This window comes from Mus caroli, unplaced genomic scaffold (assembly GCF_978045245.1).
Source record: "Mus caroli unplaced genomic scaffold, Mus_caroli_1 scaffold_12, whole genome shotgun sequence".
Lineage (NCBI taxonomy): Eukaryota > Metazoa > Chordata > Mammalia > Rodentia > Muridae > Mus > Mus caroli.
Window position 1 is genome coordinate 55,340,330 of NW_028227267.1, and position 121,896 is coordinate 55,462,225.

At 41.5% G+C, this 121,896-nt stretch overlaps 3 protein-coding genes across 6 annotated transcripts; 1 reads left to right on the forward strand and 2 right to left on the reverse strand.

Moving 5' to 3' along the window:
• Positions 1 to 23,735: 23,735 nt before the first annotated feature.
• Positions 23,736 to 33,177, reverse strand: LOC110309812 (uncharacterized). The gene is made up of 2 exons (XM_021182549.2): positions 32,715 to 33,177; positions 23,736 to 23,914 (listed from the first exon to the last, which is right to left on the reverse strand). The coding sequence occupies exons 1-2, from the start codon at positions 33,088 to 33,090 to the stop codon at positions 23,889 to 23,891; spliced, it is 402 nt and encodes a 133-aa protein (XP_021038208.1). The 5' UTR covers positions 33,091 to 33,177; the 3' UTR covers positions 23,736 to 23,888.
• A 26,840-nt stretch (positions 33,178 to 60,017) lies between these two features.
• Positions 60,018 to 97,986, forward strand: Rcbtb1 (RCC1 and BTB domain containing protein 1). Of its 3 annotated transcripts, none has more exons than XM_085828696.1 (13): positions 60,019 to 60,491; positions 71,075 to 71,138; positions 71,260 to 71,426; positions 71,781 to 71,931; positions 78,812 to 78,978; positions 82,524 to 82,682; positions 84,315 to 84,422; positions 84,970 to 85,112; positions 86,709 to 86,899; positions 88,674 to 88,800; positions 90,278 to 90,429; positions 90,816 to 90,946; positions 96,013 to 97,986. In XM_085828696.1, exons 3-13 carry the CDS (start codon positions 71,301 to 71,303, stop codon positions 96,151 to 96,153), a joined length of 1,596 nt encoding a protein of 531 aa, XP_085684822.1. In that variant the 5' UTR covers positions 60,019 to 60,491; positions 71,075 to 71,138; positions 71,260 to 71,300; the 3' UTR covers positions 96,154 to 97,986. The 3 variants fall into 3 exon arrangements, with proteins under 3 accessions (XP_029324754.1, XP_085684822.1, XP_021037738.1); XM_021182079.3 differs by having other exon boundaries at positions 60,022 to 60,491; positions 71,257 to 71,426; XM_029468894.2 differs by lacking the exon at positions 82,524 to 82,682 and having other exon boundaries at positions 60,018 to 60,491; positions 71,257 to 71,426.
• Positions 97,987 to 99,494: 1,508 nt separating this feature from the next.
• Phf11 (PHD finger protein 11) lies at positions 99,495 to 120,930 on the reverse strand. Of its 2 annotated transcripts, XM_085828697.1 has the most exons (9): positions 120,820 to 120,930; positions 117,179 to 117,300; positions 114,889 to 114,996; positions 111,725 to 111,858; positions 109,709 to 109,758; positions 108,636 to 108,767; positions 101,853 to 101,924; positions 99,979 to 100,145; positions 99,495 to 99,808 (listed from the first exon to the last, which is right to left on the reverse strand). In XM_085828697.1, the coding sequence occupies exons 1-9, from the start codon at positions 120,860 to 120,862 to the stop codon at positions 99,806 to 99,808; spliced, it is 831 nt and encodes a 276-aa protein (XP_085684823.1). In that variant the 5' UTR covers positions 120,863 to 120,930; the 3' UTR covers positions 99,495 to 99,805. The 2 variants fall into 2 exon arrangements, with proteins under 2 accessions (XP_085684823.1, XP_021037032.2); XM_021181373.3 differs by having other exon boundaries at positions 99,495 to 100,145.
• Between the last annotated feature and the right edge of the window lie 966 nt (positions 120,931 to 121,896).

The following is a 121,896-nucleotide window of genomic DNA, read 5'->3' on the forward strand; positions in this document are numbered from 1 at the left end:
GATGTTTTGTTCCTTAGTTTCTGTTTCTCCTTTGGTCTTCTGGTCTCTGTGGTCTGTATCTCTGGCAGCCAGTGTGACCCCTGATCCAGCAGGGAGTCTCCATCAGTGTTGGGGGCCGGGGGCTGGATTTCTGATAGCTAACATGAGCTTTGGACCAGCAGGGGAATCTCTGTTCTTCTGAATGGTGTGGCCTACACCTGAGCAGAAGATGTCCACCTGTTGGAAACATGGCAGCAGGAGTGGGAAGGAAGTAGGTAGGGGTATAGTCTTTCAGCTCTGAATCATTGGTGTGACAGTATTCCACAGGCAGGGCTCTTACCTATTCTGGCTGGGGTGCCCTGTGCCTAGCAGAGAGACAAAGAAAGGGATGTCTGTGGGGTGGGAAGGTTATGAGTGAGTGTTAGGCTCTTACTGATTCTAGCTGGAATATCCTCCACCTGAACCAGGAAATTGAGTGTTAAGAGTTAAGGCCTTTGCTAAAAGAGAGGAAGAGAAATGAAATAGTGTTGTGTTCAGGGTTTCCCTCAGGGTTGGTTTCCATTCAGTTAATCCTGCAACTTGTGAAGTGAAAAGGCCTAAGGAATTACCTGTTCCTAGGAAGCAAGAACAAATCAAAGCTTTTGCAATGTGATTGAAGGGATCCAGTACTGTCCCAAGCAGGGAGCAGAAATTAACAGCATTGGCAACCTAGTTCTAGCTTTGGATTCATGAAGAATATTCAATAAAGGAGTTGTGGAATCTTCCTCCATTTTTAAGGACAGCCACTGAGCCCTGCCATGTAGCAGGGGAGTCTCTGCACTGAGGCCCCGAGGGACCATTTTGTGAAACCATGACTATAGAGCTTGGATTGGGTTGGAGAACCCCAAGATGTTGGAGATGCCAGAGCTGAGGGTATCTGCCAAAGACTGCTGCACACAGGATGTGGAGTCTGCACAAGGGGAGTTGTGTGTTGCAGTCATCAAAGCTGGGAGCACAGAGCCATCCAAGCCCTTTCACCTCAGGCATGGAGTTACAGAATTTGAACTTTTCCCTGCTGGTTTTCAGCCTTGCTTTGGTCCTGTACTTCATCACTATATGCTTTTTCCTCCCATTTAAATAGTAATGTATATTCCGTGCTGGAAGTATATAATCTGCTCTTTGATTTTGTATGGGGTTATAGTTAGAATATTGCCTTGAGTCTCAGAACAGACTTTGGACTTCACCATTGAGACCAAATGAATATGGGGACTTTAGTTGATGTAAATACATTTTGCATTAAGATGTGGTCACATGCCTATGGGAAGAGGCAAGAAATGAAATGTGCTGGTTTGAATGAGAATGGCCTTCATCCCCTCATGTTTGAATATTATTTCCCAAGTGATGTAATTGTTTGGGAAGGACTAGGAGGTCTGTCCTTTTTTGGAGATAATGTGTGACTGGGAAGCAGGCTCTGAAGTTTTAAAAGTCCTATGCCAACCCATAGCTCACTCACTCTGCCTGGTGTTTATGGATCAGATGTATTCCAGTGCCATGCCTGCCTGCCTGCCTGCCTGCTGCCATGCTCCCTGCCATGAAGGTCATGGTCTCTAACCCTCTGGAACTTTAAACCCCATTAAACTATTTTCTATTAAATAAATAGATAGATCAAAAGATAGATAGATAGGTAGGTAGATAGATAGATAGATAGATAGATACCATTCTTTATTTTACATGTAAGAATGTAATTCAGATATCAACCCTGTAATAAAATGATTTGATAGAGTTTTAACAAATAAAGGAGGATTATCTGGTAAGAAAGCACCTCCTCATAGAACATGTTTCTAAATTTGTTAATGCAGCACATTGATTCATGACTAGCATGTCTACTTCCTATTGTACTGATGGCCAATGGAATAAGAAAGAAAGGTTCATGCAGAGGTGGCTCACGCCTTTTAATTCCTGTACTTGATAGGCAGAGGCAGGTGGATCTCTGAGTTCAAGGCCAGGCTAGTCTACCACGTGAGTTCCAGGACAGCAAGGGCCACACAGAGAAACCCTGTCTCAGAAAGAAAAAAGGAAAGGAAAAGAAAGGTCTCCTCCCACAATCACTGTCTCATAAGGGAGGACATAACCGAGTCATCAAAGAAGGTATTGTGTCCATTTTAACAAGCAAGAACACTGCCCTCCCAGAACAGAACTGCCACAGGGAGGCAGACCCATCCTTTAATTTTCATTACATGTATGTGTTTATGTTTAGACTGGAAATCTCCTAGACTACATGTAGGTGGGAGCTATTGTTCAACTTTGGCTATCTGTCTTTTTCTTGGTGATTTTAAGGATTGCCATATTAGAGAGTCACCTGAGCCTCTGGAAACTCCCAAGCAGAGTTCAAATGGGTTGTCATGCTTGTTAGCCAATAGATTTAAAGGTCAATATGCTTAGCCAATAAGTTTGAACTGTAACCTTCCTGATGCAACCTGGGCCTCTAAAAAGTATAAGAACTGCTTGTAATAGCCATTGGGGTCACCTTCTCATCACTCACTTTTAGTTTTTATACAGTTTCCAGGGGCAGAATAGAGCATCAGCAACTAGGCACAATATGATTGGAAGAACAAGTGTGCCCTTTAAACTGATTGGTCTCTGCAGGTGGCCAATGGTCGCCGGTCGCCCCCCCCCTTCTGGAGGGGAGGGGCGACTACCTGCTCTATGACCTCTCTCTTCCAGGGGGAAGATTGCCTGGTGGAACTTTACAAAGGCCCTGAGCTGATCTCTTCACTGGAACCTTAAGTTTTGTATGCTGTGTTGCTGACAGCTTTTGGTGCTGCTTCTAGGAATTTGGCATTTGTTACTGGACTCAGAGGAGGAAGTAGGTTCAGATAAGAATATTAGATCAAAGCACACATTGCACCTCATACAATAATAGTGGGAGACTTCAACACACCACTTTCACCAATGGACAGATCATGGAAACAGAAACTAAACAGGGACACAGTGAAACTAACAGAAATTATGAATCAAATGGATCTGGCAGATATCTACAGAACATTCTATCCTAAAACGAAAGGATATACCTTCTTCTCAGCACCTCATGGTACCTTCTCCAAAATTGACCACATAATTGGTCACAAAGCAGGCCTCAACAGATATAAAAATATTGAAATTGTCCCATGCATCCTATCAGATCACCATGGACTAAGGCTGATCTTCAATAACAAAATAAATAATAGAAAGCCAACCTTCACGTGGAAACTGAACAACACTCTTCTCAATGATACCTTGGTCAAGGAAGGAATAAAGAAAGAAATTAAGGACTTTTTAGAGTTCAATGAAAATGAAGCCACAACATACCCAAACTTATGGGACGCAATGAAAGCATTTCTAAGAGGAAAACTCATAGCTATGAGTGCCTCCAAAAGGAAACTAGAGAGAGCACACATTAGCAGCTTGACAACACACCTAAAAGCACTAGAACAAAAGGAAGCAAATTCACCCAAGAGGAGTAGACGGCAGGAAATAATCAAACTCAGGGGTGAAATCAACCAAGTGGAAACAAGAAAAACTATTCAAAGAATCAACCAATCAAGGAGCTGGTTCTTTGAGAAAATCAACAAGATAGATAAACCCTTAGCCAGACTCACTAGAGGGCACAGGGAAAGCATCCTAATTAACAAAATCAGAAATGAAAAAGGAGACATAACAACAGATCCTGAAGACATCCAAAACACCATCAGATCCTTCTACCAAAGGCTATACTCAACAAAACTGGAGAACCTGGATGAAATGGAGAAGTTCCTAGACAGATACCAGGTACCAAAGTTGAATCAAGATCAGGTTAATGATCTAAACAGCCCTATATCCCCCAAAGAAATAGAAGCAGTCATTAATAGTCTCCCAACTAAAAAAAGCCCAGGACCAGATGGGTTTAGTGCAGAGTTCTATCAGACCTTCAAAGAAGATCTAATCCCAGTTCTTCACAAACTATTCCACAAAATAGAAACAGAAGGTACTCTACCCAACTCATTCTATGAAGCCACAATTACTCTGATACCTAAACCACAAAAAGACCCAACAAAGATAGAAAACTTCAGACCAATATCCCTTATGAATATTGATGCAAAAATCCTCAATAAAGTTCTTGCTAACCGAATCCAAGAACACATCAAAACAATCATCCATCCTGACCAAGTAGGTTTCATCCCAGGGATGCAGGGATGGTTCAATATACGGAAATCCATCAACGTAATCCAGTATATAAACAAACTCAAAGACAAAAACCACATGGTCATCTCGTTAGATGCGGAAAAAGCATTTGACAAGATCCAACACCCATTCATGATAAAAGTCTTGGAAAGATCAGGAATTCAAGGCCCATACCTAAACATGATAAAAGCAATCTACAGCAAACCAGTAGCCAACATCAAAGTAAATGGTGAGAAGCTTGAAGCAATCCCTCTAAAATCAGGGACTAGACAAGGCTGTCCACTTTCTCCATACCTATTCAACATTGTACTTGAAGTCCTAGCCAGAGCAATTCGACAACAAAAGGAGATCAAAGGGATACAAATTGGAAAAGATGAAGTCAAAATATCACTTTTTGCAGATGATATGATAGTATATATAAGTGACCCTAAAAATTCCACCAGAGAACTCCTAAGCCTGATAAACAGCTTCGGTGAAGTAGCTGGATATAAAATTAACTCAAACAAATCAAGGGCCTTTCTCTACACAAAGAATAAACAGGCTGAGAAAGAAATTAGGGAAACAACACCCTTCTCAATAGTCACAAATAATATAAAATATCTTGGCGTGACTCTAACTAAGGAAGTGAAAGATCTGTATAATAAAAACTTCAAGTCTCTGAAGAAAGAAATTCTAGAAGATCTCAGAAGATGGAAAGATCTCCCATGCTCATGGATTGGCAGGATCAACATTGTAAAAATGGCTATCTTGCCAAAAGCAATCTACAGATTCAATGCAATCCCCATCAAAATTCCAAATCAATTCTTCAACGAATTAGAAAGTGCAATCTGCAAATTCATCTGGAATAACAAAAAACCTAGGATAGCAAAAACTCTTCTCAAGGATAAAAGAACCTCTGGTGGAATCACCATGCCGGACCTAAAGCTCTACTACAGAGCAATTGTGATAAAAACTGCATGGTACTGGTATAGTGACAGACAAATAGACCAATGGAATAGAATTGAAGACCCAGAAATGAACCCACACACCTATGGTCACTTGATCTTCGACAAGGGAGCTAAAAACATCCAGTGGAAGAAAGACAGCATTTTCAACAAATGGTGCTGGCACAACTGGTTGTTAACATGTAGAAGAATGCGAATCGATCCATTCCTATCTCCTTGTACTAAGGTCAAGTCTAAGTGGATCAAGGAACTTCACATAAAACCAGAGACACTGAAACTTATAGAGGAGAAAGTTGGGAAAAGCCTTGAAGATATGGGCACAGGGGAAAAATTCTTGAATAGAACAGTAAGGGCTTGTGCTGTAAGATCGAGAATTGACAAGTGGGACCTCATGAAACTACAAAGCTTCTGCAAGGCTAAAGACACCATCAATAAGACAAAAAAACCACCAACAGATTGGGAAAGGATCTTCACCTATCCTAAATCAGATAAGGGACTAATATCCAATATATATAAAGAACTCAAGAAGGTGGACTCCAGAAAGTCAAATAACCCCATTAAAAAATGGGGCTCAGAACTGAACAAAGAATTCTCACCTGAGGAATACCGAATGGCAGAGAAGCACCTGAAAAAATGTTCAACATCCTTAATCATCAGGGAAATGCAAATCAAAACAACCCTGAGATTCCACCTCACACCAGTCAGAATGGCTAAGATCAAAAATTCAGGTGACAGCAGATGCTGGCGAGGATGTGGAGAAAGAGGAACACTCCTCCATTGTTGGTGGGATTGCAAGCTTGTACAACCACTCTGGAAATCAGTCTGGCGGTTCCTCAGAAAATTGGACATAGTACTACCGGAGGATCCAGCAATACCCCTCCTGGGCATATATCCAGAAGATGTCCCAACCGGTAAAAAGGACACATGCTCCACTATGTTCATAGCAGCCCTATTTATAATAGCCAGAAGCTGGAAAGAACCCAGATGTCCCTCAACAGAGGAATGGATACAGAAATTATGGTACATTTACACAATGGAGTACTACTCAGCTATTAAAAAGAATGAATTTATGAAATTCCTAGCCAAATGGATGGACCTGGAGGGCATCATCTTGAGTGAAGTAACACAATCACAAAAGAACTCACACAATATGTATTCATTGATAAGTGGATATTAGCCCAAAACTTAGGATACCCAAGATATAAGATACAAGTTGATAAACGCATGAAACTCAAGAAGAATGAAGACCAAAGTGTGGACACTGTGCACCTTCTTAGAATTGGGAACAAAACACCCAGGGAAGGAGTTACAGAGACAAAGTTAGTAGCAGTGATGAAAGGATGGACCATTTAGAGACTGCTGTATCCAGGGATCCGTCCCATAATCAGCTTCTAAACGCTGACACCATTGCATACACTAGCAAGATTTTGCTGAAAGGACCCAAATATAGCTGTCTCTTGTGAGACGATGCCGGGGCCTAGCAAACACAGGAGTGGATGTTCACAGTCAGCTATTGGATGTATCACAGGGCTCCCAATGGAGAAGCTAGAGAAAGTACCCAAGGAGCTAAAGGGATCTGCAACCCTATTGTTGGAACAACATGATGTACTAACCAGAACCCTGGAGCTCTTGTCTCTAGCTGCATATGTATTGAAAGATGGTCTAGTCGGCCATCAATGGAAAGAGAGGCCCATTGGACTTGCAAACTTTATATGCCCCAATATAGGGGAATGCCAGGGCCAAAAGAATGGGAATGGGTGGGTAGGGAAGTGGGGGGCGCTATGGGGGAATTTTGGGATAGTATTGGAAATGTAATTGAGGAAAATATGTAATAAAAATATATATATATATAAAAAAAAAAAAAGAATATTAGAAACAGTGACCATGGGGCTTTGTTTACTACTTTAATTACTACATTTGTGATCCTTTTGCTTACTGCAGTGCTTGGCTACTACCTTTTTTTCTTAAATTTTTATTATTTAAATGCATCTTATACATCAAACATATTAATAATATTGAGTATATTGAGAATCAAATAATACATAAAAAACTTGTTCAACTTTTATATTCGTGTCCTTTCATACCCTAAAAATATCATTAATGAATATTTAATACTATCCATAACTAAAGATCCTATATCTAATGTTAAATACTAAATTGTTTCAAAACATACAAAATATTCTTTGGGAATTAAGTATAGTAAAAGAACATAAAATATTAAAAATGAATTAATAATAAATATATTCAAAAGCCCTTATTGATACCACCTGACATAGTGAAAGAGTATTTAAAAGACATTATATATCTGTGTACATTCTTTATCAATCAGTTTTCTTTAAAAAAGGTTATCAGTGTTTCTAGGAGAGAAATTATTTTATCAGGAAGTATATTTTAAAATTTTCATAATAGAAAAACTCTTTGAAGTTAAACATTAAGAAAATGCTAATTTCAAGCACAGTGAGAAAAATTATCAGTAATATTTCCACGAAGTTTGTAGGACATGATTTTAATATTTTCAACTGTTAATACTCAACAGGCAGAACAATTATTTTAAGATATACTTCATTGTTGTCTTCCTTAACATTTCTGATTTTATTAATTTGGATACTGTCTCTGTGCCCTTAGTTAGTCTGGCTAAGGATTAATCTATCTTGTTGATTTTCTCAAGGAACCAGCTCCTGGTTTTGTTGATTCTTTGTATAATTCTTTTTGTTAGTAATTGGTTGGTTTCAGCCCTGAGTTTGATTGCTTCCTGACGTCTACTCCTCTTGGGTGTATTTGCTTCTTTTTTGTTCTAGAGCTTTCAGGTATGCTGTTAAGCTGGTAGTGTATGCTTTCTCCAGTTTCTTTTTGGAGGCACTCAGAGCTACGAGCTTTCCTCTTACCAGTGCTTTCATTATGTCTCATAAGTTTGGGTATGATGTGCCTTCATTTTCATTAAATTCTAAAATTTCATTCTTTAGTTTTTCCTTAACCAAGTTATCATTGATTAGACTGTTGTTCAGCTCCCATGTGTATGTGTCTTTCTATTGTTTATGTTGGTATTTAAGACCAGCCTTAGTCCATGGTGATCTTATAGGATGCATGGGATTATTTCAAACTTCTTGTATCTGTTGAGGCTTGTTTTGCAACCAATTATACGGTCAATTTTGGAGAAGGTGCCATGAGGTGCTGAGAAGAAGGTATATTCTTTTGTTCTGTTCTGTTGAAATGTTCTGTTAATATCAGTTAAATCCATTTGGTTCATAATTTCTGTTAGTTTCACTGTGTCTCTTGTTTAGTTTCTGATTCCATAACTTGTCCATTTTTTAGAGTAGGGTGTTGAAGTCTCCCACTCTTATTGTGTGGGGTGCAATGTGTGCTTTGAGTTTTAGTAAAGTTTCTTTAATGAATGTGGCTGCCCTTGCATTTGGAGCATAGATATTCAGAATTGAGAGTTCCTCTTGGAGGATTTTTCCTTTGATAAGTATGAAGTGTATTTCCTTTTTTTTTTTAAATAACTTTTGGTTGAAAATTAATTTGTGTGTGTGTGTGTGTATGTGTGTGTGTGTGTGTTCATTCTGCAGGGTTTACCTTAGATTATGACCTGCCCTTAGCATTTGCCTTGTATTTTCTGAACACAACTGAGTGAAATTAGAAAACTGTACATCTCCTACTAACAGGAATTAGCACATGAAAGTTGATTTTATTCAATATTAGAATGGCTACTCCAGCTTGTTTCTTGGGACCATTGCTTGGAAAATTGTTTTCCAGCCCTTTACTCTGAGGTTCTGTTTGTCTTTGACACTGAGATGAATTTCCAGAATGCAGCAAAATGCTGGGTCCTATTTACATATACAGTATGTTAGTCTATGTCTTTTTATTGGGGAATTTAGTCCATCGATATTAACAGGTACTCAGGAAAAGTGATTGTTATATCCTGTTATTTTTGTTGTTAGAGATGGAATTATGTTTATGTGGCTATCTTCTTTTGGGTTTGTTGAAAGATTACTTTCTTGATTTTTCCAGGGTGTAGTTTCCTTCCTGTGTTGGTGTTTTCCATCTATTATCCTTTGTAAAGTGGGATTTATGGGAAAATATTGTGTAAATTTGGTTTTGTCATGGAATATCTTGTTTTCTCTGTCTATAATAACTGATAGTTTTGCTTGGTATAGTAGCCTGGGCTGGCATTTGTGTTCTCTTAAGGTCTGTATGACATCTGCCCAGGATCTTCTCGCTTTCATAGTCTCTGGTGAGGAGTCTGGTATAATTCTGATAGATCTGCCTTTATATGTTATTTGACCTTTTTTCCTTATTGCTTTTAATATTCTTTCTTTGGTGATTTTGGTGTTTTGGTTATTATGTGATGGGAGGAATTTCTTTTCTGGTCCAGTCTACTTGGAGTTCTGTATGCTTCTGGTGTGTTTATGGGCATCCCTTACTTTGGGCTAGGGAAGTTTTCTTCTCATTGTGTCCTGGATTCCTAGATGCTTTGGGTTAGGAGTTTTTGCTTTTGCATTTTCTTTGACTGTTGAGTCAATGTTTTCTATGGAATTTTCTGCACCTGAGAGTCTTCTATTTCTTTTATTCTGTTGGTGATGCTTGCATCTATGACTCCTGACCTCTTCCCTAGGTTTTCTAACTCCAGGGTTCTCTCCCTTTGTGATTTCTTTATTGTTTCTATTTCCATTTTTAGATCTTGGAAGGTTTGGGGTTTTTTGTTTTGTTTTGTTTGTTTTTTGTGTTTTGTTTTGTTGTTTTGCCTGTTTGCTTGTGTTTTCCTGTAATTCTTTAAGGGATTTTTGTGTTTCTTCTTTAAGGACTTCTACCTGTTAACCTGTGTTCTCCTGTATTTCTTTAAGGGAATTATTTATGCCCTTCTTAATATCTTCCATCATCATCATTAGAAGTGATTTTAGATCCAAATCTTGCTTTTCCAGTGTGATGGTGTGGCCAGGACTTGCTATGGTGGGAGAATTGGTTTCTGATGATGTCAAGTAACCTTGGTTTCTGTTACTTATGTTCTTATGCTTGCCTCCCGACATCTGATTACCTCTAGTGCTACCTGCCCTCGCTATATCTGACTGGAACTTGTCCTTCCTGTGATCCTGGTTGTATCAGAACCCTTCAGAGTCTGTCTGTCTCTGTTATCCTGTGATTCCAGGATCCTGGGATCCTAAGATACTGGGTGTGTCAGAGGTCCTGGAAGTCAGGTTGCTTCTGGGACCCTGAGATCCTGGTGTGACCAAACTTCTGGGATCCTAGGCATGTTAGAGTGCATAGGAATGGAGCTTCATCTGGGTGTTGTAGGACTGGCTGCAGAGTTTGCCCCCAAGGTCTACTCAGGGTACCAGCCCAGACTGGAAGGAACTTGTGCACCTGAGCAGACAGAGTTCTTGGATGTCTGGGCCCTGCTGGTCCCAGTTACTTCCGGTGTTGGGGCAGATGTTGTGTCCTCACCTCTGATCCTATTGCTTGACTACTATCTTGTGTGATCTTGTTTACAACTTCACTTGATTACTTTGTCTTTGATCTAAGAACTGAACATGGATTTTGGATGTACCTAGAATGATATAAAAGCAGGCTAGAGAAAAATAAACCTGATTCAGCCTCAATACTGGCTGGAGTCATGTTATAATTTTGTCTAATTATTTTTCTTCATTTTCAATCCTCCCTCCCTCCCATGAGACCCTGTTGACTGACTGAACTGGCTTGATCATTGTGTAAAGTTTACCCTTGTATTATTTCAAATGCTGATTTCTTTATCCAACTCTCTGGTTTCTATCTAGACATGGCTTTGTTATGTTTATTTTTAGAATCTCCTTTCTCAAGTTTGTATAGATTAAAAAAAAAAAAGGGTGGGGTGGCACTAGATGTGAAGGCTCTACTACAGGGGAGGGACCCAGTGAGGGGCACTGCTGGGAGTGGAGTGGTCAGGAAAAGTGAAAGTGTTGGCAGAGGTGAGTAACTTTCAGGAGTAAAAGACATAGGAAAATGTATATAAGGGAGCTTAGGGAAAAGTAAGGCAGCTGGGAAAGCGTTCGGCAACTCAGGAAATGCAAAAGGAAAAAGACAAATGAAGAAAGAAAGAAAGAAAGAAAGAAAGAAAGAAAGAAAGAAAGAAAGAGAGAGAGAGAGAGAGAGAGAGAGAGAGAGAGAGAGAGAGAGAGAGAGAGAGAGAGAGAGAAAGGAAGGAAGGAAGGAAGGAAGGAAGGAAGGAAGGAAGGAAGGAAGGAAGGAAGGAAGGAAGGAAAATGGCTGAGTGATTTGTGTACTAATGCTTAAGAATATACTTCCACTAAAGAAGGGCAACAGCAGTTACATAGTTTTTTGGATTTTGTAGAAAAGGTTTTTCCTTGGTTTCCTGGGGAAGCTACAATAAATTTAGCAACATGGAAAAAGGCTGGGGGAAAGACTTCAAAACTCTTGTGATGTGAATGGACTAGGTAAAGTGCCTGTAAGAAGTAGGTTTCAGGGAGGCAACCCCCAACACTTCAACTAAGAAGAGAAAAAAATGAAACTAAGCCATAGTGGAAGTGCACCTGGCCAATTGGGGGGCTAATGGAATGCTCTGCGGGGAGTCCCATTCCTGGAGGTGGCAGCTGCAGGGATGCAGGGAGGAGACTGACTTGCAGCTGGGAGAGCCAGCACAGAGCAGGTTGCCACTTTCTGAGCATCTGGTGGCCAGAGCTCACTCCTGCCCCTCTTCTCAGGCAGCTGCAGTGGCAGCAATACAGAGCACCACTGCAGACATAGCTTAGTCACAATCCAACCCAGCAGGTTAAGGTCTAAGAAAAAATGTTTATGAAAAATGTTTGAGATGTATGATAAGTGCAAGTGAGAAAGGTTAGAGGACGTAAACGAACTTGATGATGATGATTTAGGGATAAGAAATGCTTCAGATGAAGGATGTTTGAAGTTGGTGAGTGCAAGTAAAGATGTTTAAAGTTGGTAAGTGCAATTTATAAATGTGAGGTGGGAATCTAAGAAAATGGTATAAAGTATATAAATGCAAGTTACAGAGATGTAAAAAATTATTTAAACTGGGCGTGGTGGTGCACACCTTTAATCCCAGCACTCAGGAGGCAGAGGCAGGCAGATTTCTGAGTTCGAGGACAGCCTGGTCAACAAAGTAAGTTCCAAGACAGCCAGGGCTATACAGAGAAACCCTGTCTCGAAAACAAACAAACAAACAAAATTTAAAACTGGGAAATGTTTCGTATTCCCCTCACATGCTATTGTTATTTTAAAGTTCAGATTTTTAACATTGATCAATGGAGTTCTGATAAGCTAATGGAACACTGACAGTTTACAACTCAGTCACAAGCTTAAGATTTTAATTTTTCTTTGGTTGTCTTCTGAATATAGACTTAAATGTGCTTCTTATTATACTAAAACCATCTCTGTTCAATCTGTGTATCTAGCCTTCTGATTGAGGAAAATATGTTCTGTGCCTTTTAACCCAAACCTGTCGCCTCCACTAGGTCTTAAAGGCATGAGTCTCCTCTTGTTGTCTAACAAACACCTATTAGCTACTTTTTCTAAAATATGGATTTCAATACAATAGAAAATACTAGTGTACATTCTTTTATAAACTAAAGTTCACATAAGTTACAGGGAATTGAGAGTCCTAAGATGTGGACCTCTCTGTCACAGATCAAATGGACTCCAGACAAGTACACTTAACTGTTCTGATCCAATCCAGCAGATGTACCCAAATATAAAGTATATACATTGAATGTGATTTATATATGGGTTTTTTTGTTGTTGTTGTTGGTTTTGTTTTTGTTTTTTGAGACAGGGTTTCTCTGTATAGCCCTGGCTGTCCTGGAGCTCACTTTGTAGACCAGGATGGCCTTGAACTCAGAAATCTGCCTGCCTCTGCCTCCTGAGTACTGGGATTAAAGGCGTGCACCACCACTGCCTGGCTTGTGTTTTATATATGTTAATATATACATATTATATACACAATACAAATCATATGCATTAAATATTAATTATATATTTTAAATGAAGATTATATACATGAAATATAAATCATATATGTTAAAATATAAATTGAATATGAGTTAAATCGGTAAAATGCAACTTATAATCTATATAAAATATGTGATTTTGCATGTCCACAAAGACAGGGAATTATGGAATGGGCCCATGCATATCTAAGAAATCAGTTCCATAAAAAATAATAGTATGAGGGGTTTATGTACTCCTTCACCACCAAATTTTATTTTGAATTTTTTGAACAAAAGACTCTCTGCTGCTGAGTGTCTATGGCACCCTATACCTAGTCACACTTATAAACAGGTGAAATGGAAGGATCTGCTTACTGGCATATGGAATGGCTCCAATCAGATATGAATACGAGGAAGGGGGAATGTTTGTGTTTTTCCATGGGATGCTAAAGGAGCACAGTGCCTGCCAGAGCAATTGGTGAGACATGCAGATGCTGGTACAAAGGATGATGCTGACTATGATCTTGCTGACTACCCCAACAATGGCGACAGAGAAGCTGTACTAGGCATATGTTCCTGACCCATCTTTGCTATACATATTCTTCTGTATGGTCAAAGCCAGAAGTATCTGTGACCCCTAATAATACTCAGATGTTAGAATTTCCTTGGTCTGAGAGTAAAAAGTATTCCAGGTTGGTGAATTACACTGCTGTGGATCAGGGCCTGCCCGTTTGTTTCACTAGAAATAATCTGCGGATGCTCCAACTCGGGAGAAGAATGCCTCTAAGACTGTAGGGCAAAGCATAAGATGGTAATGCCTGTATCTCAGACTAGACAAGCTCCTTGCCTCAGGTTTTTAGACCTTGCGAGACAGAGAACGGAGAGAACCTGCCTTAGAAAAATCAATCAAATGGAGAAGTTATTATAATGCCTCCTCTTTCCTTTAATGTTACTGGTTATCCCAACTCTATCATGGACTGGTCTGAAAATCAATCCAATACAAAACAAAAGGAAATGACAGTGGGCATTTGGAGGGCTGGTTCTGGACATTTTCAGAAACATATTTGGAAATTTGCAGCCGCCTTGTAGGATGTTATGTTTGCTGTGGATAAAAATGGAACAGGTTCTGGGGTTAAGGTAAATGTAATGTCTTGCTTTGCCCCACCTAATCTTTTACTAATTGGAAATGTTACCTTTGTTGTAGGCTCTGATAATGAGTTCAGTGTTTCTTGTTTTAATTGTCTTTTGTCCAGCTGTCATTCTGCACTGGATGAATGAAAGAGGAAAATTACTGGACACCTGAACTCTTCCTGAACTCTCCAACTCATGGTCCTCTTACCCCTCCCATCTAGGGACTGTTCCCGGAACACTCCTGAACTTCTCACCCCAGAGTACATTCCTGACCGACCCCCTCCCAATTGAAAACTGTTCCAGGAACATTTTTTAGATAAGGGTCTCCTGGAACAAACCTAGTCCTACCCCTCCTAACTGAGGACTGTTCCAAGAACATTTTTGAGATAGGGGCCTCCTGGTACTACCCCAGAATGTTCCAATAGATCGAGTACATTGCCAAGATATAGGACACGACCCCTTTGGTTACGTAAAGCCCCTTGGAAAGTCCCTTGGAATAACCCTTGGCAGAACCCCTTAGTGACGCAAATTTGTACTTTCCCTGCCCTGCTCCCCCCTTGCCTTTCTCCTATAAAAGCCTGTGAAAAATTTGGGCCGGTTGTCGATTCTCCTCTACACCATGCTGGGTGTATGAGTTTCGACCCCAGAGCCTCTGGTATATGTGCTTTTTATGTGCTTTCTTGTCGTTGCTGTATTAAATCTTACTCTCTACATCTTAAGTTCGGTCTCAGTGTCTTCTTGGGTGCGCGGCTGTCCCGAGGCTTGAGTGAGTGTCTCCCCTTTGGGAGTCTTAGAGTCTTTCAGATGGTCAGTCTGTAATGGTAGTACACAACCAGCTTTTATGATGATTTCTGTAAATTTATCTGAACCCCAGTATTCTGAAAAGGGTTTACAAATATTGGAAGAATTAGATCATGCTCTGGTGAGGATAAAACATATGGTTGGGCTGATCGTTGCCAGTGTTCTTGCTCTCATAACTCTTATATCCAGAACAATATACTCTGTATTAACTTTAGCACAAGAGGAACAAACAGCTAGTTTTGGCAATCATCCTGCACAGAATGTAATGTCCTGAGTGTATAAGAGAATTTAGATAGACATCTAGAACAAAGAATCAATACATTGAATGATAAAGTACAGATCATAGGAGATGAGGTACAAGTAATGAAAGTCAAACGCCATTTGGAATAATTATTATATTATAAATGTATGGAGTAGCTTAATCCAGCAACTGTATTTCTTCACCTTTGCTAGTCCTCTGTAGTCCTTTGATTTTTCAAAACCTACTTCAATTATGGCTCTTTAACACTTCAACCTTTAGCCCACCACCCACTAGAGGTAAGGTAAATGAAAGGTTAATAGGAAACAGGGGTTATGGACCCGTTTAGAAATATTTTTTGTGGTGACCCCAATCTTCACTGTCAGCAGTCCAGTCTACTAGCAAAACACCAAACATGAATCAGTAGCAGCTTCTTGATCCAGAAGAAACCACAAGGCTCCACCAATTGGCACAAGTCTGTAGAAGCAGCACAAAGCACCTGGAGTGCCATCAGAAATTCTTTGGTATGTTTCTCTCTACAATGTCATGACAAGCAAAGATCATGGAAGAGTTGGGGGACTGAAATGATGACTCAATAGTTAAAAGCACTGCCTGGGCTTCCAGAAGTCCTGAGTTCAATTCCTAACAATCACATGGTGGCTCACAACCTTTTGTAATGGAACCTGATTCCCTCTTCTGGTGTATCTGAAGAGAGAAACAGTCTACTCACATACACAAAATAAATAAATCTTTTTAAAAAGTTGCAAAGTGAACCAATGCAAGAGCATCATACACTGTCTGTTCGGTTATATTTATACTCATTCCAAACATCACATGTCCTCTCAAGTGCCTGCTCCAGCAAAACATTGCATGCCCTTTCACCAGACAGCGTCCAGTAAAATGTCTATTCTCAGCAAAATATCCTATTATAATACAGCTTCCAGAAAAAGATCACAGGACACAACTGAGTCTCCAACAAAACTGAATGTCTTCAGTTTTCAGTACAACAAACCCCTTGTTCTTCACCCTAATGGCTATGTAAATGCTCTTTTCAGTTTGTGGGCATGGGGTTGTAAAACAACAGTCTATGCCATCTTAATGATTATGATTGTCATCAGTCAACAATTTTAAGACCTATGCCAATGCATTGAAAAACTTTCGTACTGCCAATTGCTGATATATTAGGGAACCTAACCGATTTTTTTTGTGTGTGTGTGCACTGGAGCATAAATGATAAACTTTTGTGTGATAAAAGGGTTTCATTCTTTCAGGGAAATTGGTAGTGCTGCCTTTGCCTCAATTAGAACACTTGGTGGTGCTATTTGAAAACAGTTTGGAAACCTTAACTGGTAAATCCTGCATGGAAAAGGGAAGTCTGGAGGTTGCTCTTGAAACTTTACAGTTCTGTCTCTCTAGTTGTTTACTCTGTGCTGTCTGAGTGAGCATGCTAGACAGGCTGCAGAGCCTCAGTTCATGCGGTCCCTCCTTTCCTGCCAGATGTGTCTTAACCTGCTGCCAGGTCTTACATACAATGCTTGAATGATGCCCTGAAAGGGACAGAGAATATACGCTTCCTTCCTTAAAGTGCTTAAGGTGTCTAGGGAAGGAAGGGAAAATCAGAGATGCAGGGGTGGGTAGGGTACTCAGATTATAGTGGGTAGAGCCTTTGGTCAGTTCATCCTAGGTTAGGGAAGATGATGGTTTCCAGGAATGAGGTGAATTCAGATGTTAGTTACCAGGGGGAGGATTGTTACCTGGGGAAATATTGTTAAGGATTGAGTAGGACAAGGTGTTAGATGCCAGCAGCTCCCTGTGGGTAAATATTGGTAGCCATATACACTAGACAGGTTGAAGTTAATAAAATTATCTTATTCATGTTGACCCAGTATGTGCTTCTCATTTATTTGAAATAAACTATTGCTTTCCTGGACCATGCATCTTTTGGGTATTCCATAAAAAGTTTCTGCCCCAATGCTTCTTATGACAGTAATTTTCCATCTCCATATTTCAGCTTCATAGTTGGGGTTTTATGGAGTTCCTTACCAAGAGATAGCAGCCAAGTAGAGTATGAGAGTCCTGCGGGGACTTTTGACTTTAAGAATTGCTTTTTTTTTTTTAATGAAGTTTTAATCTAAGTTTTCCTCTTCATTTTAAGTATATCTTTCCACCTTTTTTGTTACTAACAAGAGGTTTTTGTGAGTATCTTAGAGTTTTACTGCTGTGAACAGATACACCATGACCAAGGCAAGTCTTATAAAGGACAACATTTAATTGGGGCTGGCTTACAGGTTCAGAGGTTCAGTCCAGTATCATCAAGTCAGGAACATGGCAGCATCCAGGCAGGCATGGTACAGGAAAAGCTGAGAGTTCTACATCTTCATTTGAAGACTGCTAGCAGAATACTGGCTTCCAGACAGCCAGGTTGACTTAAGCCCACTCCCACAATGACACACCTATTCCAACAAGGCGGCCTAATAGTGCCACCTCTGGGCCAAGCACACACAAGCCATCACAGTGAGCTTTGTGTGTATATGTGTGTGTGTGTGGGGGGTATGTAGTAAATGTTTGTAGTTGGCTAGATATGAGGCTGTACTCACCTTTGTATGAAGGTGTGGAGGCCAGAGGTCCACATCAGATGTTTTTATCACACACACCCCATTTATTTATTTATTTATTTATTTATTTATTTATTTATTTATTTATTTATTTTTGGAGAGACAGTAGCTCACTTAATCTGGACTTCACCATTGCTGCCAAAGTGATGAGTCAGTGAGCGCCTGGGTTCCCTGCCTGCCCCAGTGCAAGGGATTACAGATTTACAGATGCATGCCAGGGTGCCTGCCTTTCCCATGGGAGCAGGAACACTACCCTCTTCTCACTCATGGACAGCAAGTACATCACCCACAGTGCTGACCCCACAGCCCCACAAGTCATATGTGACTCAAATGTTTCTCCCTTTGCTGGTCAGATGATCCCAACCCCACATCTTAAGTATGTCTCTAGTCAATAATCTGTGTAATTTATTATAATGACTAAGTATCATTATCTGGCATTTATCCTGCCCCATCCGTGCCCACTGATCTTCATGCTGCAATTGCATTGACTGAAATAAAATAGAAATCCAAGCTAATAACCCCCCCACCCCCCAGCGAATCTGCTTTTGTGCGGGTAGCATGTAATCTTGTGTAGCAGATATGGTTCCGGCTACAGACGTGTCAAGACTTCACTTCTGTGAACAAAGCACATCACCATGTTTTCTGTCCTCCACTGCTGGTCAACTGCAGCATGGCTGTGCTCTCCTTGTAAACTGAATTGCCAAGAGTTTTTCTTCTTTAGAAAATCATCAGGAAAGCCTATGGTTTGCTTTCCTTTACAAGACACTGAGATTTATGCTTCTCATAACAGGGAATGGAAGAGTTTGTATTTCAAGCTGGTCATGTTTTCAGTAGTAAAAATTTCAGCGAATTTCCTCGAGACTCTGGTGTCGCTGTGTTCCACCCATGTCTTCTGTATTCGGAAGGTCTGTCTCTCACCACTGTGAAATATGACTATATTGCAGCAACCATGTTCTTGCCCTAAAAATTTATTCAGTCTTCCACTTGACTAGCATTTGCACAGTGAATCGCGTGCTTCTGCTGGAAACCAAATCTGTGCCTTGGGTTTTTGTTTATTTGGTTTTTTTTATTATTATTATTCTTATTGAACTGTCACCAGCTCCATCAAGTCACATATCCTAACTCTTATCCCTCATTAATCCATTTGATATTGATGTAAGTGCTGAATTATTTACATTTAAATCTGGTCTCTTTCTTGATTTCACATGCAATGCATTTACAAAGTATAAGAATTCATTGTAGAATCTTCATACACATATGCAATGTGCTCTTGTCATAGTCTCCCCATTGCATTCTCAATTATTCAATTACACGGCTTGTTCTCCCCTTTTTATCTCTCCCCAAAATATCTAGTTTTGTTATATATTAATAACTGCTTACTTATTAATTTTTTAAATTCTTCCATTGGTAACCTTCAAGTTTACAATATAGTAAATTTATACACTGAAGAACATCACTTGCCAAAATTTACTTTAAATCACTGCTCTCATGTGTCTTAGACATGGACTGACTCCCCTTTCCATCCTTCTGTCCTCTGTGTAACTCTGTCTCTAACCATTGCCAACCACTCAAGCCTTGCCTAAACACTGATGGCTGTGCAGAATCCATATTCACTTGTCCACTCACATAGACTGCATCCTGGTGTCGTCACTTCTAAACTGCATACCCTTCTGTCTAAAATCAAATTCTGCTGCTTCTGCCCAGGAGCAGAAGCCAGACTCTGTGGCTTCTGTGCACTGTGCTCCCTATAACAAGTCTCTCTCTCTCTAAGTCTCTCTCTAAGTCTCTCTCTCTCTAAGTCTCTCTCTCTCTCTCTCTCTCCCTCCCTCCCTCCCTCCCTCCCTCCCCTCCCCCCTCTCTCCCTCTCCTCCCCCTCTCCTCCCCCTCTCTCCCCCCTTCCTCCCCCTCCCTCTTCCTCTCCCTCCCCCTCCTCCCCCTCCCTCCCTCTCCTTCTCCCTCTCCCCCTTCCCCTCCCCCTCTCCCTCTCTCTCTCTCTCTCTCCTGAAAAATGCCTTAGTTTCACTGGCTATCTTGGAGGATATTATCTTTAGATGCTGAGATGCTGAGCCATCTGCATATGCATTCATGTTTGGGCTACTGCCTTTGAAGCAGAGAATTTGCTTTCCTCTGATACAGTAGTTCTCAATCTGTGAGTTGTGAACCTTTTAAAACCATGGAAAAATCAGATATCTACATTACAGTCAACAGTTGCAAAATTACAGTAATGAAGTACCAATGAAAATAATTTCATGGGTGGTGGTCACAACATGAACTGTAGTAAAAGTGGCAGCTTTGGGAATGTTGATGACCCCCAGTGGTGGCCTTTACACTTCCTGTTTGCCTTGGCTTCTGTGTCTATGAATCATTTATTCTTCTGTAGATTTTCTCTTAGGTCAAGTTATAAGCATTTAATTTTCTGGCTACCATTCCCAGTTTGCACTATAACTTTGCATCTCTGCTAATATGAATTCTGGTCTCTCTCTCTCTTTCTCTCTCTCTCTCCCTCTCCCTCTCTCCCCCTCCCCCTCCCCCTCCCTCTCCTCTCTCTCTCTCTCTCTCTCTCTCTCTCTCTCTCTCTCTCTCTCTCTCTCCCCTTCTCCTCTTGTCCTCTGAAGACTCAAATTACTCTCATATTAGATCACCTAAACATTTCCTAAATATCTTACCTGGGTCTTCGCCACTTCCCAGTGTAATGCAAACCACTATGGATGCAATGTGTTCAGGCCTTGGAATGGAATGTCTCCTGTGTGTTCCCTTCAAGTGCCAGCATCAGAACCCTTGTCTAGAGCAGTTCCTTATCCTGGACCTGTAGAAAGCCGCACTGTCATACACGTTGAAATCCCCAGTTGCCTATAAATTAATCTTTCCCGGGAACACCTCTCAAAAATGAACTTTCAAGTTGGTGAAACAGTGGAACATGTGAAGGGACCGTCCTGCAGAATCAAAGCTTGCAGGATCTCCAGGACACAGGGCAACAATGGGATATCTTAGAGGAGTCTCAGTGAGGACCCAGTATTGATAGTGTAGCAGAAGCCAGAGAAATGAACATTTCCAAGTACAGCTGATTGGGCAAAAGGGTATACAATACGACACACCGAAATATCCATATAAAGATGTTCTTTGGTTCTTTGGTTTTGTTATTTTTTACTCTTTTTTTGTATTTATTTATTTTATTATTTATTTTGTATCTAGTGGTGAGGAGGTTGCAAGGGTGGAGGGCAGATATGGAGGAATGGGGAGATGAGTGGGATTGGGGTCTATGATGTGAAATTTCAAAGAATCAATAAAAAGTTATTTTAAAAAAAAAAAAAAGATGTACTTTGACCTTGGTTGTATGCCACAGGCAGATCTAGTCAGGGTCCTTACTCAGGTGGGCAAGGAGTTGGCAAGTGACAAACAGAGAAAAAGACAAGAGAGTGATGAATCTGAGTGTAGTCTTTCTTTTATTTTTTTCTTTTTTTTTTCTTTTTTTTTAATTTATTTTTTTTAATTCAGTATTTTCTTCATTTACATTTCAAATGCTATCCCAAAAGTCCCCCAGACCCTCCCCCCCCCACTCCCCTACCCACCCACTCCCACTTCTTGGCCCTGGTGTTCCTCCTTACTGAGGCATATAAAGTTTGCAAGTCCAAGGGGCCTCTCTTCCCAGTGATGGCCGACTAGGCCATCTTCTGCCACATATGCAGCTAGAGTCAAGATCTCCGGGGTACTGGTTAGTTCATATTGTTGTTCCACCTATAGGGTTGCAGATCCCTTTAGCTCCTTGGGTACTTTCTCTAGCTCCTCCATTGGGGGCCCTGTGTTCCATCCAATAGCTGACTGTGAGCATCCACTTCTGTGTTTGCCAGGCCCCCTGATATAGCTGTCTCTTGTAAGTGTAATCTTTCAAAGCAAGCATCAGACTTATATAGTCATTACAGAAGAAAACAAGGAAGTTAGGTAATACATCAGCCAAGATACATTAAGGTCATCTGATGCATAATGACTCTTTAAACAAAAAAGAAAAATGCATACATGAAAATTGGCAGGAGCTGTTTACAACTGAGATAAAAATCAACCCTATCTAAAGTCAGCTAATGCTTAGAAGCCCAAACGATAGTTCCTATTCTAGTCTATTGTATACCCCACCTTCTTCCTAAGCCATTGTAAATTCCTGTATATGGGAGTGACTCAGATTTTATTCTAACTATTTACTCTAGTTCCTTCTTAAACCACAACCCACCTTCTTTCTATTATTATGTAATGTAGTCTGCCATACATGACTCTAATGAGAATTCTAAGTTTACTTTGTTGAACTTGCCCGGGGATTTCTAACTCTTTTTTTTTTTTTTTTTTTTTTTTTTTTTTTGGTTTTTCGAGACAGGGTTTCTCTGTGTAGCCCTGGCTGTCCTGGCACTCACTTTGTAGACCAGGCTGGCCTCTAACTCAGAAATCCGACTGCCTCTGCCTCCCGAGTGCTGGGATTAAAGGCGTTCGCCACCACGCCCGGCTTGATTTCTAACTCTTACCCAGTATACTGCAATGCCTGATTTCTTTCACTATCTATCAACACTGGAGGCATTTCATCTGAACAAGTAGCATTCTTACGAAATTCAAAGCCCAAGGTTGGCTCAACAATTAACTAGGATGTTGGGACACCGGTGGATGCCAGGAAGCAATGTTCAATCTAACTTGGCAATTTGTCAAATCATTCCTTGGGGGTATCTATAATAAAACTATACTGAAAGAAGGCATGCAAAACCCTCCACAGACTATCACAAGGACAAATCTGGACCACATCCATATTACGGGATGCCAAGGACCTCCAGGAGACCCATTTCTGTGCAACTTTTTTGCCTCAGGACTGCAGCCAAGCTTTTGGACTTGTTTGCAGACTCCACTGGAGTGGGTGTGGCAGTTGTGGTCTATCTTGTAACCTCAGGATGAATGCAGGACCTGCTATTGATACAGGAAGTAAATGATCAAGGAGAGCTGTCTCCTTGCTGATTTCATTCTCTTCTTTGTACCTTTTCTGATGATGGGAAGCGGAAATTTCCAACAAAAATAGATTCACCTTCAGTGGAAACTGAAGTGGAAACTTCTGGTTTCTTTGGAAAATCAGTTATGTCAAATGATGTTTTGCTAAAGCAAATATGTGAAAGGATATGTGATGTTTAAAAAGAATATAAATATGACCACCAGACAGCAGGAGCTCGAGCATTGGTTCGCTTTACTCTGCCTTGCTATTCTTTGCTAACAGCACACATGTACTAGTTTGCCTTACATTGCATTGTTGAGCTCACTTGTGGTAACAACATAGAAACTCGCCAAAGAACTTCTCATGAGGTTCCCATGGCTTCTTGCTATTTCTGTGACCTTGTGCCAGTTGGTAGGCCTTCTGGTTTCTTCTGGATTGAACAGACCTTGCTGGTCCATGTGTGGTGTCTTCCAAGAGGACTGAATTACAGCTGCTGGTTCATATGTGGTGTCTGCTGAGAGGCCTGGACTGTAGCTGCTGATTCAAATTTGGTGTTTTCTACTGGACTGAACTGCTGATATCCTGACAACGAAGATTGGACTCACCCCCAGAGAACTATTTCTAAGCAGGTCTACTTCCCCTGTATCCTAATAACTTTTCCACTACTTCTGGTGGGATAGAGGGGAAGTGGAATGCTTATTAAAGTAGGCTGAGAAAAATGTATGCCTATACTCATCTGTTTCCATTTTCATTTTAATGATCATTTCCCCTCAAGCAGCCTGACACTGCAGGTCACACATGTGTACTCCTTTCCCTCGCTGAGTACTAACCCCTTTGCCAGTATAAAATACAGCATTCTTCTCCCTATTACTTTCCCTTGTTTGGGAATCAGTTCTGTCTGAAATTAGCAAATGTATAATCATTGATTTATTTACAAGTGAAACATTTATTTCTGTGAATGGTGCCCACTTTGTTTATATTCAATACACAGGATGGTTATATGTAAGTATGCTACCTCTCTAATAATCATCTTGTCCTAGATGTCATATTTTAGTTTTGTAGACAGTGTTGTAACTTTGGGTCTTGGAGTTACTTGAGAATCTTGTACTCTTAGCATTTCAGGTTCCTCTGGTTGGCTGGAAAACAAAACAAAACAAAAAAAAAACGTATAATCAGACAGATGCCTACCAGGAGCTGGAAGGGTCTGGATTTAAATTATTTGGACTAGGACTTAAATAATGCTCTGTCATGGCCTTTTCTTGCTAAATATTGTTTCTGAATTGGAGATATTGTCATGTGAGGTCAAAAGTGTAATAATAGAATGTACTGTAAAAATCCTAGGCTCCTACCTTCTCTTACTCCAATAGAAAGCTGGGTGCAGAGGGGAGCTTACATGCAGAACTCAAGGGAAAAGTCATTTTCTGAGGTTAGAGGTGGCTGCTGCCTTTGTTCTAATGTGGTCCTGGTGTTACTGTTGGTTCAGGTCTAGGCCAGGTATTTTAAGCAACTAGAATATAGGCTCACACAGTTTGCAAAAGTAGTGGTGGAACTTTATTCAAAGCAAATCTATAGAATAGGTCAGACTAGAGAGCCAAGAGCCACAGAGTGAATATACAGTCCTGGTTACTGTCCAAGGTGTTTATTTATGGGGTTCAAGGGAAAGAGGTGTTTGGTTACTCAGAGGCATAGTGAGTGTGGCTCTTATTTTGATTGATAGATTGATATAATCATTTTTCTACTACATATTTTCCCTCCCAGAATATGTTATTAGTCATATGTACACCCAATTATACATAGACATGAGATGGTAAAATTCACTTGAGGACACAGTTTTATCTTACTATACGTGTACATAAAACCAGTTCAGGCCAGATTGGTCCTTCTATCTTTGGATCAGGAAGTACTGAGAATCCATTTGAATAGAAGGCAGAAGAATCTCCACTGCATCAGAGTGCTGTCTGTCAGCAGAACATAGGCAGCTGCATAGGCAGAGCTGCATACATAGTGCAGCTCTCAGGCTGCCAAGTGCATATTAGAAAAGTATTGTATGTGGAGCCCAAACCAAGAGGAGTTCTAGGCTGCTAAATGATTCCTTTTGCTTGACTGGCTAGATTTTAGAAACCACACTGCTTTTTGTAGGAATTCCATTTTAAGACATATTTGATGGAATAATGTGTCTGTTGAAGTCTCATACAACTGAACAAAAAAGCAGTATTTTCACATAGCACTCAGAGAATCCACAAGTACAACGAATAGAGGATATTTCACTGGCTGGTTTTTGTCAACTTGACATAAGCTAGGATTAAACAAGAGGAGGGAGCCTTAGTTGAGAAAAAACCTCCATAATATTGGCCTGTAAGCAAGACTGTAGGGAATTTTCTTGATTAATGATTGGTATGGGAGGGCCCAGATAAATATGGGGGAATGCCACTCCTGGCCTGGCAGTCCAAGTTGATATTAAGAAAGCAAACCACAGGGAGCACAGCAGTAAGCAGCAGTCCTCCCCCATATCCACCCCCCTGAGTCTCTGCTAAAACCCTGGCCTTAAAACTAAAGGTTGTTGTAGTCATGCTGCTCATTACTACAGTAGAAAGTAAATAAAAGGACAGACACATATTCATCAAAAGTTACACGTTGACATGAGGCAACCTTCCCTATTGAGTGTGAACTCCTGTTTCCCTATATTGAAGAGTGTAAAATTCTCCTAGGCAGCAAAGCCCACATAGGGTCAATCAAGTCTCATCTGGCCACATGCACATATTTCTGAAATTGTAGCTTAATTAATGCCTGAATCCAGTTCTCCTGAATAGAAAGTTTATGGAAGTAAATACCAAAGTACTTGTCAGGGCTGTGCTTCTGTACTTGGTATTTGGTACAAGTACTTGGTATTTGCTACAAGTACCAAGTGTTATTGTCCCCAGTTTCATAATGATAGACAAGTACATGGAATTAGTTGATACTTGGCAACTTGAACAAGTGCAGACTCTGATCTCAAATTTCCAGAAGAATTCTGAGCCACCCAGTGCATGGCTTCCCATCCAAACCAAGGGAACCAAATAGGAAACTGAGTCCAGATTCACATCTCAGCAAAACTAGATCCATGCCCTGTCTTTTTAGGCAGCACCTCCATTGCATCTGTACTTGCCAATACTTACTTAAAGGCAGCAAGCTTAACCAGGGCTTGACTCCCTACCACTTCATGATTTCTAGTCTCTGTCCCTGGCTGCAGCTTCCCTGGTACCTGAGGAAACAGTGAATGAGGTTCATGACCAGTTCTAGGTCTCTCAATTTATCAGGGAAAAGCTAGGTTATTACCCTGATTGTTAGCTGTAAAATCTTTAGGGGCACTGGTTCCACTCATATATCTAGGGTATTTTCCAGGTATGTTCAGATAGTGAGAAGAGGCCAATGAGGAAAATGGATAGTGTTGCTCCAGGAGCATGCTGGCTGTGTCTTCCTTATTCCCATGGACACCAGGTCAGTCTGTTTGGGAAGCACAGCCCTGACACTGCTAAACTGCAGGTGTGGCAGGTGGCTCCTTCCATGGAGGAAGATTGGCTCATCAGGACTGACAGAGCACAGCTGGCTTTGCACTGGGGAATGAGAGTAGGGAACTATCGAATGGAAATGCTAGAAGTTGGGTCCAATAGTGAAGGGACACGGTGAGCAGGATGCTCAGAGAAAAATCTGGAAAAGAGGAAGAGCCCAGAATAGAGATAAGGTGGGATAATTGGGGGAAAGTGTGGATCAGAGGGGGAAGAAGGACAGAAAACAGAAAGGACAGATTGGGCTGGGGAGCAGGCTGAAGGCTAGAGCTGACAGGATGGGGGTAACACAGGAGGAACAAGCACAAGCAGAAAGAATGGGAGTGGGGAATTAGGTTTCATAAGGAAAATGCTGGGAAGCCATTTTGTCATCTTTTCAGAAGACACTCTGAACCTTTCTCTTCAGTAAAAACAGAGAGGGACTTTGCATGTGTGAGACCTGCTGTGGCAGTCATCTCCCAGGTACCTCATGTCCCATTGTGACTGAAAGAAACTGAAGCACCATTGCCTGCCTCTTGGTCCTATACATCAACCTCACCAAACCATGTCAAGTCTAAGAGTAATCAGGGGAGGTGTCAAATAAAAGAAGTGGAGCTTTAACATTTAACATTAGCCTGTGCTCATGTGATAGCATGGATATTTCCCTTCAGATAGCAGGACCAAGGCACAGAACAGAAGCAACTTGTTAGGACTGGGTGGGGTCAGGGGGGTTCCTGAAACAGGAACTAGGAAGAATCAGTGCTTCATGATCATATCTTCCAACACTCATTTACATCACTGTGACCATACCTATAAGGACCCCAGGAGAGTTTTCGGCCATGCAACAGACCCTACATTGTCCTAAGAACCAGAGAGGAAACAGAAAGCAAGTAATAAATCACCCAACAAGACCAGATATCAGCACCTAGAATTACAATCTTCCCAAAATCTGACACCAACATAAAAATGCAAAAACAGCTAGGACAATATGTGTCCACTAGAGCCAGGAGCCCTACTACGGCAGACCCTGAATATTGCAACATGTCTAAAGCATAAGACAAAGCCCTTTTAATAGGTTTTATGGATGTGATAAAAGGGAAATAGGTTGATTCCTTAAAGACATCTATGAAACCATAAATAATGAGGGAAAATGAGTGAACCCATCCAAGATGTGATCACTGAAACAGAATCAACAAAGAAAACCTAAACAGAGGGAAATCTGGAAGTAAAAAGTATTAAGGACTCAAAAAGGAGCCTTAGAGGCAAGACTTAGCAGCAGAATACAAAAGATGGAAGATAGAATCTTAGGCATTGAAGATGTGAGAGAAGAAATGCATACCTCATTAAAAGAAAAATTTTAAATCTAAAACAATCCTGACAGCAAACATTCTGGAAGTTTTAGACACTAGGAAAAGAGCAAATCTAATAGTGATAGAGGAGGTATAAGTAACAGGTTGAAACTATTTTCAACAAAACCAGAAAAGGAAAGCTCCCTAAAGTAGGAGGAGCCCGTCAAGGTCCAAGAGGCATACAGAATGCCAAACACTGGACCCCAAGACAAAGTTCCCTCACACATAATAATGAAAACACTGAGTGTACAGAACAAACAAATATTAAAGGCTGTATGAGAAAAAGACCAAATAACACATAAAGACAGACCTATTCAATATCACCTAACTTCTCAATTGAGAGGGCAAAAGCCAGAAGAGCCAGGAAAGATGTTCTAGAGACTCTGAGAAACCACAGATGTCAGACCAGACTACTATACCTAGTAAAATTTTCAATCACCAGAGATAGGAAAATTAAGGCATTCCATGATAAAACAAAGTTTAAGCAATATCTCTCAACAAAGCCAGCCTAACAGGAGGTGCTAGAAGGAAAATTACAACCTAAAGAGTTTAACCACATCCAAGAAGACACAAGTAATAAATAACCCAATATTGGCAAATCAAAACACTTGCTACACAACAACAGAATAATAGGAACTAACAACGCTGGTTGTTGATATCTCTCAGCATCAATAGTCTCAATTCCCCAATTAAAAGACACTGACTGAATGAATGCAAAAATCAAGATTCCTCCTTCTGCTGCATCCAAGAAATACATCTTAACATCAAGGATAGACATCACCTCAGGATAGTAGGATAGCAAAAGATTTTCCAAACAAATAGACCTAAGAAGAAACCTGGTGTACTGGCTAGTTTTGTGTCAACTTGACACAGCGGGAGTCATCACAGAGAAAGGAGCTTCAGTTGAGGAAATGCCTCCATGAGATACAACTGTAAGGCATTTTCTCAATTAGTGATCAAGGGGGGAAAGCCCCTTGTGGGTGGGAAAAATAAAAAATAAAAAATAAATAAAAGACATACTTCAACAAAGAAAAGGGGGCTGACAGCTGACCCATAGCCAACATCAACTCAAAGCAATTCCACTAAAATCAAGAACAAGACAAGGTTCTCTACTCTCCCTGTACCTATTCAATACAGTACTTAAAGTCTTACTACAGCAGTAAGAGAGCTGAAAGAGATCAAGAGGATACAAATTGGAATGGAAGAAGTCAAAATATCTTTATTTGAAGATGATATGATAGTATGCATAAATGACCTTAAAATATATGAAGACACTTTTACAGCTGATTAACACTTTAAGTGAAGTATCAGGATACAAAATTAACTCAAAAAATCAGTAGTCATCCTATATACAGATGATAAATGGACTGAAAAAGAACTATGGGAAACAATACCTTTCACATTAACCACAAAAAATACATAATATTTTGGGGTCTCTAACTAGGATAGGGAAAGACTTATACAAAAAAAACTTTAAGACATTGAAGAGGCCACAAAAAATACAAAAAATGTTGGGATGACTGTAACCAAGCTAGTGAAAGATTTATATGATTAAAAAAAAATTAAGACATTGAGGAAATAAATTGAAGACATTATTAGAAGACTAAAAGATGCCCTGTGTTCATGGATTTCTAGGTTTAACATAATAAAAATATCTGTCCTACCAAAAGCAATCTGCAGATCCAAGGAAATCTCTATCAAAATTCCAACACAATTATTCACATACCTTCAAAGAACAATTTTCAGCTTCATGTGGAAACAGAAAACCAAGACAGTTAAAACAATCCTGAATAATAAAAGAACTGCTAGAGGTATCACCATCCCCGATATAAAGTTGTACAATAGAGCAAATGTAATAAAAACAAAATGGTATTAGCACAAAAACAGACTCATTAGTAAATAAAATTGAATTGAAAACCCAAATCCACACGCCTATGGACATGTGATTTCTTTTAATGAAGAAGCTAGAAAAATACACTAGAATAAAAGGACAGCATCTTCAACAAATGATTCTGAGCAAACTGAATCTTTGCATGCATATAGAAGAATCAAAATAGATTCATACTTATCAGCCTGCACAAAACTGAAGGCCAAATAGGTCAAAACCCTCAGCATAAATCTAAATACACATGAACCTGAGTGTAGCCTTGAACTCATTGGCACAGGAGACAGCTATCTGAACACTCTTAGCACAGGCACTAAGATCAACAATTATAAATGGGATCTCATGAAACTGAAAAGCTTTTGCATAGAAAAAAACACCATCATTTCAGACAAAGCAGCAGCCAGCAGAATGGGAAAAGACTTCAACTACACATCCAATATATTTGGCCAATGCCCAAAATATATAAAGAACTAAAAAAACCTAGACATCGAGAAAACGAATAACCCAATTTTAAAATGGGATCTAGATTAATTCTTTTTTTTTAAGATTTATTTATTATTATACAAAAGTACACTGTAGCTGTCTTCAGATGCACCAGAAGAGGGTGTCAGATCTCATTACAAATGGTTGTGAGCCACCACGTGGTTGCTGGGATTTGAACTCAGGACCTTCGGAAGAGCGGTCGGTGCTCTTAACCACTGAGCCATCTCTCCAGCCCTACATGGAGAATTCTTGATAGGGGAAACTCAAATGAGTGAGAAACACTTAAATGTTAGGCATCCTTCACCATCAGGGAAGTGCAAACCTAAACTACACTGGTATCTTATCTTACACGTGTAAGAATGGTTAACATCAATAAAACAAGTAATAACTCATACTGGCAAGGATGTGGAGTAAAAGAAACACTCATCCATTGCTGATGGGAATGCAGATTTTTACAGACACTATGGAAATCAGTGTGGCAGTTCTTCAAATGAAGGGACTCTAAATACCTCATGACACAACTATACTATTTTGGGGCATATACCCAGCAGTCACTTCATCCTAGCACAGAGACACTTCTTTAACAATGTTCACTGATGCTTTATAATAGCCAGAAATTGGAATCATCCTAAATGTCCTTCAACAGAAGAATGGATGAAGGAAATATGGTACATTTACATAATGAAGCCATTACTCGGCCATTTTAAAAATGGAATCATAAAATCCACAGGTAAATGGATAGAACTAGAAAAAAAATCTAAATGAAGAACCCAGAACCAGAAAGAAAAATTTGTTAGGTTTTTCACTTATATGTGGCTATTAGTTGTTAAGTCAATGTAGAGCCACAGATATTAGGTATATAGTAAGGGACTAGTGGGAACAGGGAGCTATCCCTAGGACAGGGAAATAGACTAGATAGTTATGGATAGAAATGGGGAGTCTGGACCAGCAAAACCAAGTAGAAAGAGAGAGCAAAGAATACGAGAGGGGAAATATGGGGAGGAACAAGGGTGATTTGAAAGATAGTATGGAAAACTAAAACAGTAGAAGCTCCATAAAATATATATAGATATAAAGGAGATCTAAATGAAATCGCCAAATAATGGGAGATATAGAACCCCAGTTGACTGTCTCTTGTCACCAAATGAAGCTTCCAGTCCCAGGACTGGATTACATCTAATTAAGTTGTTGGCCAGAGGGATCCCATAGGAACTCTTCCCCCCCCTCAAAAAAAAAAAAAAACCCAGTCTATTTCCAAGGTTATAGGTTGCTCTCCATAAATTGACACCAAGTCCCCATTGCTGAAGACAACGCTATACAACTCATTGAACATAGAGAAGCCAAGCTGGCGCTACTTAGTCTTTGGTACAGTTAGGTACTCTTCATACTCCCAAAGGAGAAACATAAACACCAACCCAGCCACAAACTATTTGATCTGCAGTGGTGTCCTGCCTTCAAGATATTCTGATGCAATGGTGGCAAATAGTTTGTGGGAGTAGCCAACCAGTATCTGATTTGATTGAAGGTCCACTCCATGAGATTGAACCCATATCTGACACTGCTTGGGGAACCAAGAACTTGAGAGTAGATGGTCTAGAAACACAGGGAGAAGTCAAACACTACTGTTTGTTAAAAAGTGAAAAGAAAAGAAAAGAAAAGAAAAGAAAAGAAAGAAGGAAGGAAGGAAGGAAGGAAGGAAGGAAGGAAGGAAGGAAGGAAGGAAGGGAGGGAGGGAGGGAGGGAGAGAAAGCATAGTAATAAAATGCCTTTTAATGACATTCTGCTATACTTATAGAGCAGTGTCTTGCTCAGCCGTCATCAGAGATGCTTCCTCCTGCAGCATATTGGAACAAACACAGAGACCCACAGCCAGACATTATACAGAGAGGGAGAACGCACATTTTCCCAGAATACTCGACCCTGGGTGGAATGTCTTCACCAAATACTCTTTCAGGACTCTGAGCAAAAAGAGCATAAGAATCAGAGGTAGAGGGTAAAAGAAAAAAAAAAAAAAAACCACCTCGTCCTTCTAAATCAGCATGATACATGGACATATGAACTCATAGAGACTGAGGCAGCATTCACAAGCCTATCCTAGTCTGCAGGTGATGGAGCTCTAGGAAAAGAAGACATGTGCCCCTACCCTCAACCCAGTAGCATTCTCCAGTTGATAACCACTTGAAAAAAAAATTAATTTCCTTCAAGGGTCTCCCTGGAGAAGCAAACTACATTTAAGGGTAGGCCAGATGCCCAGCAGTAGATGGTCAACATAAAATGAATTCAAAGGCATCTTTGGTGGTTCCTTGTCTCCTCATGTCATGTCAGGGCTCTTCCTTTTTAAAAATTGCACCTTATTGTTTTTGTTTCTAGTTGGTTTTTACCCTACAGGTTCTGTCTGTGTCTGTGTCTGTCTCTCTGTCTCTCTCTGACTCTGTCTCTCTGTCTCTGTCTCTCTCTCTGTCTCTCTCTCTGTCTCTCTCTCTGTCTCTCTCTCTCTCTCTCTCTCTCTCTCTCTCTCTCTCTCTCTCTCTCTCTCTCTGTGTGTGTGTGTGTGTGTGTGTGTGTGTGTGTGTATGTCCTCCAATTTTTAACAGTATTCCTGAGTTAGAGCTAGAGTCAGAGACAAGGTCAATGCAGAAACCATGAGAGCAGTGAACCATCTGCAAGGATTTCTTCCTTGGGATTTTAAACTTACCCTGGCTGGCTGAAGGCCTCAGATGCGAAACAGAAAGGAGGTATCTATTCGTTGATGATTTCTTGGGAGAGGTAGTCATGAGGGTAGACAAATGGGAAGGGGATGCAGAGAGAACAGGGCAGTTGGAGGAAATTTTGGCTAGACAGGAGGAGCTGGGCATGGCCATCATGAAGGTGGGGAAGTAGGAAGTGTTCCTCAGAGAAGGGAATGTGGTAGGGTAGAAAACAGAAAGAGGGTTGACTTGAACAGCAGGATGAAAGATGGTCTGCTGAGAAGGGATGAGGTGAACACTGGTGGGAAAAACATACAGTGGGGAAGCCTGGGGAGGAAACGGGTTGCGAAGACTTCCCAAAGCCCTTGGCTGCCTCCTTCTCATCTTCTCAGACCCTACAGAGCCCAGAGCCCTTACTTTACTAAGGACAGTTACTGACTGAACTTGGCCAGACCTGATGTGGCAGTTATGTCACAGGTCAGCTCTCACCTCATTCCATGACAGAATGCCCATTGTGAAGTGCACACACCCTCCCTCTGCTCCAGCACCCCAGGCTCACCCCCCCCACCCCCACCCAGAGAAATGGGCTCAGGTGTAAGAGTGGCCATGGCAAATGACACTGAGCATCAGGGCTGTCACATGAGTCTCTGCCATTGGATATGGCTTTCATTGCATTGATGGAGAGTGGTCAGACACATGGGCTAGGTCCATGTGCCTGGGTCTTGGGGCAGCAACTCTAGAATTAGGAACTGGAAAAATGTGTGGAAGTCAGGTTACATGCCTTTTAAAAGGGTTTTCATATCATGTAGTTGGACAAAGAATGACTAGAGTTTGTTTTGAGTTTGTTTGTTTGGTTGGTTGGTTTTTGTTGTTTTGTTTTGTTTTGTTTTGTTTTGTTTTGTTTTGTTTGGCCCCCCTTTAAAGCACACCTCTCTCTGCATCATGTCTTTGGATCAGATGAAAGCTCTTAGCCACTGCTCTTGGCTACTGCTCCAGCAACATGCCTGCCTGCCTGCTGCCATGCTACCCACCATGATGGTCATGGACTCAATCTCTAAAACTATAAGCCCATAAAAAACTTTCTTCGGTGACTTGCCTTAGTCATGGCAAAGATCTTATCAGGAAGTACTGGAATTGCTGTGCCCATGATGGTTTTTGAAACAATGAGAAGACTTTGGAAATTCAGACTGGGAAAGAGGTTAATTAGGGCTTCATAGACCATCCTCTGAAGCTCTCAGAAGACACACTTGTTGAGAGCACTGTGGACTCTGCAGCCCCAGCTCAAGAGTTTTCAGGGGGGAAAACAACTAGGCTAGAGACCATTCTTGTGATATATTTAGCAAGGAATGTGGCTGCTATCGGCCCTTGTCCTGAGATTCTGCCTGAGACTGAACTGAAGAGCTTTGGACTCATTTCTTTGGTAGAGAAGATTCCAAGACATCCTCATAGTGATGTTGCTGTTAATGTTTACTCTTATGCAGGTCTACAGTGAAAAAAAAAAAAAAAAAACAAATGAGGTGAGAAAAAACACAACATGTAGAATTTGAGGAAAAAGGAGCACCTGGAATTTTAGCATTGGAGCTAAAGCTTGTGCTGAAGAGATGAGGAGAAACGGACTAGAGTGTTGCCTTCAAGGTCATCCTCAACGCCAATCCCCATCCAGTTAATCCTGCAGTTTGTGAAATGCAAAGTCCTGGGGAGTTATCTGTTCCCAGAAAGCAACCATAAATCAAAGCTTTTGAAATGTGATTGAAGGGAGCCAGGTCCATCCCAAGCAGGCAGCAGAACTTGACAGCATCAGCAACCTAGTTCTAGCTTTAGAGTCATGGAAGATACAGAAATAAAGGGATAGTAGAATCCTCCTCCATTTTTAAGGACAGTTTCTGAGCCATGTGGCAGAGGAGTCCCTGAATTGAGGCCCTGAGAGACCATTTTGTGAAGCTATGACCATGCAGCTTGGATTGGGTTGGAGAGCCCGAGATGTTGGAGTGTCGTGTGTTGCAGTCATCAAAGCTGGAAGCATAGAGCCATCCAAGCCCTTTCACCTCAGGCATGGAGTTACAGGATTTGGAGTTTTCCCTGCTGGTTTTCAGCCTTGCTTTGGCCCAGTGTGTCCTCTATGCTCCTTTTCCTCCCTTTTAAATGGTAATGTACATTTCTGCCATCGTGTGCTGGAAGTGTATAATCTGCTCTTTCATTTTATACAGGGTTACAGTTGAGATATTGCCGTGAGTCCCTGAACGGATTTTGAAATTTTAAACTGTTGAGGCTGAAAGAATATGGGGACGTTGGAAGTTGGACAAAATACATTTGGAATTATGGGTACATGACTGGGGGTCAGGTACTTGGATGTGGTTGTTTGGATGGGAATAGTCCCCATAGGTTCATACATCTCAAGACTTCGTTTTCAGTCAGTAGCACTGCTTGAGAAAGGTAAGAGGTGTGTCCTGGTTGGGTTAAGTATATTGGTGAGTGGCAGGTTTTGAAGTTTCACAAGAACTTTACAATACCAGTTTCTTCTATCTATCTATCTATCTATCTATCTATCTATCTATCTATCTATCCATCCATCCATCTATCCGTTTATTATTTATAGATCATATGTAAGCTCTCATCTACTTGTCCAGTGTCATGCCTGTCTGCCTGTTTCTAGGTTCCCTATCATGATGATCATTAACTCTAACCCTCTGGCACTGTAAGCCTCATTGTCTTAGTTATGGTTTTATTGCTGTGAACAGACACCACAACCAAGGCAACTCTTTTAAACACAGTAGTTTATCTGGGGGTGGCTTATAGTTTCAGAGGTTTATGTCCGTTAACATCATTGCAAGAAGCATGGCAGCATGCAGGCAGATATGGTGCTAGAGAAGTAACTAAGAGTTCTGCATCTTGATTCGAAGACAACCTACAGAAACTGGCATCCTCAGGCAGCTAGGAGAAGCTGTAATTCCATAAAGAAGTACAATATCCTTTAAAATTATGAATTAATCTTTACATCTCTATAGTGTCTAACAGTGAATTTCAATTTATCTGTTTTATAGTTTAAAAAATTCCTGAGAAGCTTGACATGGTGACTCATCCTTTTATCCTAACACTTGGGAGACACAGGTTGTCATATTTCTGTGTGCACCAGGCCAGCCTGGTCTACAGGGTGAGAAATCTAGTCCCAAAATAATAAAAAAAAAAATCCTGGAGAAATACTAGTGCTGCAGAAACCAAATAGAATGTGTAAGTATAAATAAAATACAAATTAAGAGAAGGTAAAGTTGGGAAAATGGCTCAGTGGTTAGCAACACTGGCTGCATTTGCATAGGACCTGAATTTAGTTACAGCACCTACATTAAGTGACTCACAACCACCTGTAACCTTAGTTACAGGGGATCTGATGTCCTCTTTTAGTCTCTTCAGGCATTACACATTTACATGTACATGTGTACACATGCATGTATACACACATGCATTTGGGTGCCTGTAGAGGCCAGAAACGTGTGTAGGATATCCTGGAGCTGGAGTTACAGATGATTGTAAAGTCCCTAATGTGAATGGGTGCTGGGAGCTGGATTCTTGTCATCTGTAAGTGCAATCTGTGTTCTTAACCTATGAGCCATCATCTCTCCATTCCTGAAACCTCTTACTTAAAAAAAAAAAATCAGTCTGTGAATTTTAGAGTTATTATATATAATGCAAAATGTGTAAATTGGACATTATTTATTTTATCTTATAAATAAATAATTTCACATAAATTTGGGGTTTAATTTTTTCAATTTTTTATTAGATATTTTCTTTATTTACATTTCAAATACTATCCTGAAAGTCCCCTATACCCTTCCCCGGCCCTGCTACCCTACCCACCCACTCCCACTTCTTGTCCCTGGCGTTCCCCTGTACTGGGGCATATAAAGTTTGCAAGACCAATGGGCCTCTCTTTCCGATGATGGCCAACTAGGCCTTCTTCTGCTACATATGCAGCTAGAGACACGAGCTCTGGGAGGTACTGGTTAGTTCATATTGTTGTTCTACCTATAGGGTTGCAGACCCCTTCAGTTCCTTGGGTACTTTCTCTACCCTACCTGGGGATCCATCCCATAATCAGCCACCAAACACAGACACTATTGTATATGCCAGCAAGATTTTGCTGAAAGGACCCTGATATAGCTGTCTCGTGTGAGGCTATGCCAGTGCCGGGCAAATACAGAAGTGGATGCTCACAGTCACCTATCAGATGGAACACAGGGCCCCCGATGGAGGAGCTAGAGAAAGTACCCAGGGGTTTAATTTTTAAGGGAACTATTCTTACATTTCTGTTTGTAAGATAGTATTCACAAAGGGTGTAAGGTTAGTATGGATTTGAGTTGCCTTATTCTGTCCACTTACAGATTTTTGACTAAGTGAAGAAGTTGACCAGGATAATTGCTTATGGTTTAAATGGTCCCTGATAGACTTGCCTGTCTGAATACTTACTTCCCTATTGGTGGCGCTGATTGGGAAGGTCATGGAACTTGTAAGGAGGTGAGGGCTCTCTGGAGGAAGTGAGTCCTTGGGGCTGGCTTTTGGACTCCCATTTCCTGTTCAGCTTCTGCTTCCTGAGCATGGCTATATGCTCAAAGACTATGCTTTCCATGTGGTTTCAGCCACAAGGGAATAATCCCCTAAAAAGATAAACTGGAATAAAGTCTATTTATTATGTCAGGCATTTCACCACAGCAAAAAGAAAATGATGTAATATACTTTTCAACTAAGTCGTTGCAAATCTATCAAACATACTTGAACTCAAAACAAAATATTACTCAACAGGAAACATTTGAAAATGTCTCAGAAAAGTCAGGGGAGGTATTTTTAACTAGTCCAGGGTCATACTGGCTGAACTGATTTTTTAAAAGTCTTCTTGTTTACATTCAGTAGATTTGTGGTACAGGTAGTAGCTGAACAGAAAAAGAGCAGGTGACTAAGCATCCCTAGTGAGTTAACTACTCTAATTATTGCTGAGATGAGCAATCCATTATACAAGAGCTTTGACAACATAGGGTCTCATTTTTCATGTACATTTCCAATTCTTTCTAGGGAAATGCCATTGACTCTATCTTTGTCAGAAGGTCCTAGAACTCATTTCCTTGAAGACAAAAACTTAACCTAGTAAGGTATGAAGTGATAAAAAGCTTTAGACATTTGTGATAGCTTTGTGATGGATCTGTGATGTGATGGACCTGTGTAGTGGTGGACCTGTGATGTGATGGACCTATGATGTGATGGACCTGTGAAGTGGTGGACCTGTGATGTGATGGACCTATGATGTGATGGAACCTTGTGTTCAAGTCCATCTGTCATCTCATAGTGTGTTATTTTGTCAATTTGTGAGCAAACTCCAGTTCTGTAGTGATTGCAGTGAGTATCTGATAGTGCTATATATTTGATGAAAAGAAAAATTCATAAATTCATTGTCATAGTTAATTTTCTATTGCCATGATGAAACACCTTCACTGAGGCAATTTATAAAGGAAAACATTATTTCTTGGGGCTTGTTTAGTTTCAGAGGGTTAGTTCATGACCATCATGACTGGGGAAACATGGGAGCAGGTGGGAAGGCATGATACTGCAGGAGTAGCTGAGAATTCACACCTTGAGGTAACATCCATGAGTCAGAGATACAACTGGAATGGAATGGCTTTTGAAACCTCAAAGAACACCCCCCCCCCCGTGATCCATCTTCTCCAATAGGCCACACCTCAAATCCTTCCCAAAGAGTTCCACCAACTGGAAACCAAGCTTTTATGTATTTATTTGGTCCTAATGGGGCCCATTCGCTTTCAACCACCACATCCACTAATATTCCTGAGCTTTGAAAGAAAAGGAAACAGTGCACTGCTAGTTGAACTAAAAGAAAATTACACAATAAACAAGAAAACACTTTGAAAATCTGTAGAATGAAGACCAGGCATCCATAAATGTACTGGATATATTTGGGTATTATGAATTATTCATATGTATGTATGATGTATTATAGTGAAAAAGGAAGTTTATAGTTTGAATGGCTGCATTTAAAAAGAAACAAAGTCTCATATCAATAGATTAGTCTTGCACTTTCATATTCTGAAAATGGGGAATTAAAGAAAAAGCAAGCAGAATGAAGTCACTAGTACAGTCCAGATTAAAGACTAATGCAATGGGAAAGAAAATGGGACAGTGTAAACAAGATAGAAAGTGAGTCTTTAAGAAGGTCAGGGGGCTGGAGAGATGGCTCAGAGCACTAGATGCTCTTCCAGAAGACCAGGGTTCTATTCCCAGCAACCACATGGTGGTTCATAGACATCTATAATATAAGCTGGTGCCCTCTTGTATCCTGCAGGCATACATGGAGGCAGAACACTGTATATATAACAAATAAATAAATCTTTTAAAAATATCAATAAAACTGTCCAACTTTTTACTAGAAAGACAGAACAAAACAGACTCAAATTACTAAAATCATTTGCTGTAGATGTCAGCATGGATTTTATAGGAACATAAAGAACCATGAATAACTTTATGAGTGAATGTATGCTGTTGAGTTTAGATGATTTAGATAAATGAGAGTAATTTTTTTGAGACCAGGCTCACTATGTAGCAAGCATATGTAGCTCTGGCTGCTCTGGAACTTACTTTCATTATAGACCAAGCTGTCCTCAAACTCTTAGAATGTCACCTGCCTCTGCCTCCTGGTTGCTGAGATTCACACTCTGTGTAAATAATATTTTTTTTAAAAAAATGCAGAATATCTGAACCAATGTCTGACGAAGATATTTGACATTTTAAAATTTCCTGCAGTAAGGTGTCAGCCTCAGATGATGGTGTTAGTACATTCTACCCAATATTTAAAGGAGAATTGGTACCAATTTTTCATAAGAAGTAGCAAGGAGCAAACATTTCCCACTACATTATATGAAGCCAGAAATACCCTGATGCTAAAACCAAATCAGGCTCTCATAGGATAGTGAAAACACAAAACGATATCTTTTCTCTTATTAATATACATGAAAAAAACCCTCCAGAACCCCCAGATGAAGCATCATATAAAAAGGATTATATCATAGAATTTGTTCTAAAAAAAAAATCAAGATTTAATTAGCAACAGGATACAATTGAAATACTATATCAAATCCATAAAGCACAAACACATGTGTGTAGAACTCAGGGAAAGCATTTGACAAAGCCCAACACCTCAATGACAGGAAGAAAAATGCAACAAACTGGTAACAGAAGGAAATGATCTCACTATGACAAAACACATCATCAAACCCCATGGCTGATGCCATGTATAATGGTGGAGCTCTGAGTACTTTCTCCTTGTGCTGGTCAGTTTTTGTTTTGTTTTGGTTTTGGTTTTGGTTTTTCCTCTCATCTTATACAAGCTCATTCATCTGAAAAGAGGAAACATCAAATGAGGAAAATGGTTCTATCAGGTTGGCAGGTAAGCATATCTATGTGGCATTTACTTGGTTAAAGATTAATGTGGGAGGGGCCAGATCACTGTGAGAAGCTCCCTGGGAAGCTGATCCTGGGAGGTCTATGACTGAATATAAGCTTGAGATGAAGTCAGTAAGCAGTGTTCCTCCCTGGTATCTGCTTCAGTTCCTGCTTCCAAGTTCCTGCTTTCTAGTTCCTGCCCTGACATCCTTCTACATGGGAGTGCTATATAGAACTCGAAATGGAAATAAACCCTTTCCTCCTCAAGTTGCTTTTGGTCATGGTGTTTTATTACAGCAATAGGAAGCACTCCTTAAGATCAGGAACAAGACAGGTATGCTCACTTTCATCTGTATGTATTTTTCCTGGGATGTTCTAGGCAAGGCAAAACAAGTTACAAGTTAAAAAGACTCCATTAGAGGAAGTGAAACCATTTCAATTATGCTAAGCAAGATCCTGTAAGTTGGACTTTCATCTGTGTGGAGCACATCCAGAATTAACTTTGGCTGACTTCTTGCTTGTGAAATGAGTCCACCAATATTTGTCTTTGTTTTTAGTTAAGACATGCTTTTTATTCTGCCAAGTCCCTCCACTTACACATGCATCCTTGAGAGACTTCAATCCTGAAGGAAATGGCCTTAGTAAACCATAGATACCGTGTACCATAAACTCACCATGTAAGCATTTGTGGCCATTGTTAAACTTCCTGGAATTGGTCATGCTTTCTATTCCTTGCCTTTAAAAGACACTGAGAAAAATATGTACTCATTGCTGGCATGGTATTGACCAGCAGCCCTCCCATATCTGCCTTATTGCACCTTTCTGCCTTTCCAATAATCATCCTCACTCCCCCAGCCATAGTTCCTGTGGTGGCTTACCAGCAGGCTCTGGCAAAATGGTGACAGATGTGATGGATTGAATACAGGGGAATGCAGTGAAGGACACCATGGAAAAGGTGAGTGCTCTGAAAAAGAAAAGGGAGCTTGGGAAAAGGGAGCTCGGTGTGGTGAGAAACTTTTGGGAGTAAAAGACATAGGAAGGCATAGATAAGGGAGCTCAGGAAAAGTAAGAAAGCTTGATAAAGGTAAGGGAGGCAGAAGCAGCAGAGCAGCTGGGACAGGGTCCTAAGGGCCTACATCTGCACCCAGAACATGGGGCTGTTCCACAGCCCTCTGTGCACCAGTCTTGCCAGGAGAGAGCTGGTCTCCCAGGAGTGCTGACAGAGGCTTACGGACTCTCAGGAGGAACAAGCTCCGGCCAGAGACAGCAAGAACATCTAACACCAGAGATTACCAGATGGGGAAAGGCAAACACAATGATCTTACCAAAAGAAACCAAGACTACTTGGCATCATCAGAACCCAGTTCTCCCACCACAGTGATTCCTGGACACCCCAATACACAGGAAAAGCAAGATTTTGATTTAAAATCATATCTCATGATGCTGTCAGAGGATTTTCAGAAGGACATAAATAACTCCCTTAAAGAAATACAGGAGAACACAACTAAACAGGTAGAAGCACTTAAAGAGGAAACACAAAATTCCCTTAAAGAATTACAGGAAAACACAAACCAAATAGGTGAAGGAATTGAATAAAACCACTCAGGATCTAAAAATGGAAGGAGAAAGAAAAAGGGAGATAACTCTGGAGATAAAAAAACTAGAAAGAAATCAGGAGTCATAGATGCAAGCATCACCAACAGAATACAAGAGATAGAAGAGAGAATCTCAGGTACAGAAGATTCCATAGAAAATATTGACACAAAAATCAAAGAAAATGCTGACCCAAAACATCTAGGAAATCCAGGACACAATAAGAGGACCAAACCTAACGATAATAGGTTTAGACAAGAAGGAAGATTCAAAACTTAAAGGGCCAGTAAATATCTTCAACAAAATTATAGAAGAAAACTTCCCTAACCTAAAGAAAGAGATGCCGTTGAACACACAAGAAGCCTACAGAACTCCAAATAATTTCAACCAGGAAAGAAATTACTCTCATCACATAATAATCAAAACATTAAATGCACAAAACAAAGAAAGAATATTAAAAGCAGTAAGGGAAAAAAGTCAAGTAACATATAAAAGCAGACCTATTAGATTTACACCAGACTTCTCACCAGAGACTATGAAATCCAGAAGATCCTGGACAGCTTCCATGCAGATCCTAAGAGCACAAATGCCAGCCAAGACTACTATACCCAGCAAAACTCTTGATTACCATAGATGGAGAAATCAAAATATACCATGACAAAACCAAATTTACACAACATCTTTCCACAAATCCAGCCCTTCAAAGGATAATAAAGGGGAAACCAACACAAGGAGGGAAACTACGCCCTAGAAAAAGCAAGAAAGTAATATTTCAACAAACCCAAAAGAAGATAGCCACATGAACAGAATTCCACCTCTAACAACAAAAATAACAAGAAGTAACAATTACTTTTCCTTAATATCTCTTAATATCAATGGACTCAATTCCCCAATAAAAAGACATAGACTAACAGACTGGCTACATAAACAGGACCCAACATTTTACTGCAGGAAACCCACCTCAGTGACAAAGACAAACACTACCTCAGAGTAAAGGGCTGGAAAACAATTTTCCAAGAAAATGGTCCCAAGGAACAAGCTGGAATAGCCATTCTAATATTGAATAAAATCAACTTTCAACCTAAAGATGTCAAAAAAGACAAGGAAGGACACTTAATATTTATCAAAAGTAAAATCTACCAAGATGAACTCTCAATTCTGAACATCTATGCTCCAATTGCAAGGGCATCCACATTCATAAAAGAAACTTTTAGTAAAGTTAAAAGCACACATTGCACCCCATACAATAATAGTGGGAGACTCCAACCCCCCACTCTCAGCAATGGACAGATCATGAAAACAGAAACTAAACAGAGACACAGTGTAACAAACAGAAGTTATGAAACAAATGGATTTAACAGATATCTATAGAACATCTTATCCTAAAAAAAAAGGATATACCTTCTTCTCAGCACCACTTGGCACCTTCTCCAAAATGAACCATATAATCAATCACAAAACAGGCCTAGATAGATACAAAAATACTGAAATAATCCCATGCACCCTATCAGATCACCACAGACTAAGGCTGATCTTCAATAACAACATAAAAAATAGAAAGCCCACATACATGTGGAAGCTGAACAAGGCCCTACTCAATGATAACTTGGTCAAGGAAGAAATAAAGAAATTAAAGACTTTTTAGAGTTTAATGAAAGTGAAGCCACAACATACCTAAACTTATGGAACACAGTGAAAGACTTCCTAAAAGGAAAACTCATAGCTCTGAGTGCCTCCAAAAAGAAACGAGAGAAAGCATACACTATCAGTTTAACAGCATACCTGAAAGCTCTAGAACAAAAAGAAGCAAATACACCCAAGAGGCATAGACGGCAGGAAATAATCAAACTCAGGGCAGAAATCAATCAAGTGGAAACAAACAGAACTATACAAAGAATCATCCAAACTAGGAGTTGGTTTTTTGAGAAAATCAACAAAATAGATAAATACTTAGCCAGACTAACTAAAGGGCACAGGGCAGTATCCTAATTCACAAAATCAGAAATGAAAAGGAAGACATAACAACAGAATCTGAGAAAATCCAAAACAAAAGCCTATGCTCAACAAAACTGGAGAACCTGGATGAAATGGACAATTTTCTAGATAGATACCAGGTACCAAAGTTAAATCAGGATCAGATAAACCATCTAAATAGTCCCATATCCCCTAAAGAAATAGAAACAGTCATTAATTGTCTCCCAACAAAAAAAAAAAAAAAACCCTCAGGATCCGAGTTCTATCAGAACTCTTCAAAGAAGACCTAATGCCAATACTCCTCAAACTATTCCACAAAATAGAAACAGAAGGTACTCTATCCAATTAGTTCTATGAAGCCACAATTACTTTGATACCTAAACCACACAAAGACCCAACAAAAAAAGAGAACTTCAGACTAATTTCCCTTATGAATATCAATGCAAAAATACTCAATAAGAACAGGCAGTGGTGGTGGCACATGCCTTTAATCCCAGCACTTGGGAGGCAGAAGCAGGTGGATTTCTGAGTTTGAGGCCAGCCTGGTCTACAGACTGAGTTCCAGGACAGCCAGGGCTACACAGAGAAACCCTGTCTCGAAAAACAAAATAAAACAAAACAAAAAGCAAAAAATCAAAAAACAAGAAAACCTCAATAAAATTCTCACAAACCGAATCCAAGAACACATCAAAATGATCATCCATTATGATCAAGTAGGCTTCATCCCAGGGATGCAAGGATGGTTCAATATAAGGAAATTCATCAAAGTAATCCACTAAATAAACAGACTCAAAGAAAAAAAAACCTCATGATTATCTCATTAGATGCTGAGAAAGCATTTGACAAAAACCAGCACCGCTTTATTATAAAAGTCTTGGAAAGATTGGGAATTGAAGGCCCATACTTAAACATAGTAAAAGCAATATAACAGCAAACCAGTAGCCAACATCAAACTAAATGGAGAGAAACTTGAAGCAATTCCACTAAAATCAGGGACTAGACAAGGCTGCCCACTTTCTCCCTACCTATTCAATATAGTACTCTAAGTCCTAGCCAGAGCAATTAGACAACAAAAGGAGGTCACAGGGATAAAAATTGGAAAGGAAGAAGTCAAAATATCACTATTTGCAGATGAGATGATCCTATATTTAAGTGATCCCCAAATATTCCACCAGAGAACTCCTAAACCTAATAAACAGCTTCAGTGCAGTAGCTGGATATAAAATTAACTCAAACAAATCAGTGGCCTTTCTCTACACAAAGGATAAAAAGGAAGAGAAATAAATTAGGGAGGAGACCAGCACCGGGGTAGCTAGGGCGCAGGGTCTGTTGACACTCGCCAGCTACCCACAACACCCACCACAGGATCTTAAGACTTCTGGTGAGTGGAACACAGCTTCTGCTCCAATCCAATTGCGCGCGGGACCTGAGACTGCATTAGTTAGGGAAGCAGAAAACCGGCCTGAGTAGGGCCACAAGCCTCTTCGGGTCTGACCAGCACCTGAGTAGCTAGAGTGCAGGGACGACTGACAACTGCCAGCTACCCACGACACCCGCCACAGGATTTTGAGACTTCTGGTGAGTGGTACACAGCTTCTGCTCCAGTCCAATCTCGCGGGACCTGAGACTGCTTTGGTTGGGGAGGCAGAAATCCGGCCTGAGTAGGGCCACAAGCCTCTTCCTGTCAGACCAGCACTGGGGTAGCTAGGGCGCAGGGTCTGTTGACACTCGCCAGCTACCCACAACACCCGCCACAGGATCTTAAGACTTCTGGTGAGTGGAACACAGAGTCTGCTCCAATCTTTAAACAGTGACAACAATAACAACTAATCCCAGAGATTACCAGATGGCGAAAGGCAAACCTAAGAATCTTACTAACATTAACCAAGACCACTCACCATCATCAGAACCCAGCACTCCAACTTCGCCCAGTCCAGGGCACCCCAACACACCGGAAAAGCTAGACCCGGTTCTAAAAGCATATCTCACGATGATGGTAGAGGATATCAAGAAGGACTTTAATAACACACTTAAAGAAATACAAAAGAACACTGGTAAACAGGTAGAAGACATTAAAGAGGAAGCACAAAAATCCCTTAAAGAATTGCAGGAGAACACTGCTAAACAGGTAGAAGACATTAAAGAGGAAGTACAAAAATCCCTTAAAGAATTGCAGGAGAACACTGCTAAACAGGTAGAAGACATTAAAGAGGAAGCACAAAAATCCCTTAAAGAATTGCAGGAGAACACTGCTAAACAGGTAGAAGACATTAAAGAGGAAGCACAAAAATCCATTAAAGAATTGCAGGAAAAACAGACCAAACAGGTGATGGAATTGAATAAAACCATCCAAGACCTAAAAAGGGAAGTAGAAACAATGAAGAAAACCCAAATTGAGGCAACACTGGAGATAGAAACACTAGGAAAGAAATCTGGAACCATAGATACGAGCATCAGCAACAGAATACAAGAGATGGAAGAGAGAATCTCAGGTGCAGAAGACTCCATAGAGAACATTGGCACGACAATCAAAGAAAATACAAAATCCAAAAAGATCCTAACTCAAAATATCCAGGAAATCCAGGACAAAATGAGAAGACCAAACCTACGGATAATAGGAGTAGATGAGAATGAAGATTTTCAACTCAAAGGACCAACAAATATCTTCAACAAAATTATAGAAGAAAACTTCCCAAACCTAAAGAAAAAGATGCCCATGAACATACAAGAAGCTTACAGAACTTCAAATAGACTGGACCAGAAAAGAAATTCCTTCCGACACATAATAATCAGAACAACAAATGCACTAAATAAAGATAGAATACTAAAAGCAGTAAGGGAAAAAGGTCAAGTAACATATAAAGGCAAGCCTATCAGAATTATACCGGATTTTTCACCAGAGACTATGAAAGCCAGAAGGGCCTGGACAGATGTTATACAGAAACTAAGAGAACACAATTTCCAGCCCAGGCTACTATACCCAGCCAAACTCTCAATTACCATAGATGGAGAAACCAAAGTATTCCACGATAAAACCAAATTCACACATTATCTTTCCACGAATCCAGCACTTCAAAGGATAATAACAGAAAAAAACCAATACAATGACGGAAACCACGTCATAGAAAAAGCAAGAAGGTAATCCCTCAACAAACCTAAAAGAAGACAGCCACAAAAACAGAACACCAACTCTAACAACAAAAATAAAAGGAAGCAACAATTACTTCTCCCTAATATCTCTTAATATCAATGGACTCAACTCCCCAATAAAAAGACATAGACTAACAGGCTGGCTACAGAAACAGGACCCAACATTTTGCTGCTTACAGGAAACTCATCTCAGAGAAAAAGATAGACACTACCTCAGAATGAAAGGCTGGAAAACAATTTTCCAAGCAAATGGTAGGAAGAAACATGCTGGAGTAGCCATTATAATATCTGATAAGATTGACTTCCAACCCAAAGTCATCAAAAAAGACAAGGAAGGGCACTTCATTCTCATCAAAGGTAAAATCCTCCAAGAGGAACTATCAATTCTGAATATCTATGCGCCAAATACAAGGGCAGCCTCATTCATTAAAGATACTTTAGTAAAGCTCAAAGCACACATTGCACCTCACACAATAATAGTGGGAGACTTCAACACACCACTTTCACCAATGGGCAGATCATGGAAACAGAAACTAAACAGGGACACAGTGAAACTAACAGAGGTTATGAAACAAATGGATCTGACAGATATCTACAGAACATTTTATCCTAAAACGAAAGGATATACCTTCTTCCCAGCACCTCACGGTACCTTCTCCAAAATTGACCACATAATTGGTCACAAAACAAGCCTCAATATATACAAAAATATTGAAATTGTCCCATGCACCCTATCAGATCACCATGGACTAAGACTGATCTTCAATAACAAAATAAATAATAGAAAGCCAACACACACGTGGAAACTAAACAACACTCTTCTCAATGATACCTTGGTCAAGGAAGGAATAAAGAAAGAAATTAAGGACTTTCTGGAGTTTAATGAAAATGAAGCCACAACATACCCAAACTTATGGGACACACTGAAAGCATTTCTAAGAGGAAAACTCATAGCTCTGAGTGCCTCCAAAAAGAAACTAGAGAGAGCACACATTAGCAGCTTGACAACACACCTAAAAGCTCTAGAACGAAAGGAAGCAAATTCGCCCAAGAGGAGTAGAAGGCAAGAAATAATCAAACTCAGGGGTGAAATCAACCAAGTGGAAACAAGAAGAACAATTCAAAGAATCAACCAATCGAGGAGCTGGTTCTTTGAGAAAATCAACAAGATAGATAAACCCTTAGCCAGACTCACTAGAGGGCATAGGGAAAGTACTCTAATTAACAAAATCAGAAATGAAAAGGGAGACATAACAACAGACCCTGAAGAAATCCAAAACACCATCAGATCCTTCTACAAAAGGCTATACTCAACAAAACTGGAGAACCTGGATGAAATGGACAAGTTTCTAGACAGATACCAGGTACCAAAGTTAAATCAGGATCAGGTTAATGATCTAAACAGTCCCATATCCCCTAAAGAAATAGAAGCAGTCATTAATAGTCTCCCAACCAAGAAAAGCCCAGGACCAGATGGGTTTAGTGCAGAGTTCTATCAAACCTTCAAAGAAGAACTAATCCCAGTTCTTCACAAACTATTCCACAAAATAGAATCAGAAGGTACTCTACCCAACTCATTCTATGAAGCCACAATTACTCTGATACCTAAACCACATAAAGACCCAAAAAAAATAGAGAACTTCAGACCAATTTCCCTTATGAATATTGATGCAAAAATCCTCAATAAAGTTCTCGCTAACCGAATTCAAGAACACATCAAAACAATCATCCATCCTGACCAAGTAGGATTCATCCCAGGGATGCAAGGGTGGTTCAATATACGAAAATCCATCAATGTAATCCATTATATAAACAAACTCAAAGACAAAAACCACATGGTCATCTCGTTAGATGCTGAAAAAGCATTTGACAAAATCCAACACCCATTCATGATAAAAGTCTTGGAAAGATCAGGAATTCAAGGCCCATACCTAACCATGATAAAAGCAATATACAGCAAACCAGTAGCCAACATCAAAGTAAATGGTGAGAAGCTGGAAGCAATCCCACTAAAATCAGGGACTAGACAAGGCTGCCCACTCTCTCCCTACCTATTCAACATTGTACTTGAAGTCCTAGCCAGAGCAATTAGACAAAAAAAGGAGATCAAGGGGATACAAATCGGAAAAGAAGAAGTCAAAATATCGCTTTTTGCAGATGATATGATAGTATACATAAGTGGCCCTAAAAATTCCACCAGAGAACTCCTAAGCCTGATAAATAGCTTCGGTGAAGTAGCTGGATATAAAATTAACTCAAGCAAGTCAATGGCCTTTCTGTACACAAAGGATAAACAAGCAGAGAAGAAAATTAGGGAAACAACACCCTTCTCAATAGTCACAAACAATATAAAATACCTTGGCGTGACTCTAACTAAGGAAGTGAAAGATCTGTATGACAAGAACTTCAAGTCCCTGAAGAAAGAAATTAAAGAAGATCTCAGAAGATGGAAAAACCTCCCATGCTCATGGATTGGCAGGATCAACATTGTAAAAATGGCTATCTTGCCAAAAGCAATCTACAGATTCAATGCAATCCCCATCAAAATTCCAACTCAATTCTTCAACGAATTGGAAAGGGCAATCTGCAAATTCATCTGGAACAACAAAAAACCTAGAATAGCAAAAAACTATTCTAAACAATAAAAGAACCTCTGGTGGAATCACCATGCCTGACCTCAAGCTGTACTACAGAACAATTATGATAAAAACCGCATGGTACTGGTACAGTGACAGACAGGTAGACCAATGGAATAGAATTGAAGACCCAGAAATGAACCCACACATCTATGGTCACTTGATCTTTGACAAAGGAGCTAAAACCATCCAGTGGAAAGAGGACAGCATTTTCAATAAATCATGCTGGCTCAACTGGCAATTAGCTTGTAGAAGAATGTGAATCGATCCACTTTTATCTCCTTGTACAAAGGACTTGAGCTTTTGATCAAGGACCTCCACATAAAAACAGATACACTGAATCTCATAGAAGAGTAAAAGAGGGGGAAAGCCTCTAACAAATGGGAACAGGGGAAAAGTTCCTGATCAGAACACTTAGAGCATAAGCATAGTGCTTATGCTCTAAGATCAAGAATCGACAAATGGGACCTCAGAAAATTGCAAAGCTTCTGTAAGGCAAAGGACACTGTCAATAAAACAAAAAGGCGACTAACAGATTTGGAAAAGAACTTTACCAATCCTACATCCTATAGAGGGTTAATATCCAATATATACAAAGAACTCAAGAAGTTAGACTCCAGAGAACCAAATAACCCTTTTAACAAATGGGAACAGAGCTAAACAGCGAATTCCCAACTATGGAAACTCAAATGGCTGAGAAGCACCTAAAGAAATGGTCAACATCCTTGATCATCAAAGAAATGAAATCCAAAACAACCCTGAGATTCCACCTCACACCAGTCAGAATGGCTAAGATTAGAAACTCAGATGACAGCAGATGCTGGTGAGGATGTGGAGAAAGAGGAACACTCCTCCATTGCTGGTGGGGTTGCAAGCTGATACAACCATTCTGGAAATAAGTCTGGTGGTTCCTCAGAAAGTTGGACACAGTAAAACCTGCAGACCCAGCTATACCACTCCTGGGCATATACCCAGAACATGCTCCAACTTGTAATAAGGGCACATGTTCATAGCAGCCATATTTATAATAGCCAGAAGCTGGAAACAACCGAGATGTCCCTCAATGGAGGAATGGATACAGAAAATGTGGCACATTTATACAATAGAGTACTACACATCTATTAAAAGCAATGAATTTATGAAATTTTTGGGCAAATGATTGGATCTGGAGGATATCATCCTGAATGAGGTAACCCAATCACAAAAGAACACACATGATATGCACTCACTGATAAGTGGATATTAGTCCAGAAACTTGGAATACCCAAGATACAGTTTGCAAATCACATAAAACTCAAGAAGAAGGAAGACCAAAGTGTGGATACTTCAATCCTTCTTAGAAGGGGGAGCAAAATACCTATGGAAGGAGTTCCAGAGACAACGTTCAGAGCAGAGACTGAAGAAATGATCATCTATAGACTGCCCCACCTGGAGATCTATCCCATATAAAACCACCAAACCCAGACACTATTGCAGATGCCAACAAGAGTTTGCTGATAGGAGCCTGATAAAGCTGTCTCCTGAGAGGCTCTGCCCATGCCTGACAAATACAGAAGTGGATGTTCACAGCCAACTATTGGACGGAGTACAAGGTCCCCAATGAAGGAGCTAGAGAAAGTACCCAAGGAGCTGAAGGGTTTTGCAGCCCCATAGGAGGAACAACAATATGAGCTAACCAGTAACTCCAGAGCTCCCTGGGACTAAACCACCAATCAAAGAAAACAGATGGTGGGACTCATGGCTCTAGCTGCATGTGTAGCAGAGGATGGCCTAGTAGGTCGTCAGTGGGAGGAGAGGCCCTTGGTCCTGTGAAGGTTCTTTGCCCCAGTGTAGGGAAAGGCCAGGGCCAGGAAGTGGGAGTGGGTGGATTGGTGAGCGGGGTGAGAAGGGAGGGGATAGGAGTTTTTTGGAGCAGAAACCAGGAAAGGGGATAACATTTGAAATGTAAATAAAGAAAATATGTAATTAAAAAAAAAAGAAAAGGAAAGGAAAGAAAATAAAAGAAGAAGGTAAGGGGCCTAGGAAAAGTAAAAGTCAAAAACAAAAAGGAAAAAGAGAAAAAAGAAAAGAAAACTGGAAATGGCCATATGCTTTTTGTACATTTGCTTAAAGCAAAGGAACAGCATTACATAGTATTTTTTTTTTAAGATTTTGTAGAGAAGGCTTGTCCTTGGTTTCCTGAGGAAGGTACAATAAATTTTGCAACCTGGAAGAAAGTTGGAGAAAGATTTCAAAATTATGATGTCCATGGACTAGGTAAAGTAACCATAGATACTTTTAGTGTTTGGACCTTCATTGCAGGTAGGAGAGAGAACTGGTTAAGGAGAAGCAGTCCTCCCACTGTCGGGGATGCTTTGGCAAAGAAGAGAAACAGTGAATGTAAACAGATCAGGATCTGGTCTTGATGTACCACCTCTATGGAGTCAGTGGCAGCAGGATACAGGGAGGGGGGATGAGTGTGGCTGGAGGAGCCAGCTGCCAGAGTTCGCTCCTGCCCCTACCTTCTCAGACACCTCCCTTCCCTCCTCCAGAGGCAATGCCACAGCAGACAGCACCATGGACTCTTGCGCTCTGGCATAGATGGTTTATGATACAATCCAGAAAAGGTGATTATGGAAAATGTTTGAGATAAATGCAAATGATAAAGCTTAGAGAATGTACAAAAGCTTAGATGATGGTTTAGGAATAAAAAATGCTTCAGATGAAAGATGCTTAAAATTTGTAAATACAAGTAAAGACATTTGATGTTGGTAAAAGCAAGTAAAGACATTTAAAGTTGGTAAATGCGAGTTATAAATGTTGGAGGGTGTAAGAAGGTGTTTTAATGTATGTAAATCAAATTATAGAGATGTGAGAAATATGTAAAAATGGGGAATGTTTCATATTCTCCCCACATGCTAATCTTATTTCAAAGTTCAAAATTTTAACATTTACCAATTGAACTCTTACTGGAGTTCTGATAAGCTAATGGAACACTGGCAGTTTACAACTCAGTCACAGGGAAATTTTAATTTCCCTTCAGTTGTCTTTTGAATAGAGACTTAACAGTGCTTCCCATCTTGCTAAAAACATCTTTGTTCAATCTGTGTATCTGTCCCTCTGGATTGATAGAACTATCTTCTGGGCCTTTTAACCCAAACCTATAGCTTTCACTAGATCTCAAAGGCGTGAGTGTCCTCCAGTTGTCTAACAGACACCTGTTAACTGCTTTGTCTAAAATATGGATTTCAATATAATGGTAAATACTAATGTACATCCTCTTGTGAACTGAAGTTCACATAAGCTTCAGGGAATCTAGAGTCCTAAGACTTGGACTTGTCTGTCACAGCACAAATGGACTCCAGATAAGTACACCTGCCTGTTCTGCTCCAATCCAGCAGGTGGCCCCAAATATAAATTATATAAACATTTATCATACAAGTTATAATTTATATACATAAATTTAATATAAAATGTATATTTTATTCACATGTTATCAGAGGAAGGGCCATACTTAATAACTACATCTACATATATATTCATACATGCATGTGTATATATAAATTATACATTAAATATAAATTATGTAAGATATAAATTATATACATTTACTATGATTTGTATACATTAATATATAGTGTATACAGTAAATATAAATCATATGCATTAAATGTTAATTATATGTAAATATTAATTAAATCTATATAATATAATATAATTTATATAAAATATATAATTTTGCATGTCCTCAAGGACATAGAATTATGGAATGAGCCTATGTAGCTAGCTCTAAAAAATCAGTTACAAAAAACCAGAGGAAGCAGAGTTGTGTACTCCTTCACCACCAAATTTTATTTTGAATTTTTTGATCCTAGATGCCAAGGGACTCTCTGCTGCTGAGTGTCTATGGCACCCTACAACTATACTTATACCCAGGTGAAATGGAAGAATCGGCTTACTGGCGTATGGCATGGTCCCAATCAGGTATTAATATGGGGAAGAGGGAATGTTTGTGTTTTTTCGTGGGATGTTGAAGGAGTGTAGAGCAATTGGTGAGACACCCTGATGCTGGTACAAAGGATGATGCTGACTGTGATCTTGCTGAGTGCCCTGAGAATGGTAATGGGGTAGCTCTACTGGGCATATATTCCTGTCCTACCTTTGCTATACGTATTCTGTATGTTTTTTTTTCCTTTTTTTTTTTTTAAGATTTATTTATTTATCATATGTAAGTACACTGTAGCTGTCTTCAGACACTCCAGAAGAGGGCGCCAGATCTCGTTACGGATGGTTGTGAGCCACCATGTGGTTGCTGGGATTTGAACTCTGGACCTTCAGAAGAGCAGTCGGGTGCTCTTACCCACTGAGCCATCTCACCAGCCCCCCTTTTTTTTTAAAGATGTATTTATTTATTTTATGTAAGTTCACTGTAGCTGTCTTCAGACACCCCAGAAGAGGGTGTCAGATCTCATTACAGATGGTTGTGAGCCACCATGTGGTTGCTGGGATTTGAACTCAGGACCTCTGGAAGAGCAGTTAGGGCTCTTAACCACTGAGCCATCTCTCCAGCCCCTGTATATTTAAGACCATAAAAATTTGTGACTTCTAATAATACTTAGCCGTTAGGATTTCCTTGGTCTGAGAGTAAAATCTATTTAAAATTATTGAATTACACAGCTATGGGTCAGGGCCTGTCTATTTGTTTTACTACAAATAGTACCAATGCTGGATGTGTTTCTGTGGATGCTCAGACTTGGAAGAAGAACATCTCTAAGACTATAGTATAAAGCATTAAGATGGTAATGCCTATATCAGTCTGGACAAGCTGCCTTGCCTCAGGCTTTTAAACCTTGTGGTACAGAGAACACAGAATCTGTAGAACCTGCCTTTGAATAATCAACCAAATGGGGAAGTTGTTATAATGACCCTCCCCTTTCCTTTAATGTGACTGTTTATTCAGACTCATTCATGGACTGGTCTGTGAATCAATTCGATATTGGACAGAAGGAGGGTTGTTCTGGACATTTTCAGAAACATATTTGGAAATTGGCAACTGCCTTGTAGGATGTTATGTTTGCTGTGGATAAACATGGAACAGGTTCTGTGGTTGAGGTAAATGTAATATCTTGTTTTGCCCCACCTAATCTTTTACAAATTGGGAATGTTGCCTTTGTTGTAGGCTCTGAGTTCAATGTTTCTTGTTTTAATTATCTTTTGTCCAATTGTAATTTTGCACTGGATGACGGCCAGCCTGTAATGGTAGTACATAACCAGCATTTATTGTGATTCCTGTAAATTTATCTGAACCCCAGTATTCTGAAAAGGGCTTACAAATATTGGAAAAATTAGATCATGCTCTGGTGAGGAGCAAATGTATGGTCGGGTTGATCGTTGTCAGTGTTGCTGTTCTCATAACACTTATAGCCAGTGCTACTACTTCTGTATTGGCTTTAGCACAAGAGGTACAAACAGCTAGTTAACCATCTTGCAGAAAATGTAACCAATGCACTAAGCATACAAGAGGATTTGGATAGACAGCTAGAACAAAGAACCAATGCATTGGATGATAAAGTACAGATCATAGGAGACAAGACACAAGTAATGAAAGCCAAAAGCCATTTGGAATGTCGTGCTCGGTATGCATGGATTTGTATGACTTCAAAATGTATAATGAGAGTCAGCATAATTGGACCAGAGTAAAAAGGCACCGTTGAGGTACATGATACAATACTAATATTCCTTTAGATTTATTAGCCCTGCCAAAGAAGGTTGTAAGATTACAAAATGCAAAGCCTTTGTCTTTTGATGCTGTCAGCATTGCAAATGATAGTCTAAAAATTTACAGGCCGAGTTTCCTTCATTATACTTGTTTACATCTCTCTTATTGGACATAGCAAGACTTGGCTTTATGGTCCTTTTTATGGTATGTCTATTACCTGTTCTTTTGAGAGGAATCATCACAGCTCTTACAGATGTCAAAGCAAAGTTACACAAATTCAAGCTGCAATGTCTTTCCTAGTAGAAGTTGGAAAGATTGTCTTGAAAACCTTCTCAACCTAAGACAGGCTATGAATACAAGATTACTTGCATGCCAATGATGAGTAAGAGCTATGTTTTCAAGATGGCAACCTAAGACAGGCACAACTCTCTGCTCCACAACTGTGTGCCTCTTACAGATAAAAAAAAGATGGGTAAGTCTCTCAGAGGTGGATCAACCTAAGACAGGGCATGAATGATAGGATTCATGTACCAATGATGGGTAAGGTCCACACCTCTTGAGGAGGATGCCTAAGACAGGCACAGTCTTTCTCTGCCAATAGCTAAGATAGCTTTGGCTTGTATAGAAATAAAGGGGAGACATGTAGGGAACACATCCAGAGTTAACTTTGGCTGACTACTTGCTCGTGATTAATCATAAATGAGTCTGCTGACAACTGTTTTTGTTTTTAGTTAAGACATGTGTTATAGCCTGCTAAGTTCCTCTACTTACACATATGTCCTTGAAAGACTGAAGGAAATGGGCTTAATCAAACATAGATACTATGTAACGTAAATGCACCATGTAAGCATATGTGGTCATTGTTAAACTTCCTGGAATTGGTTATACTTTCAGTTGCTTGTTTTTATAAGGCACTGAGAAAATCCACCCGTTGCTGGCATGGTATTGACCAGCAGCCCTCCCATATCTGTCTCTTGTATCTTCTTTCTGCCTTTCCTGCAATCATCCTCAGTCTCTCAGTTCCTGTGTTGATTGACTGGCAGGCTCTGGAATTGGTCCTTAGCATGAAGGACTCAAAGTGTCTGAATAGTGGTATAGCTTCAATTAATGAGGACCCTTTAATGAGGACCCTTGTTGCATTCCCTTTTGAAATGATTCTCAATTGAATATGAAGACCTTTGAACCAGTAGCTTATAGATGTGATTAAAGTGCCCAAGTGGGCATGGGGGTTAGTGGAAAGCAGGGGTATCACCACTTCCATGATTTTGTGCTCTCATTCCACATTGTGCTCCGTTGGGGGAGGGTGGTACAACCCCATACAATGGTCAATGTTTGGACCACCTCTGTCACCCAACACAGGTGATCATTACAAGCTGGCTCTTCTGTCTTGCTGTCATCTGGCTGCTTTGTTGCTAATGAGGTCAGTAGATTCTAGGTAGTGTACCATGTGACCAGTCCATTAGCTTCTGTAGAAATGTGAGCAAGGCTGTCTCATTTGCTGTTAAGTAGGTTCTTTGTTCTGATGCAATGATAGGTGGAATCAAATTGGTGAATCAAATAGAACATAAACTGATGACATTGTTCAAGCCTAATGAAGTGAACACAATCCCTGGATCCCTTAGTTGAAAGAGGGCTAGCTCTTCAAAGTTTTCCTCTAACTTCTAAACACAGACTGGTGTGTGTGTGTGTGTGTGTGTGTGTGTGTGTGTGTGTGTATACACAACAATAATAAAATTAAAAATTAAATATAGTGTTATTGGCTGAGATCCTGAAGTAACAAACATAAAAAATATACTCAGCTATCCTACTAAAATAAATGGCTTCCCTCTCCTGAGTGTAAAGAGCCCAATATGATCAATTTGCCACCATTTGCTGGTTGCTATTTTCAAGTGTTACCTCCCCCCTTTATATTATGTTGAATCTTGGCAATGGTCTCTGCTGGTGGCAGTTTGCAGTTGTTAGATTAACATTTGTGAGTAAGAGATCATGAAGTAGGTCCATGTGTGGCTATCCTCTTCATAGCTATGCCATCTCTGTTCCTGAATCTGTTGTGCCAGTGTAAGGATAGTTGATGGTAAAGCTGATTTACAGACCATTGAAATGTTCAGCAGGTAAAGGGTCCTGCTGCCAAGTCTGATGGCCTGAGGTTGATACCCAGTATCCACATAGTGAAAGGGAAAAACTGATTCCTACAAGCTGTCCTCTGACCTTCACAGTTGTGCGAAGACATTTACCTGCCTGCACATTTGCATGTGCTCATACAAAGATGGGGGTTGAGAAGGAGGGAAGAGATTCAATAATTTGAGAGGCAATCTGGGGAGCATGGAAGGAGCTAGAGGGCAGAAAGAGGAGGGGCACAAATAATGTAGATACAATACTTATGCATGAAATTCTTAAAAACTTCAATTACAAAGAGGTAGCGCTGGCATTTAAGAGATTTTAACACAGATTTAAGCATAAGGTTAATAAAGAAGTGCTTGAACAGAGGGAAGTGTCCTGCCAAGCACATGGGTGTCTGCTTCTCATAAGAGAATGTGTTATTATCTTTGTCAGATGGGGCTCTGAGTCTGGGGGGACCTGCCCAAATTCTACGTTATTGTTTCCTAGAACAAAATAACACAACACGAAGAAACATGATGGAAATAGAGGTTCTATAACAGAGGAGAAAGGCTCTCCTCAGAAAGGGAGGAATCTAGAGAGGTGGGACAGGGCTGATCCTCTAACACCCTCAGTTCTCAACGTCATGACCCTCGTAGGTAATGTGAACAGCTTCACCCTTCTCCCACACTCAGAAGGCCATTCCAAAGGCTTTTCTCCAGCATGCTCTGTTTTGTTTCCTGCAGCTTCTGGGAGGGATTCCCAGGCCTTTTGCTAACTGACTTCTTTCATGTTAATCATAATGCTTTTTTTCTTTTTTTAATCCCCACCATATTTTGAATTTGTTATAGTTGTATATAATGGATGTTGGTGGCTTCTGAAGTTACATCTCCTAGGGCTCCTAAGGAAGATTAAATGGGGCTACAATGAAGACCTAGGCAAACTGGGTAGAATTACAGCTGATAGGTAAAAACAAAATCTAGATCACAAGGATGTGTGGGGAAGGTGGATGTTTTCAATGTTTACAGAAGTTAATATTTCACTGCGAATGAAATCTGCCTGCATCTACATTTGCTTGTACACACACACACACACACACACATAGAGTCTGCATGCATCTACATTTGCATGTGCTCTGTCTCTCCATCTCTCTCTCTCTCTCTCTCTCTCTCTCTCTCTCTCTCTCTCTCTCTCTCTCTCTCACGCACACACACACACAGAGTCTGTCTCACCAGAGAGACAGAGAGAGACAAAAAAGAGACCAGACAGAGACACACAGAAAGATTCTCATTTAAGAATCCTACAAAACATCTGGGAAAGAAGTAAGGTGGTGTTCTAAGGTCAGATACACTGAGACCTTATAGTTCATTGGTATTCTAACATTCTTACTAGAAAATATTTCTATAAAAAAGGAATACTGTCTCTCTGTAGGCCACCTTCAGCACAAACATTAATTGTACTCTATTTGCAGCTACAAAAGGCTTCAGAAAGACTCTGAGATAAGGGACTCCTTTCTTCCCTATGCTCCTGTAATTTTTTATTTCTATCCTCCCTCAAGTCTACCAAATTTCCATTTTTTTTTTGGTGTTGCTCTTCCACTGGCTGATAGTGAGAGTCTAGTCAGTTGTTAGTTATTGTAGTAAGACCATATAGCCCTGTTATGAAGAGTTCATAATGTGTGAGATCAGGTGACAATAGATAGTTAATCTCTTAGATGCAGAGTAATACATTTACCTGCATTGTGAATTTCCTGTTTTGAGTATGTAGTATTATGGAAACTAGAGGAGTAGTTGCAGCTGAGGCTGTCTCAATGAACTTTTACAACAACTGAAGATGTTAAGTCTGCAAGAAGAATAGATGGTGTCTGACCTCAATTTTGAAAGATGAGAGACCGATGAATATTTTGGGAATTGTTAGGAAAAAAAACAGAGCCAGAGTCATTAAACTGGTAAAAACAGATTTTACTCAGGGACTAGGGACTCAGGGACAACAGGGAAAGAAACATTAGGGTATAAAATAGGGCTCAATTTCTATATTGTAATAATTCTAAGTAAAATCTGTTTTTAACCTCTTCCTCCTGTTTTTTCTTCGAGAAAGGAGATAGTGAATCTGAACATTTGAGATCAAGGCAAAAGAATGAACAAATCCTACAGCAATTTAAGGTATATATAAAATGTAATCCACCGAAAGTACTCAAGAGAAACAAGAATTCTCTATAGAGGGAAAGCATGTTGTAGTTAATATGTGCTGACAGTAAGGTTTTTTTGTAGGACCGAATCTGCTTAGGTAAACAGAAAACAAAGGGGATTTGTATTTACCACAGGGACCTGAAAAGGGAAAGGTGAGTCTAAACAAGATAGCTTGAATGTTGGGGTGCCAAGAAGTGTAGACTTTGGTCTCTAGTGCCAAATGGGAGAGCCTAGGGCGGTAGGGGACTTTACAACTGATAAGCGTTCTACTGATAGACGCACAAAGCACAAAGCAGCCGCTCCCTTCCGAACCTCAGTTGTACCGGCTTAGCACAAGAAAAGTTCTGGGCAGAGAGAGAGCTTCCAGCAGCCTTGCCTCTGCCCGTCTGACCTAGGCGTCCAGGCCTTCCTCGGACCGGGCAGAGACACGTGTCCTGAAGACCAGCGGCCTGGGATGGGCGGAGCGGGAGGAAGGCCACGCTCTGCTGCCATCCCGGGACGCCTTCGCCTTCCGGTTCTCGTAGGAGCCACTACGGCGCCCCTGCACTGCACCAGCAGCCCGGCCTACAACCAAACCGGAGCGGGAACCTGAGCAGACAGAGGGCGCGCGCCGCGCTCCAGTGTCACGTGACGCGACCGAGCACGTGACCGGCGGCCCTGGCGCTTGCGCTCGCTCCCGGTTTTGGGGGAGGAGGAGCCGGCTACGGCGGCGGCGGCGGCGCAGCGGAGTCAGGGCCTGGCCGGGCGGCGGTGCGGGCGGGCGAGCGGGCGAGCCGGACAGGTCCTTGCTCAGCCGCTGGCTGCTGAATCCGCGCCCTCCCGAGGGCCGTGCGCACCAGGCGCGTTCGCGACTCCCCGGCGACGGGCACCCCGCACCGGGCACCCGCGGATTCCGTCTTGCGGGCGCTTCCCCTAGGTGTGCGGGAGCGGAGTACATGGCGTTGCCCGCGGCCTGCCTCTGAGGAGCTGCGCTGCCCGCCCTGCGGGGGAGGAACCCCGAGCACGCAGGTTAGCGGTGGGAGGCTGACTGCTGCAGAGCGCTGAAGCGGAGGGTTGCAGTTTTATAAGACGATACCAGCTTGCTTTTAGAAACATTCATCGTCTCCCTCGCCTCTGCCCAGTTACTGCTACGAGGATTAAAGCTCGTGGTGGGCAAAATAATCGGAGTTTCTGAGACTGGCGTGCGCTGTAGCGGGCGTAGCATCAAAAGCAAGAAATGCGGGCCGGCATGAGATGATGCTTGGACCCTTATGGGAGTTTAGAGGGTCTTTTAAATTCTGACTTCAACGTAAATCACAACAGGATTTAGGTTCTCTTCAGCTGTGGCCTGGGTTTTACTCCATTGTGTGAATACCAGTACTTCGGGGCGGGTTTTTTTCTTTTCTTTCCCCCTCTTTGTGCCTGTTGAAGAGGAAGTGATGCGTTAATCTTTGAAGTGTTTCTTCTGTGATTTCTAAGTCTTATGATCCGAAGTGTTAAGTTCTACGAATCTCAGAACATATACGGAAAACCAAAGCTATGAAGCTTGTAGCTTAAATTTTGGGTTCTAAGGTTTTAAACTGAGTGCCTGTGTGTATCAGAAGCTGAGAAGTCTGGGATCTTTATCCGAGAGTCATGCAATTGAATTGCTCTTTCTGTATCGGGTACTTAAAAGGAAGCATACGAAACAAAGGTTGGGCCTTCATGCGTTTACGGGCCAGACAAGACATTGAAATACATTTTCTTTCTTAACTAGGATCTATAGTTAAAATTTTTTAAGACAGTGCATTACCTTGTATGTATCCAGAGATGTGATAAAAACTGCTGGACTTTAACTAGAATAGATTTCCTAACATGTCAGTTAATTAATCTACTATGTAATTTGGCTCACAATATAGACGAAAAATTTAAAGTTTTCAAGCATATCTAGGCCACAATATACGGTTTATAAGAAGTCTACAGAGCGAGTTCCAGGACCATCAGAGCTACACAGAGAAATCCTGTCTTGATAACAAGCAAAAAACATTTACAAGCTAAGAGGGAAGAAAAATTTAGAAAATATAAATAAATATAAAGAAGAATGTACATAATCTGTAATTTTACACCTAGAGAAAACATTTTATATTTTAGAGTGTGAGTTCTATATACTTTGGAAATTTGAGGAGTTCCAGAGTTCCCACAGATTGTAGATTTCAGATTGTAAGAAAAAGCCACTAGCAAGAGTTTGGGCACTGAAGCTACCAAAATCTGCTTGATTCTAGAATTTAGATAGTGAATAGCAGTTCAAATAACTAGGCTACTGTTGTATTCTGGGAGTAGTAGATAGACCTTATCATACTCATGTACTGGAGTTCATTTGGGAAGGTCTTTTCTGAAACCTCTGATGATGTTAGGAAAGTCTATAGTTTTCGAACATGAACACGTCATGTGTCCAACTGTTAGCTGAAATAACTTTTTGATAACGAGAATAAGTTGTGGGGACAGAGTCCCGAGATTGAACCCTGAGCACAAACTTCTTGTCAACTTGACTAGTGGCATGCTTTGGTGACAAATTTTTAAATCTTATATCACAGAGAAATATACTGAATTAAAGTGAAGACTGTGTAACTGACTAAATATAAAACTTACTTTCTTCTATGTCTTTGGTTATTACTGCTGAGGTTATGTTACTGGTTTTAACACTTGGTGGTATTATCTGAATTACGAATGTGCCATGTTCTCCCTGTGTGGTTTGTCCTTTGATGAAGTTAGCATCATGCTTATAGTTTAAATCCTTGATTTTCAAAAGATGTTAGATCTTCCATAAGCACATATGAGAGAAGGAATCTTAAGCAAACTGTCATTTCTAATGTGCTTGTCACTTCAGAAATGGACAGACAAAAGGTTAGCTTTCCTAGGAGTACTCTGGGCAGCTTCCTGTTCCACTTCAGACCAGAGCTTTAAAACCAACAGAAAGAAGGACCTCTTTCCTGGAGGAGAGAATTCTGAGATCAGAATGTACTCTCTAGACTGTAGAGTCTAGACAATGGTGTTTAACTTCTGGGCTCTGTCTTACCTTTTTTGTTTTGTTTTGTTTTGTTTGTTTCTTTGTTTTTAGAACAAGGTCTCACTATGTAGCCTTGGCTGGCCTAGAACTGGCTATGTAGACCGTACTAGCCTCGAACTCATACAGATCCTCCTGCCTCTGTCTCCTTGGTGCTGGAATTAAAGAGAAGTATCTTTTGTCATAGTCCATGTCACAGGATTTGTTTTCTCCTGCTAATCCTGTAGACACTTGGGTGGTTTGTTTCTCAACCAGAGCACATGATTTCAGTATCATCTCTTAACATAACCATGAAATGTCAGAGACTCCGTTGTAAAATTGCCAGAAACTTACAGACAGTGATATAAAAGCAGTCCCTTGGGTGACAGGGCTGAAGAAATGCTCCCAGGGGCCATTACTGTAGGTTGTATTTCAAGTCAAATACTTTCTGGCTCTCGGGGAAGGACAGCTATAGCACCTTCCATTCTCCTCTTAAACAATGACTTCAACACGTCAGGGTTGGGAAATTCTAGGACAGCAAGTAGTCATGGTGTCTGCACATGAAGCTGTGAGGCTGATATTCAGTGACCTCTGTACCGGTGGCCTTAGCTGTGTCTGATGAAGACAGCATGCAGTGTTTATAGACTTAAGTCTTGTCCCAGTTCAGGGCATGCTATCTTTTTCCAGTTCTGTAAGTTGTGGTAGCAGTTGGGACAGTGATAGAATTAAGTGTCTCAGCAAATGTTTGAAACTGTACTGTATTTGTAGCCCTTTTGACTCTGAATGAATGAAGAAGCTCTGAAGTGTGTTCCTAGTCTAAAAGCTCTGAGGCTGATCTGTCTTAGAGACTTGTCTGGGCCTGCAAACTGTACTGCCAGGCTAATCAGGAAGGTTAGCATCTCAGTATCCAGAAGCCCACCAGAGTAGGTATGGGAGGAGTGGCTCTGTGGTAAGCCAGAGGATTTCTGGATCTTTTGTTGTAACACAGACGGATTCTAGTTACAAAGTTGTACTCAAAAAGCTTCACCCCAAGCCTTAGGACCCCTTTATTTGAAAGTTTTCCTAGATAAAATATCTTGGCGTGACTATAACTAAGGAAGTGAAAGATCTGTATAATAAAAACTTCAAGTCTCTGAAGAAAGAAATTATAGAAGATCTCAGAAGATGGAAAGATCTCCCATGCTCATGGATTGGCAGGATCAACATTGTAAAAATGGCTATCTTGCCAAAAGCAATCTACAGATTCAATGCAATCCCCATCAAAATTCCAAATCAATTCTTCAACGAATTAGAAAGTGCAATCTGCAAATTCATCTGGAATAACAAAAAACCTAGGATAGCAAAAACTCTCCTCAAGGATAAAAGAACCTCTGGTGGAATCACCATGCCGGACCTAAAGCTCTACTACAGAGCAATTGTGATAAAAACTGCATGGTACTGGTATAGTGACAGACAAATAGACCAATGGAATAGAATTGAAGACCCAGAAATGAATCCACACACCTATGGTCACTTGATCTTCGACAAGGGAGCTAAAAACATCCAGTGGAAGAAAGACAGCATTTTCAACAAATGGTGCTGGCACAACTGGTTGTTAACATGTAGAAGAATGCGAATCGATCCATTCCTATCTCCTTGTACTAAGGTCAAGTCTAAGTGGATCAAGGAACTTCACATAAAACCAGAGACACTGAAACTTATAGAGGAGAAAGTGGGGAAAAGCCTTGAAGATATGGGCACAGGGGAAAAATTCCTGAATCGAACAGTAATGGCTTGTGCTGTAAGATCGAGAATTGACAAGTGGGACCTCATGAAACTACAAAGCTTCTGCAAGGCTAAAGACACCATCAATAAGACAAAAAAACCACCAACAGATTGGGAAAGGATCTTCACCTATCCTAAATCAGATAAGGGACTAATATCCAATATATATAAAGAACTCAAGAAGGTGGACTCCAGAAAGTCAAATAACCCCATTAAAAAATGGGGCTCAGAACTGAACAAAGAATTCTCACCTGAGGAATACCGAATGGCAGAGAAGCACCTGAAAAAATGTTCAACATCCTTAATCATCAGGGAAATGCAAATCAAAACAACCCTGAGATTCCACCTCACACCAGTCAGAATGGCTAAGATCAAAAATTCAGGTGACAGCAGATGCTGGCGAGGATGTGGAGAAAGTGGAACACTCCTCCATTGTTGGTGGGATTGCAAGCTTGTACAACCACTCTGGAAATCAGTCTGGCGGTTCCTCAGAAAATTGGACATAGTACTACCGGAGGATCCAGCAATACCTCTCCTGGGCATATATCCAGAAGATGTCCCAACCGGTAAAAAGGACACATGCTCCACTATGTTCATAGCAGCCCTATTTATAATAGCCAGAAGCTGGAAAGAACCCAGATGTCCCTCAACAGAGGAATGGATACAGAAATTATGGTACATTTACACAATGGAGTACTACTCAGCTATTAAAAAGAATGAATTTATGAAATTCCTAGCCAAATGGATGGACCTGGAGGGCATCATCTTGAGTGAAGTAACACAATCACAAAAGATCTCACACAATATGTATTCATTGATAAGTGGATATTAGCCCAAAACTTAGGATACCCAAGATATAAGATACAATTTGATAAACGCATGAAACTCAAGAAGAATGAAGACCAAAGTGTGGACATTGTGCACCTTCTTAGAATTGGGAACAAAACACCCAGGGAAGGAGTTACAGAGACAAAGTTCGTAGCTGTGATGAAAGGATGGACCATTTAGAGACTGCTGTATCCAGGGATCCGTCCCATAATCAGCTTCTAAACGCTGACACCATTGCATACACTAGTAAGATCTTGCTGAAAGGACCCAAATATAGCTGTCTCTTGTGAGACGATGCCGGGGCCTAGCAAACACAGGAGTGGATGTTCACAGTCAGCTATTGGATGTATCACAGGGCTCCCAATGGAGAAGCTAGAGAAAGTACCCAAGGAGCTAAAGGGATCTGCAACCCTATTGTTGGAACAACATGATGTACTAACCAGAACCCTGGAGCTCTTGTCTCTAGCTGCATATGTATCGAAAGATGGCCTAGTCGGCCATCAATGGAAAGAGAGGCCCATTGGACTTGCAAACTTTATATGCCCCAATATAGGGGAATGCCAGGGCCAAAAGAATGGGAATGGGTGGGTAGGGAAGTGGGGGGCGCTATGGGGGACTTTTGGGATAGTATTGGAAATGTAATTGAGGAAAATATGTAATAAAAATATTAAAAAAAAAAAAAAAAAAAAAAAAAAGATGTGACTCCCTCTTCTGGAGTGTCAGAAGACAGCTATAGTGTACTTACATATAATAAATAAATAATTTAAAAAAAAAAAAAAAAAAAAAAAAAAGAAAGTTTTCCTAGAATACAGATACAGTGAACTGAAAAATAGAGAAGATGACTTATATCCTGAAGTCTTTTATGCACAAATGGGCTCTTAGAGCTGGACAGGGTAGCACATTCCATCAACCCAGTGTGCAGAAGGCTGACATAAAAGGAAGAAAGTAAAAGATGCTTGCCCTGGAAAGAATATGATGGCTTTTTTTTTTTTAAAAGGAAATGCTTATACTTTATTATTACTAGGACCCTGAGCATTTGAGCTCTCGAATTCCACATGACAGCTTTTCTGTGATGAGCAGTTTTCATATAATTGTCATTATTTTATGACTTAGCACATTGCGTCACATGCTTAGCACATGCTTGTGTACTTGCACGTTGTCTCCCCGTCTTTTGCTTAGTCCAGTATGGTTTTTGCATTTAAGGTTTCCACTTGGGATAAGAATCCCTGTCAGACCATTTGACCTTCAGAGGGCAGAGGCCGTGAATGCATTGCTCCTTACAGTGTACGTAGCATTATTGGTATCTATGGTGATTGCGGAGGAATTAGTTAGCTACACTATGAATTGAGTTCACATTATTATTTTGTGTTGGTTTTGTGTGTGTGAGAGGCATCTTAGACTTTATCAATAGCTCACGAACTACAAAAAGAACTAAGCTGTAAGGCAGCTCCACTTCTTAAACCAACGACTAAAATCAGATCCCATCCAGTTTATAAAAGACATTGCTCTAGGGATCTATCTTCAAGTGGCTAGTTAAACACAATTTGAAATTTAGAAGTCCTATGTGTCTCACACTGCAGCAGCATCAGACACAGCTAAAGCCACCTGTACAAGGGTGGCTGCAGAGCAGATGCTGGGGATAAAGGGCCTCTGGAGTCCTGTGCCCTCACCACCTAGCCGTTTCATGCTAGAGAATGCTACAGACTCCTTCCTGCTCCCCAGACCACAAAACACTGCTTAGAATGTTGGTACTGGCTGGCTTTATTTTCTTTTCCTTTCAGGTCAGCAGAAGAGCTATTCAGAGGGAGAAAATCCTGTTGGTGATGTCATTCCCTTTGTTCTAGATACATTCTGGTTAGCCTGGGAGAGGAGCTCTGAGATCTATTAAAGACATAAACTTATAGGTCAGCTGTAAATTCTTAATACTTTATAATATTGAGACTATCATTTAATCAAAAACTTTCTTGTACTATTGATCTCGGCTTCCTGTTTTTAAAAACTCTGTAAGCACATTTTAGAATGGTTTTTGTCAGGTCAAAAAATAAAAATTTCCCCATCTCACCTTAATCTTAATCCCTAGGGGAAAGTAAAATAAACAGACTCTTAAGAAGCCTCAGAGGATTCACTCGTGGCTCCTTTAGCCATCAGTTCTAAAGTTGGAAGGTCTGCATTTATACTCCCTGATTTACCTTTGAGAGTATAAAATAATCTTTCCTCTGTATGCCACAGGCTCTGAGAGAGAAGAGAGCACAATAGCTAGGAAAAGCCGTATTGGAGAGCAGGTTATTGATCTGCAATGCTAATGGGCAAGGAGACACGGTTTGGTCTTAGTGGCTAAGAACTGAGTGGGTGAAAGGTGAAACTTCTACTTCTGCTGGACCTTTCTCTGCTCTTCCCTTTGTTTATTATCTCCAAAAAACGAAACACATAACAAAACATTGATAGTTTGGGCCGAATGCGTTACTTGTGTTGTTGCTGAGAAAGCATTTCCTGGGGCAGAATGTGATTGTGTTGGTCATTGGTCTCCTGTTGCTCAGACGTGGAGACAGGTGGATCCTGCAGGCTGGCCCCAGACGGTCTAGCCAGTCAGTGAACTCCAAGTTTAGTGAGAGACAATCTCAGAAAATAAGACAGAGGAAGACACCTGAGCCTCCACATGTGTGTGTGTGTGTGTGTGTATACACACTTAACCACATACCTCAATAAGTAAGTAAATTAATATATTTATATTTATATGACTATATATGCAGTACCCCATGCTGATAGCAAATCTGTTAATACTTGTGTTTCTTGTTTAGACCAACCTAACTCCTACTGCTCTTTATATGATAAACAGTGATACTGTTAGCCAGGCCTTCTTCCTGACGGGCCAGTGTTAGCACTGACTCTCATGTACTCACGAATCCCCCACAGCATCTTCTTTACATGTCGAACATGAATTACATTGTTTTAGAGCTGGAACAGATTTTTGAGAAATCAAGGCTCAGAAAAGATAAAAGCATGCCACACTGACTGGCTGAAAGTAAATGTGGCCTGAAGCACCAGACTCTCTCAGAGACTGTCCCTGCTGCTATGCCAAGGTACTTTTTCTTGTGTGATGGGTCATACCTGTAGAGATGTCTGAGCAGGCTCTTACATTGACTCTTAAATTAACAGCCTTTGCATAAATGCCTTGTAAAATAAAGTGTCTCATAATTTAGCCACATTCAAACTCAGCTCATAAAATTAACCCTCATTTAGAAGGTGAGCTTGATCTTGAAAGAAATTGCCAGGCCCTGAGGGCAGAGTTACCTGTCAGAGTAACGGTACCACTGAAAGTTCATGGTTTTCAATAGTAGTATCACTTTGTGATTTGAATCAATCTCTAACTCCACTTGGCATACCTGCTGTGTGTGTGCGTGTGTGTGTGTGTGTGTGTCTGTCTGTCTGTGTGTCTGTCTGTCTCCTCTTCCCTACCCCCCACCCCTGCCTGTCTCTCTGTCTGTCTATCTGTCTGCCTGTCTCTCTCAGGTATCCATCCCAGGCTGGTCTCAAAATCATTGCATAAGTAAGGATGACTTTGAATGATTCTACCTCCATTACTATAGTGCAGGTATTACAGGGACTGAGCCTAGGGCTTTGTGCATGGTAAGAGAACACTGTATGAACTGAGCTATAGTCCTCAGCCTATTAATCTTACATTTAAGTCTTTTTAAATTTTTACTTATTTTGTGTGACGCTCTATTGTATGTTGACATGAATATGCTATGGTGTGGATAACATAGGACAGTTTCTAGAAATTAGTTCTGTCCTTCTACTATTTGGGTCTTGTGAATTAAGTTCAGGTCCTCAGGCTTGGCAAGAAATGACCAGTTTTGACCAGTCATTGGCCAATTTTGCTGGCCTTGAATCTTATGTTTTCAAAGAATTCTATACTGTAAAAATTTGAATGTTTAAGACTAATTCTGTATGATTTATGTTATAAAAGGGAAAGATGCTTCCGAAAACAGCATCCTGCTTAGCATTTACATCATGCATGGCTTCTGCCCCATCTATTCTGTAAGAGGTGCAGACCTGACATTTGGTGGACATTTCTTCTTCCTCATTCCTCTCTTCTTTTTGCTTCCTCCTTCCTCTTCTCTCCTCCCCTCTCTGTCACTGCCTTTTGAGGTACTTTGACCCTACTTATAAATGGGTTAAACAGACGCAGTTCTACATTTGTGGTGAGTTATAAAGGACAGTTTGAAATAGTTGTCAATGGTAAAATAGTTATTAGACCTGAACCTGGCAATTTCATTTTTAGAAATTTATGTATAAAATGAGACATTTATTCTAATCAAGCAGTAAGTATTCAGTGTTCCAGAATAAAGCTGTAAATTACTTAAATCCCTCTAGTAAGAGGCACTGTTACATTAGTGTAATAGGCTGCCTTAGAAGTTGAGGTGCTGTTGTAGTTCTGCTGTGCTAAGCAGGAGCAGTTTCAATACAAAGAAGTGGATAAAGCTTCCATTTGTGTTTTGTTGTAAAACACATTTGTGCTAGACACCTGCTTGCAGCTCTCTCTCTCTCTCTCTCTCTCTCTCTCTCTCTCTCTCTCTCTCTCTCTCTCTCTCTCCCTCCCTCCCTCTTCCCCCCTCTTTCTGTCTCCCTTTCTCTCCCTCCCTCCCTCCCTCTCTCTCCCTCTCTCCCCCCCTCTCCCTCTCTCTCTCTGTCTTACACACACAAATATTAGCTTTCAAATATTCTTTTGTACCATTTGAAACGGTTTTATTGTATGTTTTTTGCCCTACCCATATCCTTAAGAATGCTTAAGAATCACTAGAGGCTCCTGGTTGCAGTGACAGACTCCTCTAGTGATGTTTTATGGCATTCACGCCTCATCGAATGTGTAAGATGATGTTTAGGGCTAACGAGATCCTTGGTGCAGGTGGAAGCGGTCTCTGGGGTGGTAGAAACTGAGGCACTGGGTGGTGTGCTGAAGCCCCATAGCATTCCCATAGTGTGTGTGTTAAGAGAGGGGTTAGTGCAGAAAGAACTGCCTTTCCTAGCTGATTTTAAAGAGCAAAGGGGGAGTTAGTGGGAATGTCAGCACTTTGGGTCCTCACTAGGAAAGCCTAGTTGTGTTCTCTTTGCAGAGCTGAGAGCCAGAATGGAAGTTCGCTAGCATGATAGGGTTGTATTTGAGCAGACCCCTGGGATCCCCACACTTCTTTTCAGCACTACAGAAACTGGAGCCTCACCTAGTAGTCTTTGCATAAAACTCCATGAACAGTTAGTTGCTCAGAGTTTGTGTTTGTGCATATCTCTTTCCTGTAGGGCACCATTTAAGGTAGCCAAGCCTGGCCTAAAGTCCACAGTCGTTAGCTCAACACCCAGATTGGAGTAGCCAGCCTTCTCTCTGTAAATGTGAGGTGACATCTGCGTGTCTGGAGACAGTCTCATTCACTTCCTCCTGCAGCTTCACCTACGCTCAGCTTTCTGGGGGCACCAACCACATTGTTGTCATGAAACAGTGGCTCTGTGTGATAGGGCCTTCTGCAAGGAATGAGTTTTTCAGTGCGCTGGGTTTGGGCACAGTGAGTGTGGAGGTGGAAACGATGCTTCTGAGTTTCCTAATTTCCTCCCACCCCCAACCTGCGGACAAGAGCTGACAGAAGAAATTGGGATTGAGAAGCCTGTTTGAGATAAGATCTCTCTGTTATTTATGTAGCTCTAGATGTATTGGAACTCACTATATAGAGCAGGCTGATCTCAGACTCAGATATCCACCTGCCTCTTAATTCCAGACTTCTGGTTTAGTAGTGTAATGTTTTTCTGAATCCCTGAGTGAAATATCCCTAGGAAAGACCAGATCCATATAGGTAGCCAGCTTTTTCTGTTGGATACTAGCATGTGCATGTTTATAACAGGTAAGTCTGCTAGTATGTAGCAATACTATTTATAGTATTTATAGTATTTAGCAATACTATGCTAGTATTTAGCATACAGCTGTTTCTAGTATGTTGTACTCTCATTTCAGGTAAAGGCCTGGTTTTGCAAGTTACAGAAGTCTATGACACTGTGAGTGATCCATTTCACTAATGGTAGGTAGATTTTTCTGGAATTATCTTTTGGTGGCTTTTATTAATAATTTAAAAACTCTTGTTAACTTTAGCTTAGTGGCTATTAATTTTTTCTTGAATTACTTTTCACTTCTTGCAGCAGAGATGTCAGCTTATTTATAGGAATTGTCCAAAGTCACAGTCATGGTGGATGTAGGAAAGTGGCCAATCTTCACTCTGCTCTCACCCCAGGAAGCTGGATCTATCAGGAAAGCATGTGTCTTTGGTACCTCTGCCAATGAGGCGATCTATGTCACTGACAATGATGAGGTAAGACTGGAAACAGGTTTAGTTTGGGAGTCTATTGGGGGGTTGGACTTGAAACCTCCTGATAGTTTGAAGGCTGAGAATAGGTTTGGGATGAAGAGAATCTGAAATTCAGGAAGAGTACCTTGATGCGTTTTCCAGTTTCGCGTTTTAGTGCCCTCTGCTCTATAGTGTAGACTAACATTGCACAGTCTGAGTGTTATCAGCGGACACTGCAGGTTTCTTAGTATCTGTATGAGTCTCTTCTTGCCACCTGGGCTGCCAAACTAGACGTGAGTATGTCTTATTTTCTGAGCAGGGGGCAAGGAGCTGTGATTTTTAAGTCAGATGATGTAGGCAGAGGTGTTTGCTTTCCAGGTCTTCGTGTTTGGACTGAACTACAGTAACTGTCTAGGAACTGGAGATAACCAGAGCACTCTGGTGCCCAAGAAACTAGAAGCTTTGTGTGGAAAAAAGATCAAAAGCCTTAGTTACGGGAGTGGCCCCCACGTCCTCCTCACCACTGAAGGTAAAGACAGAAAACTGACTTTTTGGTTTGTGGGTAATTGACAGTTAATTCTGAACCAAAAAGCAAATCAAATAACTAACTTTGGATTGTTCTTTATTTCTGGGGAAGTATACAAAGAAGGAACAATATTTTTTTTATTTATTTTTATTTGTAATTCATTTTTTATACTCCATATTCCATTCCCCGCCGCTCCTCATCCAACCTCCGACTGTTCCACATCCACACCTCCTCCCCGCCCCACCCCATCTCCACGTGGATGCCCCCACCCGCAACCCCACCTAACCTCTAAACTCCCTGGGGCCTCCAGTCTCTTGCGGGTTAGGTGCATCGTCTCTGAATGAACACAGACCCAGCAGTCCTCTATTGTATGTGTGTTGGGGGCCTCATATCAGCTGGTGTATGCTGTCTGTTTGGTGGTCCAATGTTTGAAAGATCTCAGGGGTCCAGATTAATTAAGACTGCTGGTCCTCCTATAGGATCGCCCTTCTCAGTTTCTTTCAGCCTTCCCTAATTCAACAACAGGGGTCAGCTGCTTCTGTCCATTGGTTGGATTCAAATAACCACATCTGACTCTTTCGGCTGTTTGTTGGGTCTTTCACAGGGCAGTCATGATAGATCCCTTACAAAGAAGGAACAATTTAAGACACTTGAGACCATCCCTAAAAGAGCAGCGGTGTGTCTTGTACATGGACAGTCTCCAAGGTTCTTAGACTTTCTATGTAAATTGCAGAATGCTGGACAGGGCAAAGGATTTGTTTCCTCTTGCCTGATTTTTCAGTGGTTCTGTGAACACAAGGTAACTTCAAAAGGGTTTCTTTTATACACACACAGACAAGCACACATATATAATTTATTCATAAATTGTATTCTTGTAAATATATATGTATTATATATATATTACATAAGCTTATATGTTAAATTAAATATTAGTTTATAAAATCTGTAAACATATTTTATATAAAATAAATCGAATATATATGATATATAATATAAATATATGTAGATATATACAAATATATGTTTAATTTTTTTTGACCTTATTGGATATTTTCTTTATTTACATTTCAAATGTTATCCCCTTTCCTGGTTTTCTCTCCAAAAAATCCCTCCCCATACCCCATTCCCCATCCTCCTGCTCACCAACCCACCTACTCCCGCTTCCTGGCCCTGGCTTTCCCCTACACTGGGGCATAGAGCCTTCATAGGACCAAGGGCCTCTTCTCCCATTGTTGTCCGACTAGGCCATCCTCTGCTGCATATGCAGCTAGAGCCATGAGTTCCACCATCTATACTCTTTGGTTGGTGGTTTACTCTTTGGGAACTCTGAGAGTACTGGTTAGTTCATATTGTTGTTCCTCCTATGGAGCTGCAAACCCGTTCAGCTCCTTAGATACTTTCTCTAGCTCCTTCATTGGGGACCCTGTACTCAATCCCATGGATGGCTGTGAGCATCCACTTCTGTATTTGTCAGGCATGGGCAGAGCCTCTCAGGAGACAGCTATATCAGGCTCCTGTCAGCAAGCTCTTATTGGCATCCACAATAGTGTCTGAGTTTGGTGGTTGTATATAGGATAGAGCCTCAGGTGGGACAGTCTCTGGATGGCCTTTCCATCAGTCTCTGCTCCAGACTTTGTCTCTGTAACTCCTTCCATAGATGTTTTTTTCCCCTTCTAAGAAGGATCGAAGTATCCATACTTTGGTCTTCCTTCTTCTTGAGTTTCTTGTGGTTTGTGAATTGTATCTTGGGTATTCTGAGCTCTGGGCTAATATCCACTTATCAGTGAGTACATATCATGTGTGCTCTTGTGTGATTGGGTTATCTCACTCAGGATGATACCCTCCAGATCCATCCATTTGCCTAGGAATTTCATAAATTCATTGTTTTTAATAGCTGAGTAGTACTCCACTGTGTAAATGTACCACATTTTCTGTATCCATTCCTCTGTTGAGGGGCATCTGAGTTGTTTCCAGCTTCTGGCTATTATAAATATGGCTGCTATGAACATAGTGGGGCATGTGTCCTTATTACATATTGGAGCATCTTCTGGGTATATGCCCAGGAGAGGTATTGCTGTGTCCTCAGGTAGTACTATGTCCAATTTTCTGAGGAACCACCAGACTGATTTCCAGAGTGGTTGTGCAAGCTTGCAATTATTTGAAATACATGTATGTGCAGCAGTGGTGTGTGTACACATTAGTACAGGGCCTGCAGAGGCCAGAGGTGTTAGAGCCTCAGCCTCATGGAGATGGAGTTATAAGTGGTTGTAAGCCATCTGATGTGGGTGCTGGGAATTTAATTTGGGTCCTCTAGAAAAGTAGTATATACTCTTAGCCATTTCTCCAGCTCTCTTTGGTATATGTTTATAAATGCACAGAATCTGGATTTTCTCCTTTGTGTAGTTGCTGAATCTTGAATCAAGATATCTTAGTTTATTCTGAAGAACATCCATATGATTGCCATATTGAAGGCGTAGGAGAAGTGGACACATTCTTGTCCTTGTGTCTCACCAAGGTTACCAAAGAAGCATAGATATTCTCCTTTTGGTAATTGTCAGTCCTGTGGGCAAGTAGCACTCTGAAAGTTTGTCATGTGTAACTTCTTCCCTGAGTTTTAGGCCTTTTATCATGACAGAGGTGCTCGGGTTTTGTTAGATGGTCCTGTAGGGTAGCCTTTAGAAGACAGATTGTATCTCTGCCTTTGTGTCTGTGCGAGGGAACCCCAGTTTCCATTGATGCTGTGTCAGCTTCTGTGTCTACCTTGGAGTCTAACTTTAGTGCCTCAAGTCTGGATCCACTCTACATTCTCTATCTTTCTCATAGGCTGGGATCGTCATACAGAAGTCTGACTGGGTTTGCACATAGTAAGGCAGCTCCGTCGGAACTCCTCTCAGTAGGCATTTGATTGCCACCACTCTGGCCATTTCAGCTGCTGCTCTACCAGCTGGTTCACTGTTACTCATTGTGGTCTAAGGGTTTGAAAATTTCCAAACAGTTCCTGATACCTGACCCTAAATGCTGAAGAACACTTAATATTGCAAACACACTAAAAGACATATTTTCAAATTACTGACTTTCTTCAAAGTTGTGATCTTTGAAACCTGTCATGATCCTTTTGGAATTATGTTAAGTGTCTAAACTGTTTTTTTAAAACATCATGAGTGTTAAATTTAGTATACAAATAATAAGAATTTTTTTGTTTAATTTCTGATCTTTATAGTACATTTTATGCAATCATTAAGCATGCTATACATTGAATGCCGTATTTATAATTGATTACTGTATCTATATTATATGTGTTAACCAATCAAATAATTTTTAAAATTCTTGAATATGTGTGTGTGTGTGTGTGTGTGTGTGTGTGTGTATACATGTATGTTCATGTTTTAGTACAGGTAGGGGTGTGGAAAGGTGTGTGTTGGTGTATGGGGGGGTTGTCACGGTGCAGATGACCCACTGGTCATTGCCAGTCACCTTGTTTAAGATGAGACCTCTTTAAAGCTATGTAGGGTGCACCCCAAGCTTTTTGGGATTCTCCTTGAGTTTCAGACATGTACTATACTGCCCAATTTTACACCATTCTGAGGATTCCTCTGTAGCTCCTCATATTTTACATGCCAAGTACTTTACCCAGTGAGACATCTCCCCAGTAATTTTAAAAACAATTTAACACTTTAAACAAGTGGAGGCTGGGGATGTAGCTCTGTTGTTGATAGAGTACTTATCTAGCATGCATAAAGCCTTGGATTCTGTCTCCAGTACCACTTAAAACCAGAGATGGTGGTACATGCCTATAATCCCAGCACCTTGGAGGTGGAGGTACCAGAACTAGAAATTCAAGGCCACCTTCTGCTATATATTGAGTTTCAGCCACCCTGAGGTACATGAGACTGTCTCAAAACAAAAGCAAAAGGTGTGGACAAGGCCCAACTGGTCCAGTGCCTGCTGTTGAGACATTCAGACCTGAGTCCAGATTCCCAGCCCCCATGTAGAAATCTGGGTGTGTCAGTGCTGGAAGAATGGAAGATAGGCAGGTCCCTGGAACTTGTGGGCAAATTGGCCTAGCCACTGGTGAGCTCCAGGTTCATTGAGAGACTCTCAAAAACTAACACAGGTGGTAGAGGAAAACACCAGATGTTCACCTCGGACATCCACGTGCAAACTGTATACACACACATACACACGCTTCTGTTACTGACGTGCACATGTGTGTGTTTGTAGTGCTGGGGACTGAACTACTGTTTAGAAGAAACCGCTTTAACTCTTCAGACGTTTCTTTAGGAATTTGGTCTCTTATATTTATTCTTGTCGTGTATGTGTGTGAGTGTGAGCACATGCATGCATGTGTTCAGAGGACAGCTCTTGGAGTTGGTTTTCTCTTGGGCTTGCCTCTGTGGTTAGCAGGTACCTTTGCCCAATGAGCCATCTTGTTAACTCACCCTTCTGCCCTTTTGAGGCAGAGTCTGTCAGCAATGCTATGCACTCCGGGCTTGCTGGCAGCGAGACATCTGGAGATGCTTCTGCTTCGGTCTTCCATTTCCCTGTATGCTGAGATTACCATCACAGCCAGCTTGTTTTGTTTTGTTTTTTAACGTGGGTTTTTGAGATTGCATAGCATGGGCTTTTACCCATTGAACCATTTACCAGCCCATTTTCTCCCCTATTTTTAAAATAAAATACTTCTGTTTCTACATCTGAGTTTTTAATTTGGTATTGTGGCAGATAGAATTTAGCACTTTGTCTTCTATGTTTCTTGCCTTTATCCCTAAAACGCGGGAGTACTAACATTCCAGTTAAATCAGTATTGTCATTTTCATTATTAGGGACTGTGTCAGTGTTATTTATAGCTGGGCCTCTCCCTTTCTGTATGACCCCCTCCCACACACACACTCCCAATTCCAGAGGTTGATAATCGCTTTGAGCATTTTCACTTACTGATGCCTATATACACCCATCATTAATATGTGTCCAACTTTTTTACAGAATAGTACATGTCAGATACTCTCTGGAGCCCCATCTCACCTCCAGAACTGTGAACTTGACTGGTTACCCCTCAGGCTGCCTGCACAGCTGACAGCCCAAAGATTCGCTTTCACTGTCATCCTCAAAAGTCTCTTCAAGTTATCCATCCTTTCCAGTTCCCATTCCTGTGTGTGTGTGGTGTCCTCCTTGGGTTTGACCCTCACCTGCTGAACACATTCTCTAGAAACATGGCAAGAAAGGGACATGAGAGAATATGAGTGTCTTAGGATGTCACTATTTTACTCTTACTGATGTGACTGAGATGGTTCACCTCAGGATTTTAGGGTGTGAGAGTTTTTCTTATAATTTTCAAGTCATGGCACAAGATGTGGTATTGACATTCTAACTCCTTCCTGACCTCCATCCATTCTGTGTGTGCTTGAGTGCACACCTGTGTGTGCACCTAGGGAGGCTGGTGGTCAGTATTACTCTATTTCCACCTGCGTCTTTAGAGACATGTTTCTCAGTGAGCCTGGAGTTCATCTGCTGACTAGATAGCTTGGCAGTGAGCACCCTGGATCCTCCTGTTTCTGCCTTCCAGTTCTGAGGTCACCCTGCATGTTGACAGGCCATGCTTTTCACACATGTGCTAGAGGTTTGAACTCAGTTCCACATGCTTGAGCTTGCAAGCCTTTGACCTATAGAGCCGTCAAATACTTACACAGTTTCCAATAATGAAAATAACTGAAAGTAGTATCACTGTATTTAAAGGATAAAGGCAAGAAAGAAGACAAAGAGCTGGGGGCTGGAAACATGGCTCAGCGGTTAAGAGCACTGACTGTCCTTCCAGAGGTCCTGAGTTCAATTCCAGCAACCATATGGTGGTTCACAACCATCTGTAATGGAATCTGATGCCCTTTTCTGGTGTGTCTGAAGATAGCTACTGTGTACTCATATATATTTTTTTTAAAAAAGAAGACAGAGAGCTTAATTCTGTCTACCACATTAGAGAGAGATCTTTTTTCTTTATTCCAGGTATTTTAAGAGTCATGACTGCTGTGGAGTGGATAGTTTTTAGCTTATTAGTAGTCTGTAGGACGTGCCTTCATTTCTAGAAAAGATTTTTACAACTTTTCATAGATAATTTCTTTCTTTCTTCCTTTTTTTCCTGCTCTGTTCTTTTTGGAGTTTTTCTTACATTTACATTTTCCTTCCTATTTCCTTTTCTTACATTACATTTTCCTTCCTATATATGTTCTAGAAAATTACTAAACTTACTAAAACCCTGTATAAATAAATTTTACTTGTAGCTGTGTATGGTGTGCATGTGTGTACGTGTTTGTGTGTATGTGTGCCCCAAGTCCTCACCCAGTCTTTGGAGCACCACATAACCCAGTCCCAACTGGTGATAACAGGAGAGCCCAGTATGTTCTTGCTGTGAGTCTCTCATAAATTATGGCAAACGTTGGAAATCTAGGATTGGAATTGGCTCCCTGCCCACTTCTCCTTTTGCAGATGTTGGCTTGATGCCTTTTCTGATTTGCTTTTTAATTACAGTATCTATCTGTTTCCCAAAAGTTTTTGTCTCATGTAACCAAGGCTGGCCTCAAATGAATTGTTTAGCCAACAGTGGCCTTGAACTCTAGATCCTCCCGTTCTACTACAAGATTCCAATCTAGAGATGCCTATTTTTATACATAAACATTGACTTTGGCCACAATGTTGATCATGTGTATGAGTGCCAAGTCCTGTCATGAGAGGTTTGCTTCTGCCCTAGCTGTTATTTCTCTAACCCTTCGCTCCCTGACTCCCAACTAATGGTCATCTTATAGAGAGGAGGGCACAAATGCTGATGCACTGGGAGTTGCAGGGGTTTACCAGTTCTTGTTTGAGCTAGTGCTTCAAATGCTTGTGTGTTTAGATGGAGTCGTCTATGCCTGGGGCCATAATGGATACAGCCAACTGGGGAATGGGACCACCAACCAAGGCATTGCTCCTGTCCAAGTCTGTACTAATCTCTTGATCAAGCAGGTGGTTGAAGTAGCTTGTGGTTCACATCATTCGATGGCTTTAGCAGCTGATGGAGAGGTAAGTTTGCTCTTTGATTTATTTTTAAAAACTGTCATAAACTGCATGATACAAAAGTTATTTCCATAAGCATGTTGAGTGCACAGCTCAGTAGCACTAAGTACAGTCACATTGTTTGGTCTCACAGATCTCTTTCATCCTAAAAAGCTGAAGCTCCAAATCTGTTAAATGTCAGTTCTCCTTGGCACTGTAACTGACCACTCTAGGTACTGCCTGTACATAGAATCAAATAACATCCAACAGTTGGTGTCCCTGAGGTTCATTCATGTCTATGGTGTGTGACATTTTCATACATATATGAACAATGTATGTTGATCCTTACTCTACCACTCTTCTAGATCCCTCCAGCATGCTCCTCTTATCTACCTTTGTGTTGCTTTTGGGGTTGGGGTGGGGGTAACCCACTGAGTTGGTGCTGCTGGACTATTGACTGACCTTGTTATCCTGTACAGGTAACCATAACTGCAGTGAGCTCTTTGGTGCACAGTCATGTCTTGCCCAGAAGACAGCATTTCACAGTACTTTTCCAAGTATTCTTTTTTAAGGCTGAATGATATACCATCTCGTATTCATTTATATATATACACATACATATATGTTACATTTTGTTCATGTGTGTGCAAGGAAGTATTAGGAATTGAACCGATGGCTTCACACATGCTAGGCAAGTGCTCTATCCTAGGCCCATTTCATTATCTTGAAGAATATATCGGGCATTCCCACTATTCAGCTATTGTAAAAATCTCCTGCTTTACTTGTTACACCTTATAGATAAATAACTAAACAGTAAAACCCATGTGAATACATTCTTTCTCCAGTAATGTTTGAGCCATGTAGTCAGAATCACCATTAGCTGGGCTTGGTATGTAAATGTCCATAGTCTCAGCACCAAAGACTTGAAAGCAGGTTGGCGATTTCTAGGCTAGCCTATGCTACAGAGGAAGAACTTGTCTCAACAAATGAAAAAATAAACTAACAAAAAGTTTTGAATAAATGTTTTTATTGCGTTTATTTGTTTATTTGTGGGCTATGCCTTGGTGAACATGTAGAGACTTCTATGGAAGTCCTCTCCTTTTACCATGTATGCCTGGAGATGGAACTCAAGAGCTTTACATCTTGTTTATTTCAAAAAACCCTTTTGATGAGAAAACAGTGTGCAAGGTCATGTTCTTTGCCATTATTACAAATCCAATATGATATGTAAGCTCCTAAGGTCCCTTGTCTTAGGGTATATTTTGTTCTTCAGTGTTTATAATAATGTTGAAGGGATGCATCTTTCCCAGTATTCTAGTGAGTAACGTGTTCACCCTCAGGTCCCCTGCTTATCTGGAAGGTTAGTCACCCTGTTCACTCTCCCTCTGATTCACCTCATGCCTTTGCTCAGGTCTTATCTCTTGCTGGTCTAGGACCATTGGTCTTTGTTAAGTAGCTTTGAGATCCACCTGTCCAGTCTTACTTCCCTCTGTGATTTCTTAAGCATGAATTAGGTCATCACATTGGTCCTTGTTGAAAGTTCCCCAGAGGTGTTAATTAGTTCTACCATGTGGGAGCAAGTTAGAGAGAAAAAGACCACAAAGCCGATGGTGAGCAGGGTTTCATGGCTGGGATGTACCAGAGGAAGGCATAGCACACAGGCTATAGCCAAACCCACTGGCTCCTTGCCTATGGCTTCTTCACAGGAACCATGGTCCCCACGTGACATAAAAGGCAGTGGCATTCTAAAGGAATATTTCAGAAGTACCAGAGGAATGATTATTAAAGTTAGACAAATTTTGCTCATTTCTGAAGCCTAGATTCTTACTTTGTTTCGGTTGTTAGCATATTTTACTTTGGATAATGGTGCACTATTAAACTACATATTCCTGTGAATGTCCCTTGGTGAAGTATAGGTTATTTTTCTTGAACCTATAAAATACATATTTCATCCAGGTTTTCATAGTCATAGCACATTTTCTTCAAATATACGAACATAGGTTATACTGTTGTTGTCTGGATATCATCAGGCATGTGAACTTAGAATGTGTCACAGGGAAGGAAGAGGCCAGTGTAGAATATAGAAGCCACACTGGGGGTGTGTGAGTACTGCTTGTCATAGCAAAGGCATGGGGTGAAGACAGAGTCTTAGAACTCCTGCTAGCATTGGAAGAGGTTCTTCTGCCATTCAGCCTCTCTGATCTCCATTCCCTCCTGCAGGCCCCTACATCCTTCCTAACACATCTCCTCCTAACCTCGCCCTACTTATTGATAAGCCATCTAGGTACAATTAGTACTGCCCATGTGTGTGTGTGTGTGTATGGTCATTCACTGGAAACTGGTGCAGGCAGTGTCATGAAAGAAGAAATGGGAAGAAAGTAGTGGCTGGAGGCTGTGGCGGGGTGTTGTAAAATGCTGTTTTCTGGATATAACGTCGTCATCATACTCAGAAACTCACAACAGCTGTGGATGCCCACATAAGACCAAGTCAACCTAAATTTGCATAATAGATGGGGAGATATCACCAGGTTCCATTCCTTACTGAAATCTATTGGCAGTTGTTAACTGCTGTAGCATAGAAACCTGTTTTTATGTCTCCAATAAAAATCTAGTGTTCCCAGGGCTCCTAATGAAGGAGCTAGAGAAAGTACAAAAAGAGCATGCGTGTGTGTGTGTGTGTGTGTGTGTGTGTGTATGTAAAACATAAATATTATAAAGAGGTGAAAGGATCCTCAGCAGAGCTACAGGAGTTTTAAGGAGACCTGAGAGGTAAAAGCTGGTAGAGGTGCAAGGAGAGTCTCTGTGGAGTGAATGAAGCCAGGCTGGGGCTCTGGAGGAGAAGTGAGAGCTGGGGCTGCTAGAGTCAAAGCGCACATCAGAATTGAGCTTCAGAAGCAAGGTGAAGTAGAGGCTCAAGGGGCACAAGGTAGGGTTGGGTCTAAGGAGTGGATGGGCATATGGATGAATTGCAGGTCCAGACAGATTGCATAGGCCTTGTCAGCAGGGTGTCCATGTTCATGTGAAGTCCCTAGGACAGTTAGGAATTCTCTGCTTCCTGTTCACACTGTCAGATGAAGTTCTTTGAGGTCTGCACCACTGCGGAGTTAGCTTTCCTCTTTATGGGATACAGGTGCAAGGGTTGCACCTTTTTCTTAGTCTGGTGTGTCCGAGACGTTCTTGTGCTTGGCTTTTCTGGTTCCTACAGTCCCAGTTTATTATATTGATAAACTTATATAGTAGTGCCCTCACTCATCACTTTCCTGCTATCATCCCTGAATACTGTCTTGTGGGTGATGTCAGACAAATGGTGCTGTTTACGTGACCACTATGAGTCATCCTCCATAGTAGAGTAAAAAGCTGCTTATAAAATGGACCCTGTCAGGGCAAGGTACAGTCCAAAAACCATTTCACACAATGTGAAGTAACTTAGAGCAGGGCTCATCCCAGCGGATGAGAGGACTTACCCAGGGCCACTGTATGGCATTACCGTGAAGGTTAAGTAGGTAAGGGCACATCAAAAGCATTCAAAGCCATGCCAAAGGTCTGACAACCGGTTTCCCCTTCTCTTGTAGTTATTTGCTTGGGGCTATAACAACTGTGGTCAGGTGGGATCAGGATCCACAGCCAATCAGCCAACTCCTCGGAAAGTTACAAACTGTTTACACACCAAGAGAGTGGTCAGCATTGCCTGTGGTCAGACCTCCTCCATGGCTGTTCTGGACAGTGGTGAGGTGCGTGCTGTACATTTCCCTTTCCCTCCGCCTCCATTCTAGAGGTGCCAGCATGGAGAGGAGAGCTTGTCTTGGTTAAATGACCTCCATCTAAGGACCAGCTAGCCCGTGTTCAGTCCTCGGAATGACTACAGATCTGAAGACTTCAAGTCTGGTGTCTCAGACTATCTGTAGCATTTGTCATTGTTTTGCTTCTGTGGGTGACATGCACATGGAACTCTACTGAAGGGCATTTCAGTTGTTTTTGTCTTTTTGCTGTTGTGAATAATGTTACACTGATTTTCTGTTATGTGTATATATCTTAATATATTATGCAGGTATTTCTATAGAATAAATTCCCATCATAGAAGTTCTAGGTCATGAAATATGTCATTAAGAATATGGACAAGCTATTGCAGATTCCTCTCCGGAAGGCCAGTGCCTCTTAAACTTTTGGCTTTGATGAAATTATTGACGTGGCCACCTCTTGCTCTCTGCCCCTCTCTACTGTGTCCTGAAAGCACCACTGTCATTTGCTACATCAGTGCAGGGCTTGGTACCACCGGAAGTACAAGTAGGCTTCTAACTGAACTTAATCTTTAAATCTTTTAAAATCAGTTCGTCTTAGACTTTGTTACTATGACCTTCCTTGGATATCCCAAACCATTCACTCTCCTGACTAGCCTGTACTAGCTGCTGCTTTCAGCAAGTGATGCATGCCATTAAATAACACCGAGGGACCACCCAGTTCTGTGATTCCTCGTCCAACCCCTTTCTTTCCCATTCTCTCTCTTGGTTCCCTGTCACTTTCTAGCTCATTGCCTATGAGAGTTCAACTTGTTTACTGCTGGAACATGAAATTACCTATTAAATAGTTTTTCTGTCAGTCACCCATTTACCCTTCTCTCTGTGAGCTTTTAAAAATGAAAGTCTAATCTCTGTTTTTAAATATTGTAGTAAAAATTTCTTTTTTGTTTGATTGTTGGCCTCTTTGTTTTTGAGATGGCATCTTGATGTGTAGCACTTGCTGGTCTGGTACTTGATATGTAGCCCAGGCTGGCCTTGAATTTGTGGCAGTCAGTCTCCTTGATGTTGCTCTTAGAGCTAGGATTATAAGCATTCACGTAATACCAGGCTTTTTTAAAAATCAGTTTATTATCTCACTCTTCTTTTCTCCTACCGCTTTTCTACCTTTTACCGTCAGTTTCTCTATGACGTCCTGTGTGCCTTCTGCCTGGAATGCCATCTTCTTACTCTGCATGGCGCTTCACTTTCCAAAGCCTTTCCTAACTAATAGTCCCCCTTAGAAGAAAGCCTGTTCTCACTGTTCCTGCCATGCCTTGATGACCTCTGGCATGGCTCCTGCTACCCACTCACCAAGTGTGCACATGTTCTTTGCCTCAGTTAAACTTGGGCTAAGACTCCTCCTTAGTGCCTTTACTATGTAGAATGTGTGGTAGGTGCTTCTGATCATCAGTGAAGTCATGAGGTAGGAATAGATGGTCAGTTCAATCCTTATCACCCTCAGAGCCTCTGAATTCCACATGCAGGATCTCATAGTATACAGTACAGGGTCTGGAGGATCTGATTTGTTTAGGACAGGGCTTCTCTTCCCATTGGCAGGTTCCACAGTCCTGTCTTCTCTCCTCTCAGGTGTATGGCTGGGGCTACAATGGCAATGGACAGCTGGGCTTGGGAAACAATGGCAACCAGTTGACCCCAGTGAGAGTGGCGGCTCTGCACGGCATGTGTGTGAACCAGGTACACATTACATTTTCTTGCCAGGCAGCCCCTCCCACCTTCCCACACTGATGGTGCTGGCCATGTCTACTTCTCTCCTTGGGATCTCCAGGCTCATTGCACTCGAGCTCTACTGGAGCAGTCCTACTCCTGAAGGTCTTGAGACAAGATTTTGGGGGTTGGACATGCGTTAACGTCACTCTTGCTCCAGCCCACTCCCCATCTCATGGCTCCCACATGACGGCAGATGTGTCGGTGGTTAATTCTTTTGTCATTCATCTCTGACAGCTCTTCATGCCCTCACCTTTTACACTTTAATGTTTTAGCTTTTCAGTTTTTCCATGAGAAAAGGGAAACCTTTTGGACATGGTCTTCTTCAGAGAGTAAAGAAGCTCCTGAAGCAGTTCAGTGGTCAAAGGGTTGGGGTTCTCTGGTGCTTCTGACTCTCCCAGCAAACGCAGTGTACACATGCAGCTGACCTGGCCTTCTGCAGAGATGGTTGGGCTAACAGTTGGTTGTCCTGCCCTGCCTGCCTTGTAGTGTGGTAACCTGTTGTGTTTCCTTGCAGATTGTCTGTGGTTATGCACATACACTAGCACTCACAGATGAGGGCTTGCTCTATGCCTGGGGAGCTAACACATATGGGCAGCTGGGAACTGGAAGTAAAAATAACCTGCTGAGCCCAACACAAATCATGGTGGAAAAAGAAAGGTAAATTGGCCATGCCATGTCTCAGAGACTATGCATATGTGGCCTTGGAACTGTAGCAGAGCTGTGGTATTTGTCTTGTGACTCTTGTTTATTTACATTCTCATTTTGATCAAAATGGTTTATAAGTCAGAATGAGCATGTGTGATCTTGCTCTGTCTTCTGAGGCACGCACTCGTGATTTGTAGAAAGTAAACTTCTTGATTCTGAGAGACTTAGAGTTGTGCGTTACGAGGTGGATTGTCTAGGGTCTACAGTCATACTGAAACTCAAAGTGCAGCACTAACTCTGCACCAACTAAATTCACTTTTAAATAATTAAAATTGCTTTTTAAAAGGCATTATCTGTTTATTGATTTTTGTTTAATGTCTGCTATTGGGCTAGATACTTAATATTTGTTCATCAGACTGTGAGTTTTTATGCAGAGTGTTTGTTTAGGACCCTGCCTTAGGAGTTCTGAGAAAACTGAAGCAGGTCTGGCATTTGGTTTGCAATGTTCAGGGTCTGTGAGCCCCAGCCCAGTGGTATTCATCTTAATGAAGATGCTGAACTCAGGATGGAGATTGGGGGGGGGGGTATCTATAAGGAAATGCTGTATTGAAGATAAGATTTATGAGGGGGTATGGTGGAGAGGAAAGGGATAGTTGAATAAGGAAAGTGACAATAAGTAACTGAGTCTGATCCCCAGGACCCATATTTAAAAAGCCAGATGTAGTGGTGTGTGCTTGTAAATACAGCACTGGGAAGGGGGAGACAGGGGGATGCCAGGAACTGGCCAGCCTAGCCTAGTGGGAGTTATGGGCCAGTTAGAGACCCTATCTCCATAAAAAGCTTTAAGGTACCCAGCATTATACCCGAGGTTATCTTCTGGCCTTGACACAAATGGGCACTCCACCCTCACACCCCCCCATGAAAACACACACACACACACACACACACACACACACGAAAAGTAGGTTTTTCTAAGGTTTTTTTTTTTAAGCTTAATGTGTATATATGAGTTTTTGCCTGGGTGTATATGTGTGCATTGTGTGTGTGCTGGTGTCTGTGGAGTCAAAACAGTGTCTCAGAACTTCTAGAGCTGGAATTACGTTGGTTGTGAATGACAACAGTGCTGTGACCCAAACCTAGGCCCTCGGCAAGAACAAGAAAGTGTTCTTAACCTCTGAGCCATCTCTCCAGCCCCAGTAGTTTTTATTTAATGTTTATAGTCCTAGAACAGTGAAGACATTTTGTCATTGTCCACTGTCCTCATTGACTTTAGCTTCCAGTCTCTTTCCAGGTTTGCCTCAAAATTATGTATTATTTATATATTCCAACCTCAGGATAACCTTAGGTGAGAAGTGTGGTCCTCAGAAAGAGACAGAGAGAGAGAGGGCTCTGTGTGTGTGTGTGTGTGTGTGTGTGTGTGTGTGTGTGTGTGAGGTCGGGGATATTTCCTGATCTTTGCTTATTATAAACAGGATTTATTGCTCCTATCAGTGATCTTGGGCTGACTTGTATGTGAGCTGTTCAAACACGAACTTGTAAATTTCTCTATGGAGTGTGCTGGAGACTAATGTGATAAGGAAGTAACAAGAATCTTCCTTAATTTTTCAGGGTTATAGAGATTGCAGCTTGTCACTCCACCCATACATCTGCTGCCAAGACACAAGGTGGGCACGTGTACATGTGGGGCCAGTGCCGGGGCCAGTCGGTGATCCTTCCGCACCTCACCCACTTCTCCTGCACCGATGACGTGTTTGCCTGCTTTGGCACCCCGGCTGTCTCCTGGCGCCTCCTGTCTGTAGGTAAGCTGCCTAAGCCCGCTTCCACCCAGGGTCACCAAGTCCCATTCCCTACATAATTGGTTACTGTAAGTTGTTTGGGTCCTAGGATGTTTTCTGTATGCTAGTTTTAATGCTTTTCCCGAATAATAATCAAATTCCTTTAAAGTTCATGAAACACTTCTGTGGTCTTATTTTTTTCTTGCCTAAGTACTTCTATTTTCGTTGAGTTCATATTTAATAACAAAATTAGCCAATACAGTCAAGTGGCGTTTAGTCCATTCACAATGCTTTGCACCCACGTTGCACCATATTAAGCTCCAAATGTTTTCACCACTCAAAAAGACAAGCACAACTCCCCAAGCAGCCATGCCTCTCCCTCATCCACTTTTCATGAAAAAGAAGAATTAAGCTGCTGCTGAACTTAAGGAGAAACAACATGTTTTAAAATGTATTTTACCATTTCAGTTAGTGTAACATAATGTATATTTGCAATAAATACAATGACCAAAAGAAAAGAGAAGAAAAAAAAAGAAATTTGGTTCAGTGAGTGGGACCATTTGATTATAATCACATTTTTGTTTAGCATACACAGCCAAATAAGTCAGTACAGCACAGCCTGATACTCCATTTGTTCTTCCAGCTGGCCTGAGTATGAAAGGCTTCTTCAGGTCTTTGTATGTTGGTGTGCAGAGATCTTCTTCAGTACACTATTTAATACTGTTTGGAGAGTAAAACTAGACACTGGCCTTATCTCATACATGACTACGTTCCTAGTATTGGTCATAATAGATCAAGAGGGGAGAGGGTCTATTCTGTGAGAAGATGCTGAAGCACCTATGAAAACCTTTGTTTTGAGCGACTGGTTAGCCATCATTCATGCCCTGGACATTCTCACCTTAGTCACTCCCATTCTTTTCTCTGAGTCCTTTAGGCTGTGGGATGAAGGAAGACTGGTCCTTCATATAAGGCATCATTGTTTTTCAAAGCAAGCAACACTCCCGGTTCATCCATTGTTCTCAGCCCCGGACAGTGGACACTTGTCTGCTTTGCCTCAGTACCAGCCTCTGGGTAGATCTTTCTCAGGGTCGTTTGTTATTTTTGTTCCTTCATACATATAAAGTATTGGATGGATTTGGACTGGATCCTCTACTGTGTTCACAAAAACACCACGCTCCTAGGTAGACTCCTCACAGCAGCTCATGTCAGGCCGCGCCATCGATTTCCCTGCAAATGCTTGAGTCCGTATAGGGAAGGACAGCATGGGAGTATTAGTGCTTTACTATGAATTTTCAGAGCTAATGGCTAAAAAAAGTTTCTCTGCTTGAGAACTATTGCATGGTCAGATGTTTTGGATTCTTCACCTTGGTTTGAATATGCCAACTAACTACCCAAATCAGAGCCAAGAAGTTCTCAGTGTTTCAGTCAAGGAAAATTGCGAAGCAGTTAGTACCAGAAGAGAAACTGCTATGCTCATGAGAGATCAGTTGTATCCAATAAACTACCTGTGAGGTTTATTTTTAGTGCATATTTTCATGTTCAGTTACACAGGAAGACTGTCATTTGACTCCCCCATACTCATTTAGGGTTTTTTTGGTTTGTTTGTTTGTTTGGGTTTTTTTTTTTTTGGTAGTTTATAAATGAATTACTTTAATACTGGGAAGTGGGTTTGTCAACTGAGTCATGAGCTTTATTGGCCAGAAATAGAGTGAATGGGACAGCATAATTATCTTTGGAAGCCTTTCATGCCGACTGTCTCTTGAGCTTTGTGTGTTAACAGTGTCTCTGTTGCCTTCAGAGCATGAAGACTTTTTAACAGTTGCAGAGTCACTGAAGAAAGAATTTGATAGTCCAGAAACTGCTGATCTAAAGTTTCGAATTGATGGAAAATATATTCATGTCCATAAAGCTGTTCTGAAAATCAGGTATTTTTGCATGATTTTGGAGCTATCAGTAACGTTAGTATTTCCACTTGTTTATTACAGCACAGAATAGATACTCAGAAGAAATGGCTATGGCAGTACAAAGAAGTGTGGCAACTTAGTGTCTTTAGCAGGTAGTTACGACTTGTTACCCAGGAGGATTTTGACTTGTGTTCATGCAACTTTTAGGAAATGAGGGGAGTATAAATATTTATGGCTTTTGGAATGTTTTGTTTTTGGTTTTTTCTGTTGTTTAGTTCTCTGCAGTCCTGGACATTGTAGCCAGTACTTGTGCATACTAGGCAAGTATCCCTAGTTCTTATCTTTTTTTCCAGATTACAAATAGGCTAGCAATATAGCTCAGTAGTACAGCACTTGTTTAGCATGGCCAGTGCCCTGGTTTGATTTCCCAACCGTAAAAAATGAATGAATTAATAAATTAAAAATAGTTTTTGTAGATACTTTATTTGCATGCTGACTTCGTCAATGAGGATCCTCCTCTTCCGTTCAAGGTCAGGCTGCCCTTCAGGGATACAGATTGCCACCTAGAGAAAAGTTGTTTCAATAGAATAAGTGGCAGGAGTTCCTGAGTGAATGTGAGGGACTGAGCACTAATTAGTAATGATTGAATGATTGTTTACTTAGATTTCCACTACAGAGAAAACACATGAAAACTCAAACCATTGAATTAATCGCTTATGTCTTTGTGGTGGTTGGAGATACAGTTCAGTTGGCAGTGTATTTGCCTACCTTGTGAGAGTCCCAGGGCTAGAACTTGCATTGCAGCAGACTGGTACTTCCCACCATTTTTTGGGTGGAAGCAGCAGAATAATAAATTTTAAGACAGCTGCAAAACTCTATGTTGTTAATTCCTTAGACCAATGACTATATGAACCACAGAAGTAGATGAAAAGATCATTAGACGTGTTTCTGCCTATGACTCTGCTCAACTAAGAGTGTGGTGTGTGTGTGTGTGTGTGTGTGTGTGTGTATCTTCTAAAACTTTTCTAACTCATTACTCCATTACACCTTGCTTAGAAATATTTTTTAACTTCTCAAAGTAACTATCCCTGAACCATTTTTTTTATGACTCTGAATGAATATTATATATTTCTGTACCATATTTCACTCTACCACTAAGCTACATTCCCAGCCCTCACTGTGTTGTTTAAAATGCATTTCTGCATACCTAAAACCAAAAACAAATGATCCAAACATTTGCTTAGAGTGGGGACTGATGGACACAATGCTGTTGAAGTACTAGGAACTTCTAGGCTCTTTAACTAATTGATACTGTTAAGTGGTGATACCAAGATGAAAGTGATTTTAATCAAGTGTACAAAAAAGTCCTTGCATAGCAAATACTTTTGGTGTTAATAGTTAGTGACCCCAGCTTATGCCAGCACAGAAGATAAAGGGTACCTCTAATATCTGTTTATTTGAACTCAGCCTTCCCATTAAGCCTTTGCTTTTGTTGTAGGTGTGAGCACTTTCGATCCATGTTTCAGTCCTATTGGAATGAGGATATGAAGGAAGTGATAGAGATAGACCAGTTTTCTTACCCTGTGTACCGTGCCTTTCTCCAGTACCTCTATACAGACACAGTGGACCTGCCACCTGAGGATGCTATAGGTACTGCATTTGGACTGGCCAGGCCATGTGGCCATCGCTGTCTCCTGTTCTCAGAGCTGTAACATATAGTAATTTACAGGTGTATTGACTTTTATATACTTAAAAAGTATTTAAGTAAACATCTCTAAAATGTTAGTATCATTTAAAATTATGGACATAGTTTGTAACTATAAACTTATTTTAGATTTTTTAATATGAGAGTGTGAGTTTCTGATGCATTTAACCTTTTAGGAATAAAATAAAGAAGAGAATCTCCTCTCTTACTCTTTTACTCTGGAAGAAAGTATAGAAAGTAAACACAAGCTGCTGGCCATGAAATGCCTGTGTTGTCAGTCCCAGCGTCCCAGCACTGCGAGCTGCTGAGATCTCGTTCTTCTACCTTGCAGGCCTTTTGGACTTGGCAACGTCATACTGTGAGAACAGACTGAAGAGGCTTTGTCAGCACATCATCAAGCGAGGAATTACTGTGGAGAACGCCTTTTCATTGTTCTCTGCTGCAGTCAGATATGACGCAGAGGTAACACAGAAGTGCCCCGGCTCCCTCGCCGTCAGCCCACTTCCCGCTCTCCTGTGACACAGCATGGCTCGTGTCACCTCCTTTAGTGACTCAGATGAAACCTGCCTTTGCTTCTTTACGTCTCTGTTCACAGTCAGAGTCACTGTTTGTCTGCTTTGCTTCTAAGGAACTGGCAGGAGGCTGCACAGTGGGCGTGTACAGTGCTGGACTCAGCCGGGCTGACGGCAGCATGCTTTACTTTCAGTCTGCCAATCAGTGCATCTGCCTGTCCCAGACCCACTCTACCGAGTCCACCGTCAGAGGCCCAGGGTGCGGTGGACTTTACATCCGTGTGGGTCTGGACTTCTGTCCCTGTCCTGTAGATCAGTTCCTCTCTGAAGAACTTACTGTATACTACCTCTTTTTTTTAACTTAACAGTTTTTAGTGCACATGCATTGTGTGTGTGTGTGTGTGTGTGTACATGTCTGGATAACTCTGGGGAGTCAGTTTTCTTCTTCCACCTTTACATGGATTCCAAGGATCAAAGGCAGTTGCTAGGCTCTGCAGCAGATGTCCTTACCCACTGAGCCATCTCAGCAGTTCCCATTTTGTGAGTTTTAAACTTAGTTGGATTTCAGAGCTGCATTTCTCAGATTTCTAGAGTCTGATGAGTGTTCTGGAGTGTGTTTGCCATTGAACTTTTCTGACTGAGCCGAGCCACAGACTCTGAGCAGAAGCTGCCCCTGGTTGGGTATGCTACAGCACCCAGTCCACGTGCTGATGCGTGGCAGCTGAGGCTGTTGAACCGTGAAGACAGGCTGCAGGAGACATTGTTAATGAACTCAGAGCTGACCTGGTTGGTGTTACAGATTCATAAAAAGTAGAAGGCTGGCTTTGCTAAGGACATCAGAAGCCTGTATTTTAGAGGTGTTTTGTCATTTGACAATGCAGTCTCCAATAACTGGGAATTTATCAAAGACTCACATTCTGGCCCTTGAGGTGTAGCAGAGGACAGACAGACTTCCTGTCTGTGACACTTAGAGATTGAGTTAGCCATTATGTCTTTTATTTTCAAAATGGATCCTATTTTTGTTTGAGGTTCTTTTATGGTAATAAATATTTCACAAGGTCAAGTGCAGCTGACTGTGGAGTCTGACACCAAATGGAAATGTGGTTAACGTGAATTATAGCTAATGAAAGATGGAGAGGGCTTTGCTTCCCCCCTTCCTATACCACTAGGAGCCTGTGCTAGACTCATTCTTATACAACAGTAGAATTTTAAATTGCATTGATTGTAACTTTAATTGTTTTCAATTACTACTTTTAATGATGGTTCTTAAACACTTTAACCTCCCTTTTAGCCCACCACCCACCAGAGGTAGGGGGGATGTGGCCCTGTTTAGAAAGGTTCTTTGGAGCAACTCCAGTCAGTGTTGTTTGGAAATCAGCAGTTCAGTTCACAGGTTAACAGTGGAAGCTCGAGCCACTGGCAAAGACTTCAAAGACATCAGCAATCCAGTTTGGTAGAGTTGAGATAGCAAACACGAATCGAATCGGCAGTGGTGGCTTCACCTAGTGAGACAGCCAGGCCTCAGCCTCAGCACGAATCAGCAGGAGGGACCAGGGCCAACAGGAACTCCAGAAAAAGTTCTCAGCTGTGCCTCTCAGTGAAATGAAGATACTGAGACCAACAGCTAGCTGTATAAGCAAGCCTAACTCAGCCCCACCTACTGTCCTTCAAGACCTTTTTATATCCCTTCAAACATCATGTGTCCTCCACTGATCTTGCCTTAGCACGTGTGTCTGTCTCAGCTGGCATCACTCTGCCGCAGAAGCAGCTAGATGCCACGGCACACCTCCAGAAGGTTTTTGGTGCAGTTTCTCTCTATGGAGTCCTGACAAATGGAGCTCAACTCCACAGTGTAAAGAGACCAGTACATGCATGTAGTTAGCAAAGAATCTTTTATCACATGTCCTTTCATGTGCTTACTTTAGCAGAACATCTTTTTTGCTTTATGTCTACTTCAGGAAATATTCCTTCACGAGCCTGTCTGCCTTTAGCTTTTCACCTGTGTTCACTTCAGGAAAACACTCCCTCACGTGTTTGCCCCAGCAAAACACCATCCAACACAACTGACTCCAAAGAACCCTTTTCTCTCCATTTGGAGATTGATTCTAGACTCTTCTTGTGCTTCTCCACATTTCCCATGTTCTGTGATCAATCCTGTTGGTTTACAACAGCCAGGACAACCTGACTAGAGGCTCACAACCTAGATCCTGTTACTGGAAATTTGTTCCCCACTTTCACCTAAAAAGTTTAAATGTTTAGAGGAAAAGGCCAGACATGCACCTTTAATCCCAGCAGTTAGAGTGAAGAGAGGCAGGGGGATCTCGGGGAGCTTGAGGCAGCCTGCTTTGTATATGTGCTTTGCGTAATGAGCTGCAGTCCAGCTGGAGCTACACAGAGAAGACCCTGTCTAAAATAAGAAAAAACAAAAACAACCTTACAGGAAGAAGTCGATGCCGCTGCGGCTGGCAGCAGCCCATGTCCTTTGCTCATCTGTGCTTAGGTATAAATCTATTAAGAGACGACTACAAATGAATGTGATTCCCTGGAGCTTGAAACCATGTGGGCAGAGTCGGTGCTCAAAAACACATGCTGAATTGAGTAATTGGATATGTTTGAAACACCAAAAATATATATTGAATGGACAAATATGTTTAAGACACTTCACTATAAAGTACTTAAGATATCATACAAGCCTTACATTCCACAAACATGACACATGCATGTAGAAAGGAGAAGAGTCCTCGTGGTACACTTAGATTGTGACACCGAGCTGTGTGATCGATGAGTGAATGTTTATATTTATTTCCTAATATCTTGAAATGTAGCAAGTGACCATAGTATTGAGTGCTCAAGTCAAACCCATTTATTATGTATGTTGTTAGTTGATCAGAAGTAACTGAGATTGGTTATCAGTTACAAAAACTAATTTTGGAAGCCCAGCTTTCGGTAGCAGATGCTGTGCCAAGAAGATGAAGGCAGTGCACTACTCAGTTACCTGCTTCGTAATCGTCCAACCCCTCCATGCACCTTTTGGGGGAAACTTGAAGTTTATGTATAAAAGAAATGCAGCTTAGTAGCTGTGGGTTCAAAAGCAGCGCTATGGGAACATCCTAGGAATGCCCACCGTCAGACTTGGTACACTTCCCAGCAGCCTTGGAGGAGGAGCACTTCACAGTGCTCCAGCGCAGAGCAGTGCGGAACTAAAGCCCGACCTCACCATCGCAGCTCCTCGGTGCTGCTGCACGGAATGTGTTTACACACCAAGGGGAGCACATGGATTCCCTTCTCACAGGAGAGGTCTGAAAGGGACTCTGGGGGTTCAGGGCTTTGCTTTGAGAGCTAAGCAGTCAGCGTTGTTATTGTTGTACTGGAGAGGGTGAGATTACATCTTCCTTAGCCTCAAAATTCTTAAGATAGCAAGAGAAAGTCTCTCTCTCTTACACACACACATAATTACACATTTAAATATGTTCTGTAAAACAAAAGTGGAGGCCATGCTGGTCTGGAATGTTTTATATTTGATACACTGAGGTAAACTATGCGGTTTTTGCGTTTGGCCAAGCTGGGATGGTGATATTTACCACCAGGAATGGATCTCACTGTTGGGGATAGAGAACCCTGGACAACCTGTTTCACTGGCCGGGTGATCTTTTAAAGAATGAGTAGTGTTTCACTATTACCACTGTAAAGTTTTGTGAAGTAAGAACACCACTGACTAAATAAGAATTTACTGATTGCTATTTTAGCATTTTAAACCAGAGTTTTGGGGTCACTAACCCAGTGTTTTAAGAAAATTGGAAGAAAGAAAAAACAACTTGGTTTTCAGATTGATGACTGGAATACCTTCATCATGAAAGCTTTGGAGTGGGAGCCCATGAGGGCTCGTGGGTAGAGGTCCCTGCCATGCAGCCCAGCAGGGACCCATTCCTGAGACGGAGAGGACCAGCTCTGCAAGGGGTTCCTGCCTCACATACACACAGAATATACTTGTTTTTATTTTGGATTTTTTTCAAATTAGCGATTTTAAAATTTGTTGTTTCCTTTTAATTCCAGTAAATCTGACACTGGATCTACCCTAGATCCACTTTGTAATTTCTCACAGACTTATAAGTTGTAGTTCCTCGTGTGAAGACTGAGCTTTATTTACATGCTCTCCTCCCACAGGAAGGCAAGATCCCTCATCTAAAGGTTGGAGAGTTCCTTACAGCTTACCAGTCAGAGATTTGGTTGAAAAGCTTTTGTTTAGTATTGTTTGCATTCATACATTGGAGTGCTCTCAGTAAACACATCAATCTATTTCTTAAGTTTTTGTTTGTAATTTTGACATAGAAGGCAATACTAGGGCCCTGGTATGTGAATGTGTGTGGTAACAGACACCATTTCTGTACTGTTCTTCACTGTCTAATGTTTGGAGTTGGTGACTTCCATTCACCTATTTGAGAATGCTAATTTGTAAATACACTTGTCTAGGATTCACCACATTCTTATGAACAGCATGCTATAAAATGTCATATATTATTTGGAGCTTTAAAATTGAAGTCATTTTTATTAGGAGACCTGGAAAGTCAAGTTTGTGAGAATTTTGTTTAATACCTTTTTAGGCAGGCCACATATTTTCATCTATTTCCATAAACCTTCTAGTCTTTAAGCTAGCCCACATCTTAATATTCTGCTTTCATAAATGTAACAAAATATGTATGGACTAAAATAGCATTGGGCTTTGTACATTGCTTTGAGATACTTGCAGTATGTGCTAACTGTGGGCGGCCCTAGATGATTTTGTGGCCGTGTGTGGCTGTGTGTGGCTGTGTGTGGCTGTCACACTTGAGTTAGGGAAACCTTGCTTTTCCTGTGCTCTGAGTAGATGGCAGGTGGTGTTCTGATGACACGGTGTGAGGCACCTGGTCTCCAGTGTCTCTTCTGGGAAGGGTAAGGGAGTTGGGACGAGCTGAGAAACAGTTCCCAGTTAATAAACAAAGGCCTCTCCCTGTTCTTGTTTTTGTCGTATGTGTCCAGGATTTAGAAGAATTCTGCTTTAAGTTTTGCATCAATCATTTGACAGAAGTTACCCAGACTGCTGCGTTCTGGCAAATGGATGGTCCCCTGCTAAAGGAGTTCATTGCTAAAGCCAGTAAATGTGGAGCCTTTAAGAACTGAAGCCAAGGCTGCTGGGCTAGGTGTGAGAGCTCTGGGGCACTGGGGGTGCGGTGATCCTGCAGGTAAAGCCCCACATCAGAGACAGTGCTCTGTAGGAATATATGAAGGATATTTGCTTCTTGTGAGTCCGTTTTTTACAACTCTTGTGTCTAGATATGTATGTTTTACATGTGTTTTTCTTACATTTGAACTTTGGGAAAGGATGAAAGTTTACATGCTTTTGTTCTTTTAATTTTGACGAGAGGATGTTTTGAGCTTGTATTAAGAAAGCCAGTAAAATATCCCTAGACCTTTGGCCACAAGCCTTTCCACATGGTCTGTGGGGGCATCAGCACTGTGGGGGTCTCTTAAGAAATATTCTTAATATGCATTAAACCCACTTAAGCAGTCAAGAAATATTTAGGTTTGCTGAGATGCTCTTAAGGGACAGGCACCTAGGGCTGAAAAGATGGCTCAGCAGGTAAAGGCTCTTATCACTAAGCCCGATGACTTAACTTGAATCCCCAGAATCCACATGGTGGAAAGAGAGAGCTGACTTACAAGTTGTCCCTCACTACCACACATGTACCATGTCTACACAAAGGCACAATAAAGGAGAAAGAAGAAGAACTAAAAGATGTGGGTCGCTATAGAGAAGTGACAAGAAGTTCCTGTGAGAAGCTGATGGTAAAAGAGCTTTGCTTGGAGAGGAGAGTGTTACAGAAATTAGAGCCCAACTTCCCCCCATTACCCAACAGTGCTTCACTAAGGTTGTGTTTGAGACCAGAGTTCACACGACCATCCCCCTCTCCCTAAAGTTACTCACAAACACATTCTATATGGCTGCTCTTTTCTGACTTGATGTGATTGTTAAAGCCACCCTTCTTACAGGACTCCATAGAATGCTCACCGTTTTCGGTGATGGGAGGAGTCGAGGCCAAAATCCATCAAAACTTAATTGAAGCTTCACCTTCACCTCTCCAGTCTTGGTTTTTTGTTTTGTTTTGTTTTTTCTTTCTTTCTATAATTGTGTTAGGAATACATTTGTCATACGTTAAGCTAGGGCTCCCTAGTCATGCCTTTCCTGAAAAGGTCATTTGTAAAACACTAGGTCAGGGTGGATGGTGGCTGAGGCACCAAAGACAGGCAGGCATGTGTGTTGACAGACAAGATAAATAGGAACAAGAGCTCAAAGCCCCTCTTCCTGATCCTGTCACAGCTGTTACCTGGTGCATGGGTAAGTGACAACTGCCTCCTTAGTGGCAGTTTTCCTGGCCAGGATGATGAGTGGACATTAATCTGAACTGCTATAGTGGATGGACCTTCTGTAGAACCGCAGGCCTATAGACTTAGAGCCTCAAAGCAGAAACTTTAGAACATTTACTGGTGGTCTTACTTGAAAAACTTACCCACGAAAAAGCACAAATTACACCTGCAAATCCACACCCATAGACAGTTCACCTGACAAAAACGTGCTGAGTTCCCGATCCAGCTGAAGATACACTTTTAGCTTGCTGAACAGCTAGGGTGTGTGTGTGTGTGTGTGTGTGTGTGTGTGTGTGTGTGTGTGGTAGTGAAAGAAAAGTCCTTTAAAAAGGGTTTGCAATTTTTTTTTAAAATGCAATCTTTTTATTTTTCTACTTGGTTTTGGTTATAATCATAGAAAGCAAGAAACTATTATTGAAATTAATGTTTTCTTCTGATATAATAATGGAAGCCAGAGAAGTCACATTTCTTAAAAGATCCCAAACTGTATCCTTGAAGTTACTGGAACCAGTTTTTATACTTCAGTAATTAGGATGCATTTATGTAATTTCTTGATTGACATGCTAATAAACAATCTCTGAAGGCACACTTGTACAGTTGTAGTTGTTTTCTCTTTAGTAGTATACAGCCTGAAAAAAGGGAGGAACTTGAGGAATATGTAAACTTCAGTGAGAAAAGATAGCCCCCTACAAAAGAACAAGTTATGTGTGGTCCTGAAGGAGAGTGGGTGCCAGGAGCTGGGAGAGGACACAGATGGTAAATGTGTAGTTTCTGTGTCACAAGGTGAAGTAGTTTAGAATGAGTAATAATGTTGGCTATATTTTATGCTGCTGAACTATATATTTTTAAAAGAGTTGATATGGAGAAAGAATAAACAAAAATGAAAAGTTAGCAACCACTATCCTTGTGAGGCACACCAGTTGTTGTGAGAATTGGGCTAACAACCAATAATCTAAAGGAATATTTGCAGAATTTTTGAACTAGCTTTGTACATGAGAGGGTGCATGTGCCATGACAGTCTTGTGATGGTGACAGGACAACTGGTAAAAGTTAGTTCAGCTGTGTGGGTTCTGGCAAAACACTCAAGTTACCAGATTGGTGACAAGTGCTGACCGTCTCACCAGCATTTATTTTCATATAATAGAACCAAATGGATTGGACTCAACAAACAGTTGTTCTGAAGATGTTTTCTGTACAATACGGAAAAACATGAAATGTTAGCTCACCTAGAAAACAGTACAATAAACATGAATGATCATGAACCTGGCTCTGGGTCTGAAAAAGAAATGCACCATTGAATGAGGATCCCTTACATTTATACCCACAGTGCCCTCTGCTGTGCCCTGAGCCCACATACACTTCCTTATAGAGAGGTCATGGCTGTGAGGATTTGGCTCATTTTTCAGTAATAACACAACAGGTTTCTTTTAGCAATTTGCCCCGTATACATCTGCATTATGAACACCAAACATGGTGCTGTTTCTGCTGTATAATCTACTGAGATGAACAGATTCCAGCTGTATGTAAAGCAGCAGAGGAAGCACTAACATAAAAGGGTCCCAGCTGGTTCTGACGGGTGCTCAGATGGCAGTCATTCCAGTTGATCCCTCCTGAAGTGGCTTAGGCAGGCCTTGGTACCCACAGTATTGCACCAGGAGTGATTCCTTCACAAGTGTGTGAGCACACATTACAAACTAGACACCTCGCTGGGACACAGCTCAATCCCATTCTGTCAGATGCATTACTGTGATCCAGAGGATCATGGGAGGAAATGAGAAATGTGGATGTGAGAGGAGTCAAGGGTCGGGAGCAGTGTGGGTACACAGATCTGATGCATACTATCAGGTGGGGAAAGTCTTAGTGCTCCACATCCCCTATTCCCCCTAATGGTGCTCGAGTCAAAGAGCCCAGATTCAAAAGCTGGAGTTGGTCTTGAACATAAAGCATGCCCTTGTAATGACTGTGGCCAAAAAGACACTTTTTTAAAAAGAGTCCGATGAAGACCCACAAAATTGGTAAACATGGAAAAGTGCATTGTGTCTTGTTACAGGCAAGGGCTGCCTGGGACTGTATTAAATAAACTGTGGACTCTTCAGTGGTTTTGACAAGCATTTATTAAGTGTGCTAAATAATGGCAATGTGGTAGTGAGCAGAAACCCAGGGTAGCAGCGAGCAATGCACAGGGTGGAGTCTGCTCTATGCTGATGGAGTTATTAATACTGAGAGGAGACCATGATGAGACCGTCTGAGGAGCAGCAGAAGCAAGAGAAAGCTCTAAGATACCATTTAAGGCTGAGCAAAGCTCCGGTGTTGCTGTCCTTGACTGGGGTGGGCAGGGTAGGCAAGAAGACTTCCTCGATCCTTGGAGAACATGGAGGCCCGATCCAGTTTTCTTGAGGAACAGCTTTTACTGTCAGGGGAAAGCAGGACAAGTGAGATGAGAAGAGAGGAGACAAGAAACACCCAGTCAGGGATGGAGCATGGATGAGCAGTAGCAGGTCAGAGCGGGAGGGGACTGTGGATCTGTCACAGACTGTTTCCTGAGCCTGCTTGCACTTCAGGAGACTCCTAGCATCTGACCTGGTGGTCCTCAGGAGGTAGCAAGGATTCTGAAGTAGAACTTGAGCAGTCCAGGTCCCCATTTTCTTGAAATGAGCAAAAGTTTTGTTGTAAGTCTGCAAGTGCCTTAAGCTGCTGCTTCATCTGCCTTTGCCTTTCTTCCCATTCACAAGCTTTACTCTTGATTACTTTAAAAGAAAGAAAATGGCTTCAGTGTATGCAGGGATTTCATCAGGAGTAGTGTACTGTCTCTAGTCTGATTCAGTTCAAATATCCACTCTGTAGCAACCGAGCCTCAAATGAGAAGACAGCGTAGTCTGAGGAGACAGTCTGTCCACATTCTTGCTGCCTATCCTCACTCACGATGGACACCAGCATGTGTCACATGACTTTAATACCTTCATGGTAGAACAAGGTTACACAGTAGTCACTCATTCAGGGACTAGAGCATGAGGCAGGCCTCCCAGTAACAACTCTTTCAAGAGCACATCTCTTGTTCTAGGGATATTGTTACATCTCAGCTTTTGGTATGATTTAGGAACAGAAAATGTTGACTGTAGAAACCTATCAACGTAATTTCAGTTGGGATTAGAATCCTCACGACTGAATCTTTAGTTTCTGAGTTGTCAGAATGACTGCATACCTGCAGTTTGCTTGAAATAGTCAGCTGACTTATCCAGGACAGAATGACACTATATGAGTTAGTGTCTTGAGGTGCCCCTCTCATATGCAGTGTGACATTTTCCAGACATATAGCTTTCATGCCTAGTGTCACATGTAAGTACCAAAGGAAATACAGTTTTCTGAAGGCTGTTTTTTTAAAGCTAGTCTTATTCACAGACATTCTCAAGTGACTTTTAAAGTAACTTCTCTGCTGACTACAACTGATTATTGCAGAGTTCAAATGAGAACAAGTAACAGAGAATCCAAGTGAGAGAGGCTGTGCACATTAAAGTGATACAGGCAACCTGGCTGCACTTTAGGGAAAACCTACTGCCATATAGTTTTTCTGACAGGCACATGTGCAGAAAAGATCACTGTAGGGCAGTGCGCTATGAGTAAGGGAGAGAAGCTACTTATACCATTCTGTGTGAATCCCTCATCCAACACATGGTCATATTTAGTACTCCCAATCTTCCTGCCTCACCTTTCAACTGCTTGGATTGTAGGAGTGCACCACAGCACCCAGCTAAATGCATCACATTTTGAAAGACTGGATTCATATTCCTGCCTGCCTACTAGCATTAAAAACAAGGAGGGAAACACACACACACACACACACACACACACACACACACACAGGAAACAAAAACAACCACCAAAAATCCTTCCTGAGTATTCGTGGGGCTTTTTTCTTGATTAATTTTAGAATTCTAGTGCTCAGTGCTTCAAGACATGAGATTTGAAGATAACCCTAGGAAAAGAATTGGACATCTCTTCAAGGGAGAGGGAGACAGGCTATAAGAAGGGTCATAGTTGCCTCCATCTTGCTGCCTTAAAGCAGAGAGGCTGCAGGAAGCCTGCTCAGCTCCAGCCGCGGCCTGTCTGTACAAGGATCAAAGTACTCTAAGTAAAAATCTTGGGTTGTTTCTCCCTCTCAGGGATCTCTTCTGTGTACAAAGGTATTTGTGTGTCTACCTAGAAAACAGAGCATTCTGATCAAACCACCTACAACTTACTGCATTTTCTATAAAGTGACCTGTCTGTCTGTCTATTGCTCTGTATATCCTCTGTCTCTGTGTATGTGTATAAGTACTCTTTGGCCTGTCTTTCTTCTGTCTGTATTGTGCTTTGCTGTCTTTGAGAAGATTGTTCACTGTTTTGTCACCTGTCATTCTGATCTGAATGATAAATGTTTCTAAAACACACTGTTCCTTATTTTATGAATCACCTACCTTCTTGGAATTGTGTTAATGTATCTTCAAACAGCCCACTCTCAAACAGTAAGGTCTCGATCCCTTCATAGTCTAGAGGGAGAAGCAATTTCCTGTGTTAACTTTATTGTGAATAGTCACACAGGGAGAGAGAAAATAACCCCACTAGGAAGAGAGAGGATCAGAGGAGTGCAGCTCAGTGCAGGCCCAGCGGGGATCTGGAGAAGCATCAGCTCACTGTCTGTGCAGCCAGGACTTCTGAGGACAGAACACCTGTGTTCCAGGGAGCCCCAGGTGATGTGGGTGAATGCACCCCCAAATTTGAGCATTCTTAGTCTTGAGAAAATTACTAAATAAAATTATGTAACAAATGGGCACCTTGAAGTGTTTACTGGTAATTTATCATTTGGTTTTGTCATAGAGAAAATCATGTTTAAGTTCACATTTTACATTGTCCCTTACACTGTGAAATACCCAGATTCCCCTAATAAGGAAGTATAAAGCTTGTAGCTCATTAATTGTAGGCTACAGGAGGTCACAGGAGCCATATACTTGTACACTGTAAGTGGACTTTTTATGCCCAGGAGCCATTTAGAAAGAATCTTCCACTATATAGTTTATCTCAACTACTCCATAACTTGGCAAGATGACTCGGCAGGGAGGGCTGCTTGCTACCACCTGATGACTTCACGCCTAAAGTTCACTCCTTAAATACACATGGTGGAAGCAGAACCGACTCCTCTGTCCTGCATCTGTGTGCTGGGACAGGGCACAATGTAATATGTAATGATTTAAAAAGATTTGTGTGTGTGTGGGGGGGGGGGGGGGTAGGTATCCTCCAAGTCCATAAGAGTGTCAGATCCCCAGGAGCTTCAGGTCCAGGCAGTTGTGAGCTGACAGACATGAGAGTGGGGAACCAAATTCAGGTCCTCTTCAAGATTTATGTGCTCGTCAGCACCGGGCTATCTTGCCACCCTTGTAATAATTTTTGTAAGCCCCTGGATTTATTAAGATATAGAATTTGGTCCTTTTGGTCAGCGCCAGCACCGGGTCACCTTGGGCACGGAGTCGGCAGACACCCCCAAGGTCCCCTAGAGGACTCTCCATGCAATCTTAGGACCACCGGTGAGTGGAACACAATTTTTGTTCCAATCCAAACGCCAGGGAACCTAGACAGCATTAGGAAAGCAGGAAAGGAGTTACAGAGACAAAGTTTGGAGCTGTGATGAAAGGATGGACCATCTAGAGACTGCCATATCCAGGGATGCATCCCATAATCAGCTTCCAAACGCTGACACCATTGCATACACTAGCAAGATTTTGCTGAAAGGACCCAGCTATAGCTGTCTCTTGTGAGACTATGCCAGGGCCTAGCAAGCACAGAAGTAGATGCTCACAATCAGCTATTGGATGGATCACAGGGCCCCAAATGGAGGAGCTAGAGAAAGTACCCAAGGAGCTGAAGGGATCTGCAACCCTAAAGGTGGAACAACATTATGAACTAATCAGTACCCCAGAGCTCTTGACTCTAGCTGCATATGTATCAAAAGATGAGCTACTCAGCCATCACTGGAAAGAGAGGCCCCTTGGTCTTGCAAACTTTATATGCCCCAGTACAGGGGAGCGCCAGGGCCACAAAGTGGGAGTGGGTGGGTAGGGGAGTGGGGGGAGGGTATGGGGGACTTTGGGGGACTTTTGGGATAGCTATGGAAATGTAAATGAGGAAAATACCTAATTATATATATATATATATATATATATATATATATATATATATATAAGAAAGCAGGAAACCCGGCCTGAACAGGGTCACAAGTACCTTCCAGTCAGCACCAGCACTGAGTCACCTTGAGCTCAGAGTTGGTGGACACCCCCAAGGTCCCTAGAGGACAGCTTCTGAGGCAGACCCAGTTTTGGGCTCCAGATATCCAGGCACCTTTCCTGCCAGAGGACAGGTGTCCTCCTCACCCGGGAGGGCTTTGCCTGAGTACTTGGGGAAGTCATTTTGTTTCCCGGATCCCTCTGAGACTAGTCTGCGAAGGTGAGAGTGTGGACAACAGAAGCTAACAGCTTCTGGGACAAGTCCTGTTTCAGGCCTTCATCTTCTGCCAGGAGGCAGGTCCGAATGCCAGATATCTGTGCACCTTCCCTGCAAGAGGAGAGTTTGCCTGCAGAGAGTACTCAGACCACTGAAACTCAGGAGAGATCTAGTCTTCCAGGTCTGCTGATAGAGGATAACAGAATCAGGGGAGGAACAAGCTCTAACCAGAAACAACTATAACAACTAACTCCAGAGATTACCAGATGGCGAAAGACAAACATAAGAATCTCACTAACAGAAACCAAGACCACTCACCATCATCAGAATGCAGCACTCCCACCTCACCCAGCCCTGGGCACCCCAACACACCCGGATTTAAAAGCATATCTCATGATGATGGTAGAGGACATCAAGAAGGACTTTAATAACTCATTTAAAGAAATACAGGAGAACACTGCTAAAGAGTTACAAGTCCTTAAAGAAAAACAGGAAAACACAAACAAAGAAGTAGAAGTCCTTAAAGAAAAACAGGAAAGCACATCCAAACAGGTAATGGAAATGAACAAAACCAGACTAGACCTAAAAAGGGAAGTAGACACAATAAAGAAAACCCAAAGTGAGGCAACGCTGGAGATAGAAACCCTAGGAAAGAAATCTGGAACCATAGATGCCAGCATCAGCAACAGAATACAAGAGATGGAAGAGAGACTCTCAGGTGCAGAAGATTCCATAGAGAACATCGGCACAACAATCAAAGAAAATGGAAAATGCAAAAAGATCCTAACTCAAATCATCCAGGAAATCCAGGACACAATGAGAAGAAGACCAAACCTACGGATAATAGGAGTAGATGAGAATGAAGATTTCAACTTAAAGGGCCAGAAAATATCTTCAACAAAATTATAGAAAACTTCCCAAACCTAAAGAAAGAGATGCTCATGAACATACAGGAAGCCTACAGAACTCCAAATAGACTGGATCAGAAAAGAAATTTCTGACACATAATAATCAGAACAACAAATACACTAAATAAAGATGGAATATTGAAAGCAGTAAGGGAAAAAGGTCAAGTAACATATAAAGGCAGGCCAATCAGAATTACACCAGACTTTTCATCAGAGACTATGAAAGCCAGAAGATCCTGGACAGATGTTATACAGACACTAAGAGAACACAAATGCCAGTGCAGTCTACTATACCCAGCCAAACTTTCCATTACCATAGATGGAGAAACCAAAATATTCCATGACAAAATCAAATTCACACATTATCTTTCCACGAATCCAGCCCTTCAAAGGATAATAACAGAAAAAATATATATAAGGACAGAAACCATGCCCTAGAAAAAGCAAGGAAGTAATCCTTCAACAAACCTAAAAGAAGACAGCCACAAGAACAGAATGCCAACTCTAACAACAAAAATAATAGGAAGCAACAATTACTTTTCCTTAATATCTCTTAATATCAATGTACTCAATTCCCCAATAAAATGACGTAGACTAACAGACTGGTTACACAAACAGGACCCGACATTTTGCTGCTTACAGGAAACCCATTGCAGGAAAAAAGACAGACACTAACTCAGAATGAAAGGCTGGAAAACAATTTTCCAAGCATATGGTCTGAAGAAACAAGCTGGAGTAGCCATTATAATATCGAATAAAATCAACTTCCAAACCAAAGTTATCAAAAAAGAGAAGGAAGAACACTTCATACTCAACAAAGGTAAAATCCTCCAAGAGGAACTATCAATTCTGAATATCTATGCTCCAAATGCAAGGGGAGCCATGTTCATTTTTAGAAGCTTTAGTGAAGCTCAAAGCACACATTGAACCTCACACAATAATAGTGGGAGACTTTAACACACCACTTTCATCAATGGACAGATCATGGAAACAGAAACTAAACAGGGGCACAGTGAAACAGAAGTTATGAAACAAATGGACTTAACAGATATATACAGAACATTTTATCCTAAAACAAAAGGATATACCTTCTTCTCAGCACCTCATGGTACCTTCTCCAAAATTGACCATATAATTGGTCACAAACCAGGCCTCAGCAGATACAAAAATATTGATTTGTCCCATGCATCCTATCAAATCACCATGGACTAAGGCTGATCTTCAATAACAACATAAATAATAGAAAGCCAACATTCACGTGGAAACTGAACAACACTCTTCTCAATGATACCTTGGTCAAGGAAGGAATAAAGAAAGAAATTAAAGACTTTTTAGAGTTTAATGAAAATGAGACCACAACATACCCAAACCTATGGGACACAAGGAAAGCATTTCTAAGAGGAAAACTCATAGCTCTGAGTGCCTCCAAAAAGGAACTAGAGAGAGCACACACTAGCAGCTTGACAACACACCTAAAAGCTCTAGAACAAAAGGAAGCAAATTCACCCAAGAGGAGTAGACGGCAGGAAATAATCAAACTCAGGGGCGAAATCAACCAAGTGGAAACAAGAAGAACTATTCAGAGAATCAACCAAACGAGGAGCTGGTTCTTTGAGAAAATCAACAAGATAGATAAACCCTTAGCCAGACTCACTAGAGGGCACAGGACAGCATTATCCTATTTAACAAAAATCAGTTGGCCATCACTGGAAAGAGAGGCCCATTGGACTTGCAAACTTCATATACCCCAGTACAGGGGAACGCCAGGGCCAAAATGTGGGAGTGGGTGGGTAGGGGAGTGGGGGGGGGGGGAGTGTATTGGGGACTTTTTCGATAGCATTGGAAATGTAAATGAGGAAAATACCTAATAAAAAATTAATTCTAAAAAAAAAAAAAAAAAGAGTAAAGCAAAAAAAAAAAAAAAAAAAAATGAGGCTCAGAGCTAAACAAAGAATTCTCACCTGAGGACTACCGAATGGCTGAGAAACACTTGAAAAAATGTCCAGCATTCTTAATCATGAGGGAAATGCAAATCAAAACAACCCTGAGATTCCACCTCACACCAGTCAGAATGGCTAAGATCAAAAATTCAGGTGACAGCAGATACTGGCAAGGATGTGGAGAAAGAGGAACACTCCTCCATTGTTGGTGGGATTGCAAGCTTGTACAATCACTCTGGAAATCAGTCTGGGGGTTCCTCAGAAAATTGGACATAGTACTACCGGAGGATCCAGCAATACCTCTCCTGGGCATATATCCAGAAAATGTTCCAACCGGTAAGAAGGACACATGCTCCACTATGTTCATAGCAGCCTTATTTATAATAGCCAGAAGCTGGAAAGAACCCAGATGCCCCTCAACAGAGGAATGGATACAGAAAATGTGGTACATTTACACAATGGAGTACTACTCAGCTATTAAAAAGAATAAATTTATGAAATTCCTAGGCAAATGGATGTACCTGGAAGGCATCATCCTGAGTTAGGTAACCCAATCACAAAACAACTCACATAATGTGTACTCACTGATAAGTGGATATTAGCCCAGATACTTAGAATAGCCAAAATATAAGATACAATTTGTAAAACACATGAAACTCAAGAAGAACAAAGACCAAAGTGTGGACACTTTGCTCCTTCTTAGAATTGGGAACAAAACACCCATGGAAGGGGTTACAGAGACAAAGTTTGGAGCTGAGACGAAAGGATGGACCATCTAGAGACTGCCATATCCAGGGATGCATCCCATAATCAGCCTCCAAATGCTGACACCATTGCATACACTAGCAAGATTTTACTGAAAGGACCCAGATATAGCTGTCTCTTCTGAGACTATGCCGGGGCCTAGCAAACACAGAAGTGGATGCTCACAGTCAGCTATTGGATGGATCACAGGGCCTCTAATGGAGGAGCTAGAGAAAGTACCCAAGGAGCTAAAGGGGTTTGCAACCCTATAGGTGGAGCAACAATATGAACTAACCAGTACCCGCTGGAGCTCGTGTCTCTAGCTGCATATTTATCAGAAGATGGCCTAGTTGGCCATCAGTGGAAAGAGAGGCCCATTGGTCGTGCAAACATTATATGCCTCAGTACAGGGAAACCCCAGGGCCAAGAAGTGGGAGTGGGTGGGTAGGGGAGTGGGGGGAGGTATGCGGATCTTGAAATGTAAATGAAGAAAATACCTAATTAAAAAAAGATATAGAATTTGAGGCACATCAAAATTATGACCTAGTGGCCGGTTCCCAGCACTCATGTTTGGTGACTTACAACTGCCTATAACTCTGGTTCCAGAGGATCATAGAGTTCTATTCTCTGTGGGTACTTGAACACCCATGTGCATGTAAACACACACACACACACACACAAATGAAACATAAGTTTTTAAAAAGTCTATCTGAAAACAACAGCTGTATCCACAACAACAAAACCAGCCAAGCTAGCACACCAGCCTCAGTGATGTCTCCATCCAGCTGTGCACCTCTGGGAAACAGACCTCCTGGCCTCGGGGCATTTTTGCCTCTAACTAGAGAATCTGTATCTTTCATATTTTGTTGATTAGCTTAAATTCTCTGGATTACTTTATATTTTGTGTATGAGTGTCTTGCCTGTATGTGCATTAGGTACCATGTGTATGCCTGGTAACTGGACAGGACAGAGGATGGTGTTGAGTTCCCTCAAACTGGAGTTATGGAGTGACACACCATGTCGATGCTGGGAACCGGCCTTTGTCCTCTCAGAGGAGCAAGTGCTCTTAACCACTGAGCCATCTTCCCGCCCATGGTGTGTGTTCTTAAAGAATGGGTTACAGAAGGGCTGGGGAAGCATGGGAGGTGTGTTTTCTAGAATGCCCGTTCAGTACCTGACTCTGAGGCAGTCTCATCCACGAGTCTTCCATGAATTGAATCCATATTTTCTAGTATGTGTTCAAATAGTTCAGTAAGAAGTCCTGCTTCCTGGCATTTCTTAAGAAAAGGAGCTTTGACAGCTGCATCTAAGAACAAAGAATGCATCTTTAGGAGGAAATGGACAGCTATTTGCATCATGTGGTCACTTTATACTTTACCAGTTGATAGGTGAGCAAACTTGTCTCATTTTTCTGTAGCTCAAATAGTAAATGGTTCAAAAATGAAAACATTTCTCTGCTTATAATAACTGTATGAAGTGATGTGGTTTTGTAAAATTTAAATGCTTGAGATGACAGCCCCTCGTATTTGTCACAGATTTTGTGTTGTAAGGATATTTATTCCCTTTATAGAACAAACGTCACCTGTCCCTGTGAGGGGTGACATACCACTAGATTCTGGCTTCAAAAAAACCTATGGGCAGAGAGTTGGGCAGTCCTATCATCCTCATCAAGTGGGTGCTTATCAAAGATAATTACCCAGTGTTTCATCATCAGAGTTTTATCATTTATAGTCTTTTACCAGTGATTTGTTTCTTATAGCATTTGTACTGAACAGTACAGTAAAAGTGCCAAAGTTTTACAGAGAACATTTTTCTTTTGACATAGGGTCTAAGTATGTAGTTCAGACCAGCTTAGAACTAACTCTCTCTCTCTCTTTCTCTCTCTCTCTCTGTATATATATATATACACACATATATGTGTATATGTATACATGTATATTATAATGTCTGTGTACATATTATTATAATCATTTTCTGTCAACATACAGTAATGAAAAAACCCTTTAGTGGTACTTTCCAATCAGTTAATGACTACACCTAGAGAATGCTCAGTGGATAAGAGCAGTTGCTGCTTTTCCAGAGGACCCAGGTTTGGTTCCAAGCATCCATAGGTGGGTAACAACCATCTGTAACCTAAGGTATCCACACAAAAAAGTGCACATAAGAACTTACAAATGAGAAGAAATTAGATTATTTCATGTTTTGCCTACATAATTAACTTTCTTTAAGCCCACTTTGGAAACTCACCAAGTTGTGTGGGTTCTTGACCTTCTGGAGTGTGTTTTTGACAAAATACTCTGAAAATACAGATGTTCAAAGAATCACTGAATCTTTTAATTTGTAGAGATCCACCAACCTTTGTCTCCCCGGTGCTGGCATTAGAGCTGCATGCAATTACACTGGCTGAAGTTTTCATTTTTAAAAGAAATGTGTTCAAGTCAATGTCAAATTGTTAACCCACATCCAGTGTGGGTGAGGGTGGCCATTGTCTTTGTGCCCTCTAAGCAGTAGAAAGAGGACTTTAGTCTCGGAAGGTGTGAATGCTGGGTGAATATTTTGAGCACTTCCTATGTTGTGATGAGGGGCATCTAAAAAATTATGGTCTAAGATTTGAAGCTTCAATCTGACCACCCACAGTCTTGCTGATCTTCACAGTTCACACAGACACACGTGCAGCACTGTGGAGAGTGACTTTTCAGATCAGAGCGGGCCTTCACTAGCACTTGGATTTGGCGAGTGTCTTCAGAGGGGTAGAGAGAGAGAGAGAGAGAGGCAGCATAGCAGGCTAGAGAACAGGAATGAGGAGCTGTAGGGGACTTCTCTGCCTAGGCTTGCCTTTGTCTTAGCTCTTATGAGACTAGGGTCCTCCAGTTACCCCAGTGCCCTCAATGCAGCCTTCCCAGTAGCACCCAGCTCAGTCACCTCCTCTGGACCTGGGACCTCTGCCCACCTTACATTCAGTCTCAAATTGCACTCTCAGAGGGACTTGGATTTGTGCCTTCACCTCTCCTGTACATTGATTTTAGGCTTATACTACTTTTGTAATGCATAAAGAAGTAGAGAGACTATTAGGATAGACTCCCTCACCCGTGTCCTCCCCATGCCCAGTGTCAGTAATTTTCAAATCAGGATGAAGCCGGGCACAAGCCTTTAATCCCAGCACTTGGGAGGCAGAGGCAGGCAGATTTCTGAGTTCAAGGCCTTCCTGGTCTACAGAGTAAGTTCCAGGACAGCCAGGGCTATAAAGAGAAACCCTGTCTCGAAAACAAAACAAAACAAAACAAAACAAACAAAAAATCAAATCAGGATGAAGCCCATTCCTGCTTCAGCCTCTCCCATGAGCCAGTGCTCATTGTGGCCTCTCTGAACCTGTCCATCCCCCAATCTGATTACCTTGTCGGCTTCATTCTCTCTGAGTATCCCTTAGCACCTTGTGAAGTATCTCAGTTATTCTATGAATCTCAGTGTTTACATTAAACTTATAACAGCAGAGAAGCCCACTTGTTCCTTGTTTAAACAATTATTTTTTTAAAAAAATAGATTAAGTATTTTCATTATGGTTAGTGAGCATATTTTTAAAACTTATCTCTGTAATTTCAAGGCCAGCCTGGTTTACTTGGTGAGATACTGTCACAAAGAATAAAACCTTGTTACAGAGATTTCATGTGTTTAAAAATGACTGATATAATAAATTGAGCTCTTTGTGAGCATAAACAATAAAAGTGGAACTCTGAGAATACAAGCCACTGTTGGTTTCTCAGTAATTCAAATATAAAAAATCACTGTTCAAAACTGAATGAGTTTTTATAAACAGTGACAATCTGGGGGCCAGCAAGATGAGTCTGCAGGTAGAGGTGCTTGCTGTCAACTCCAACAACCTCATTTCCATGTCGGGGTCCAACACTGGAAGCAGAGAGATCAGACCCATTACCTATGGATGTTCGATTGAAGGAAGGTATCTTCCCAATGCAGAGAAGAACAGACCTGGATTGGCTCCTGTCTCTTGTAGGACATGCAAGCTTCCATTATGAATGAGGCTCTCCCAGGAACAAGAGAGGACAGAGAAGATTTAGAAAGTCAACCCCTTGAGTAGTTCTTTTCCTGTCACGTGGAGAAATGTGAAGCCAAGAAGTTCCTGCTCGTATCCCATAATCCTGTTCTCACATGAAACTCATTTGCATGAATTGAGAAGTATGTCACAGGCTAGCCACTCCCTAAGCACCCCCAACGCTCCACCATGGAGTTTTAAAGCTATTTGATTACTTGTAAGTGCCATGATCTTCATCAACTTGTAGAATTGCGTGGTCTTCCATGGCACAGGATAAGTGGTAATTCTTGGTGCAGGACTGTACATCACATCCCACGGTGGCTCCTTTGTTATTACAAAATGAGCATTTCTAGAGAAGAATAGTTCACAGTGAGTTAGTACTCTTTCTTTGCTAAAAAGTAAGGATGCCATTAAATATTGTTTAAGCCAGCAGCCAGGTGATTTTGTCCTGGCTGTCTCTGGCATATCCTCCATACCCACACTAAATAAGCGTTGATTTGGTAACCCACGAGGAAGTTTCAGCAAAACTGATGCCAATTGGAATCAAAGGCCTGGCATAGACATATATGCAAAAACATTAGATGTTTTCAAAACACAGTCTTCCCCTTTAGTAGAGACTTTTGTTTTTAAATAGCAAAGCTGTCAGGCTTTTTTTTTATCACTAGACAGACACTTGATTTGGGGTCCTTGAACCTCAGGCCAGAGCAGCTCCTTCTTGTGCCACTAAAGGGTGTGTGACTTCAGCTGGCAAATTGCTATGACTTCCTCCTAGACATTCCTCCCTTGAAAGGTGGGGCTTGCGCCACAGCGTAGCAGTTAAGGATTCTGTACAATAAAGTGCACCAGTTTCAGATTTGTAGACACTAAACAATAAAAATATAACTAAATACAATATTTTCTTACTCCCTTGGTTTTATGTCTCTATCACATTTTATCTGAAGGTGGTCTAGAGATGGTTAGGCATTGTGTGGCGACAGGAAGCCCTTCAAGAAGTACTATAGTCTTATGCTATAATGAGGGGCAAACCAGCCATGCCCAAGTCTGATTGACACCATCCTTTGGCTAAATGAGGTCCAAGTACAATGGGGCCACTCTATAGAGCAAGAGACAGCACTCGTGGGATCCCAAGTAAGGATCCCATGAAAATACATAAGGAAACATAAGGAAAAGTCAAAAGTAGGTAAAAACCAAGGATAAGATATAGATAGCGTTCTACAGCACATACAAGAGCAGTTATTCAATTGTAGAAGAGCAATGTAGCAGCATGAACAGTGAAAACGATGGGCTGCACCCTCATGCTACAGTTGCTGACAGCTCTGCAATGAGGTTTGCTCATCCAAGAGGAGAGATCCTCAAAGGAGAAAATTACGCCAGAAGATCAGGCTGTAGACATCCCTGTTGGGCATTTACAAAATTACCTAAGAATATGGGAGGGCCCAGCCTCTTGAGAGTGGAGCGATCCCAGGACTGGTGGCCCTGGGATCTATAAGAAAACAGTGAGTAAGTAGCTCTCACCTCATGTGCCTTTTGCATCCCTTTCTGTTACCCAACACTTCCAATGTATCTGTTTCCCAATAGGAAAGTCCATGGAAACTCTTAAGGATAATAGCTGCTTTCTCAATATTCTATGTACTCAACTGCCCTCATTCTAAACTGGGCTGTTTCCACATAGGCAAACTCTGTAACAGTGGCTCTCCAGTTGTGGGTCACAACCATTGGAATATGTATTTCTGATGGGCTTAGGAGCTTAGGATCAGCTCAGTGGCAAAATTACAGTTATAAACGACCAAAGAAAATAAATTTATGGATGGTGGTTCTTAAGACAATCTGAAGTGTGTGTTTTCTTTTCACCATGCTCCACACCATGAGAACCACTGTTCTAGAGTCTAATGGTGCCCTTCCTTAACTATCTGTGAACAGCCTCAAATACAATTATCACACAATGATAGAAGTGTTTGAGTTGACATTGTCTAGCTACTTTCTAATTAGGAAAATTTACATGCAGCATGCTGGTACAAGTACTTTGAAAAAAGAACATACCAGTGTGTCTCCAGTGATTGACACCTTACTGTGAGTGTGGCCAGCCATAGGACCTCAGATTTGTCATCCTGTTTACTCATCTGCAAATGGCCTTTTATAAATGGAGCCAGGAGACACAGTCGTCCTCAGAGACACAGCTTAGGAACTAGGAATCAGCTCAGATTCTCAATTTCAGTTATAAAGGTCCAAAGATAATAAATTTATGGTTGGTGGTTCCTAAGACCACTTGAAATATGTATTTTCTGTTGAAAAGGTCCCACAGGTAGAGAGAGAACCACCACTCTAAAATCCAAGGGTAGCTTTCCTTAACTCTGTTCATGAACTGCCTCAAAACCAATTAACACAGAGTAATAAAAATTATGTTTCAGTCGATGACCTCTAATTTGAAAGCCATAAGCCTGCTGGAACACATACTGATATTTTGCAACCTAACATAGCAGAGTGCCACCAGTCATTGATACCTTTTGTGGTTCTGGTCAGACATGATACACTCAGGCTTGCCATCCTGTTACTTATCTGCAAATGGCCTTTTATAAATGTAGCCAGGAGACACAGTCAACCTCAGAGAGACAGCCTTTCCCATTCTTCTTTCCTGCAGAGTCCCTTTATGCCCTCAGCCCCAAGGCAGATGCTGACAGTGATAACCACCCAGAACTAGTGCAGAAAGACATGCAGCCACCCTTGACATTCAGAAGGCATCTTACTCCATGTGAAGGATAAAGCCTGTTGCTCTGACTGCAGCCTGCAGCTTTGTGGCACCAAGAGGACCAGCTAGCTGCTCTGAGGCAGGAGAGCAGAAGAAAAGCCTAGATGGCGCTGTTGAGCTGCTGAAATGGGTGTTTGCTCTGCTGGAATGACAGTAAGGACTTGTTCCAGCCTGTCTGACCAGAGAGTTTTCACCCAGACAGAAGCATCTCGAGCCTGCTCTGCTGATGTGTGCGACAGTTGGCTGTAAGCAGACAGCGTCAGCTGAGGGAGCGTCTCACAGTCCACCTTCCAGCTCTCTACATGTTTCTCAAACCCTGCTACACCATAGACTCTATTTTTAGATGAAAGATTCAGTTTTTTATTTTTATTTCTGTTGTATGTGTGTCTGAGAGAGCAAGCATGTTAGTGCATGTGTCTGTGAAAACCAGCAGAGGGTGTCAGATGCCCTGGAGCTGGAGTTACCAGGGAGTTGTGAGTTGCTATTTGGTGACTAGGGACCAAACTCAAGTCTTCTAGAGGGACAGTGAGCAATCTTCACTTCTGAATCCCCTCTCCAGGCCGACGATAGACTATCCTTTGACCGCAGCCCCCAAGACTCATAATTTATGAGAAATAAAACATGTCAACTTACCAATCTTCTTCCTCTCCTGATCTCTTTCTTTACAGATTTGACATCAAAGTTTCTAACTGTATTAGGTAGATCAGGAGCCTCACACTCCACCAGTCCTGATGAATACAGCTGCAGGATGGAAAAATCGCAGAGTCAGTGTGAAGTAGCCCTGACCGACACAAGTCAGAGATGGTTCTGAAAAGGGCTGCAGAGGAGTGCAGAGTGGACGATGGCTCAGAGCACTGGCCACTGTGCAGGAGATGAACAGACACGAGCCTTGGGCTCCTGTGAGAAACCTCGGTCTACAGACACAGTTGTACTGGGTAACTGATCTCTATTGACTCTGGAGCCAGGCAGACAGTGGCTCCTGCAACATTGTTCTCTGCCTAGGAATGCAGAGCAGGCTCTGGCAATGGCTGAAGCCATGCAGTCAGAGAAGCCAAAGCAAGGGACAGAGGCCATTCCTGATCTCCTTCTTAGACTTCAAGGACTGTGCCTACCTCCACAACCATATGGCAGACCTTCACTCTTGAGTTGTTGAGATAGGGTCTCACTGTAGCCTAGCTGGGCTAGAACTCACAGAGTCTACCTGTCTCTGCCCCTGAGTGCTAGACTAAAGCCATACACTAATACATCTGGCTTTATGATTTTTTTTATAGATAGGATCAAGCTATACATCCCATGTTACCTGGACCTTGGCTTCTTCCTTAGCTTATATGCAGTGGAATTGCAGTTATGAGTGAGTGACCACAGCTAGCCCAGAACTCCACTGTATGTTTTAGCAGCCACAAATCTCTTTCCTCCTCAGCATTTTGGATGATATTGGGATAGCTCTGTGGTTCAGCATGTAGACTGTCCTTCCAGTTTCCTACAGGATCTACATTCTGCTTCTAGCTCTAGGCCACCAGCTCACAACTGTCTTAACTCCAGCTCCAGAGGGTTACACACATGTGTACACACATACATTGAAATCTTTCTAAAATTTTACTAAATATGTGTGCCTGTGTGTGTGTGTGTGTGTGTGTGTGAGTGTGTACTCTCTGTGATGTGTGTGTATCCTGGTGTGTTCGTGTTCATGAGTGTATGTATCTATGTGGATGTTCTGTGTCTGCCTGTAGTGGACAGATTTAATTTGGCTGTCATTCTCTACTGCTATTTGACTTTTTTCTAAGATTTTTTTTTTTATGAAAATGAGTGTTTTGTCTGCATGTATGTATGTGTATCGAATGTGTGCTAGTTTCAGCACAGGTTAGAAGAAGGTATTGGATTCCTGGAAGTGGAGTTACAAATGCTTGTGAACGAACCCTGTTTCCTGGGAACTGAGTCTGGGTCTTCTCTGCAGCAGCAGCTTCACCACAGAGCCATCTCTCCAGCTGCTCTCTACTTTACATTTTGAGAGAGTTGCTCCCTAACTTGGAGAGCTCACAATTTCAGCTCACCTGGTTGGCCAGCAGGCTTCTAGAGTCCTCCTGGCTGCACTCCAGCCAGGGACTGGATGCATGGGACTGCAGGCAGTAAGTTCACCTGTGTCCTGGGGATGGAAGTCAGGACTTCATGCTCATGTCCCCAGCACTTCACTAAATGAGCCACCAGCTTTCTAGCTCCAGATAAAGTTCTGGAGTCACATAAACCTCAATGATCTACCTGTTCATGTCACAGAGAAACTCAAAGAAGGAAGAGCATGAGAAACATGAGAAAAAGTTGTGACACTTTCAGAGGCAAAAATTTTTTTATAAAAATGATAAATCATGATGTGAACATTAATCCTTGCATGTTGAGGTCAGAGAATGGCCCTGGGAAGTGGTTCTGTTCTTCTGCCATGATTTGGAGTCAAGATCTCTCTGTGTTTCTACTGCTCTGCTCCAGTTGCAAGCTTAGTGCATGGATAGGTTGTATCGTATCGTGATGCTGAGAGAAAAAGTTGGACAATGCTAATGTCTGAATTTGATTGTTAAGTTGTACGTATGTGAGAGAAAGTTCTTGCACACTCAAGCATACACGACAGATGATACCTAATTTAACACAGATCTGACAGTTCCATGTGGTCATACGTACCATGAGTCTCAGCACTCAGGAAAGTGGGGCAGATAAACCTAAAGGAGCATTCCCAACTCAAAGGCCCTCTGTGCATGGAGACATGATATATGTGATGATAATTTTCTACCAGTGATCTTCCATGGGGGCTGTGAGCCACCATGTAGGTGTTGGAAAAGAAAACTGATTCCTTTGGAAGAGTATCTGGTGCTCTTAACCACTGAGCCATCGCATCAGCCCCACACATGTAGTTTTAAATTATTTACCAGAAACTTACCAAACAGTTTTCATGAGCAGCTATATTTGCTGATGGTGAAAAGTATATTTGACTCCACTCATGGCCTTTAGGGCACAGTGCACATGTCCTTTTTTCCATCTTTTCTATGATTGGACAGTCACCTAGAAATAACATCCAGGTTAAAACAGAAAAGCATTTTGTGGCCTTGCTAGCTCCTCCAACTTAAAGGAGCAGACAAGGCCCTGTTCTTAGGACAGAGTCTTAACTCCTGGACCAATCACGAATCAACAATCTCACCAGTGAAAAGCTGCACCTCTTGTGTGGCGCAGCCTCTGCTCAGTGCTGAGGACCAGTGAGAGAAACAGAAACAGAGCAAGCCACAAGGTTGGCTAGGGTGTGACTGAAAAGCTTCTAGAGAGGCCTTACTGAAATCAATAAAACATTTAGAAATTCTCAGATGATGTCTGAGAGCTGCACATATCTATGGAGAAAACTAGGAATGGAGAGCAATGGTTGATTCCATGTGTGTTTAGCACAGATAGGAGTAGGTTCACCTCTGGAGCCTATGAGCTTCCCTACCATGGGGTCTTGGTCAGATTACAGCACGAGGCACGCGCTTCCTCCTGCTGGCCCTAACTCCAATTAGAAATGAGTTGGTCACCCCTATGACTCGATGTCACTCTGTGCCCAGGAACCAGCCATGCTGCTTTTGTTCTTGTAGCTCAATGTTCACAGCTGTGTGAGCCTGTGGATTACTTTTCTTTTCCAACAAGCTCCATGGCTCCTTTCAGTACCACGAAAGCTAGCCAACAGGGAAGACCCTCCTGGTTATTACTTAGTTTCTCATTGTACTGTGCCTAACAATGTGGTGTCTTTGGCAATCGGGTCTTATGATTGGGTTCTCAACTGGTCATTGTGCAGAGAATAGATGTCTGTGTAATGTTGAGACATGAATGAGACAATGAAAAATCACACTGCTTCCCCCAAGGCTCAAGGAACATGGTGGAAGACAGGATGGAAGGATGCTAAGATGCATAGAAACAGTGCCCTCTAGACATGACAGAAATGCTGTGATCAGAAAGTCAACATAAAGCTGGGCCTGGTGGCACACACCTTTAATCCCAGCACTGGGGAGGCAGAAGCAGGTGGATATCTGAGTTTGAGTCGAGCCTGGTCTACAGAGTGAGTTCCAGGACAGCCAGGGCTATACAGAGAAACCCTGTCTCGAAAAACCAAAAAAAAAAAAAAAAAGAAAGAAAGAAAGAAAGAAAGAAAGAAAAAAGAAACTCAACACAGCTGTGTTTGAAGCCAAGGTTGACTGCAAAAGGCCTACATAGGACCAAACCAATTAAAATTCTAGCTTGCATGATGGTGGAGGTTGGGGTGGTGGGCACAGCACTCACTAGCATCTACCCCTAATTGAGGAGATCTGTCAGTTGTGGGCTGTGGGGGAGGGTGTGTTGGTTTTCCTGTAGCATGTGGCCCTTGTTAGGCTTACGTGCTTCCATGGTTGAATATACACAAACACACAGATACACACACACAGAGACACACACAGACACACCCACACAATGTTCACCACAATCTGGAGGTAAAAAACTAGTCCAGATGGAGAAATGAGCAAAAGAATAGTTGAGAAACACAAGGTAAAGACTATCAGCAAGGCAGGAGCAAGAGGAAGATCCCACTGGATATGCCAGAACACCTTGTCTGTACAGGATGGTAGATATACAAAAATGGAACCACATGAAGCTCAAGAAGGAAGACCAAAGTGTGGATACTTCAATCCTTCTCAGAAGGAGGAACAAAATACCCATGGAAGGAGTTACAGAGACAAAGTGTGCCACAGCAGAGACTGAAGGAAAGACCATCCAGATACTGCCCTACCTGGAGATCCATCCCATATACAGTCACCACACCCAGACTCTATTGTGGATGCCAACAAGTACATACTGACAGGAGCCTGATATAGTTGTCTCCTGAGAGGCTCTGCCATTGCCTGACAAACACAGAGGTGGATGCTCTCAGCCTATGATTGCACTTAGCACAGGGTACCTAATAAAGGAACTAGAGAAAGGACCCAAGGAGCTGAAGGGGTTTACATCCCCATAGGAGGAACAACAATATGAATAACCAGTACCCCCAGAGCTCCCTGGGACTAAACCACCAACCAAAAGTACATATGGAGGGACCTGTGGCTCCAGCCACATACATAGCAGAGGATAGCCTTGTCAGTTATCAGTGGGAGGAGAGGCCCTTGGTCCTGTGAAGGCTTGATGCCCTAGTATAGGGGAATGCCAGGAACAGGAAGTGGGAATGGGTGGCTTGGTGATCAGGGGGTGGCGGGAGGGGATAGGGGCCTTTTGGAGGGGAAACCAGGAAGGGGGATAACATTTGAAATGTAAATAAAGAAAATATCTAATAAAAAATATGGTAATTCTTCACAACTGTCTTCAAGGAAGTTTTAAGCTAAATCTCAATGTGTGTGTGTGTGTGTACATATACATACACACACATGCATACACACACACACACACACACACACACACACACACCAGGGTATAGAGCAATAACTCTGTCGACAAATGCTCTTATTTGTCTTGCAGAGGACCCAGGCTCAGTCCCTAGCACCTACTTGGTAACCTATAAACATTTCTAACTCTAGGTCCAGGAGCGATCCTTTGCCTTCTTCTTCTAAACACTAAATCATCAAGTACATGAGGAGTATACAAACATTTATGCAGAAAAGATAATCATACACAAAATAAACCTCAAGAATATACTAGTTGCAGGATGGTTATAGGCTGAAACAAATCACTAGTCAACTCCAAATTTGGCTGAAACATCTCTTACCAAGTGGGTGAGGATAATGGATCCCTGGGTTGTTTCAGGGATGGAAGGATGAAAGCTTTGCCTGAAAATAGTGACTTCCCTTGAGCAGTGATCACTGTTATCCCTGTTGCTTGAAAGGCCTTTAAAGGTTTGGCATTAGTGCCTTCCTATTGTGTCTGTATTCCTGCTTTAACCTTTGGGCCAGGTTTCTACTAGAGAGACAGGATCTGGGCAGGGCTGTAGTAGCCTATCAACACCAGCGTTTAAGTTATTCCTGCTGTCCTTTGTGCATTATTTCTGTTTCTTTACCCAGATAGAACTTCCTGGCCATTCTTGATTGTTTTCTAAGATGGTTCCAGACACCTTGTGGACCACAAAACTGACAAAAAACTGGATCATCATGCTCTTATAATAAGAGAAAACCATCTCAAGGAGATTGTCACCACGGGTGGCCCTGAAATATCAGCCTACACAACACAAACTCTTAAGACCCTGATGGCTATAAGAAACACATACCCCCAAACTGGTCCTCGGTATTCTCCATTTGCCCACAAAGACCTGGATTTCCTTTCCAGATTGCCAATACCCCCAGTAAAGCCTAGCCTCCTTTCCCAAGAGCATGTCTTGACTGTTCCCTTTACAGTGCACAGCTTCCAGAACTTTGGAGAGAGGACCCAACGTGGTGGAACAGGCTGACATAGAGATTTCATGTTCCAGAGGCTCCCAGTACCTACAGCTTTCCCAGCTACTGTAAGCCCAGCTCCACCCTCAGCAACATCCTGCAGTCTCCCTGGAGGTGGGAGAGTGGGGTATGGCAACTTCCTGCTGGCCATCACTCTAGTACTCACCCCTTGAGACTGGGCTGCACGGTGGTGCTGTCTCTTGGGCCATGACTGGGTGCCTGCACTCCTGCAAGAACGACTGAGTTTCTAGTTTCTGGATTCCAGCTTCTACTTCTAGCTCCTAGTTTCGTTTCTGGAAATGTGCATAGTGAAAGCAAAGACCTAATTGGCGGAAAGTGCATGTTGTAGCATGCTGGCAGATTTTCAACTCTGAATAGTCATTTGAAAAGTTTACTCTGCCAATGTGATGAAAACTAGGGCCAAAAATAACTTAGGGGAGGAAATGGATTATAGGACTAATAGGTTGCAGTCATCATCCAGAGAACAAGGAAGAAAGCAGGAGCAGGGAGGATTTCCAGTTCTTTCCCTTGGCTCTCTAAACCTCCTGTGCAGTACAGTCCACAACCACCTGCCCCGTGCTGTTGCTGTACACAGTGGCCTGTGCCTTCCTCCACCAACAAGCAGTCAGGAAAATGCCACACAGGCCACTCTGATGGAGGCAAATATGGAGAAAGGTCCTCTACCCAGTTGTGTGACATTGACAACCACAATAGCCATCAATCAGCTGGAGAAAACCCACACCAGACACCCCAACCGTGCCTGTGCTTAACTTAAGGAACAATCGGTCTGTTCTTCTGAAACTTGTAGCACATTGTTTGGTCTATGTGGGAGTATCGTTAAAGGACAAAAAATTAATAGGTCTTAGACCCAGGTGCCAGTAAGGACTTTTTATTTAGCACCGTGGGCTACAAAGCACCACAGAAATGTAGATCTTTCAGTCCCAGTGACAAAGGGAAACATTCATGTAGGCACTAATATATAGGGAATAGAATTCTAACAGTTCATTCTTTCGGGGGAAATCAAAGATGTAGTCTAGAGGGGAGGCACTCTGCCGCAGACGAACCTCACTTGGGTCCTCGATCCACAGGCGAAACTCAGGTTCCGGTTACAGGTGGGCAAGGAGTCAGCGAGAAGGGGGTGACAGACAGGACACAAGGGAGTGTGGATCTGAATGTATTTAGTCTTAAAGCGAGCACCAATCTTATAAGTGACTTTTACACAAAACAGAGGAATGCCTACAAA

Bases quoted from the DNA above. Each gene is read 5' to 3' on its own strand.
- Phf11 (XM_021181373.3), bottom strand. From the start codon at position 120,862: ATGGCCCAAGAGACAGCACCACCGTGCAGCCCAGTCTCAAGGG. The intron at 108,768-109,708 runs GTGAGTTTCCAA...CTTTGTTCTTAG, and splicing joins TCAAGAACCCACACAACTTG to ATGCAGCTGTCAAAGCTCCT. The intron at 101,925-108,635 runs GTACTGAACGGG...TTCTCCCTCTAG, and splicing joins TGAGACTGCCTCAGAGTCAG to ACTATGAAGGGATCGAGACC.
- Rcbtb1 (XM_085828696.1), top strand. From the start codon at position 71,301: ATGGTGGATGTAGGAAAGTGGCCAATCTTCACTCTGCTCTCACCCCAG. The intron at 84,423-84,969 runs GTACACATTACA...GTTTCCTTGCAG, and splicing joins ACGGCATGTGTGTGAACCAG to ATTGTCTGTGGTTATGCACA. The intron at 86,900-88,673 runs GTAAGCTGCCTA...TGTTGCCTTCAG, and splicing joins CTGGCGCCTCCTGTCTGTAG to AGCATGAAGACTTTTTAACA.
- LOC110309812 (XM_021182549.2), bottom strand. From the start codon at position 33,090: ATGAGAAGGAGGCAGCCAAGGGCTTTGGGAAGTCTTCGCAACCCGTTT. The intron at 23,915-32,714 runs GTAAGTTTAAAA...TTTGTTTTCCAG, and splicing joins GAGGCCTTCAGCCAGCCAGG to CCAACCAGAGGAACCTGAAA.